Raw genomic sequence first — 139,657 nt, 5'->3', positions numbered from 1 at the left:
CCCCCGGAACCAGCGCCAGATCCCGCTCGGCCCTCGTCGGCGTCATCATCGTCGGGATCCGACGCAGGGGAGGCAGCCGCCGGTGGAAGGGTGGCCGCCGTAGCTGGTGTCTGGGAGATCGACGCGGGCGGCGGCGGCGGCGGCGGCGCACCTGCGCCCGCGGGAGGCCGAGGAGTGGGAGGATGGGAGGACGAGGTGGATCTGGGGCGGGGGCAGAGGGGGGGCAAGGTGGAGGCAGCGCCGGCGTCGACCTGCACCGCCGGTGGTGGCGGTGGGGAGGAGGCCAGGGGCCGGGTCCTAGCCGAGCCCGTGCCTGGCTGGTTGGAGGTGGTTCGCTAGGGGGAGGTGGGAGAGGTTGCGGGAGGGGAAGGAGAGGGGGTGGCGGGGGAAGGGGAGCCGGGCGGCGGCGGCGCAGGAGAGCCCGCCAGGAGCTTGGGTTGGGCTCTCATGACTCCTGGTGTCAATGATGTTACAACAAGAAATGAAGGTTTCATGGGTTGGAGGGACCGGGCCGAGTTAAAAAGGACATGGCAATGCAGAGGTTATAACCTCTACATGCATGCACTGCACTGCAGCTTGCTGGAGCTTCATTGGACCACATTTGTCTGTTCTATTATAGAAGTACCGTGCCTCTCTTGAAAACAAAAGACTTTTGGCTGGATTAATAATGCTTGCATTCAATCTTACAATACTGGAGTGGTAGAAAATAATGAGAGGAGTCTGCACTGTCTCTCTGCATGTATAGAGTGGGCTAGAAACTGTAGCTAGCTTTGTATATGAGCAAGGCCGGGGTAGATCTGTAGATGCATGCATGGGATTATGGGAAGATTCCGTTGAGTCTGAGTTTATTTAGTAAGCTGGTGTGTGGTGGTGACTAATAAATTTGAGATCTCAATAAATTTCATGAAGAAAATCAGCATAAGTCTGAAAAAAAAAAAGAAATACGACAGAGCTCACACATGTTTTGCAGATCCTAGTACGCACATTCAAGTAGATTAAATGCTTGTACCCTAGTTGGTGTAGAGTAGAGGTTACCAGTCAGTTAAAAAAAGAGACCAGGAGTATATCTTATACTTACGACATTCTGTATGGGAGTTTCGTGGTATTAAATGAGCAGGATGGCATGGAATAGATGAAAAGAAAGATATAAAAGTTTAATACGATGAAACAAGTTTCATGGAGATGAAATGCATCTACACTGTTTTCCAACACATTGATTATTGAGAACAGAGAGATGAAATACCCCACTGAGATTGGTCTTATAAAGAAGTATGAATTGCAGGTTATTATTGGAGTTGTTGCGTTAAGGGGCGGGTAGACCAGTCCGGTATTAGAAAATAATAATAATATTGTACGATGGCCGACAATATATAGGCGACATGAAAGGCATTTATGTGATGATGACACAAAACTGCCAAGAACTTAAACAGGTTCTATTAGTACTCCCGCCGTCTCTGAATTAACGAGTCGATTCCTAAAGTTGTATTAATTCATTTTTTAAAAGTTTGACCTAATAATTTCTATAGAAAAGAGTGCTTGGTTTTATGAAACACCAAATAAGTATCTCATTATTTGGTGTCATAAATGTTTATGCTATTTTGTATAGATTCAGTTAAAAAATAAAAAAGGTAATTCAAGACGTACATCTCTAAAAATAAAATTGGAGCATCATGGCGTACGTGTCCTGGGTGCAGTACGTCCGGACCGAGAGTTGATTGGGTAGCACATATATTCCAATTCCAGCCTGTCTAGTAATAGCCAGGGCCAGGGTGTGCGCGTGTACAGTGAACGTACACTGGTACACAAGTACATGCTCCGGCCGGCCGATCGATCCAACATGCGTAGGCCACTGAGATCTCCGGACAGACACGGCACGCAGATCGACGCAGGTGCATGCCATGCCAGCACCAGCAGGCCCCAATCCGCGCGTACTGCGCTGCACCGCGTATTATGCATCATGCTGGCTGGTGCTGCGCGCGAATGGAATATGGGCGTCGCTCGTCGCGTGCACATGCATGCATGCCCCGCCCGGCCCCCGGCAGAAAAGCAGCAGCACGCCAGTCGCCAGGCGGGGCGCCACCATTCCGATCTACCCTTCCCGCTCCCGGTGCGATCGATCGATTTGGCACTGCACGATCTGGTACAGGTACGGTACATCGTGCCTCACATGCACGGTGCAGACTGCAGAGAGGCGCTGGAACCACGCACGCGGCTGAATCATGGGTGTGTTTGTGTTTTCTGGCCTGCTTCGCTAGCTATATCCAAGCGCTCACCCTGTTTCCACCAAACCAAGGTGTTTAGTTGTATTGTCTAAACTTGTTCCCACCAAGCCCATATTGTCTATATTGTCTAAGCCTAGTTAACAAATGGTGTGTTTCGTGGCTTGGTTTGCTTCTCATAGAATTACACTTTCTTCGAGCTGCTAAGTTTACCCCTCTGAGACATTCTGTCGAACAGGTAGTGGGCGCACATGGGAATGAAGTAGTGAGCACCTCGGCGAGCAGTGGGACGAACCGCCGCCACGCGCGCCGTGCCGAGGACCTCGTTGTCGCACCCTTGCGTAGCTCCTCCTTGACCCCTCGCCATGGCCAGGGACACGGCACCGTACCTCTGCTGACCTCTTGCCACGCGAGACCGCTGATGCGCTTAGGGAAGAAAACGGTATGGAAATATCCCGCACCGAACCACATTGTTTCTACATTTAATCCAATCGAATTCGTATTTTTGGACAAATTCAAATTCGGTTCGAAATTCGGAACACCAAATTCGAAATCGGAACAAAAACGGTTTAGACATTTTCCGACCATTTTCCACTTTTCTAGTTTTAATTCGGAATATCCCGAATTCGAAATTCGGTTTAAAACGAATTTAGCCTACTAGAAGTCTAGTCTTAGAAAAATTGTATCTTTTTTCATACAATCTAGGATGAAGATGATTTTTATATGAAAAATATAACTCTCGACGAGATCTACAACTTTCTAGATTTTAGTTTTTTCATTTGAGGTCTTTAAGATGTTAAAAAAATTAAATAAAGTTTTAGTGGTATATTAATCGCGTACGAGCTCTTGTTGCCTTAGAAAAATCATATATTTCTTATATGGTGTCGAATGGAGTACTTTTTTATGAAAGTTGTAGGACTCCTTAGTTGTTATTAACTTGCTAATTGTTATGTACTTGGTCCTATGGGTCAGTATTTCGTATTGTTTTTTTGTATACCGACCGTGTTCAACATAATTCCACGCGAATTAGTTCATTTTCAAAATGCTCAATGTTCCGTAAGTTCGTGTTCGTTTTCGTGTCTGGCTTTACCGCTTTCGCTTTTGTTTTTGTATTCAAATGTAGAAGTAAAAAACGGTTGAGAGATTTTCTGGCCGTTTCCGACCGTTTTCATCCCTAGTTGCGCTACATGGACCGCGGGAGCCTCTGCCGCGCAAGTCTGCCCCTGCCCCACACGAGCCCACTACGGTGGGGCCCTTGCCGCGCGTGAGTTCACCGTCGCGGGGGTCCATCACCGCGCCACACGAGCCCACCATCTGCACCAGCGAACCCAGCCATCAGCTGCGGTGGGAGGAAGGTGAAATGTTGTCGTTGCTATCATGCCAGAGGAGGGGACAACGGGGAGGCGGTGGCGACTGGCGACCATCAATGGAGGGTGAGGCAATAAGCGGGGTGTGAGTGCTAGACATTTTCAGGCTACGAGGAAACGCTCGCCCCTCCGTTCCAGCTAGCCTAGCTAAGAGGCCATCGGTGGCATCCTAGAGACCGGCTAGGAGGCCCGTTGAGGCAACCAAATAGGTTTAAGTTGGCTTCATAGAGCCTAGCTAGAGGGATAGCCAGGGAACCAATCATACCCTATTAGCCTGTTTGGTTACCTGCTTTTCAGCGGCCGTGGAATGGACCATGATGCCTTTATATGGAATGGACAGGTCGACTGGATCGATGCAGCCGTACTTGCTGAAGAACTCACCGAGATCTACTCTACTCCAACTTCTAAGGGGTGGCCGGAGCCAAAAAAGTAAGTAACTTGTATATTGAATTGTTTGTTGTTTTCTACAATAGCCGGGGTTTGATATTTATACCCGGAGTCTAAACATGAATCCTACTCGATCACGATTCATTACAATCTTAGGTATAAAGGAAAACATTCCTAATTTAAGATAACTTGGACTCTAATCATTCCCTTTTTGCAAAGCCCATCATGTCCCGTCCTGGCGCTGATCGTGGCCTTTGTCCTTATCCGTTGGCGCTATCTGAAGAAAGCCGATTCTAGTTTTTGTATCCGAATCAGCTGGTTCTGATCTGCATGCAATTGATTCCTTGATGACATGATATTGGGAGCCTTCGAGGCCCTACGACTCTCTTTCCAAATTTTAGTGTAAACACATGGCCCCCTAATTCTTAGATAAAAGTAATTTTATTCCAAAATTATCACGTATGTATCCCCGATAGGTTCGTAGTCACGGGTAGAGAATCTTGATCTAGGGTCTACTATTTGTCTCTGTCCATATCAGCTCATGAGCCCATGCTTCAAACTTCTGTGAGAGCATCATTGCTTCACGGGCACTTGGATTCATCCTTCCAGGTCGGCTATAAAATGTTTATCCCACCCTGGTGAGAGCAACTCAACAATTCAGTAATGTCTCTCTTCTACCTATCTCCTCAAGTGCCCCTGACTCCACTGGACCCTCCATGGTCTATTCTCTTGCTATGAAGATCTTGAGCGATTAGAAGAACTCTTGTGCATAGGGTGATTGTGTCGCTCATTCTAGCGCCTTGACGAGCAAGAGGATCAGCTATTGCGGTTAGAAAAATTCTTGTGATATCACCTGAGTCTTCTCTCCATGCTCGCAAAGTTATTCTAGTGTTTGCAAGAGCTAAAATGTGTGGACACCTTTCTCTTGTTTGTTCCACTGAACGCCCACCAGGAAAGCCACAGGCTTCTTTCCCATAGTTTCTCGATTTACCGAAAAATCGGTTGAGCACATGTTAGGCGGGCGATTTTTCCTCTTCTCGAGCACATTTTTATCGACAGGCCAATGTCGATTCGTTTCACAATGACCTTTGGCCTTGTGGGGGCCCGGACTCCCTTCAATCCAAAGAAGTCTTGATAGGTTGATCTCTGGTCAATGTAAAATCTTTGAATCCGTTTCACGATATTTTGTAATTTGGGGAAGCAATAAGTTTGAATCTGTTATCTCTTCGTTATCCGTCCCCTGAATTCCTGGAGTGTCATTTCGCTTCCGTTTCCGATTCCAAATTCACACCCCTAGAGAAATCTATCTTCTTGCCTTCTTGGGCTATATATATGGGCCACGGTCGTGGATTGAACAACAACCCGCTTCGTCTCAAACTTTCTGCATCCTTAGTATAGCTTCTGCTTTTCTATAGGTTTGAGATCATGGAAAACAACAAGAGGTCTACTGAGGAGGCCCATGATGGATCTGCATCATCGTGCCAGCGCATCCACTGTCAAGAGGTTGTAACTTGCGATGCTCCCATCGTCCCAGAGCAGAGGGCCAACTCTACTCAGCCTTTGGGGTCATCCTCAGCACCAATTTGTCGCCGGCTCCCCTGCTATCCGAGGAGGCCAAGAGATAACAATAACCTGATCGCTTTCATTGACCGAACCGGCGAGAAACTTGCCAACTGTCTCTCTATTGCGAAGTCAGCTCTGGCCATAGTTCAAGGCTGATCACCTCCTGAGGCCAACCCAGTGCTGGAGAGGCTGGCCAAGGCTGAAGCCAGAATTGCTGGTGAGACATTTACCATAATTTTATGTTTCTTCTTCAACTTTTATTCTCCAAGATCCTGCTCACCTCTTCTTCAAATCCTTTAGATCTATCGGCTCAGCTGGAAAGCCTTTGTTTGGCTGCGGACCATGCGGCGAGATTCGTCAATACTAGGGGCGCCATTCCGGTGGCTCATTTGCATGACATCCTGAACCGTGTCAGAGAAATCGCTCTTCACAGCATTCGCCATGGTGCTGTCATGGCGTTGGCTGCTGTGCAAGTTCACTCTGACCACGATCTTCGGCTTCTTCCTCGTGGAGCTCTAGTTGCCGGATACCCCGAGGATTACGAGCGCTTGGTCGAGGATTTTTCCGACGCCGCCAACTCTGTAACCTTTATCTCCCAGGCCGATGATGTAATAGCCAAAGTGTTTTTCGGCCCATAGTTTGTAATAGGTGATATTAGCAAATAATTCCTCTGTCTTGAGTGATTTTTTCCTTTTATTTCGTACTCCATACTATATGCATCACTCTATCCATGTTTGTTTTGCTTCTATAGGCGATACACATTGTATCGGCTTTTACTCCTTTGGGTTCATTTTGCACTGGAGACGATACCTTTCCGATATCGGCTATTAAGGCCATCGACCGAATAGATCGCTTATTTAAGCATTGATCCAAACGCTAGGATAATATTTCTTTAAATATTTCCCATTGATTGCTCGACCAAATTCTTCCTCTCCTTTTAGCGTTTCTAAAATATAAGCATTACCAGGCGCACAACGTTTGATCCGATAAGGTCCTTCCCAGTTAGGTGACCATTTGTCGAATTTACTGTCCTTTGATCCGATCGGCAATTTCACTTTCCAAACTAATTCTCCTTCAGAGAATTGCTTAATCTTGACCTTTTTATTGTAATATTTCGCAACCCTCAGTTTATTGGCTTTGATATTTTCAAGAGCACGCAACCGAAGACAACTTAAGTCTTCCAAATTGTCTATCATAAGATTCTTGTAGACTTCGGCTGACAAATCATTCTGCAACGTAACATGCCTCGATTCAGTCCAAACTTCCCAAGGAAGAACTGCATTATGGCCATATATAAGCTCATAAGGTGACTTTTTAATTGATCCATGGTAGTCCATCCTATATGCCCATAGCGCCTCATTTAGCGTTGAATGCCACTTCCTTGGTTGTTCCTTGATCTTTTTCTTGATCAGCTTGATCATAATCTGGTTGGACGCCTCTGCCTAACCATTAGCTTGGGCATAATAAGGGGAGGAATTCAATAGCTTGATTCCCATGTTGACAACAAAATCCTTGAATTTTTCTGATGTGAACATTGTCCCTTGGCCGGTAGTTATAGTTTGAGGAATCCCAAAATGATACACAATGTGTTCCCTGACAAAATCAATCATGTTCTTTGAGGTTATCGTCTTTAAAGGAATTGTCTCAACCCATTTAGTAAAGTAATCTATTGCTACCAATATGAACTTATGTCCTTTGCTTGAAGGTGGAAAAATCTATCCAATTAAATCAATTCCCTAACCTCAAAACGGCCATGGTTTGATTATCAGATTCACGGCCGATGCAGGCGATCTCTGGACATTACCAAAATGTTGATAGTCCTGACACCCCTTGTAATATTCAAAACAATCTTCCAGTATCGTTGGCCAGAAATACACAGTTCTGCGAATAATCCATTTCATCTTATAAGCCAATTGATGAGCTCCACATATCCCCTCATGCACCTCACCCATCAACACCTTAGCCACTTCTTGGTTCAAGCATTTGAGCAATACCCCATCGACTGTTTTATAATATAACTGATCATCCAACAAAACATACTTAGCTAATTTATACCTTAGCTTTCTGGTAACTTTCTGAGACGGATCTCTAAGGTAATCGGCTATTTCAACTCTCCAATCATCACTTGAGTTTTCACTACTCAAGGCTTCTTGAAACATTCGATATCTTGACGCACTTTGAGCTAGACGATTAGCCTCTTGGTTTTGTGCTCATGGAATATGTTGGAAAGAGATATGAAGAAACTCCTTGAGCAACTTTTGGCACTCATCATAGTACCCTTTCAAAGTCTCTTCTTTGCACTCATACAGGCCGATCAACTGATTAATAATTAACTATGAATCTTCAAATACTTCAATTGCTTCGGCCTTTACTTCATAAAGAAGTTGAAGTCTCTTGAGAATAGCCTCATACTCCGCTTGATTGTTAGTAATCATTGGTTTAGTTGGAAAAGCAAACTCAAAACTTGCCCCTCGAGGCAAAATAATAATAATACCAATGCCACCACCCTGCTTTCACGATGACCCATCAAAGAATAGCGTCCAAGGCATCGGCTCTACATAACTAATTCTTGGCTTGTGATGTTGGGTGATAAAATCGGCCATTACTTGTCCTTTGACTGCTTTAGCCGATTCGTACTTCAAGTCAAATTCCAATAACGCAAGAATCCACTTTCCCACTCTTCCATTCAGTATTGGCATTGATACCATGTGCTTAACCACATCAGCCTTGGAAACAATTATACACTTGGCCGATAATAAGTAGTGTCACAATTTAGTGTAAGAGAAATATAAACACAAGCATAACTTTTCGGTAGGAGAATATCTTGTTTCTGGATCCAGTAGTCTTCTACTCAGATAGAAAACAACTCTTTCTTTTCCTTCAAATTCTTGCATCAGGGCCGATCCAATTGTCTTGTCATCAGCCGATATATACAACTTAAATGGCTTACCTTGCTGAGGAGGGACCAGCACAGGTGGACATTTCATATATTCTTTTATCTCTTCAAACACCCTTTGTTGTATGTCACTCCACTTGAATTCTTGATTATTTTTCAATTTTAGCAAGGGAGAAAATGGTAGGATTCTTTCTAACAAATTTGAAATGAATCTTCTGATGAAATTAATCTTACCAAGCAGAGACTGCAACTCTGTTTTGGTAGTCGGGGGAACTGCTTCATCAATTGCCTTTACGCTTTTCTGACCAACTTTGATTCCTCTCTCATGGACCATGAATCCTAAAAATTGTCTGGCTGATACTCCAAAATCACACTTATTAGGATTCATCTTCAAACCATGCTTCCTCATGCATTCCAAAGTCTCATGAAAGTCAGCTAGGTATTCTTTGTACCCTTTGGATTTTATCATCACATCATCGATGTAGATCTCAACAATCTTGCCGATCAACTTATGGAAAATGTAATTTATTGCCCTTTGATAAGTTGCACCGGCATTCTTCAGACCAAAGGTCATCACAACCCACTCAAATAGACCGATTGCGCCAGGACACCTGAAAGCGGTCTTTGCTATGTCCTCCTCAGCCATGAAAATCTAGTTATATCCTGCATTACCGTCCATGAAGCTAATAACCTTGTGCCCGACTGCTGCATCTACTAACATATCAGCTATCGGCATCGGATAACCGTCCATAGGTGTGGCTTTGTTCAGATCCCTGAAATCAATGCAAACTCTCAATTTTCCATTCTTCTTATATACAGGGATATCATTCTATATCCACTCCGCATATCGGCACGGTCGGATAAATTTTGCTTCCAGTAACCTTTCAGTCTCCTTTTTTATATCATCAAGCTCGTTCGGGTTGAATCCCCTCGGAGCTTGTTTAAATGGGCGATATCCAGGTTTGATTGGCAACCGATGTTCCATAATTGACCGGTCTAAACCAGGCATCTCATAGTATTCCCAAGCAAAGCAGTCTTTAAATTCCTTTAATAAATCAATCAATTCCCGCCTATACTCTCGATATTTATTGCTACATTTTGGACAATCATGTCTGGTTGGTAACTTCAAACTTTCATTCCAGCAATGTCTGAAGAAAGGACAATTCCAATACAATTTGGCTTGTTCCCTTCCATACCTCTCTTCTTTTAGTTGATGCTGGTACGCTTGCTCTTTTAACCAACGCTGATAATCCTTTTCCTTCTGCCGCTACCATTTATTCAACAGAATCTAAGATGTGACCCACGGCTTTGTCATCTCTGCTTTTGACGTCTTCCCCTACTCGTATTGGCTCTTTTACTCGGCACGACGTCTTCTAATCTCCCTGTACTCGTCAACCAATATTTGCATCTTAGGATCGACTGTTCCAGCTTCTTTTGATTTGGTTGATGTTAGGACCTTCGTTTTTCCTTTGAATAGGCTAGCATCAACCATGTTTTGATCTCCTGGGAAAGGATTATCATCAACTTTCATTTTCTGAGGCATATCAAATTTGAGCCTCCCCTGCTAAATAGCTCTCTGTATATGCTGCCGGAAAATTTTGCATTCGTTGGTGGAATGAGAAGTAGCATTATGAAACTTGCAGAACTTCTTATTTTTCAATTGATCAGGGGGCAACATGACATGACCATCGGGCAACTTGATCTGGCCTTTCTCAAGTAAGAAATTAAAGAGCTTGTCTGATTTGGTGACATCAAAGTCAAAGCTCCCCTCGACTCCTCTTCCCCAAGGATTTGGCACCATCACTGTCTTTCTGCCCCAATTCCATTCAGCCACAGCAACCTCTTCTTCTTCATCTTCATAGTCGTCATCGACTGAGTATGGATCATAAGCTTTGGCTACTATGGTACTCTTCTAGAACTGGATATCTCTGCGCACACTCTGAAATTGGCTATTGAGCACTGCTACTTATTGAGCCAATTGACCCAAGTTGTCAAATTTTTGTCCCATCAGCTTTTCTTTCCACATCGACAGCATTCTTTGAACAGCTAAAGCAGTTAGTTGATCATTGGCCAAGTTTAAGGAGAAGCACAAGTTCCTGGTCTCTTAGAACCTCTAAAGAAATTCAATGCCTGATTCATTAGTCTTCTGTCTTATAGTTGTTAGATCGGTAATCTTCTTTTCTCTAGTCCCAGTGTAAAAATATGTATGAAACTTCTTCTCCAGGTCAGCCCAATTGGCAATGGAATTGACTAGCAATGATGAAAACCAAGTGAAGGCTGGCCCTGATAAGGACAGAGAGAAGAAACGAACTCGATGGGTGTCCTCAACTGACGCTTCGCCCAATTGTGTAAGATACCGACTGATGTGTTCTATCATACTTGTACTATCTTGGCCAGTGAACTTAGCGAATTCTAGGAGCCTATAATTTGTCAGAAGAGCGACCAAATCATACCATTCTGGATATGGGTGTTTGTACAAAAAGGTTAGCCCTTTTGGCTTTAGACCGAACTGATTCTTCATCATCTCAGTCACCCTCAGCAACAACTCATCAGCATTTGAATTTGGATTTTTCTGTACTTGCTGACCCATCTGTGGATTGAAATCTCACATGCCTTGATATCCTGGATTTGGCATCATGTGGTGGGTATTGTAATCTGTGCCATAGTGATACCCTTGTGGAATCTTGATTTGTTGGGTTCTTTGCTGGCTTGCTGCTTGAAGTCTCTGATTGTAGACATAAGGATCTATATCTCTATGGATCCTTTGAATTGATGGTGCTATTTTTTGAGCCGACAATGGTATGTGGCCTGATGTACCAAAATTGATCACCTGGTTCTGATTTTGCCCCACTAGCTATTGCACATGCTGTACTGACGGTCTAGGATTGTATTGTATCTGATTCGTAGTAGTTCCTTGAGCCTGTTCAAATGAACCCTGAACTGTCTGGACATCACCATTACCAGCTGGTGCTACTTCTTGATGGCTGGTACCGACTTGATTAGTCCCTTGGGTCGATGGATCTAGAATATTGTAATAAGTCGATCCGCCTTGACCAACTAGAAATCCATGAATCGCCTCTCTCATGGCGTTGTGGAATATGTCCACGAAAGCTTCGTTATGGCTTGATATGGCATCACGAACAGATTTGTCTACAACTTCCTTCAAGAAATGCCTGTCTTCATCCTCAGTTGTATCTGTCTGCCCGTGTAGTAGAACTCATGGTAGTGCAAATTTTTGAACAATTGTGTTGTCACGTGTTTTGGTGTAGGACAACAAATACTTGTTCTAAAACTCTTCTGTAGCTTTGTTGATGATACCCTTATCTCCATCAGGTAGATCTTCATAATGCAGCATAAGGATGTCGTTGTTGTTGTGAACCACCATAACGATTGTGGGGTCCCACCGAGCATGCCAGAAATGTGTGTCGACACAGAATTTTCAACCCGTGCCGAGGACACACGCAGCAAGCCAGAAGGGTCTGCTCGATGGAGCTGTAGATCCGCCTAGCTTCAACGCATGGATGGTCGATCCTGCGCACTCCTCCCAAGACATGCCAGTCAATTTGATCCTGTAATTGACAATGAGAAAAAGTTTATCAGTAATTAAGGGCGGAACGTGACGGTGTTGCCAGACAGTCCCGAATGTGCGGCTCTGAGAGTCGATATGAAAGGAGATCGACTAAACAGTCGATTCCAGCATATTCGTGAGAATAAATCAGTTAAAGCTCATTAGGTTGTATAAGAAGAATTGGTCATCATTCTAAATAAATGTCATTAATTGAACAAATATTAATCAATGGCAATAAGATATCAACGATGATTGTTCATGCTAAGCCAATGATTACAAGTAACCGAACCTCTTTTCATATAAAGAAATAATTCAACACCATTTAACCATTTAATAAAGATAAATCTAATGAACATGTTAGATCTTATCTATCGCTATGACCAGTGGGGCATGAGGCAGAATCATGCAGGCCATAGAAATAACAATAGACTCGACAACCCTAACTCATTACTAATATCAGTGGGGCATGAGGCAGAATTATGCAGGCCATAATACAATAATAAGATCATGGAGATAACATATCTTTCAACCTATCTTTACTTCAACGGTCTCATGATGTGAACTATTTGTGAAAACACTTGATGTCGGCTAAAACAGTCGATTCAAGCATAGCGCACAGTTAAAGTCATGCCTTATCAGGAATAAATCTACCAAATAACGATCCACACTCTACGGTGCTAATAGTGGGGTGTGAGGCAGAATCACATAGGCCATGATAATGGGCCATGGAACGGTTTTTGTTAGCCAATAAATCTACTCAAGACGCAACATGCTTTAACCGCACGCTATGCTCGATCTAGATTGATGTAAAACGGCCGATAAAACGTAATTCATCGTTTAACGTGTAGATTAGATCAGTTTCAAACTAACAAACGATGGGTTAAACAAGATATAAGGCCGATCTAGATCAATCCCAATCGGGCAGAGTGATATTGCTGTAATTTAGATAAATAATGAAAGCAATAAGTAATATCGGTAACTTAATGAATCTACCAAAGACTGACATTCTAAGGTAGAACCGATAACTTGACCTTGATCTAGTTCATGCAGTGGGGGTTGACCGGATCGATGTAGCCATACTTGAACTAGGCAAGAATTGATAACTAACTTATACTAGAGTCACAGTGGAGGTCTACCGGATCGATGCAGCCATACGAACAGAGGTATAAGCCATGACGGTACTTACAACAAGTAGTGGAGGTTGACCGGATCGATGTAGCCGTACTTGCTGAAGAACTCGCCGAGATCTACTCTACTCCTACTCCTAAGGGGTGGCCAGAGCCGAAAAAGTAAGTAACTTGTATATTGGATTGTTTGTTATTTTCTACAATAGTTGGGGTTTGATATTTATACCCGGAGTCTAAACATGAATCCTACTCGATCATGATTCATTACAATCTTAGGTATAAAGGAAAACATTCCTAATTTAAGATAACTTAGACTCTAATCATTCCCTTTTTGCAGAGCCCATCATGTCCCGTCCTGGCACTGATCGTGGCCTTTGTCCTTATCTATTGGCGCTATCTGAAGGAAGTCGATTCTAGTTTTTGTATCCGAATCAGCTGGTTCTGATCTGCATGCATTTGATTCCTTGATGACATGATCTTGGGAGCCTTTGAGGCCTTACGACTCTCTTTCCAAATTTTGGTGTAAACACATGGCCCCCCAATTCTTAGATAAAAGTAATTTTATTCCAAAATTATCACGTCTGTATCCCCGATAGGTTCGTAGTCACGGGTAGAGAATCTTGATCTGGGGTCTACTGTTTGTCTCTGTCCATATCAGCTCATGAGCCCATGCTTCAAACTTCTGCGAGAGCATCATTGCTTCACGGGCACTTGGATTCATCCTGCCAGGTCGGCTATAAAATGTTTATCCGACCCTAGTGAGAGCAACTCAACAATTCAGCAATGTCTCTCTTCTACCTATCTCCTCAAGTGCCCCCGACTCCGTTGGACCCTCAATGGTCTATTCTCTTGCTATGAAGATCGTGAGCTATTAGAAGAACTCTTATGCATAGGGTGATTGTGTCGCTCATTCGAGCGCCTTGACAAGCAAGAGGATCAGCTATTGCGGTTAGAGGAATTCTTGTGATATCACCTGAGTCTTCTCTCCATGCTCGCAAAGTTGTTCTAGTGTTTGCAAGGGCTAAAATGTGTGGACACCTTTCTCTTGTTTGTTCCACTGAACGCCCACTAGGAAAGCCATAGGCTTCTTTCCCATAGTTTCTCGATTTACCGAGAAATTGGCTGAGCACATGTTAGGCGGGCGATTTTTCCTCTTCTCGGACACATTTTTATCGACAGACCAATGTTGATTCATTTCACGATGACCTTCGGCCTTGTGGGGGCCCAGACTCCCTTCAATCCAAAGAAGTCTTGATAGGTTGATCTCTGGTCAATGCAAAATCTTCGAATCCGTTTCACGATATTTTGTAATTTTGGGAAGCAATAAGTTTGAATCTGTTATCTCTTTGTTATCTGTCCCCTGAATTCCCGGAGTGTCGTTCCGCTTCCGTTTCCGATTCCAAATTCACACCCCTAGCGAAATCTATCTTCTCACCTTCTTGGGCCATATATATACAGGCCACAGTCATGGATCGAACAACAACCCGCTTCGTCTCAAACTTTATGCATCCTTAGTATAGCCTCTGCTTTTCCATATGTTTGAGATCATGGAAAACAGCAAGAGGTCTACTGAGGAGGCCCATGATGGATTTGCATCATCGCGCTAGCGCATCCACCGTCAAGAGGGTGTAACTTGCGATGCTCCCATCGTCCTAGAGCAGAGGGACGACTCTACTTAGCCTTTGGGGTCATCCTCAGCACCAATTTGTCGCTGGCTCCCCTGCTATCCGAGGAGGCCAAGAGATAACGACAACCTGATTGCTTTCATTGACCGGACCAGCGAGAAACTTGTCGACTGTCTCTCTATTGCGAAGTCAGCTCAGGCCATAGTTCAAGGCTAATCACCTCTTGAGGCCAACCCGGTGTGGGAGAGGCTGGCCAAGGCTGAAGCCAGAATTACTGGTGAGACATTTACCATAATTTTCTGTTTCTTCTTCAACTTTTATTCTCCAAGATCCTGCTCACCTCTTCTTCAAATCCTTTAGATCTATCGGCTTAGCTGGAAAGCCTTTGTTTCGCTGCGGACCATACGGCGGGATTCATCAATGCCAGGGGCGCCATTCCGGTGGCTCATTTGCAAATGTTTTTCTAATTTAGTTTTGAGCTGATCTTTGGAAAATTATAGCAAATTCTGTAGATGTCCAAAAATTATGAAACCAATTTTATTGGTTCCTAAAATTGTGCTCTATCTATTAGTGTATTTAGTTCATATATATATTTGTTGATACCAGTGGCTATTGAATCATTTGAGAGCGCTTAATATGATTAGGTCAAATAATTGTAGGAATTTTTGTGGTAGATTGGTGATAGCAAAAGCCCTAAAATTTTTACAGTAGGTTCATTGTATTATTATGTGCTCACTGTAATTTTTGTAGCTTTAGAATAGACTTAACATAAGGGTAGTTAAATGCTTTTTGTTACAAATATACATTAAATCATTAGTAGAAATAAAGATATATTCTTCATTTGTAAAGCTAGGTGTTTGTTAGTTGAACCCAACACTTTACTTGATGAACATGATAGTTAGCTTAGTATCCTAGTCACTAGAGTTAGCTTAGAAGTTTACCATGTGTATTCTTATTTTAAGAGTTGTTGTTGTTGAAATGCTAAGTGTTGCATCATCATCGCATGCAGGTAGAGAACGAGTTGGTGGAGCTCGTGACCATCGGAGATCACAAGTTCAAGGAGGTGATTGAAGAGTATGAGGAGGAGATCCTCGTGTAGGAGGAGGTCCTAGAGCCACCACTGACTGACTGAGCTGACGCCACGCCTGCCCAAGGCAAGCCCCGGTGCATAACCCTTATTTTGAATAATCACTGGAAATATATATATATATATATGATGTGCAATTACATTACAAGATTTATATTGAAACTGCATGCATAGATATACCTACCGATGAGTCCTACTAGCTTAGGTCAAGTAGCTGCTATGCTTAGGTTTTTCGGTAGCGTGACTAACCTGTCGTTACTTACAATAGGTGATTATTATTATCACTCTCAAGATAAAATGGTGAAAAGAAATGGAGACCAGGCATGGATATGGTACGAGTATTGGTAGGTGTAAGAGATTGTGTCTCGTGGCCAATGGGGCATAGTTTGGTTACACTGTTTTTTCTGTCTGTGTCGGTTAAGGACCAGCCATTACATTGGATTCTAGTCAGGTCACAGACTTATTATCCTAAGCACATACTTGTTTATAGGAGCAAGAAAGGCTTGTTGCTCTCTTGTCGTGGGTTCTAGCTCTTTCCGGACCGACTGATTAGAGGCGGGGATGGTGGAGGTCTAAGCACCACACTGAGTCTGGGACTCAGGTGTGGGGGCTTGGAGTCTAAGTTTGGATGGGGACCAAGACCCCTTGACAGGAGAGTGATGGGTTGGTCCTGCTTGTGCCTGGGGTACAAGCGGGGCATGAGTTTTGGGGTACCCAGCTGGGCACATTGATTCATGAATCGTTGGGTAATCTGGTACGACTTGTCTACAATCTAGCACCGTAGTAAGAACTAGAAGATAAAAGATGGTGAAATGGATCTATTTGCTCAACTCTTGCTTGAAAGTAGAATAGGTGCTTACCTAGAATGGTTAGATAATGAACTAATCATGACTACTAATAAGAAACATACATAAGGATTCACTACTAGTATTGCTTTCCGCAAAAAGGAAACCCAGCAACCCATAAAGCTTATCATATCCTTTAGAGTCGGGAAACTATTCCCATTAGTTGAGTAAGTCTTCCGAGTATATTGTGTACTTAGGGTTTATTAACCCCTATTATAGGTGCAGCTTGAAGAGTAGCTATTGTGTGGAGGATTCTTCTGGTGGGCATAGACGGATCCTTGAATTCTACCGTTAGATGTTTATTGTAATTCCATTGTTTAAATTCCGCACTTTGAACTTGGTACTGTAATAATGTATTTCTAAAAACTCTAGTTGTATGAAATGAACTAAGTATTGTAAACTCATTCTCATTATTGGATCCTGGAGGAAAACATGGATTATTCGAGTTCTCCCTTGGGGTGTGCTCGACGAAATCCGTCCGATGTAGCTTGCTTTCGGTGTGCTTAGTGTCCGGTGGAAGACGAGCGCCTACGAAGGTGTGTTATTTTGGGCTGTTCTGCCACATTTTTAATATTGAACCATGGAGGTTAGAACTAAAAGTTCACATCATAGGCTAGATAGAGTAGAATGAAAGTGTTGCCTCAATCATTAAGTGATGTTGTTGCATTGCATGAGTTTGTAGGTGAGGTCGTCCATTTCAGTGAGTTGAATCGATGATCTCAAAAGGCACATTGCATGAGTTTCTAGATGAAGGTCATCCACCCCTAGAGTAACACCATTCACAAGAGAGGCAGCAGACACAAAACCATCAGTAGCAGCATCCACAGCCCCAACAACACCAGCCATCCAACTTTGACCTAGGAAGGCATTGCATTAAGATAAAGACATATGACATAACAGATACATGCACAAGATGACAGAAAACAAAGACATATGACCCAATTAGGTAACACAAGATCCCCCTGTATGACGGCACAAAGCCAGTACGACAAGTGTAACCGACATCTACTAGATAAAATTTACCTACAAGTTCAAGTTGAATCGATTGATATTAAGCATTGCAAAAGGTAAGGCCATTTAATTAGTTGTATGCAATTTAGTTACCTTCAGGCACCCTCAACCCATAATCCCTCTTAATAGCATTAGTAAGGACCAAGGCATCATGGGCAAAACCCTCCCACACAACTAACACATATGTGAACTTGAGGTCAAAGTCCACAGCAGCCATCACATTCTGTGTGGTGTTGTGTTTCCTACCCCTAAATGGCCCCTACATGTGTCTAGGCACCTTGCCACCACATGGGTGCCATCAATTGCACCAATACAGTCCTAAACAGCAAGGGACCTTGGTTTAGTAAATTATGGTGCCACATGATGAAGTGAACAAACAAGAACAAGGCTATTTCTAGAGTACCTTAACGAATGGGTTCCACCATTGGCTGCCCAAGATTTTAGGATGATTGTTAGTGCTTGGAGGCCTAATCATCTCACATCTTAGCTCCCCCATAGCATACAACACCTGATGGTTGTGTCTTCTAACAAGTCTCTATGGACCTCCTAAAGCTCTGGTGTACAACCCTAAACCTCTGACTATGGCCAACATGGAGGAACCATGTTCCTCTACACTTGAGTTGATGGTATCTAGAACAAGGCCTCTCTACATAAATAGATTGCAGAGAGTGCAAAAAAAGAGCTCTTGTTATCCTAAGCATCATCAAACACTCAGCATTAGTTGAATTGTAAATAAGTTGCATCAAAAATCATCAAGGTAGATCGAGCACAAAAAATTATTGATTGAATAAAAGAAACAACAGATCTGACAGTACCAAACCTTCTCCCCAACTATTTGCATTGAGATAGCCCTAAATCCAAGGAAGACAAGAAGCAAAATAGGAGTACCAGAAGAAATGGCCCTCTTTGTGAGAAGAATGGCTATGTGAAAGGTCTAGGCCCTTGTTTGGGTTTTGGTAATTAATGACAACACTTGTGGACTAACTCCTTTATTTGAGTGTGTGAACAAAAGTTGGTTTAGTTCACAAGAAAAGTTGGACATATATTGATATGGATTTGATTGTTAGCACGTTGGAATGCTCAAATAATCAAACTTAGCAAGCAAGTGAAGACCGAAGCAAGACTTGCCTATGATGGACCATGTGCAATGCGATGGTGAAGGGCAAGCTAGTGGGCTTGGCGCCGATGGACCGAGGTGAAGGTGAAGGGCAAGTCAAGAGGCTTTGGAGCAATGAACCGCATGTGGCGGAGAAGCTTGAGCGAGACTTGGCACCGAAGGAGCGAAGCAAGGGTGAAGAGCAAGTGAGACTAAGGTCGATGGACTTGAAGTCTATGTGGTGGTTTGAGTGATCCACATCATCTATGAAGATCAAGCGAAAGATTTCTTGTTTATCTCAAGTGGCATGGTGAATTTGTCGGACAACATTTTCCTTGCGGGCATTACATTTGTGGAATTTGGATTTGCACAAGGCAAAGGTATGAAACATAGGCTATTTCATTTTACCAGCCATGAGGTGTGTAGAGAAGATTAAGATAGCAAGATTTAGGTTTGATAGCCGTACTATTAAGAGGGGCAAACGTGTTTTGCATTACGGTTATCTAGTGCCATTTGTGAGCTCTAACGTCAAGATACGTTTAGTGGTGAGTGGCGGAAAAGTTAAAACCTTTATGAAAAGTTTGTTAAAAGTTAACCGGTGGTGAAGTTGAAACGATCGTCTTGCGGGAGATCGTCTCTTGTGTTGGCTATCTTTGAGAAAGGATTTTGAGAGCTCTAGTATTAACGTTCATATGCTTTTGAATCTCACCCTTGTGTTGGGGTGGCTGTCCAAAGCAAAGGAGGCATTGCTCTTGAACTTGGTGTTTTCTGGGTGGCTGCAGACTGTCTGCCCTTGGGCGGCGGACTGTTTGCCGGCCAACCCGAGAAAACCAACAGATTAGAATTCAATCTGTTCTTGGGCTATCGTGGTAACGGCAGACTGTCCGTGCCCTAGTGGCAGACAGTCCGCCGGTCAAAATCGATGGCGTGCGGAGTTGCTGCAGACTATGTCCAGATAGCTGAGTTACAATGGTGGACAGTCCGGACCCCTATGGCAGATAGTCTGCAATTCAGGATTTTGAACCTAACGGCTAGTTACTTATAACTACGGATAGTCTGAGGCTTGTACTGCGGACTGTCCGGGAGTGTCGAATCAGCATAGTAATGGCTAGTTTTTGGGTGCTCCTCTATATATAGTGGGGTGCCTAGTTGGAGAGGGCTCTCTTGACCATTCTAACAGCATACTCTTTGAGAAAGCACCTTTCTAGCACCTCCTCTCATACTCCTTGCTTGAGGGTAACATTTGGAGAGTGAGTGTGCTCCACTAGTGTGAATCTTTGCATGAGAGATTGCTTGTGGCACTAGGTGGTCATCTTGTGGGTGTGGTTGCTTGTTACTCTTGGAGCTTGCTGGTTCCTAGACAGCTTGGTGATTGTGTATCCATGAGGCACGCAAGAAGGATTGTTCGGTGCTGCAGAGTTGGCTTTGTGATGGGCTATTGAGCTCATCCCCGCTGGAGGAAGGCAAAGAGCATCTCTAGTAAAATCAAGGCTTGTGTGTCTAGTTGATTTGGCCGGCTCACAGTTTAGGCTCACATGGAGCCTTCCTATTGAGGTAGTTCGAAGCTTGCCGGCTTGGAACTAACAAGAGGAGCAGCAATCCTAGAACTTGTCTCAACGTGGACTAAGTGACCAGCAAGTCACCGAACCACGAAAAAACATCGTGTGTCATCCTAAACATTGTGGTTTGCTCATCTCAACACAAATTTACTTCATTGCAATATATTGTGCTTGTGTTGTTTAGCTTACCGTTTTATCACTAGTATGTGTAGGAGCTTCATTGCGCTTGCTCTTGTTCTAGTTGCTTAGATAGTTTGATCTTGCCAACTAGAATTGTGTAGGTGAGCTCCTTTTACCTTGGTACCCTTAGTTGGTCTCTAGTTCATTCTTTTGTAAGGGTGCTAGCAAATTTAGATAGAGGGGTGTAGTCGAGGCTAGACGGTTATTTCACTTCCACCTTAAATTGGCTAGCTCTTGCGATTAATTTTTAGAAACAACTATTCACCCCCCCCTCTAGTCGGCCATGTCGACCCTACACTATGGTGCTAGAAAGAGAAGTCTTCATTCAAAAGTAAGGAAGAAAGAAGATGCTATGATTGTGGTGAGGTTGGTCATCTTCACTATACCACAACCAAAAATTAGCGTTAGACAAGAGTCACTAAAGTAGAAGATTATGATGAATCATTGCTCGGTATAAATTTCTAACAAACCATTGGTTGCTATATTAGGTTGTACCAACTCTGAATTGATTAGTATACATATTTAGGGTGTGTTCGGTCGAACTGTGGCTTCTAGAAAAGCTGTCGTGAGCTGTGGGCTGTAGAAAAGCTATTGTAGGTGGTGGGCTATGAGAAATTAAAAGTCATTTGATTGAATAGTTGTGGCTTCTGGAAGATCTATTTGTAGCAGGCCCCATATGTACCCATGACCCCACATGTCAACCACCAATACAAAATTCTTTGTTTTTTTGTCACCAAAGCAGATGACGCCATTGAGCCATGGTAGAGGATGGGGATGGGGTCGCGGCTTGCGATGGGGATGGATCCACAATCATTGTTGGAGCCACGCTCGCTACCAGCACATGTTGGTGAAAGCACTATGTTTGGTTTTGATAATTGAGACAACAACTAGAATAACCTTTTGCTAAGTGTATGATTAATAAGCTAGGTTAGCTACACACCAAGATGGAGAGCAATGCTTGGAGATGGATGTAGGGTGATCAATCCAATTGAAGCAAGCTCTCACAAGGAAAAGAAGAAAGAGAAAAAACAAAACCCCATGGAGTAAAGGCAAAGGTATTGCTAGGGATTTTGTTTTGACAGGTCAAGACGCAATAGAGTGTGTGATCAAGTTTAGGATAGATAGTTTGATGAGGACATCACTCCTTCAGATGTACCCGCTGATCCTCCAACCATCATGCAAGGTCCAATGACCCAGGCTCGAATGCGTCAACTCAATTTAGATGTGAGCTCGTTCTTAAGCGATCCTTTTTATACTTTTGAGAATAGACTACTACCTAATGATGTTATCTTGCTTAGGAACATTGGAGAGGGTCATGAAGGACTTAGAGGACATGGTGGAGGTGAAGATGACTAGCAAGGACGTCCAACAGGAACCGGAGGCCCGGTCCAACATGATTTCGAGTCTGCCTAGGCCTCCAGGACCAGTCTGCCTTAAACTGCCATTGGGAACATAGATCGAGCAACCTTCCGACAAGCAAGATTACGATGATGTCTTCACTGCAACATGATAGGTATGGGTGGTGTCCACCACCATCAAGGTAATAATCACCGTGTACCTAATGATCCTTATGCTAAGATTAAGTTCACAATACCATCTTTTTCGGGTCATTATGATGTTGAGGGATATCTTGATTGGGAGATGATGGTAGAACAAAAGTTTAGTGCCCATCTTGTGCCTGAGCATCATAGAGTTTGACAAGCTACTAGTGAGTTTAAGGCTTTTGCCATTATTTGGTGGAATGGGTTAGCTGCACAGGATGCTTTACCTGGTACGTGGGAAGAACTTAAGGTAGCTATGCGTGATCGCTTTGTTCCTCCTTCTTATCATAGAGATTTGCGTAAGAAATTGATGTGATTAGAACAAGAAGATAAATCTATATAGGATTACTATGGTGAGCTCCAAAAGGGATTGATGCGATGTAGTGTTGTGGAGGGGAACGAAGATGCCATTTGTCGTTTTTATTTAGGTTTGAGGCGTGAGATTCAGGACATTGTTGATTATAAGGAATTTAACACTGTCAACCAGTTGTTTTAGTTTGCTATGCTTGCAGAAAAAGAATTGCAGGGGCATGAATAGCAAAGCAAGAGCAAGGTCAGCACCACATACACGCCACGCTCGGCACCATCTTCGGTGCTGACCAAGCCAACCACTTTTCGGGCGCCTCCACCAGCGAGCAAGCGACCAACAGCCTCTGGAGTTTCCACTACACCTAAGGCACCTCCCACACGACCTTCAGATTTAGGTAAAAATTCTTTGCAGGTGCCTACCAAGAGTGCCTCATCCGTTGCATCGATGGGATGCACTTCGGGCATTCAGTGCCACCGTTGCCATGGCATTGGCCATGTGCAGAAGGACTGTCCAAGTCAGCGGGCATATATTACTATAGAAGATGGTTACATCAGCACCTCTGACATTGAGGATGAAGAAGACCGAGATGCAGATGAGGAGGATGGCGAAGTCCTTGGTGATGAGGCCACGGCGGCCTATAGGAGCATCATTGTATAGCGGGTGCTCAGCTCACAAGTCCAGCAACCAGAGAAGCTACAATGCCATAACTTGTTCCGTATTTTCTTCGTCATCAGCAGCCATCGAGCACGTGTCATTATTGATGGAGGTAGCTGCAATAATTTGGCGAGTTCTGATTTGGTCAAGAAGCTTGGCTTGACCACACGCCCACACCCATGTCCATATCATATTCAGTGGCTAAATGATTCTAGTAAAGCAAAGATAACACAAACTTGCAGAGTTTTTTCCCATTGGTTCTTATGCTGATTCTGTTGATTGTGATTTAGTACCTATGCAAGCTTGTTCACTTTTATTGGGTCGTCCTTGGGAACATGATAATGATGCTACACACCATGGTAGAAGTAATAAATACACTTTTGTGCATAAAGGAAAGAAAATTACTTTGGTACCTTTGACACCTGCTCAAATTGTATAAGCTGATAGAGAACGCACTGCTAGTTTGAATGATGTTCAATCTAAAAATCAGCAAGTTGCTAATTCTATTTTCCCACCTAAAAAGGATAAGTCTACATCTATTTCTAAGGCTGAGGGAATTAAATTGAAGAGTGGTGTTATGCTTATAACAAAATGTGACTTTGCTGAAATTTCTGATGATGATATTTGCTATGCTTTGGTATGCAAATGAGCTATGTTTTCGCTTGATGATATTGTTAGCTCGGTGCCTCCTGCTGTCACTAACCTTTTGCAGGACTATGAGAACATTTTTTCCAGCTGAGATACCCCTGGGGCTGCCACCTATGAGAGGAATAGATTATCAAATTGATTTGATTCCGGGAGCAACCTTGCCCAACCATGCTGCCTATCGAACCAATCCTGAGGAGACTAAGAAAATTCAGTGGCAAGTCCAAGACCTTTTGAACCGTGGGTATGTATGTGAAAGCCTTAGTCCTTGTGCCGTTCCTGTACTTTTGGTTCCTAAGAAAGATGGAACTTGGCGTATGTGTGTTGATTGTAGAGCCATCAATAATATTACTATTCGGTATCGTCATCCTATTCCTAGGCTAGATGACATGCTTGATGAGTTGTGTGGTTCTATAATTTTCACTAAGATTGACTTGCGAAGTGGCTACCACCAGATTAGAATGAAACTTGGAGATGAATAGAAAACTACGTTTAAAACCAAATTCGGGTTGTATAAGTGGTTAGTTATGCCTTTTGGTTTGACAAATGCACCTAGCACTTTCATGCGCTTAATGAATGAGGTTTCAAGAGCTTTTATTGGTCATTTTGTGGTAGTTTACTTTGATGATATATTGATTTACAGCAAGTCTTTTGATGAACATATGGATCACTTACGTGTTGTTTTTAATGCTTTACGTGATGCACGTTTATTTGGTAACCTTGAGAAGTGCATCTTTTGCATGGATCGAGTTTCTTTTCTTGGCAATGTTGTAACTCCACAGGAAATTGAGGTGGATGAGATGAAAATCGAAGCCATAAAGAGCTGGCTGGTTCCCCAAACCATCACACGGGTGAGGAGTTTTCTTAGTCTTGCAGGATTCTATCGTCGCTTCGTCAAAGATTTTAGCACCATTGCTACCCCGTTGCATGAGTTGACGAAGAAAGGAGTGGTGTTCCATTGGGGAAAGGCACATGAGGAGTCCTTTGACACCTTGAAGGACAAGCTTACACACGCACCATTGTTGCAACTTCCAAACTTTGGTAAGACTTTTGAGCTAGAATGTGATGCTAGTGGAGTTGGCATTGGAGGTGTTTTGATGCAAGATGGTAAACCCATTGCTTACTTTAGTGAAAAATTGCATGGCCCTGTTCTTAATTATTCCACGTATGATAAGGAATTGTATGCACTTGTTCGTTCTTTAGAGACGTGGCATCATTATTTATGGCCTAAAGAATTTGTTATTCATTCTGATCATGAATCGCTTAAGTATCTTCGCTCTCAAAATAATCTAAATCGTAGGCATGCTAAATGGGTTGAATTTATTGAATCTTTTCCTTATATTATCAAACATAAGAAAGGGAAGGATAATGTGATTGCTAATGCTTTGTCTAGAAGATATACATTGTTGTCCCAACTTGATTGTCGGATTTTTGGTCTTCAATCAATTAAAGAACAATATGCACTTGATCCTAATTTTAAGGATGTGTTGCTTAATTGTAGAGAGAGACGTACATGGAATAAGTTTATGATCAATGATGGGTTTTTGTTTAGAGCTAACCGCCTATGCATTCCAGTTAGTTCCGTTCGTCTTTTGTTGTTGCAGGAGGCACATGGAGGCGGATTGATGGGACATTTTGGTGCCAAGAAGATGGAGGAGGTGTTGTCCACACACTTCTTTTGGCCAAGGATGAGGCGAGATGTGGAGCAGTACATGGCTCGGTGTGCCACATGTCAAAAAGCTAAGTCGCGGTTGAACCCACATGGTTTGTATATGCCTCTTCCTGTTCCTTCTACTCCTTGGGCTGATATATCTATGGATTTTGTGTTGGGTTTGCCAAGGACTAAGAGGGGGAGGGATAGCATTTTTGTGGTGGTTGATCGTTTTTCTAAGATGACACATTTTATTCCTTATCATAAGAGCGACAATATTGTTCATATTGCTGACCTTTTCTTTCAAGAAATCATTCGCTTGCATGGTATGCCTTCTACTATTGTTTCAGATCGCGATGCAAAATTCTTGAGTCATTTTTGGCGCATGTTGTGGAATAAATTGGGGACTAAGCTGTTGTTTTCTACAACATGTCATCCCCAAACTGATGGGCAAACTGAGGTTGTGAATCGAACATTGTCCACCATGTTGAGAGCAATTTTGAAGCACAATTTGAAGATGTGGGAAGAGTGTTTGCCACATGTGGAGTTTGCATATAACAGGGCGGAATATTCCACCACCAAGGTAAGTCCTTTTTAGGTAGTGTATGGTTTTAACCCCCATGCTCCTATTGATCTTTTGCCTTTACCTACCATTGAGAGAATACATAGTGATGCTAGAGAGCGTGCTGATTTTATTCGTAAGTTGCACGAAACAACTAAAGCAAATATTGAAAGAATGAATGAAAAGTATAGAATTGCTGGTAGTAAAGGTAGAAAAGAGATTAAACTTAAACCGGGTGATATGGTTTGGTTACATTTGAGAAAAGATAGATTTCCTGAGCTGCGTAAGTCTAAATTAATGCCAAGAGCAGCTGGTCCTTATAAGATAATTGAGAAAATAAATGATAATGCCTACAAACTTGAGTTGCCACCCGAGTTTGGGGTTAGTCCCACCTTTAACATTGCAGATTTGAAACCTTATTTGGGAGAAGAAGATGAGCTTGAGTCAAGGACGACTCCATTTCAAGAGGGGGAGGATGATGAGGACATCACTCCTTCGGATGTACCCACTGATCCTCCAACCGTCATGCAAGGTCCAATGATCTGGGCTCAAATGCGTCAACTCAATTTAGAGGTGAGCTTGTTCTTAAGCGATCCTTTTTATACTTTTGAGAATAGACTACTACCTAATGATGTTATATTGCTTAGAAACATTGGAGAGGGTCATGAAGGACTTAGAGGACGTGGTGGAGGCGAAGATGACCAGCAAGGACGTCCAATAGGAACCGGAGGCCCGGTCCAACATGATTTCGAGTCTGCCTCGGCCTCTAGGACCAGTCTACCTTAAACTGGTCACCCAGGACGCATCCGGACTCCGTTTTCGATGATCCACATATGGATGGAAAGCTAATTTGATAAGGAAGCCAATACAAGTGGTTTTACGTCAAAAGCTATTCAGAATCAATAGGAATCATGGTCACAAGTTAGCATCCAGAATCTACAAGGGTGCTGCGACACCGTCTTTTGGTCCGTTAGACCATGTATCGTGTTTGGGCCCAATAGGGGCACATCTAGGGGTCTTGCACGACCCTAGAGTCTTTATAAACAGCCGCCACTCCTCCATTAGGGTTTGGGTTTTGCTTAGATTATTCTGTCAAGAACAGTTTCGCCGTTCATCGGTTTGTGAGACCCCAACTCCGTGAGATTAATCATTCATCTGCAATTTAGTTGTGTTCTTTCTTGTTCTTGCTTGTGTTCTTCATTGCGCAGGCAGGGATTAGCCTTCTTGGCGAGGTCAACCTGGTCCGTGACTTGGTTGATAACCAGAGGAGCTGTGGTGCTAAGATTACAGTGTTCGATCTTTCGATCTGAAGCCAGATCGGTGTGTCATTCTCCGCCACAACGATAGTTACCTCTACCTGACGGAAGATCAGGATCCCCGTTCCCATTATAGTTGTACTATTAAGAGAAGAACTCTAAAGTCTAAGCAATTATCTAAGTGCCACTAGGTCTCAAATGACATTGCATATGGATTAGACATAGTGATGTGGTGAGATGCAAGTGAAAACCCTTTTAAAAATGTTTGCGAAAATGGTAACGCACTTGCACATATGGTGGACACTTGTGGGAGTTAGCACCTTTGAAAAATTGGTTGAAAAGGAGTTGTTTGGGGTGCTCTGGTGGGCACCAGATTATTAGTCCGATGGTGCCCGACCAGAGGCACCGGACAAAGCGCCACGTGTAGAGATGTCTGGGTAGTACTAATAGGGGATAGGGTTAGCCACCAGATTAGTCCAGTGCCTAATCCCATAGAGCACTAGACAAAATGTTCCATCTAGCTTCATGCAAGAGTTTTCAAAGGGGTCGCCGAACGGGTAGTGTGAAGCGCTAGACTTGTCTGGTGGCCTAAAAACCTCTCTGGTCACTTTCTAGAACACACCAGATTAGTCCGATGGTGTTTCCATGACTAACCATGGGACAAAGCACTACAAGTCAACAGTTGGGAGTCCAATGGCTAGTTTCTGGGTGATGACATGCGAAGCCACCGAATTAATCTAGTGGTGCTGAGTTTGGTGCACCGAACAAAGCGCTATGTTGTTCGTGTACACAGCGCATTGTTCAGTGGGGTCTATCCGGTGGTCACCGGACTTGTCCGATGACTACGTAGATAGTCCAACGGCTAGTTTCTTGGAGGGGGTGTTGTTGGCCAGCTCTTTGAGAGCTCTCTTGGCATTCTAAGCGAACCAACACAATTGTGAGCCTCCAAGAACACCTCCCGCTCATCTCTTGACTTGTGCTCGATCTAAAGTGATATTGGGAGAGATCTAGTGTATTTGCTTTGTTGAGTTGCATCTAGTGGCACTAATTCTTTGATTGGGCTATGGATTTCTTGTTACTCTTGGTGGTTGCTGGCACCTAGATGGCTTGGAGTAGCTGTGGTCATTCAGGGGAGTGTTGGTGATTATTCTCCACCTTTGACCAGTGATTTGTGAGAGGTATTGATCCCACCTCGTGGAGTTGCAAAGGTTAACTTGAGTGAAATGCTCGTGGCTAGTTGAAGTGGACCATTTGATTGATTCTTGTGGCACCCAAGTTGTGGGTCTAGCTTTGTCGCAAAAAAAGTTGTGGGTCTAGCTTGTTATGCTAGTTAGCGCGTGAGTCATTACTTGGGGACTCGCCACAATGAGGACGTATGTTGCCGGTAAGCAACCAAACCTCAAGGATAAATATTGTGCCAATCACTTGCCCTTGTTGGTTTGCTACTACTATCACTTGCATTTACTTCTTTATCTTTTTCTTGTGTGGTAGTTGTTTGGTAGAGTAGCTTCTAGCTAGTTGTAACTTTAGTGGTAGAGTAACTTTCTTAGTTTCTTAAAAGTCTAGCTAGCTAGAGTTGCCTAGTTTAGTTGGTAGCTTGTGTGTTGTTGTGATTTAGACTAGAAATCATTCGCTATTAGAATTGTGCAGGGGTATTGTAGAGCTAGAGCGAGTAGTGGCTATTAAGATCATTTGTTATACTAATCATTTTTGCTCTAGTATTGTGTTTTGTAGAAGAACTTTTTATAGTCTATTCACCCTCCCTCTAGCCGTCTAGATCCTATCATCCAGCCTTGGGGCACCAAGCTTTTTGGGCTACTGTTTGGGGGCACTGGCTTAGGGCCACTGAGCTAGGAGCACCGTCGTCGACATTGGAGCATCGCCGACTAGAGCTCACCGACCATGCAAAAGAGGTCATGACTTTGAAAGGTCCTAAATGGCTAGAGGGGGTGAATAACCTAATAAAAAATTCTATAAAAACACTAGAGCAAAAAGGTTAGACAACTAAATGGCGTACATGCAAGTTTTGCTCTAACTCTACAATAAAAGGCAAGCCACCTATCCAATGAACTAGTCAATTATGATATCTATGGCACTCAATAGCTATGTCACTACTTCTAAACTAGTTGAGCTAGCTAGGCAACTAAAACAACTAAGCTAGCTACACAACTAACTACTTTGCTAAACAACTAGCTAAGCAAAGCTACCACTACACAAGTATATCAATGAATATAAATACAAGATGAGTAGTGGAGTATACCGAACCAGGCAAGCAAAAAATCAATCACAATGAATACTAATTGACACAATGATTTTTCTCCTGAAGTTCACTTGCTTGCCGGCAAGCTAGTCCCTGTTGTGTCAGCCGCTCACTTGGTGGTTCATGCGCTAATAGGCACCACATCTAGCTCAACACTTGGGCGCCATAAGAACCTACACAAATGAGGGCACTCAACGATAGGAGCAATTTAATAGAGTGGCTTTTGGCGCTCCGCCGGGGAATAAACCCAAGAACCCCTCACAATCACAATCAGTGTGGCTACGAATAATCACCAACTTGTGCCAACACTCCTCCGCTGCTCCAAGCCATCTAGGTGGCGACAACTACCAAGAGTAACAAGAAAACGTAGCAAGAACGACCCCCAAGTGCCACTAGATGTAATCACTCAAGCAAATGCACTTTAGATCACTTCCAACTCACTTTGGATGCACAATCAAGCAAGAGAATGAGTGGGAGAGGTTTGGCTCAGCTCAAAGGGATGTATCAATGGTTATACCTTTGCCTTGAGCCCATTTTTGTTTTTGTCTTTCTTATTTTCCAAGTTGGAGCCTTGATCATCATCACATGTGGCCATCTCCATCACTTGAGTACCATCATCTAGCTCCATCACTTGGAGTGAACCAACCTATCTCATAACACTTAGAGCATAGATGTTAGTCCACTAAAGTTTCATCAATTATCCAAAACCAAACTAGGACTTTTAGACTTTGATCGACCCTATAGGCAACAGGGACAGAAGTCACTGTCACTACAAAGGAGATTTGTAGAAGTCGCTGCCCTACAGAGGAGATCCGTGGAATCTGTCATCCAGAGAGGAGATCCATGGAAGCCACCGGCTAGAGAGGACGCCATCGGTTGGAGGTCACCTGGGCTTCACTGAAGAAGGGCTCAGAGAGGGAGAGGCGCGGGCTTGTCCCAAAGCATGCTCGGCTCTTCTTGCGGGATGGGGGGAGGGGAATCCATAGAAAGAACGAACCCACATGCATCATAACCAGTGAAGGTGGGTAATTTCCGTGAATACTTTGATCCCACAACCAGTGGAAGCAGGTCTCTAGGTGCTGCGAAATTTGTACTACCAAAAGGTTGTTTTCTTTGTAGAACCTAGAAGGAAGTTTGTCCCTTTAGTTGCTTTTGGCTTTTTAAGAAGCCAATGTAGGTTATGAAGCCCAACCAAAGGCCCCTTTGGCATTCAAGGTGGCGGTATGCGCATATTAGCCTACCAATAACCGATAAGTGTCCAGTCGGCTTTCCAAGTGCCGATAGGAACTTATTCTTGCAAATTTTCTATAACATCATCTAGATTTGCAATTACTTATTAAAATAGTATTATTTCAAAAAGAACTCCCTCAGCGGCGTCGTAGTTTCCCAAACCAGATGAACTTTGGCGATGTTCTTCGGATCCCATCCAATCTTGGTCCAGAAACCACGAGCAAAGCGGCACTCTGAGATGATGTGATTGGCGGTAACTAATTGTCACCTAGGGACACCGATCATTATTGGTGATGTGAGTCCCAACCACTTTGCTCCCCTCCACTCTATTGGCATTCCAGTGTAGAGAGTGGGCTCAAATTGAATAATGAGCTCGGTGTGCTTTGGGAAACTACAGCGCCGCTCACAGAGTTTTTTATTAGATCATCTCCAAGAGTTTCCAAAATCCACTCCTAATCTACATTTTTTGGCCAATATTGAAAAAAATGCTATCCAACAACTCCCTATCTAAACTCCCAATATGTCCGCGCATGGGAAATGGAACCAATTGCGTGGATATATACACGCGTGTATCCAGCGGCCAATCTTAAGGTGAAAGGATGTGAGAAAGAATAAGGCCCCGCTTGGTACGGCTTCTCCACCGGCTCCTAAAGCCGTTTGGAGTCGTTTTGTGCAAACAGGGTAAAACCCAACGGCTTCACTCAAGGAGCCTCTTAATTCGTACTCTCAGAGAGGATATGTGGAGGGTGGAGCCAAAAATAGTGGCTTCATCTAGCTTTACCTCGCCTTGGTAGGCTAGCACGGGGTTCTATGAGAGCATATTTTAAGGAGCTCTTAATGTAGAGCTGTTTTGCCAAACCGTTTAGGGCTAGTTTGAGAGAGCTCCACCAGCCCAAGATTCACCAAAGTCAGATCCACTTTTTGTAGCCAAACGCTTCTAGCTCCGCACCTCCATCGTGGATCTGGTCCACAAAAAGGGTGGATCTGACTCCAGATTTACCAAATTGGTGGAGCACCTCAAGGGGTGCTCTACCAAATTCAAGTTTGGTGGAGTTGGAGAAAATTACCCACCATGACACTCTTTATACAAAGATAATGATTCTATTTCTTCTTTCTCGTTCTTCTTCCCGTCAGGCTCCCTAGCCATGCCATGGCCGGTGCACCGTGGCCGCCCCATCCCCAGCTTCGCCGTTCCTGCACGGTAGCCACCACGATCCGCGCGCGTTGATGACACCAGCCACGCTTGCTCCGTAGCCGGCCATGCCCGCGCCCGGCTGAGGACACGCCTGCCGGTGCCACAGGCCGTGGCCGCGACCTCCTCTTGTGCGCGCGCCGGGAGGAAGAAGAAAGAGTCTGTGTCTTTTTCGCCTTTTCTTGTCTCCTGGCGTGTGGGACCTGGTTGGCTGTGAGACAGAGAGGGAGGTGGAGTTGTACCAAATACTTCAGTGAATCTCGGATCCAGGTGACTCCCAGATCTAGATTCATTTTTTTCACTGATGGGGCTCTCCCAAACAGACCTTACCAAAACAGCTCCAGCTCCATCGATGGAGCTATTCATAGAGCTAAAGCCAAATATAACGGTTTTACTGGTGAAGTGGAGCCGTGTCAAACAGGACCTAAGGAGTAGGACAACCGATGAAAATATACCAGGGACAAAGAAAGTATAAAAATGGTTAGGATGAATTAGAAATAGATTGAGATTCGTGATACAAAATTGTCTACTATATTTTAAGAACGAGAATTAAAAATTGTTGGAGGAATCCAACAAATATGCTCCCAACTTTTCTTTAGTCACTTGGAAAACTTATTGATTTACCAATTGGATTTTTGGTAACTACCTTAGGGATCCCTGCTGCTTCTCGACGCGAGGCTCGTTGCCTCACACCACGCTCGACAATTCCGGCAATAGCCGCGTCAACGGCAGGCAGTCTGAGATGAATCGGTGGCTTTGCTCATTTCCACAGAAAAGGCGTCAATCCGCAATCATTAATAGCTCAACTAAAGTTTCAAGTCTACTCCTAAAGTTCAATACCAGAAATAAAAGGCCATCCATGAGATGAAAAAACTATATGGCTTTGGACTCCAGAGACTGGCATCCTTTGAACAATTGAACTAGATGGTCTTTGTCGTCATCCTTGAGCTGCAAGGGTGCACAAATCCGGAGTAAACCTGCAAAAAAAAAAAGAGAAAAGAACAGTGGTTTGCATTTATTTATCAAAAACAGTATCATTTTTATCAAAAACAGTATCATTCTGATAAGTTACGCTTTTGCGCTTCCGGCCCAATCTTTGCCAACAATTAAATAACTTATTTCCATTAAGAGCAGCACGCCTCAAGAATTTTGCATAACAAAGATTGTGTTGCATGGTTTCTAATTTAGGGCCCGTTCGGTTAAGCCATTCCAAACTATTCCAGGTTTAATTCCTTATACAAATTAAGCTTGAGTTCCAATTAGATTTTTTCCAGCCACTCATTCCCTGATAACCGAGCCCGTTCGGTTAAACCATTCCAAATTATTCCATGTTTAAGTCCTTATACAAATTTGAGTTCCAGCTGGATTTTTTCCAGCCACTCATTCCCTGATAACCGAACATGGCCTTACTACAGAACTAGCAAGTTCTCCAGCCATTCCAATCTTCTTTCTAGCTAAATTGTCCTCTGTTAGGATGGCCTTCTTTAAATACCTATATAAAAAACTTAATCTTAAGAGGCAGTTTCGTATGCCAAATTTCTTGCATAACTCTGGCATCAGTGTTCACAAGGTGCAAATATGTTGATTTTACTGTAAACGAACCATTTTTTGTAAACCCCCCACTAAAGTATCCACCTCCCAATCCAAGTTAATATGTTCAACTTCCCTCTTGACATGGGAGTCACAGGATGGATCATCCCCTGTGAGGGCGAGATTTACAAAGGCCCCTTGCCTAGAGGGCGATATGTTCGCTCAACACACCGCCAGCCTCTGCTGTGGGGCCCACAAGCACATAATTTTTTCCCCCTTGTCGTGCCTTACCATTTGATGAAGCGGTGGTCTGTTCAGTTTTCTGCAAAAATGGCAAGAATTTGGCTCCAAAATTCAAAAAAAAACGAAAACATATAGAGAAGAGGGGAAAGGAAGAGGGAAGCAGCCCTGCCCAATCGTTGGCCGACCCTTCTTCGTTTTGTTGGGCCGGCCCAACTGCGATCTACCTATCCAGCTCGGAATCGAAAAGTTCTCACGATGCCAGCAAAGCATGGCCGTTCGATCCATACCACGTAAATTGGCCCTGCTCTACGAAATTGTATCGCAAAACTAGATGTCCCGAAATGACTTCTCACAGGGTAAATTGTATCCCAAAACAAGATGTCCCGGAATGACTTCTCAGGGTTTTTTGTGAAGAAGAATCACTTAACTTCATCTTCTCTTCGAATTTTCTAAGACCTAAAACTCGACAGTGCTTCTTTTTGTGACAGAAATTATATGTAGGCATCATCATTGATCAGAAATAGAATGCTAGATGTTTCATTCTTTTCTTTTATTTTGCCAATTATTATGCAGTTCTATCAAAACACCGCAGTTCATTTTCCCACTACCTTTTATTGAAGCTTTTTGTGAGCTTTTCTACATCAGCTGGTGGCTGAAACGATGTAATAATGAATGGTTGAGTGCAAAGCTCTTGCAGAGGCCGGAATAAAATTCCTTTATCTAAAAAAATTGCCGTTGAAACCATGTGTACTACCCAGGTCCTGAAAGGAATGCAATCCTAGCTATATAATCAAGCCATCTTCGGTTGGACCAAATTTATATAAAAAATACTAATATTTGTGATATCATAATATGTATAATTTGATTACTCATAAAATATATTTTCATAGTACACCTATTTGGAATCATAAATATTAAGCATCGGTATAGTTTGGCTTAGACTAATCTAGAATTACATTCTTTTTGGGTGGAGATAGTACTACATTCAAGGAAGGGCCCAAACATACTCCTTTCAGTCAGCAAACATTGACGTTTCAGACAACAAAAGCGAGTACTCCAACATGCTAGTTTTGCTCGAACGTCAACTTCACTCGAGGTAGTGCTACATGATTGCATAAGCACTCTACGCAAGATAGAAAGGCCAGAATAGTGCTAAATTATTTACATATGGTTCATTGTTCATTGCATGGATAAACGTTCGGTGTGGTGATACCCTAGAAACATTTCCTCCTCACTGAAAAAAGAAACCTATAAATTTCTTGTTATACATCGAGGGAAATAGAATAATACACCCCCTTCACAAATACTTTTGAAAAGTTGATCATTAATAGTTTTGAAAATATTTAGTCAGAAACATAAAAATTATGTGTAGATTTTTCTTGAAAAGTACTTTCATGTTCTCGTACATTTATTATATATTGTATAAATGTTCTTCTAATAGAAAAGGTGGTCAACGCAACACTTCAAAGACCAAAATAAGTCAACAGCGTTAAGTATTTTTGTCTGGAGGGAGTATCTTAAAATCATTCCCTTGAGCTTTGGAGCATCCAGCATCCAGCAGCACGGACGATATGGAAATTGGACTACAGTATTGCTTATAAGCAATAGTCAGCAACAGCTGATTTAACAATTCAGGACCAGTAAACTTACCAGAATCAAATCTCTTTGTTCTGCATTATAATCTTCCAGACGTCCACAGTCACTTGATCCGGAATCTGGAATTAAAGACAGCAAACATCAAACCCACCACTCTTTTAATTTAGTTCACTGATGTGGTGCTGTCAGCTGCCGGCCTTTATTAGTTTATTGTTCTTTTTCATTTTAAGAAACTGAACTGAATTTGGCCCTTTGAAAAAGTTTGGTAAAGAAGTTTATCTATCTGGGATCCTGGGTCATTCTATGATTTTTGGGATGACACCGTTCATCTATCTTTCCATTAGTATGGTGCCCAGGGATGAGATGGTGATGGACCAAGTTTCATTTGTATGGGTATGGAAAAGCTTGATGCTAAAAATTCCCTGATCATAAAAATTCAATCACCCATTTTTCTACTTACCCTTGGTAATGTTAATGTTTGTTCCATGATCAGAACAACTGTATGAAAAGTCAATTTAAGTAGTACATAAACATGTGACAAGGGCTGCTGACAAAAGAGTCTTAGTATCTTAATTTACCATCTGATGTCTGGATCTTTGCTGTGCCTAGTTTATTCAGTTGTTGGCAAGATATTGCAGCTCAATGCTCAACTAAAAAGCCACTAGTCATCTGTGATATTATTGACTGTAAATATAAATGTAGAAATAACTATACCTTACAGGCAGTAATGAGAGCTTGGGCGTTGGTGTTTCTACGGAAATACTCAGCGACAGGCTTGAAGAAAGGGAAATTAGTAAGAAAAAATTATCAGAATAGAATATTACTTTGAATACGAGCAAGCATTTAGAACAAAGTAACAAAAAACAAATGCCCAAACAAATAATTAAAAAAATAACTGATGTGAGGAAACAAATTCCATGTACTTCATTGATACAAGGAAACAAATTCTACGTACTTCATTGATACAAGGAAACAAATTCTGCATCCAAAACGTACATCAAGTTAATTTCTTTTCTTTAGCTGAAATTAAGTTTCGGAAGTGTCAAAGAGGTTAATTTCCATATTCTCGTTCTTTTCCCCCACAAAAGGTACTTATAATTGTAAAGAAGGATGGATGACAATTCATTCTACCTCTACATCATTTGAAAAAAAAAATACTTTCTGGAAACCGAAAGCTACACATTATAATTTCCTATCTATTAACATATGACGGATGAAATTATTGTTGTATGGGGGCAAACAATACTCTTGCTCATGGAGCTACCAGAACCTTCCTTGCACGGTGAGAGTGTTGTTTCCCCCACATATAACAATTATCAAGTGTAATATTTTTTTAAAACAAAAGTAGTTCTTTTAGGCTCTCGTGTGGACCTGCGGTCCCACTACATCATGGTTGTTGGTTGTGTAACTTTGTCTGGCTATAAAGTTATAAATAAATGTGTTTTCCACTAATGTATCATTAAACGTATAAACCCACTATGGGGGGAAATTTGCATTGAACTTGCATATTCATATACTGTACCAACATACACTAGGACTTCAGATGCATTTTGGATAATGCACTTAGGGAGCAACAGTTACCTCTAGTATGCTGTTTATCGCTTTTACAAAAGCCAGCTTAACATCAATTGGATCAACATGACCACTTTCATAGTCAACAACGAGTTCATCCATGCTTGCAAATGTCCTGTATATGAAAGCATAAGTCTAGTGTTTATCTATCTTAGGAGTAGTTGGTGCTTATGTCAGCATCTTATCTTATCATCTTGCTTTAGCATCTACTTTAGCATCTACTTAGAATATGCTGTAATCCTTTCTTAAGGACCAAGTATGCTACTCTATATGTATCCCCAACCTGCCATGTTTGTGGTAAGGCTAATGAAATCAGAAATCTAGCCCCAAGCCTGTGCTTTGGTTCCAACAGTATAGAGGTAACAGTTCTTACAGAAAGTGAAACATGGTATTGATTATAGCACTTATCTTTGCAGCATGGTGAATTTGTTGCCAACAATTTTCTTTTCTTTTTTTTAACACAAGTTGCCAACAATTTTCTAGTGAATGTGAATTACAATTCTTGGTGAATCAGACTTTACTAAGATATGCCAGTTGGCTACTGAATGTAGATTGTGATAGCTGAAAGTACACTGGATCAGATATAATTTTGTGCATTTTACCATGAGTCAAATATCACAAGAAAGAGGTAGACTGGTTACACAGAAATAAGGAAGCAGGCAGGAGAAAGTTTTGGCACATGAGTGAAAGAACTTTACTTGTTACTACCATTCCCTTCCTTCTGAACTACCTCAAACTTTCCAAACCAAGGGAAGACAAGAGACCTGATGTACTCCAAACATGGGTTGCATACTGCTACTTTTGGAGGGCAGAACATCCTCCACATTTTAAAATCCAAATCATCCTGCACCAAAAAATCTCTGTTTTTTAAAGAATTCATTCATAGAAAAATAGTGAACATGAGAAGCTTAGCCCAAAAATATATACATCTTGTCCACTTGAAATATGTAGCATAGTATGTTTCAATGAAGGGTTATATTGACAAAATGAAACAACAAAAAATGGATTTAATCACTTTGTATTAATTTAGAAAGAGTGGACAAATCAGCCACCGAAGCAAAAAATACAAACACTTTGAATTAAGCTGTTATACTGCACAAGTATTTTTGGTTCCAGTTACTCTAAAGATGACTAAGAGAGATTACAGTTCAATTGAACAGAGGAAACTATAGGAGAACATGCACTAGGATAGCCTTAGGGGACAATAGAGTATTCAATTTTTTTTCAAATTCCCAACATTTATACAGGTTTACTGCACAATCAGATTCTAGCCTGATGATAATCAGTAAGTTGGAAGGAACTTCGAATGTGTACCAAAAGACCTCTTCAACCGAAACAATTTGTGAAAAAATAGCTTGAAAATTGAAAAGGTTCATCTACTATATTAAAGATCAGCAATAGTATCTTCTGTTGCAGGATGATTAAAGGTACCTCCTCATCTTGCATAAAAATGGTCTGTCCTGGATCCATCTCATTCTGAAATTCTGGGTCTTCAAGCAAACTAGGTAGAATATCTGTATTTCAAGTTAAGGACATACCGCATGTCCGCATTGAATATCACCGCCCACACTCCTAACGCCTAAATTATCCATCATTAAAAACTGCATAACTGAAATACAGAGCACGCACAGCAAAAAACACAGAAGGTATGGATCAAGATACTGTGCAGCAAAAAAGTTGGTTTCCTTCCCATATTTATATCTTCACAATAATCTCTAGCTAGCATGATAAAGTCTCGCTGGTCCTTGCTGAAGAGCCATATGTCCACCTTCAACTACAAAAACAAAAAGTTATAAAGTCACCAAGTTCCCACGACGATTGGATCGTGGAATGGGGTACACTCCTTGACAAAGGTTTTTCCATTGCGGGGACGGGATTTCATGTGTTCGTGGGACAAGGAACATGGCACCGTACCATGTTCCTGGTGACACTGGTTGCAGGGGCAAGATTATATAGTCCAAATTTGTTTTTACCAAGTGAAACTAAAATTTGCTGATCACTACAAACTACAACTACTTTGTATGTGATACAATGGCAAGAAAACAATTTGTAAGAAGAGAAACATGTTGTTTAAAGTTTAAACTACTAGTTGAAGGCTATTACTAGATGGGGAAAGAATGATACTCTTCTTGGAAATGCTTCGGAAATTATGCCTCATAGCAAAGAACCAACTAGCAGTGAAGATGTGAAATCCACCAGGAAGGAAGCTTCACTCTAACAATTTGCAAAGTATGCTATCAACTGCGTTTAGATTTCGTATACTAAAAGAAATTATTTTTAAGTTCACTTCAGGAAAATAAATGCTATCTGTTTTTGAAATTTCTACCTGTGCACAATTAAGATAACTTATTTGAAGGAATTAATGAGTTCCAAAAGCATGATGGCCATCTTTGTCGTCTTCACCAATATACTAGTCACCTAACAATCTACCAGATTCCTATTAATCTAAGATGGCCATCTCAAGATACAATGTTTCTAATAAAACAAACTTGAGCACTAGATTCATACACAAACTAAGAGAAAAAATAATTCAATTCCAGTGAGAACTATAGTGAGAACATACTCTAGAGCAGTGCTAGGAGAATAAAGTTTTTTATGTTTTATCATCCATGCTTCCATGATATGTATTGCTTTCTTCATGATTACACATAGGTTCGTTGTAGCTTCATAGAACCAGTGAGTTGCAAGGAACTTGGAATGTTTGCGTCCCTAAAACTATTGAACTGAAAACGTTTGTGCAAATTATTTTACTAAAACAGATACATTGCTATGAACCTTAGTTCATATCGGGGATAGAGAGGATAACCATTGCCAAGAGGAAGGCCGGGCAAAGTCGGCGTGGAGGGAGACTAGAATATTTGGGGGTAACTGGATTGTTTGTTGTTCATTGCTTCCTTCATCATAGACTGGTTACAAGGTATAAATAGAGGAGCTCAGCCTCTAGGCACCCAACCTCTAACTCCTCGCTTCTCTCCCCATCATTAACTCTAATCTCTCATTAACTCTAATCTCTTCCCAAGGACTCTAATTGCCATTGATTACAGCCAGCACCTCCTGGGATACCGTCCTGGCTGCCCTAGCTGCATCTCGAGCCCTGTTGCGCCTTTGATATTGGCGCCCCCACATCACATACATAGATAGTAGAGAAATCCACTACTATTTCTAGAACTGACTACGCTTTTTCTAGAACCGATCGTACCAAGAAACAAAACAGAAGTACCAATGTTCCTTATTTAAGAAGATATGACTAATTTATTTCTAAAGAAACCAACCTTCTGGCATAATACGACAGCAACTAGCATGCAAGGGTAAAATATCTCGGCAGCAGGCAGTATTTTTGGTCCATATGGTTTTACATACTCGCAATAGCTGCAGCAGAAAAGAATAAATTGTTCTGTGTACATATCAGGAATGGGGCATCACTTAACAAAGTGATAAACCATTTCAAAAGTTTGCAAGTGAAATAAGGCCTTAACTAATCAAAACTAGTTACCTTGCAATTCTTTCCATGGTGTATTTTCTGGAGACATCCATGGCAAGAGTCCAGTAATCAACTGCATGGTGGTCCAATTCATCTGACAGCCATATAAGCTCTACTCTTTCAAGGTGCATTCCAGCTGCTTTCCACATTTCAATGTTGTATTGGCCAATGGCCCTTATTTTATTTAGATCGGTACCAATCCTAGGGTGCTGCTGCAGAAACCAATCTGCCATCAATATTTTAACAGTACAACCAGCTTCGAGCATTTTGTTGATATAGATTGTCTTCATAATCCCCTGCAAGGAAAGAAGAGATCCATGCCAAATTACTTCTTATAATCAAATCATTACAGTTTCCAACAAACTGGATTTGTGCAATAACTTAATTGCTTAAACTGAAACTTCTGTAAACCAATAGCCTGAGTAGTATCAAAGGTTGAAAGGTAAATCATAAAGCCGCATTCAGTGCAGAAATACTTTCCCCACTAGAAAATGTCAATAGCTGAAACTTGTCACATCAATGTACCTAGTCATTCGATCTTTGTATTCAAGCCCAATCTCTAAGTATAGAATCTATTCGGTTCACCTTACTTTTATGAAATACTCACAAATCTAACCTCACTAAATAAATTAAATCGCTTAATTTATGCAAGTAACCTGAAACTGTCTAGAAGCACCAAGCTTAACCTTAACGGGTTGCATCAAGTTGGGCTGCACCAGAAATGATCTGGTGGGCAGAATAGGATAAGTTTCGAAAGAATATTCAATTGAACTTGCAGAAAAAAACGATGTCACCCTTCATACATCTCAAGAGAATAGTTTAGGTTTTAAGTTCAAACCACTTAAGGGTGCTGTGAGAATAAATTCTTGGTTGGTATACCTGTTCTATGTCCATAGTGAGGGATGGCTCAAACCAAACATAACATATGGGATCAAGCTTCTTCTGTAGCAAAACGCTGAGCTCATGCTCATAGATGAACTCTCCGATACTCCTTAGAACTGTGAACCTCTCGTCAGAGCTCGTATTCATTGTATCCCTGTTAAAGAAACGCAAAAATCAAACTCCATTACTGTAGCTTTTAGTTTAACATTAAACTTCCACACGGGTAAAATGTTAAAACACACATATTAAACTTCCACCGGCCGTTCAATTACAGAATTATAAATAGTAGTTGACAAAAGGCACACAAAAATATATGGAAGCAGGTACTCGAGAGAGGGGCTGAGCCTCCAACCGCCTGCTCCGCCGCGGTATCATTGGCATAGCAGGAGGCTGCATTGGAGGCTCACGAATCAGTGGAGAGTCCCTCTTACGCGTCACTTCGTTGATGAAGCTATCGAGGCGGCGTTTGGCGTAGTCGTCGTTGTCCTCAGCCAGGTGGGCTCCCGATGTCGCCGTCGGCTGCTGTGTGGCGGGGGCCCCAGCGCCTGCTGCCGCGGGCCACGGGCCGCCAGATCCGGTGGCCGTGGACGGCCGGGCGCCGGCGCCGGCGGCCCCCGACCCCGGCGGCTGGAGGTCGGCGAAGGGCCCCGACACGGGCAGCGGAGCCACGCCCTCCCGCGCCCACGTGGGCGGGCCAGGAGAAGAGAGGGGAGGGGTGGGGCGCCGGCGCCGGCCGCGGCGGCGGTGGGGAGGTCACATACCCGCTCCGGCTCCGGCTTTGGGCCCAGCAGGTAGTCTATTAGGCGGCGGCCGGCGCCGGCTCCTGCTGGGCCCAAAGCGGCGGCTATTAGGCGGCGGCCGGCGCCGGCTCGAGGTCACATACCCGCTCGCCGTCTAATTGAGAGTCCTTGTTTCATAAGGTCAGACAAAAACGAGGCGTAACTTGAACAATACAAGTTGATAATCATACAAAGCCTCTTCACGGCCAGACAGATTCGAATGTAACAAAGATAGTCAGGGGGAAAACACATGTTTCATATACAAACTAAGCACTAAGCCAATTGAAGTCTAATGTCAGTAAAATTCAAGCTTTTTTTATAACGAATTCAAGCTTCAATGTGCAAATAAAACTTCAAACTTTGAGGTACTGGGAGAGGGAGGAAGGAAGGAAGGAAGGAAGGAAGAAGAAAGATAAATCGAGTCAGAGACTCGCCTCGAGCGTGAGTTCGCCGCCGGGTTCCTGGTCTGTTCTTCAACGACTCCTCCGCTTGACCTGCTTCTGTATTTGTTTGTGCTGCCGTGGCTTCCTTCTTGGGCCAGGACAAGTCTGGTGCTAGAGCCCACTCGCTTCTCCAGCCTGCTAGCCGGCCCGGCCAGCCCATGAGGTCCCTGACAGTCTGCTTCAGTGCTTCGGCCATCGCCCATCGCCCATCCGCCTCCATCTTCTTCCAGCACAAGTCGAGGCCACCGCTCCGCATCTTCTTCCAGAGCAAGTCGAGCGCGGCAGCCACACGCACCCCTCCGTTCCGCGCGATCAGCCGAGCGATGTCGTCGTCGGCGCCCGCACCGGCCGCGATGGCCGTGGACGATGCGGAGGACGACCAGCTCGCCTCCATGTCCACGGAGGAGATCATCAGGGCGTCCCGTCTCCTCGATAACGAGATCCGCGTCCACAAGGTGCGGAAACCCTAGCCTAGCTCCGCTGTGCGTCGACAAGAGTGTAGGGTGTATTCTGACTGATTTGGGATGTTTCGTGGGTGGGGGTGTCCATAGGACGAACTGCAGCGGTCGAACCTGGAGCTGGAGTCTATCAAGGAGAAGACCAAGGAGAACCAGGAGAAGATCAAGCTCAACAAGCAGCTGCCGTACCTCGTCGGCAACATCGTCGAGGTTTGTTTCTCGCCTCAATTGGTCGACGCTGTTGATGTTTCATCTTTCTAATCCCTCTTTTTGGTGACCGGGTAGGTTTGTTTGGGCTATCTATCGATCTGGTTCAGTTCTGTTGTTGGGATTTTCATGATTTTACTTTAGTTTGTACACACTAGCTAGACGCAGCAGGTTTCATGATTTTATTTTAGTTTGTACACGCTAGTTAGACGCAGCAGGTTTAGTTCCAGGATGCATCTAGCTTGGTTAGGCCTCAGTAGCCCATCTGCTACTGGAATCTAAGGAAGAAGTTCATAGTTACAACAGTGCTGGGAAGAAGTTCATAGTTACAACAGTGCTGGGAAGAAGTTCATAGTTACAACGGTACTGGGAAGAAGTTCATAGTTACAACAGTACTGATTTGGTTAGTTTATTTCGATGGCGTACATATTTTGATGGCTTCTGGTGTGGAATTAAAATGAACTCCTGTGTATCTTTGAGTCCCTAATAATGTTCTAAGGTTTTCAGAATTCCAAGTTTTTAAGATGTAATAAAGCTGCATACACAAGTTGGGCACAATTGGCTCTGAATTCTTATATATTTCTCAACTGTTTCAGATTTTGGAAATGAACCCTGAGGATGAGGCTGAAGAAGATGGTGCTAACATTGATCTGGACTCACAAAGGAAAGGGAAATGTGTTGTTCTGAAAACATCTACCAGACAAGTATGTAAACTTGCCTGAAATTTCTGTAGCCACCTAGACCTTAACATATTACAAACTTTATCCATCAGTGGTCAAACGTGTGCTGGAATTGGGAGCCAATTTTAATGCAATTTATTTGCCTGCTGATAAACATATACTCCCTCTTTAAAAGAACAATGATTCAAGCTATCCTGATTCCTGATTGTTAGATTTGGATTACATTTTTGTTCCGTATCCCACATATTGTAATTCAACAATGCATATGTTTAGTTCCACATCGCATTTGTAGTTGGTTGATTTTGTGCATTATGAAGAACTCAGAGATTCATTTTTTAATTCTTGGGTTAAATGCAGACCATATTCCTTCCTGTAATTGGATTAGTTGACCCTGATAAGCTTAAGCCTGGCGATTTAGTTGGAGTTAACAAAGACAGCTACTTGATACTAGACACATTGCCTTCGGAGTACGACTCACGGGTTAAGGCAATGGAAGTAGATGAGAAACCTACAGAGGATTACAATGACATTGGAGGACTCGAGAAACAGGTAATTTGCTTTCTACAACTGATGGACTGTTAGAGCAACACTATGGCTGAGTTTGTACATTCCAAGCAGTAATACGATGTTCTGTTGTAACACAGATTCAAGAGCTTGTGGAAGCAATAGTGTTGCCAATGACACACAAGGACCGATTTCAGAAATTGGGTATTCGTCCCCCCAAAGGTGTTCTTTTGTATGGACCGCCTGGGACCGGGAAGACACTCATGGCTCGTGCGTGTGCTGCACAGACTAATGCCACATTTCTGAAACTGGCTGGCCCACAACTTGTCCAGGTAGGTAACTAAATCTGTGAGATCAATATCTGGTACATCCAATATTTTTTTTTGAAATGCACTAAAGTATCATACAAATGCTAGGGCTCCTAAACCTAACCATTTTAGTATTTCACTTTTTTTGCATGATTTGTGGGTACAGTTAGCCTGATAAATAACAACTTGCAGTTTACAGAATTCATGCAGTGTGATTCTACACTGCAAACTCCTTTTTTTTGGCGATGTATTCCTTTAGATCTGCATGCTGGGTGGAAATCGATGTTATAGGATGATTATCAGCATCAGATTAGGATATGATTATATTAAGTACTGATTTAATTGTTCATGTATTTGTCCAATATAATGGTTGATGAGTTACATGAAATATTGCTGGGTCCATTATCAGTTCATGTTCATTCTTGCTTAGTTTTCTTTAGTTTATTTGAATTAAATATTCTTTAACATCTGTGTGAATTGTTTCAGATGTTCATCGGTGATGGAGCTAAGCTCGTTCGAGATGCTTTTCAGCTTGCTAAGGAGAAAGCCCCCTGCATCATCTTTATTGATGAAATCGATGCCATTGGAACAAAGCGTTTTGACAGGTACAACTCCTATTTAGTTAGTAATTCAGTCTAATGTCTGTTTTAACACCTTTTCACCTATAATGACAATGTTTATTTACATGTTCTGGTTTAATTATATCAGTTTGTTACCAAGTTTGATCATCATTTCAATTTTTAGTTCTGTTTAGTCTATTTCAGTGTGGACTAGATTGCCTTGACCACTATCCTTTTAATATTTAAGGTATATATAGTGAGTGCTCTGCATAAGGTTTGTTTTTTAAAAAAGGATTAAGTCCACTTTTGGCCCCTCAACTCTCATGAGACCGACATGAGAGTTGAGGGGCCAAAAGTGGACTTAATCCTTTAAAAAAAGGCTAGATTAGATTAGTGACTGAATCTTGTTAATATCTGGTGTGGTCAAATTTTCCTTGCACTATCAACAATGGCTGTTGGTAGTTGTGTTTTCTACATCCAATTTCCCCATCTTTTGCCAACTTGCTATGATAAACGCTGTGTGCTTTTGGATATACGTGTAACTATGTATTATTTATCTGCAGTTAATTAATTTGTATCTTTTTTTTTGTTTCATAATAAAACAGTGAAGTTAGTGGCGATAGAGAAGTGCAAAGGACTATGTTAGAATTGCTGAACCAGCTTGATGGATTTAGCAGCGATGAGAGGATAAAGGTCAGCGTTCAACCTTCAATTTATTAGTTATTATTGTCTTGATGCTTCGGCTCATGTTCTGTTCTATTGGAGATTGAGAATGCGCAAAAAAATACATCTATTGATGATGATTTGAGAGATGAACTGATATTTTTCAATGTTCTATTTAATATCTGGTGTACTGAATGTTGGATTGTTGTGTGATTTGTAGGTGATAGCTGCCACAAATCGTGCTGATATTCTTGATCCTGCTCTGATGAGATCTGGTCGTCTGGACCGGAAGATTGAGTTCCCTCATCCATCAGAGGAAGCAAGAGCCAGAATCTTGCAGGTATGGCTCTGGCCACTGAAATTTGTTGTAGCTCAATACTGACCTCCTGTCCCATACTGTTTTCCTCCAAAGACTCCATATGGTTTTTGTTCTTGCATAGCCAAAATAACGTTGTTCTGTGTTATGTTTTTGTAGATTCACTCGAGGAAAATGAATGTGAATCCAGACGTCAACTTCGAAGAGTTGGCGCGTTCAACTGATGATTTCAATGGTGCTCAGCTAAAGGCTGTTTGCGTAGAAGCTGGCATGCTCGCTCTACGCCGAGATGCTACAGAGGTTACCCACGAGGATTTCAATGAGGGGATCATCCAAGTGCAGGCAAAGAAGAAGTCCAGCTTGAATTACTACGCATAAGGGGAACACCCGGTCCTTGGTGATCGTTCAGTTGTTTGTGACACTGCCATTGTCTGGGTAGGCTAACTTATGGTTTGTATTAAGCAAGCACTGTCCTGCTTTGCTTTTGTATCTTACTCCGTATGAGAGATTGAGAGTATCATCGTTTATCTATTATATTAACCAAGTGGCATCCAGCTCCTATGCTTTTTTTCTTTGCCTGCGGTTTTTGGTTTCTTTCTTCTCCTGGAGAGTACTCGGGCCTTCAACGACTGCATGTTTACTCTGGTCCAGAATCCAGATTGTTGATCTTGGCACTTGCTGCATCCGCATCTTTGTTGAACACTCCGCTCTCCCTGAATAGTTGGGATGATCTACTAGCTGCCGATATTAGATGATTAGCGTCCTGGGAAAGCATGTTTGCAGTGTAATGTAAACCTGAAAGACGATCTTCACGCGAGACGAAGTCCCAACAATTGGATTCGCTTGGTAAGCAAATTTATCCCAGGAAAAAAAATCAGAATTGCTTGTTGCGGAACTTCAGGATCGGTCGATGGAACTGTTGTTTCCCTCGTACAAGAAAAAGTTGCAGCAACGCAGAGCTGCTGCTCTTACAGAACCCGGAAAACGAAGTTGTGACGCAGCTAGAGCTAGGGCAGGGCCGCACCGGCACCGGCACCGGCACCGGCACCGCACAGGGGAGATCACGGAACGCAGGATGGTAGGGTGAAGCCGTGACACATATAGGCGAGCACGAGGTACACTATTACGGAGAGGATGAATATCACTGCAGCTCTGCAAAGACCAGTGGAATTACAGGGACGTCAGGGGATTATTACTGGAAGTATGAACTAATAAAATGCGTAAGACAAACAGTATTAACTACAGTTGTAACGTACGTGAGCTTGACGTTCCTCCACCACATGGTGTTCCTGAAGCGGCGAGCTTGGCGCTTGAAGCGCATGGTGTTCCCCTGCATGGTTGCCGTCTTGTCCACCAGCAGCTCCAGACGGTCACCCCTCTCCAGCACCCTGTCGATGTTGTCTATCATCACGCTCCGGACCTGCAAATTAGTTAATGCTCTATTCAAGCCGCCAATTCAAGATGAAACAATTTGCATTGGCAAGACAGACGTTGAAATGAGCCAAATCACTAAAGCCGAATTAATTCCGTCTCGTTTTTCTTTTTCTTTTTTTATTTTATGATGACGATGATTATGGTGAAGAAGAAGTAAACCGTATATACCTGGTCGATCTCACCCCTCATGCGGTTTATCCTGTCTGCGCTGGCGTCATTGGAGTAGTAGTCCATCTGCTGGGCCAGAACCCTGGAGAACTCGTCGTTCATGGCGTACGCGAGCGCGGTGAGTGCTGCCCGGCCGTACGCCTTGACGAACCTCCCGTGCATGTCCTCCAGGAACGCGAATGGAACACGCCCTGAGAACGCGCATGCAACATCGACACAATTAATGGCACATCGATTTATTTCGAGTTTCGGAAGTGGCAATCATATCGTGTCAAAAACTCAAAAATTGCAGGTTGCGGCGACTGAAAATGGTGTCGATCATATGAAGGCTACACCGATCGACTAAATTGAAATCTTTGTCGATGGGATCGGCCAAACCATCCAATCCAATCCAAAACCTACGTGCCGTTCAGCCCAAAACGACATTTGAAATGCTGGGCAATTGGATTGATATGCACTACTTACGCCCGGCGGCATCGTCGGCCATGCAGAGCGCGGTGAGGCCGTCGGTGCGCTTGACGTGGAACACGTGGAGGTCCTGCGTGTAGGAGACGTTGCAGTCGTCGCCACCGGCGCCTCCGGCGGGGAGGCGCTCCAGGACCTGCCGCGCCACGGCGCCCGCGTTGCCGCCCGCCGCCGCCGCGCCGTAGTGCTCCGCCAGCACCACCGCGCCGCGCGCCACCACGGCGTACTCGATCTTGCCCATTGCCGCCGAATCGAGTGCCGGTAGTCGTTAGTTCGGCCGGCCGTCGACCCGCCCGATCACATGCACAGGCACAGCACCCTCTTCTTTCGTTGTCTCCTCGATCTCCTCTCCCCCTCGCGCGCGCGGCGAAAGGGATCGAGGGGAAGGAACGGGTAGAGGAGAGCCTGCCTCGCTTGTTTGACCGGGGCGCCCCCCACCCGCGCGCGCGCACCGCGGTCTATAGCACTCGGTACGGCGGCGACGGTGCGGATCACAGATTCACAGCCACCCTGTGGCTCCGCTAATTTTTGGGCCGGCTTGTGACGGTCACGGCCCAGATTTGTCACCGTAATGATCTTTTTTTTTTATTAAGTCCACTTTTGGCCCCTCAACTATTATGTTCGTCTAATTTTGACCCTCAACTGTAAAATCGTCTAACGCCAATACTCTAACTATCAAAATCGTTCACTTTTAGCACCTGGGCGCGGGTGAGGCTGTTTTGTCCAACGTGAGCGGTTTTGTCCATCTTAGTGACATGTGGGGCCCACTCGTCATCAACTCAACCCCTCCTTCTCCATCCTCACGCCCACTCCCCCGACGCTTCCTCTCTCCGCGCGCAGCGGGGCGGGCGCTGCTCCCTCGCGCGGCTCCCTCGCAGGCGCTGCTCCGGGCCACGCTGGCGCTACTCCACGCTGCGCACGTAGGCATGGCCCGCCTCGTCGCGTCGGCGCTGCTCCACGCCGCGCACGCAGGCATGGAACGCCTGGAAGCGGCAGCTGTCGGTGCCGAGCATCTGGGCGGCGAACGCGTAGTTGGCCACCTCGAGCTCCGCCACCTTCTTCCTCAGCTCTACCGCCTCGCGCTTGGCCTCCTCCTCGCGCCTTCGACTCTGTCGAGGCGCGCCGCGCCATCTCCTCGCGCAGGTGGAGCGCCGCCACCCCGTGCTTGAGTACCCCGTTGTCGCGCTCTAGAGCTTCCTGCCGCCTGTGCTGCTCCGCCACGCTGGTGTGCTCCAGCGCTGGTCACCGATAGCCACGTGCACGAGCTGTGCGCGAACGGAAGGTGACGGAGCTGGCCATGGCGCTGCTAGCATCTGGCGGAGCTGTGCGCGTGCGTGGACGGGCGCGCAGCGGTTTCCTGCCGGCGAGCTGCAAGGTGGTGGTGCAGCGATCGGAGTTCTGCGCGAGACCACCGTGCGTGTGCCGGAGGTGTGCCTCCCGGGCGCCGACATCGCAGCCGCCAACCCCGATGCAGGGCGTGTCCGAGACAGTCGCGCCAGACACAGACGCGCAGCAGAAGCACCTCCTGCTGCGCCAGCTCGTCATTGAGCTCCCGTCGATGCGGGCCGAGGACGAGCGCTGTCTCCGACGGCCCTCCCCGGTGACCGGCCCCACACCGTCTCTGGCGATCCACCTCGTGCTCGCGCCCGCTCCCTTCTTCCACCTCGTGGTCGTGCCCACTCCCTTGTTCCACCTTGTGCTCGCGCCCACTCCCTTCTTCCACCTCGCGCTCACGTGCAGGCAAATTCATGGCGGCGCCCTAAAAGCTCTAGTTTGGTTTTGGTGAATTGATGAAACCCTAAGTGCTAACCTAGTTTATCAAGTGATCATGAGATAGGTAGCACACTTCAAGTGGAGAAGCTAATGAAGATCATAACATGACAATAGTGATGGCATGGCGATGATCAAGGGCTTAAACTTGAAAAGAAGAAAGAGAAAAACAAAAAGCTCAAGGCAAAGGTATAATTTGTAGGAGCTATTTTATTTTGGTGATAAAGACACTTAGAGAGTGTGATCATATTTAGAATTGATAGCCATACTATTAAGAGGAGTGAAACTCGTATCGCAATGCGGTTATCAAAGTGCCACTAGATACTCTAACTCATTGCATATGCATTTAGGATCTTGATGTAGGTAAATTGGACATTTTCCAACTTAGGATACTACTTCATGGAGCCATCCAAGTCTCCCAGGGTATGTAGGGAGCTCCCTATTTTACTTTTTTCTCATACCCAACTCTATTCGGTGCATGCTTTTATTTTCTGACTCTCTCCTGCGTCACTGCCCTACTCCATCCCATGGCCGCCACCTTGTCGATGGGGAACCCTACGGGCCCCCCATAGACCATACTGTAGGGAGGTAGGCCTTGGTAACAAGGCCTACAACCCAATCGCTAAGAAGAACGCGGAGCAAAGCAACGTGCAAAACCGAAACTCAAACTATACAAGAAAAGGCGCCCGAAGCGTAGCTTAGGACTCTAACCTTGTACCCGAATAGAACACAAACAACGCCTCTCAGCGCCTGGACTATAAAGGGCTGGTGAGGGTACCCATTGTAAGAGGAGAACGCATATCCGATACTCAAAGCAATACAACGCAAACAGGCTAACGCCAAAACTGGACGTAAGGTTATTACTCGACCAAGTCGAGGGCCTGAACCAGTATAAATCGTGAGTCTCTTTGCGTAATCGCCGAATTCCGCTATTCACCGAAGCCCGAACAACTGTCCCGGGTACCCCCGTGGCAGGTTATCGGTGGTAAAACATCAACAGCTGGCGCGCCAGATAGGGGCTTTCGATGAATTTTTTTCTCGAGAGTTCGGTGGACCTCAACCTCAAGATGACCTTTTCGGCGGGAACAACCTTTGTCTTCAGATCCTAGATCTGCAAGGCTAACGACGACGGCAAGCTTCGTACCCGTCTCTGAGAAGAAAAAGAATTCGATGACGAAGTTCAATACAAACTCGACGAGAAGATGACAAAACTCTCAACTTCGGATACAACTCAGAATAAGGAAGAAAGCGGATACGAAACCGACTCTGAAAAAGAGATACAACCCAATTCCAAGACAATCTTCATGGCACAAGAGCCAAACCTAATTGGACTCGGAGACACAACAACGATCGCGAAGGGATACGACCCGTACAACTTAAAGAAGAACTTGGGAACTTACAGACTACGCAACGTGGCATCAGTCTATCAACACTTTACCCAAAACAAGATGAACTCAGCAAGAAGAATACTCCTAGAGGGAGCACAAGAAGGGATGATCATGACAGTGACCCCGCAAGATTGTGTGGTGCATTGGCCAGGTTCTTTCACCTCAAGCAAAGTCCAGACTGGCACACGCGTTGAAGAACTACCTTATCAAGAGGGAAAAGAACTCGGATCCAATTCAGAAGCTATAGACAGCTCAACCAAACGAAGGATGGAATACCATACAAGAAGAGCTCGGAAGAGGTATACTGTATACATGGCAGAGCAGTTAGAACAACCTTTGGAACCACCATAGATACCAGATATAAAATCTTCAGACGAATCAGAAGGCAACATCTCGCTAGATGAGAAAAGCGACAGCAACGAAAATGATGAGCAAAGACTAGCAAGGCTAAAGAAGAACAAATTGAAAGCTAGAAGGAGGAACCAGGCTAAACAAAGGAAGCAAGTCTAGAATAAATATAAAGCGGAGCTAACGGAATACAACAGAAAGAAGGCAAAAAAAGAAGCCACAAAAAATACAAAAAGGAAAAGAATTGAAGAATTAACAAAGGAGTTGTACACCCTCATGAATAACGGGAAAGCAAAGGAAGACCAGAAGAAAGAAGTCAGGGGATCAAAAAAACAACCCGGCGAAGAAATTCCACAGGAGCCACAAAGGGAGCAGCCACCCAAAAAATCGAATTTTCAAAGGATAGGACCAGTAGAAAGTGCTGATATCAATGGAAGGAAGAAACACTACTCAAAGCAACAAGAAAGAGACAAACCAGAATTGAGCCAACGCTACCAAGAAATATCAAGAAAATTTAACAAAGAAGATGACTACGGAGAATCTGAGTTAAAAGAAGACAGGTCTTATTACAGAAGGGCAAGATCACCAGATTACGGAAGAACGAAACCATACGACAGATTCCCTTATTTCATAGGAAGACTACAAACTTTAAAGCTATCGCACAAGTTTAAACCAGCAAATCATTCCAAGTATGATGGTAAAGTTGAACCAAGACAATGGCTAAGGGTTTACTCCCAATCTATTGAATTAGTTGTAGGAGACGACAACATCAAGGCTTTATTCTTCCCAATGGCCCTCGAAGCAATGCCGCTACAATGGTTTGACAAATTGAGGCCAAGATCAATCAGGTATTGGAAAGACTTGCAAGAAGCTTTCTGCAACAACTTCATAAGCATTATTACCCATCCAATGACTGCAGTCGAATTGAAAGGAGTAAAGCAAAGGAGAGGAGAAAGTCTAAGGGAATACTATAAAAGATTTGGAGAATTCAGGGCTCAAGTCCACGACATTACTGATAGGGAGGTGATAGAGGCCTTTGTAGAAGGAATCTAGGCAAACTAGCAATACAAGGACTATTTCAATGAGAACCCAAGAACAAATGAAGACTTCAAGAGGGTTGTTGAGAAGCTAATTTCATCAGAAGAAAGAACTCGGCACAGATTTGCTAGGGACAACCCAGAGAATAGAAGACCCGATTACAGACAGCAAGACAAAAGACCAAGACAGGACAATATGGTGGCAACCACAAACAACAAAAGAAGATACAATGGCAACAGCAATGATAGCAATGGTAGCAATCACAATGGCAACTACAACAATAGCAACAACCATAACAACAGCAGTTACAACAGTAATAGCAACTATCAGAGTAACAACTACCAAGGAAGAGCGCCGGAAAACATAGAAAACATGTCGTATCACATACACCCAGGGGCCAGACACAAGTTAGTTGAATGCAGCACTTTTCAGCGGCAATTCATGAAGAGAGAAAACATGAATCAAAACAACTCGGAGCCAAAGCAAGAAGAATCCAAGAAGGAGGAAAAGAGAGCTAAAGGAGATTATCAAGAACCCCAACTCCAATTAACAGTGATATTTTCAGGTGTTCCTAACACATGAAGCAAAAGACAAGAGAAACTAGCTCACAGAGCCATCATGGTAGCTGAACCAGCCATCCCAAGATATCTAGATTGGTCAGAGTATCCCATCCACTTCACAAGAGAAGACCAATGGACCAGTGCAGCAAACGTAGGATGCTACCCACTGGTACTGGGTCTGACTATCGTAGGAGTAGCAGTAACTAAAGTACTCATCGATGGAGGAGCCGGGCTTAACATAATTTTCGCAGATACTCTCAAAAGGATGAATCTAGATTGTGAAGGTCTAATGACACCCATAAGCACATCATTCTATGGAATAGTTTCCAGCAGAGCAGCTATGCCCCTCGGACAGATAACCCTACCCATCACCTTTGGCACACCGGACAAATACCGGGCGGAATTCATAAAATTGGAAGTTGCAGACTTTGAATCATGCTATCACGCAATACTTGGGAGACCAGCTTTAACAAAATACATGGCAGTACCACATTATCCATACCTACTGCTCAAGATGCCAACAACAAAAAGCGTATTATCATTGAAAGGAGATCTAAAGAAAGCACATGATTGCGACGTACAAGCAATACAAATATTCGAAAGATTACAAGATATAAAGGAAGGAAAGGAGATTGCAATACCGGCCAACGAAATAAACCCAGATGAGATTATGATACCAGCTAAGAAGCCAAGCAACTTCGCACCACCAAAAGAAGCCACTACCAAGACTATTGACCTACTGACTGGTGATCCGGAGAAGACGGCAATCATCAGTGCAAATCTCGACCCCAAATAGGAACTCATGCTCACCAACTTTCTTCGAGACAACAAAGATATTTTCGCTTGGAAGCCAGCAGACATGCCAGGGGTCCCAAGGGAGTTAGCTAAGCACATTATTGATGTGAACAAAGGGTCCAAACCCGTTAAGCAGAAGTTATGAAGATTCGCTCCAGACAAAAAAGCAGCAATCAAAAAAGAGATCACCAAGCTCATGGCAGCAGGATTCATCAGAGAAATAATCAACCTGGATTGGCTTGCCAACCTGGTCCTAGTAGAGAAGAAGAATTCAAAAGAATGGCGCATGTGCATCGACTACACAGACCTCAACAAACATTGCTCAAAAGATCCATATGTCCCATCAAGGATTGATCAAATCATCGACTCGACAGCAGGATCAGCTCTGTTATCCTTTCTAGATTGCTATTCAGGCTATCATCAAATATCCTTAAGAGAATAAGACCAAAGCAAGACTTCATTCATTATACCCTTTGGGGCATATTGCTATAAATTAATGCCTTTTGGGCTAAAAAATGCAGGGGCAACATATCAAAGAGCAATTCAAACTTGCTTGGGGAGTCAAGTCAGAAGAAATACAGAAGCATACATTGATGATGTAGTAATCAAGACAAAAGAACCTAGATCATTGATAGAAGACCTCGAGGAGACTTTCAAGAATCTAAAAGCATGGTAGTGGAAGCTAAATCCCACAAAGTGTGTTTTTGGGGTACCATCAGGACAACTACTCGAGTTTCTAGTCAGTAACCGAGGAATTGAAGCAAGTACAAAGCAGGTTAAAGCCATCATGGATATGAAACCTTCAAAGAAAGTTAAAGACATATAGAAGCTTACAGGATGCATGGCAGTACTCAATAGATTCATCTCCCGACTAGGAGAAAAAGGGCTACCTTTCTTCAAATTATTGAAAAAGGTAGGAAATTTTGAATGGACAGAAGAGGCAGAAGAAGCATTCTAAAAGTCAAAAGAATACTTGGCATCATCACCAGTAATGACACCACCAAAAGACAAAGAGGACATGATGCTATACATTACAGCAACCAAGAACGTTGTCAGCACAGCAATTGTGGTTGAGAGAGAAGAACCTGGACACGCATACAAAATGCAAAGACCAGTCTATTACATAAGCGAAGTACTAACAGAATCAAAAGTGAGATACCCACACGTGCAAAAACTACTTTATGTAGTGTTGATATCATCAAGAAAGCTGAGACATTATTTCCATGAACACAAGATTACAGTGGTAACCAATTTTCCACTTCAAGACATTATACGCAACAAAGATGCAACAGGTCAGATATCAAAATGGGTAGTAGAACTCGGTGCTCTCACCCTAGACTTCAAACCAAGAACTACAATCAAATCTCAAGCATTATCCGACTTCATTGCTGAATAGATAGAAATCAGTCAAAAAGAACCCGAACCAATACTTGATCATTGGAAACTGTATTTTGATGGTTCTATAAAGTTAGGAGGAGCTGGAGCAGGAGTACTATTCATATCACCAGAAGGGAGACAGTTAAAATATATGCTACAAATACTTTGGCAGGCAACTAACAATAAGGCAGAATACGAAGCATTAATACATGGTCTAAGAGTTGCAAGCTCGCTTGGGATCAAAAGACTACTTGTCTATGGTGATTCAGCTGTAGTAATCAATCAAGTCAACAAGGATTGGGATTGTACAAAAGATAACAAGGATGCGTACTATGCAAAAGTCAGAAAATTGGAGAAAAATTTCCAAAGACTCGAAATCCATCATGTACTAAGAGATTCCAACGTTGCAGCAAATGTGCTAGCCAAATTAGGATCAGATAGAGCAAAAGTACCACCCGGTATATTTGTGGAAGAACTCACAGCTGAAAGGTCCTAATATGGCTAGAGGGGGGGTGAATAGCCTATTTAAAAATCTACAAATTAACTAGAGCAATTTGATTAGTATGACAAATAGCGTAATGCAAACTTGCTCTAGCTCTACAAGGGTTGCAAGCCACCTATCCAACAATTCTAGTTGCAATGATTACTTAGGCACACAAACTTGCTACTCCAAAGAGCTCAACTAGATGAATGTAAATAATAAAGCAAGCTCTCAATTCTAATTACACTAAAGAGCTTGTATAAACTAGTTTGCAAGAATGTAAACAAGTAAGTAGGGTGATTATACCGCTGTGTAGAGGATGAACCAATCACAAGATGAAGATCAAGCCAATCATCGGAAGAATGCAAATGACAAGAGACAACCGATTTTTCTCCCGAGGTTCACGTGCTTGCCAACACGCTAGTCCCCGTTGTGTCGACCAACACTTGGTGGTTCGGCGGCTAAGAGGTGTTTCACAAACCTCGTCCACACGATAGGACACCGCAAGAACCGACCCACAAGTGAGGTAACTCAATGACACGAGCAATTTACTAGAGTTACCTTTCGGCACTCCGTCGGGGAAGGTACAACTCCCCTCACAATCACCGAAGGCGGCCACGAACAATCACCAACTCGTGCCGATCCTTCACCGCTGCTCCAACCGTCTAGGTGGTGGCAACCACCAAGAGAAATAAGCGAAATCCGCAGCGCAACACGAATACCAAGTGCCTCTAGATGCAATCACCCAAGCAATGCACTTGGATTCTCTCCCAATCTCACAATGATGATGGATCAATGATAGAGATGAGTGGGAGGGCTTTGGCTAAGCTCACAAGGATGTTATGTCAATGAAAATGTACAAGAGTTATCCCTTGAGCCAGCCATGGGGCTATAAATAGAGCCCCCATCAAATAGAGCCGTTATACCCCTTCACTAGGCAAAACGCGCTCTGACCGGACGCTTCGGTCATACTGACCGGACGCTGGCCCTCAGCGTCCGGTCGCCCGATGGACGCCACGCGTCACCGGCTTCAAACGCTCATTCCTGACAAAAAGTAAAAGAAGACGCTCATTCATGGCTATACAAGACCCATCCGTGACCAGCAAAAGACAAAGATCAAAGGAGTACAAATCAAGACCTTTCTTCCAGCTTCTTTTCAATAGAAAAGAACCCAGAGAAGGCTCGGGGGCTATAAGTACCTACCACAGAAAAACATATTTTCGAATTTTTTGACCCTCCAGCTTTTTGTACCAAAAAACAAGAGGCTCGGGGGCTACACTCAATGAGTGTAATTTTTGCAAAATTGCACTCGCTGCACTCAAAGGAAAAAGAACCCGGAGGACATCAAGCAAAAGTGCACATCAGCCAAAAGAAGAATCAAAGAAGACCATCTCAAGATTTCACTTCAAGAAGGACCCGGATCAAGACTACAACAACTCGGCCCTTGAAGCTCAATCATGAAATGCTCGGGGCTTGTCGATGGGGAACCCTACGGGCCCCCCATAGACCATACTGCAAGGAGGTAGGCCTTAGTAACAAGGCCTACAACCCAATCGCCAAGAAGAACGCGGAGCAAAGCAACGTGCAAAATCGAAACTCCAACTCAAACTATACAAGGAAAGGCGCCCGAAGTGTAGCTTAGGACTCTGACCTTGTACCCGAATAGGACACAAACAACGTCTCTCAGCGCCTGGACTATAAAGGGCTGATGAGGGTACCCATTGTAAGAGGAGAACGCATACCCGATACTCAAAGCAATACAACGCAAACAGGCTAACGCCAAAACTGGACGTAAGGTTATTACTCGACCAAGTCGAGGGCCTGAACCAGTATAAATCGTGAGTCTCTTTGCGTAACCGCCGAATTTCGCTATTCGCCGAAGCCCGAACAACTGTCCCGGGTACCCCCGTGGCAGGCTATCGGTGGTAAAACATCGACACACCTACAACCCTCCATGTCCGTGTCCATCTAAACAGGGAAGAAGCGGCGTCGAACAGGGTCCAAGGATGCTAGAACCGTCCTCCCTTGGCACGGCTCGCCTCGTCATACTTGCCGGAGTGGTTGTGTTACCCTTGTTTATCGCCTCCCTAGCACAGGGTGTGACTCCTCTCCCTCGATGTCGATGCGGCGGGGCTCATCTCCAAAACGTTTCCTTCCTCTGCGTGGGGGCATGGCTCCGTAGCCCCAACACCAATGCCATAGCTCAGTTGATGAGAACAAGGAGAAGAATGGGATAACAAGTAGGTCCATACACCAGTGTCTATGGATTGAGTGCCTTTATTTGGGGGCTCCTGTTAGAGTAGATGTAAAAAAAATATGAACTTTAAAAGTAGAGAAAGCCCTCCAATCAAAAGCAGTGACACTCATTTGAAAATTAATTGTTACTAATATGATATCATAAATCTTGATATATTTTTTCTATAAATTTAATCAAACTTACAGCAATTTGACTTTGGCTAAGATCTTTTCTTTACTATACGAAGGGAATATCTTTTTAATCCAGATGCCATCGCCACAGGATGTGAGAATGGCATTATTGGATTTAGACTGCCTCACGTCAAGTGGTACATTGTACGGCAATTTGACTTTGGCTAAGGTCTTTTCTTTACTATACGAAGGGAATATCTTTTTAATCCAGATGCCATCGCTACATGATGTGAGAATGGCATTATCGGATTTAGACTGCCTCACGTCAAGTGGTATATTGTCGAAAGGAAAGTGATTTAGTGGATCATCGTGGAATCTTGTGCATATGATAAACAAACGACATGTTTAAATCATAGCTTTTCAGATGGGTTTATATGCAAAAGTTAAATTAATAAGACCTAAGAAAATTCACATCCCGAACAGAAAACTGAATGATGGAGAGAGGGAGGGTACACGGAAGCAACCAGGGGTGCAAACAAATTGGTAGGCATCGTGAACACGCCAGAATCTTGTCACCTCGCATTAGGATTTAGGGATTAGGTCATCAGGACTGAGAGTAAGAGTATCTCCAACTGTATCTAAAAAAGTACTCCTCAAAAATAGGTTTTTCAATCTTTGCAAAATATATTATAAGACATAAAAAGCTATAACTCCAACAGTTTTCAAAATCTTGCGCCTAAAAAATAAAAAGTAATTTTACATGAGGAATTTTAAACTATTTCTAAATCACACTAACCACTTTTATACTTTATTTCTCTTTTTTATACATTTGCATCAGGAACCATGTCCTACTTTTTTTCCCTACGTCCTTCTACCTCCAGATTGGGACGATGATATGCGCACATAACTTTACGCGTGGGGATGGCTTTTTCCAAGTGCCAAAAGATTGGAAGGTGGGTCTGTGAGTTGTTAGAGATGAGTTTTCTTTTTTCAATCTTGCTAAAATTCCTAGATTGAGAGACTCTTTTGTGTACTCTTGGCGATGCTCTAATCAAGTTAAGAGTTGTCTTCAGGCTCTATATAAATAGAGAAAAATCATGGTTAAGATAAGTTCTACATAGTTTCTATGTATTTGTATAAAGAAATGGAGGGAGATGGAAAATGTTCTAGAAAAAAAAACGCAGTTTGTCCTCTACTCCCCCGTCCATGAAGAATGTAATTCTCGTTTTTCGAGAAGTTAAACAGTTTGAACTTTGACTAAATTTATATAAAAAAGTGCAAACATTTATGATACAAAGTAAGTACCATAAGATTAGTTATAGAATATATTTTTATAATAAATTTATTTGGAGACAAATACTAATAATATTTACTATAAACTTGGTCAAACTTGAACTTCTTTGACCGGCACGTATTCCATAATTATATTCTTTTACAGACGGAGGCAGTATATTTCAGCTTAATTTGACCATTGTAGAATCTTATTATAAGATGTGCAAGACACGTCCTTAAACTAGTGATTAAACGCCCATCATAAGGTTTTTTCAAGGGGGAAAAAAACGCCCATCATAATTCATAATAAGGTTTGCCCCTCGCTGCCACGCCACTTGGTGGGCCGTCCACATCCACATCCACATCACGAACCCTTCTCCAACCTGCTCTCCTCTCATCCCGGTAACCCCTCAACGAAGTCTCTGGTGCCTCGGCCACAGCAGCAGCCTGCCCCGGGCCCCCGGGCGTGGCGTGGCGGCGCTTTCTCATCTCCCGCACGGTGGCCACGTCATCCCGGCGCTCCCGCACGGTGGCGGCGGCCGTCTCCTCTCCTGCGATCCTCCTGCCGCGCACAGCCAGAGTACGCACCTCTCCTGCCTCCCTCCCTCCCTCCCCGCGTGATTTGGTGGTTCGATCGGCGCGGGCTACTACTAGTGTTTTCCGGAATTAGAATGTGCGATTAGATTGTACCTTGGGATTGGCCTGCGATTGGATCTCTGGGCTGGACAGAACCGAACCTGTGCCCTGAGGTAGGGAATCACTTTGCTTCGGATGGGATCGCACGGGAATTCGGATCGGATTGGCTTATACGCAGGCCGCACTGCCGCTGATCCCAATCTCTCGTCACAATTTAGTAGTAGCAGGTTTCGTTGCCGCATGTCGAGCTAATTCAGTTTATGCGTCAATCCACGGTTCTGGTTGCCTGGTTGGGTCCTGTGTTCTTCTTCAGACTTCAGAGGCAAATTCATATCCAAAAAGGATTAGAGGTTCCTTCATAGCTACTCAGATTCATGTCCAAAAACGATTAGAGGTTCCTTCATAGCACTCAGACGGGGAAAAAGTCCATGCTAGGGCATAGGAGCGCATACATGCTTGGAAGTGTAAGCCTACAGTTTTCAGCCATTTTGCAAGTCACAAGTAATTGGCAAATGTTGATAGAAGTGGAACTGACAGAAACTCAGAAACAAGGTCGTGTTTTCCTTCATCTTAGCTCAGTTGCTCTTTTTGCCTTACGCTGTACATTGGTGTGCCCGGAGTGTAAAATCTGATGCAGCTGATTCTTTAGTTACAATGTAAAATGCTCTGATTTATTACTAGGAAATATCAGTTAAAAGAGATAGGATCCCAGGGCCACTGAGGGGTTTTGTCTAAATCAGTCTCCATGATTGAGTGCTACATATGACAATCATATAAGGAGTAGTTGTGACTGAGTCACTGTAATTTGCTCCTAGTTGATTTTCCTTTTTTTTTTACTTCTTTCCACTCTCCACATTAATTTATTGGGGAGTTTGTTTACTATATTTCTGCATCTCTACATTAACATTTTAATCCAAGGTTATTCTCCCTGTTGGTGAATCATTTATCACCCTGTTTTTTTAGTTGCTTCCCTGAAACTTATTGCTCATATGTTCTTCGCCCTTCCCAGAAATCGTAGCTGAAGTTTGTTTGAGGATAAGCAACAACTTTGTGAGCGATTCGCACTAAAGGAGAAATTGTAGCTGAAGTAACAAACAGAAGGCAACAATGGCACTATCAAGAAGTATGAGAACATGTTTGCACAGTGGAAGACTTGCCCTTCTTGCCATATTGGTCTCTAGTGGAATTGTCTTGCAAATCTTGGTAAGCATCTGACTTTAATACCGTGTCGTTTCATTATCTTTTCCACTGTCACCTAAACCTATATAATTTTTGCTCCTTCAGGCTTGTGCTCTCTATAACAACTGGTGGCCAATGCTAACAGGTTAGAAAATTTTGTGTAACACTGGCAAACTAAGCTTATATCCTGATAATTGTTTGTAGGACATTGTAAGTAACCCTTGACATTTTGTGCAGTTCTGATGTATCTTATCCTACCAATGCCCCTCATATTTTTCCTGGGTTCTGATACTTCCTCGATCATGTCTAATGGGGGGGACAGGTAAGTGATCCTCTCTAGTCCATGCTGCTGCTTTTTTCCCCCTTAATCACCCTCGCCACCTGCTTTTTAGCACTATTTGTTGCCCCAAAGATATGCATTGCCTTGTTGCCATTCATTTTAGTAGAGATTCTAAAACAAAGGTCCTGATCCATCATGGTTGGATTGTTTTCCTAAACAACATTTCTGGAGCACAAAATGAATAGAGTTCATTGACATGAAAAAGTTTTCATGTTACGTGAAACCTGAGCATTGACTTGCACATATACTTTGCTACTTGCTTGTCAGTTGTTGTGCCTGCCTGCTAATTGCTGATTACATGCCCTAGGTTCTCTTTCATATCTTTCTAACTATTTTTTCATACATTGCAAAGTTAATTGGTGTACCTTTATTGCCACTGCAGTTGGGTGAACTTCACAAAATTCTTGACGGGCGCATCAATACTGGGGAGCATTGCCATTCCGTCAATCCTGAAACATGCTGGCGTCATTGGATGGGGAGCCCTGACGATGGAGCTATCATCCTTTGTGGTCTTTGGCGTGGCAGTCCTGTGGTTCCTCCAGATGAACGGTGAAGACGAGTACAGCGGTGTGTTCTAATCCAAACTTTCTCGTTCTCTTTCCAGCGTGATTGATACCTTTGCAAGGTAGTTGTGAACTCGGCTGTACAGCAACCTCGGACCTGATTTAGTGATACCACATACCAATACATGTTTGGTCTGCAATTTTTGTTCGTCTTTGTAATGCTTTGCCTGACATTCAGAATTTTGTGTACGTGGTATCTGACCTCTCACACTATTCCCTGCCCCATTTCTGTCAGTCCAAATAGATGCCAAATCGCCGTTGCCTCTCCAGCACGCAAATGGTCGGCGCCGGTGCTCGCACGGTTCCCTGAGCATTGGGCCGTACGGGACTGCGCCGGGTGCGTGACATGCACGGTCTGTTTCTCTGCACTAACAACGGACCAGTTCACACAATTGCGCAAGTACCAGTCTGATCGTGCAAAGTGCACACCACACCAAACGTTCTCGAGGACAGATCCTGATATGTTTCACAAGAGCATCTCCAACAAATTACTTATCTAGTTTCTAATACTAAAAAAATGCAATATACTCCAACAAACTACTCATCCTATCACTAATGCCTAAAAGTTTTTTAAGTAACTATTAAAAATCCACTCCCTCCAGGCTACACTACTTCTAATAAGAGATCACCTATATGGCTATATATAGAGAATTTTACGTGGTAAGGGATATGTAATCTATTGGAGATGCTCTCAGGCTTTCCCTATACATGTCACAAAAAGGCACAAAATTTGTGTCGTGCTAAATTTGCAAGGATTCCTTCAGTTCACAGCCATCAAAGCATCAGCCCTTCTTGGTCATGACTCGTGACCAGCCAGAAAAAGAAAAAACTGAACGGCTGTGCTCATCTTGACGATGTATCAGGTGTGTTCTAGTTCTATTCCTAATACAATTCTTACAATGGAAAAGAAATGCAAAAAAAAAACAATAAAAGAATGGAAGCTGTCTGTCAAAACCAGATTCCGTGCAGCGCTACATCATCCCAGTTCCAGTGTATGCATTGCCCGCATGGAGCTGCACCCCTGCACCGTAAGGGTGGGCGCCGGCGTGCATAGATGGGTTGGCGAAAGGATTGGAAGAAGCTTGTTGCTGCTGCTGTGCCATCATCATCATCATCTGCTGCTGCTGCTGCTGTTGCTGTTGCTGCTGGAGCATGAAGGCATGTTGCTGCTGCTCCATGGCAGCCATCTGAACGCTGCGGGCTGCGGCCATGGGAATGGAGGCATAGAACGGGTCGTACATCGGCTGCTGCATCACTGGACCTGATGCTGGATTGGCCTCCCAAGGGTTGTAGCTTGCATTCTGCTGTGCTCTTAGGTGTGCCTCATTGTATAGACTGTCAAGTGTAAGCAGGTCCAGTCCACCGGCCTGTAGCAAGTTGAGTTAGTATGATTGCAGAGAGACCAAATGAAGTAAAAACTATATATGAATTATTCTCAACTTATGTACCAATTTGCTTGATGTAACAGCATTCCCATTTGAACTGGGTGCAGTGACTAGGGCCAGCTCCCAGCTAGTGGCGACACTTTCAGTACTGGTAGGAGCAGGTGCTTTGGGCGCATTATCTGCCACAAAAAAAGTCCATGAATACATTTCAAGACGTTTCTTCAAACTTTGAATAACAATCAAAGTGTAGGATATATAATTATATACCCTGTGGAACAATGGCCAAGGCCGCTGCATTCTTTTGATCTATTTCAGATGTGTCAGGGGTTGATTCATTGATTCCCTGCCAACAAAAAACGAAAGTATTAGGACGCAGTACCGGGAACATGATAAGGATCAGCGCCTTGTTAGTGCAGTATCATTGAAAATTACCAGTAAATCTGTTGGTTCAGCTGCAGGTGGGACTTGTTGAACTGGCTCAGGCTCAGGCTCAGGTTCTTGAGCTGGAGTTGGGGGAGGAGGCAGCGTTGATGGTTCTTCAACTTCTGATTTTTTGTTGTACTCTATGGCCAGTACAGCCTAAAAACATAGAAATGGAAATAAAGAGGCCATAAAAATGCCGCCTTAAAATAACTTCAATAGAGTTATCAGAAGAAGCTTTTATGGAAGTAACAGAAAACTAAGATTCCAGGAAGATATTGTACTGAAACAAAATATCACAAAACTTATAGTGCTTACAAACCTGATTTCTCTGAACTGTTGAAGCAAGCGGAGCATTGCTCACATATTCCTCCATAGTTGCCAAGAATGATGCAGGAGGCTGTATGTATTGGTACCAATAGGTTATCAGTAAACTACTCAAACAGAAAATGACAATACAGTGCACACTGGTGATCATAGGATTGCAAGCCAAACCTGTTCGATTTTTAGGAATCTCTCACCCCGCCCAATATGTATACTTTTACACACTTCATAAAATTCTGAAAGTTGTTCTGCCTGTACAAAAGTAAATAAGAATTTTTAGCCATTAAATGTGTCATTTCTGATGTTCTAATGAAAAGGTTAATGAATTAACCAACAGAAGAAAATAAATCATGATTTACCTGCTCAATTGCTCTTTTATACATGTCAAGTGCCCTTATTGCGTCATCTCTCCGCATCTCAAAGAACTACAGTTTGCAGAATATGTAAGTTGCCTCAAGAAAATAAACACAAATGAACATTTTTCCTGATTTTGAACAGCAAGCTGGTATTACACACCTTGTCAACAAGATTGAGTATCCCATCATTGATGGCTGTTTGGATCTGAACACTCTCTAGAGCAACCTACCATTAATAACACATAAAACAAGTTAAAGGAATGCTAAGGTCATTAGTATGCTACTAACAAATGATCTGAAATCCTCACCATTGAAAGTGCATGCTGAATTATGATGTTATAAGATGATGCCCCTTGTGGCTGAAAAAAGAGAAAAGAATAGATCAGCAAGGTACCTGTTAAATGTCAAGGACAACTCTGAAACACAACTGATGTGTTTGATTAAATCACCTGGCAACCAAGTAGTCGAAAAAGAAGTTGCTGTAAAGCTGGCAACTGATCGAGCAATCCACTTGTATCAAGATCCTGAATTTTCTATGGAAACAAGAGTTTTCATAAATAAAATTACAAGAAGCCCCTTGCAATTCTATGCTGTAATCGTTTTATTCAGTACTTCACTAGGGCAGCACTCAAGAATGCAACATAAAAAAGCTTAGGCAATCTAAAGCCTTGATCTACTGATAGAAAAAAATGATAAATCAAGCATATATAATACAACCTAAACCATGACTAAGTTTGGATAGCAAATGTTATAAACTAAAGCAAATTGAATTAGATTGCCTACCAATGGATCCTTTTCAACATCATAGTTCAGTACACGGAAAGATTCAAGTTTCTCCTCCAAATATAAAGCATAATTGCGCACCCAAGCAGAGTAATCCCAGGCTGCATAACAACAAATAATCACAATAAGTCCTTACTAGTTTGAATACTAGTTGCAGCATCTGGCTGAAGTTAGCAAAGTACCTTCTGCACTGGAATCGTCCTTAAAGTAGGACAGATAGAGCATATGGGAGCTAGATCTTCCATAACTGATAAGCTCTTCACGGAAAGCAGTATCAACTTCCCGAAGAGCACGGTGTATTACAATTAATGTCTTCAGAGCAACCTGTCAGATAAAATGCAAATACAAACGTTTAGTACCAATACCATGTCGCTCCTACTTTTATGCATTACCCTGAAAAATCTTAGCATCAGGAAAGCCAAGTTAAAAAAAATCATTCCCATGATAATCAAAGGCTAACAGTTTTTTCCTCAAATGAAGGTTAAGCAGTGTGGATGGAGAAAAAAGAAACCCTCATGTTTTTCAAGAACTACTACTACAAAATAAATCCATAGTTAAAAGGAACAATTTCGTTATCTGGGCCAGATCTCGACAGGAAAAAAAACCAAGGCGTCATGGAGAACTAGTTTGCACAGCGGCAATGCATGGCAGTTAAATGGCACAAAATGAGATATTCTCTGAACAAAAGGAAGTTAAATATTGCGGTCCAAATGGAAATAACAATGGAGAACTATGTTCCATTAGATTATCTTGTTACCTGTATAGGTAAATTACATCTACTGGATTTGAAGTGGGGCCTAACAATCAACAGGATTATTCAGGAAAAGTGGACCTACCGCCCAGTTGTGTGTCTTTGAAAGACGTCTACCAAGGGCGCGGATGCAGTAGGCTACATCCGCCCGAGGCCTTCCAGGTGAAAGATGGTAAAAGATTTCTGCAGACCAGGAATGTGTGAGCAGAGGCATGGTGAGAATTCACTAAGCCAGAAGACTACGAATGACCATCTCACCTCTTATGTATTTCTCCTTTGTTGGATTCTCGACATGGTTTGTGGCCTTCACAATAGCAATGTCCAACTCCTGTCACAAGGACAGAGTAGCATGGAAAGAACAGTTCAACACATGACTAAATGCAACAACGAGAGGTCCTGGAAACGAGCTTTGATGTTTGGGATGGCGATCATCACTCATCAGTACCTTATAATCGCTGTTTACTTTTGCTATGCTAACTGTTGTGGTGTCCTTGAGAGCACCCATGTATTTCCTAATGCCCGTGCCACCTCCCGCCATTCTCCCTGACCTGCTAGGCTGCTGGCAGCTGGGCTGATTCAGATGCAAAACAAGAACCAAGAGTGAATACATACGAATCCGCCTCACCAAAAAAGAAACGCCACAATCCAAAAAGAAAAAAGAAACGAATCAGTGGCAATCTTTATATACGGGTAAGACCTCTGTTTGGTGGCGTCATCACTCATCACCATCTTGCATTTTTCATTTTAAAGTTATAAAAAAAAGATAATCAATGAACGGAAATTGCTTGCGCTGCTTTAGAAAAGCAGAAAACAAAAATGATTACATCTAACACCGAGAGGAAAAGGAAAAGCAGAAATTTCATGGCGACCGAGTTAGGGAAAGCGCCAATTCAGCTGGCAAAACCAAAGCTAGCCTCACCAAAAACCAGAGCTTTCCGAGACGATCGATCTCAGCCTGTTCGTTTGGCTGTGGCTCGTCGTAAACGATCGTAAATTTTTAACTGGAACAGGTTTTTCTCTCAGACAAACCAGCCGGTACTAATTCTTCACGAACCAGCAACCACAAGAGAAGATAGGCAACGTCCGACGCCACTCCTTGAATATAACGGCGAAGCAGCGTTTGAAAATGGAAATCTGACGAGAAGGAACGGGCTGCGATTGACCTCTGATCTGAATAAATAAGCTTGAACACGAGAGAGAGAGAAAAGGAGACACCGAGATATCGGCACCAACGTACACTTATGAAACGGTCTCCAACAAAAAAAAAAAATCCTAAAAACACGGCAGGGAACACAGTTCGAATCCTGATCAGTTGGTGGATTACCAACCGACGAAACAAACGGCGTTTGGAGTTGGTGCGAGCTGTGCAACTTGCTTCAGGTGAGCACCGGTAGTTTTCTGAATTTGACGAAACGCGTAAACCCGCACAAATACCAGTAGCACGCAAAGAATGCGACTTGTCAGATACGGGGGAAAACTGAATGGTCACATCTGCCAGCCCCACAACCTCCAGCAACGAAGCGCAAGTTGGCCAGTGGGAAACGGAAGGAAGAACACGCCCAACTTTGGCCCAGAACGAGAATGGGCCAGATTATTCGGTTGCCACCATCGCCGGAGAGAAAAGAAAAGCCATGAAGAACAGCACAGAACAGAAGACCAGAGGAATCGGGAACGCGCACGACCAACTGAAAGCGAAAGAAGAGGAAAAATCGAATCTTTCAGCGGGCGATCGCTGTGAAATCCCCCTCCTTCCCCTTCTGAAAGGATCGGATGAAATGAAACCGAGCCGCCATGGCGAAGCCGCCAAGAGGAGATGAACGAACCTGGCAAAGAGAAAGGCCCCGACTTGACTTGACCCAAGCAAGGAGATCGCCGGCGTAACGTAACTGCAGTGCAGGGGAATCCGGTAGCCGGAAGCAGGGCAGACGTCTACCGGCAGGACGCAGTGGCGGCGTTCTCTTCTCTCTCCCTAGTCCCTACTGGCGTGGAGCCGTGGAGGGAGTCTGGACGGGACGGAAGGGGGACGAATGAAAGGAAGGAGGAGGCGGGCGGCGTGTGAAACGGAACGGGGACGGGGCTGGCGGAGGGAAGGCGAAGCAGGAGCAGCTGGACCTGGACTGGAACGGGGTCTGCCGCGTGGTCCGTGACATTAGCACACGTGTTCCCGTGCGTCGGCGCCCCGCCTCTCTGACCAACGGACTCACCTTCACTTTGACCTTTTTTTTTAGCCCGGCGGCGTAGGAGGAAGGCTTCCCATTGCTTTTCTCGGATCGATGTGTCTCCTTTCCTTCCTTGTGCTCCTATCGATCCCGAGTTCTTGAGCTCAGATCCAGTGAGTAGCTAGGCTACCCCGATCCCGATTCCCAATTTACAACAAACAAAAAGGCGTTTCAGGTGGCTAGTTTGGTCGGTTACCCTAGCTTTATGGCTGATTAATAAAGTTGACCATTAGCCTGCGATTCCACGCTCTTTTATTTGCAGCTGCAAGCATGGCATATTGCCATATTGGCACGCTCCCTTTTCCTGTAGACCATTTTATATTAGGGCATTTATTTGCAAGTTTACATATTATAGATTGTTTATTGATCATTAGTAGTACTTCCCGTGATTATGCAAATATAAGCTTATTTTGTTTTTTAAGGTTAATTTGTTTCTATCCGATGGCTATCTATATCTAGATTTTACCTAAGTGTTTTTCTTAAAAATACTAAAATCTACAATTGTGGCTAAATATATTATCAAGAGCAAGACATACATTAAATGGATAATTTTAAAATATTTATTTATAAACGGGATAAGTTAGAATAAAGCTAAACTGACTGATACTTTTTTTTTTTTGAGATTACACATACTGGTACGTTTGTTACTATACATTAGAACTTGGAGGTGCTCCCAGCCGGTCCATTCAACGCAAGTACGCAACGCAGCCGCGTGATGAAGCACGCAGCCAGGTGCAGCTGCAGGGTCCCATCCAAACCTGCATGCCAAAGTTTGGTGGCGTCAAAGTCAAACTCATGGTAGTCATAAAAAAAATCAAACTCATGGCAAGAAGATTATTATATTCTGCGCGCAAAAATAAGTATATATATATTACGGACGGAAAATACTATCAATGCAGTACCAGCCGCTTCTCATCGGTTACGTTCCCTTCTTCGAGTCTCCCTTCTCCTTATTGTTATCTATGAGATCACATATTAACCATATACTCCATCCATAAATTGAAATTAACTAACTAACTAAAGGCTGATGATCTCATTACGACCAACTCGCAACAGATGATTGCCCAAAAAATAGGCACCGAGAAAATAGCCGGGAGATGCGTGTGTTGAATTCCAAAACAGAAAATCAGAGGGGTCGAGTGACGTCACGAAGATTCATGTGGCGAAATGCTACGTGTACTACGCTGGTATCCAACAGTCAACTGTCTAGAAGAGCTAGGCTGAATGTACTACGTAGCAATTAATTTCCGGGAGAGGAGCGGGCCACTCCCAGGCCCCAGCCATGAGGGAGCGAGCGACGCACGGGATGGAGAGGAGCTGACGCACATGAGAGGAGCGGGAGCGGGAGCGGCATCATTTATTTTTTTAGATGGGCCATGAGGGGGAGCAGGCCCAGGGACGCGCGTCCGGACGAACGTCCTCACCATATCATTATCTCAAAAGAAAACCTAAAAAATACTTTGATCAAACCCATATAACCGCTATGGCTCTATAAGCATGACACGCACTCTGTCATTATAAGCGTCTTTCGAGAATACCGCATGCAGATCTTAAGGTATGAAGCAATCCCCTGCCCTTTCCATTGTGTCTTTGCACTGACAAAACGCATAACGCTTGCATGGTCATCATGAGTTCCCATCGCGTGTGCCGTCGACTCCCTTCCTAGCCGGCGGCGGCGCCCTTACCCACCCCAATGGCTCCTTCCCCCACACCGGCGGCTCCTTCCTCCACCCCGGTGTCCTCCTCCCTCCACCCCGGCGGCTCCTTCACCCACCCCGGCGTCCTCCTCCCCTCCCCTGGCGGCGCCCCTCCCCCCACACCGGCGTCCTCCCCCACCGGGAGCCCCCAATGCCCACAGATCCGGTGGCCATGGCGCTCCCCACGCCATGCTCTCTCTCCCCCATTGCAATTGTATGTTTCAATTGTTTCATACGTTTCAGAGGTATGTTGCATTTGTTTTATATGGATGTTGTAAAAGTAGATCGGAGGATGTTGCACGTGTTGCAATTGTTTCAGAGGCATGTTGCAAGAGTATGTTTCAAGTGTTTCAAATATTTCAGCGGTATGTTTTATCTGTGTTTTCCGGACGCATGTTGCAATTGTGTTTATCTAGATGTTGCATATGTTCTACACGTATTTTGCATGTGTTTTATTCGGATGTTGCGTATGGTTGCAATGTTTTTCAAGTGTGTTTCAGGTGTTTTTCAAGTGTTCCATAAGCATGTTTCAAGTGTTTCAACTGCCTTCAGACGTATGTTGTAAGTATCGTATTTGGATGTTTCAAAAATACCTCGGGCGTTACATCTCTCATCCCCACCTTCTGCTGCATCGTCTCTCCTAGAGCCGGCAGGGCATCCACACGACGTCGGGCCGGGTCCTTCCGAATCGAAGGCGCCGCGTGCCCTTCCCCTCTTGTCGCTCGGGCAGCGTGGGCCCGGCGAGGACTTGCAGAGAGGAGCGCGTCTAAGATGGTAGCGCGGTGGCAGGATTGGGGTGTGGAGGAGATAGGGCACGGATGGGGACGCACGTATGCTGGCGCGGTTTCCGGACGTGTCCTGGCGCCGGAGCGTCCGGACGCTAGGCATACCGTTTCTTTTGTTAGTTCAGGTTATGTCGGTTATGGATTGAAAATTATGGTCCAAACCCATCCGATGTATTGGACGGGTCAGATCATTGCGTGCTCCATGATCAGGTCTACGGCTGAGCTTGCCCTCTTCTTCCTCGCGATGGGTAGCATTGTGCGTTTGCAACGAAGTCTAATGATCAGCGTGTTTGCTAATCATACCTGGAAACTTGAGAAGTTGAATTCAGCGCACGCACTGCACTAGCGTGGTGAAGCAGCCGGTCGAATCTACTCCTACGTCCTACCAAAGTTTGATGGCGTCATATCAGTGCAAAGTCCAGTCCTGATATGATGCCAAAAGAAGTTTCTGTTATTCTGTGGACAATTGCATCGCGAAAAATAATCATGGTGTTCTTCAGGAGCTTGAGCAACAGTCTTCGATCCCTTACTCCATTCCCCTCCTCCTCGTCCTCATAAAAAAACTAATAAACCAGGAAATTAAAGATCTAGCTTAACTGGTTCCATACTTCCATGGATGTCCACAAACAAACAAATAGGAGTACTCTACTCTATATAAGGATGATCGAATCCGTGTGTCAACACTCAACACACACGTAAAAAGATAGTAAAAAAAAGTCAAGAAATGTGCACTGAATTCGTAAAAGAAAAAGGGCATTATCATGAATCGAGTGCCGGCAGCGGTGGGACGGGGGGCTCTAGCCCCCCACCCCCCCCCCGATCCTGGGCGCGTGGAGCCCTCTAAGTCCTTCTTTGAAATTTTATGCATATATATATTAGGTAGGAGAGTGTTCAGCCATTTCTAAATTTTTTTCTGGCTTCGTCCCTGAGTACCGGAGATACTCCCACTAGTTGTACTGCATGCCCGACTACGTACGTTGCCTGCAGCACTGAATTTGCGATCCAAAGTCAACTGTCTAGAATAACCTTCCTGGCCGAATTGAACATTTCAAAAACTCGTTATGATATGATCCTGCAAGTGTGCCTAACAATTATGACGCGGTGTGCTGCTTGTCTCGTTTTGTGAGCAAGATGTAGCTACTTTTTCTTTCTACGTACTTTCTTTTACCTCCGCATCAGCAACTATATAACGTAAGCTAGACACGCATGTGAGGACGCCCTAAGCAATTTAAAAAATATGAATGCATATCTTTCCATTTAAGAACTCGCAAGTAGGGGGTCAATTGTACAAGTGAAAAAAAATAGTACATTAACCCCCAAATGCTGCTTTTTTTTTCAAACTGCGAATCTGATTTATTATCAGTAAAATGAGATCCCCATGCCTACATATTTGCGTAATTTTACTAGAAGACATAAATTGCTTACATCAATATAGAAAAATGACATTATAAAAGCAGTTAAGATGCTTAAGTTATATTCCAGAGTCGTCTACGGTCTACCCGAGAAAACATTTACTTCTTCCACTCTGTTAGATTCATAAGCATTTTTGTTACAACAAGATTCCTTTTACAACAAAATATCATCAGAACTTATATAAGTGATGTCTTGGTTTGATGGGCTAATGAAAGGAATATAAAGATGCGACCAGATTATAATTTGAGTGCTCAGTTTTGAATCTATGGAATTTTAAGTTTCAAAATTGCTGCAGGACCATCCATTACAAAAAGAAGGGAAAGGGGCAAGATGGATGTACAACGCGAAGGCAATGTACATTGTCAAAATAATACTGCAGTAACAGCCAGTTATCACCGCGAAAAGAATTATCAAACAAGAGAACAAAAGTTGACCCTGTCATACCAGTCAAACCCATTGAAGTAAATTAGTCAGTGACGAATTATCACTCAGATACACCTGTATAATCATGTTTCGCATATTAAGTGAACTCAAAATTTGCTTACAAAATAATGCCAGGGGCGAGGGCTTTTTCCCGGCATCTGATTTTTCTTATCTTGCCTACAAAATTGCTACATGGTGCTTGTGTACAACCTAAAACACATGGTGTTGCGCTCTGAAAAACCAATAAACATGTGAGCAACACGTGAACGAGAATTTTCTGCTATCACTATCAAGATGAGAGGGGTAAAGAATTGGCACATGATGCCAAACTTGAATCATGATCTCTTCACAACTGCCACTGCAAAGTGAGGGTGGTGTGTAAACTCAAACGAGACCCTTAGAGATGGTTCGCCAGCTCCAACTTGGTTGATAATATTTAAGGCTATCCTGTTGTGCTCAGCCACCTGCTCTATCCGACGGACCTCAGCAAGTTTTTCTGGTTCACTTGCAAAACTGCCCCTTAGTGAGGGGACTATCTTCTGAATTTCCTTGAAGAAGTTGTATTTCACCAAATCCTGTGACAAAAAGAGATATCGAGGCTTTGTCAAACTAAGCAGGTGAGAGAACAGATAAAAGGGATTTCAGTAGCGAACACTCACCGATATGCCTGCCCGGGAAGATGATTCCTTAAAACTGTAGAAGGAAATGTGCTCAGGGACTCGAGCTTTCAGAAGAAGATCAAAATGCTGCATGAATCTCTGCGAACGAGTGATTGATATTATGTCAAACTCGTTCAAGCCATATTTAAAAGGATGTTAGAAGTCACAACAATAAATCCAATCACACCTCTTGTTCAGTGTTAAAGATACTTGGTAATTGGAATGACCTACTTTCGTTTCTGAGAACAGCTAGCATCTGCATTAGCAATAAGAGAGTGATTGTTCAGTTCCATAGACAATAGTTGTACAAATGTATGCTTTGCACCGGAATGATTTCCAAATGACCATATTTTTCCATACGTACCATTGAGAGTCCCTCTGATAGCAAGAGATAGCATTGAAGCAATAAACAAGAGGATGAAAATGTTATATCCCGAGCTGAATCCTTCGAATGATCCTTCTTCTTTTTCCCCTTTCTTCGTGCTGAACATTTGACAATACATGTTAAGTTACACAAAAGTTTACTAAAAGGAAGCCATCACGTATTAGTGAAAATGGCATGGCATCCATTTAAATGGTGGAAGAGACAAAATCAAATGTTTAACTGTAAATAGACAACCAAACAGCCGCTACATCATGTTTTTTCATGTGATGTAATTTCAGGGGAAGAGGCTCCTCTGACATAAAAGTCAGAGAGATCAGATCTCAGCTACTGCCCTCTGACATCTGTCAGAGGAGCTTTCTTCGGTTTCAGGTACTGTTCTGCTTTATTTGCCATTCGGCTCTAATTTGACTCAAATCAATCGTGCAGCATATGACACCACCATTTTAAACAGCTATACTCTGCTTTATTTTAACACGTGAGCATTTGACATAGAACTGGACTGCATATTTTGTAAACTGTATGTTCTCCATTTTGTAATTCTTATTCATATTTTCCCTTAAGTTTTCCTCTTTCTATAACTCCTTATCACTTTACAACCAAATTTCAAAACACAGTTAACATAAAAGCAATAAAACATCTGATAGATATTAGTAAGCAAGTCACCTTGAATGCTACATGGCCATCCTATTTTAGTGTCTATTACAAGTCTAATATGAGAGCAGTTTTTTTTTACTTTAATTTAAACTATACTTTTGACCTTAGAATGCTAACAGGTCTTATTTTCGATTTTGTATTTGAATTTGAATTGTATTTTAATAAGTAAAAGAAGTCAGTTAATTCATTAAGGCTATGTTTATACCGTGTATCAATGGTCAATTATGAGTAGAAGGTTCCATCGGAACAATTATTATTTATTTCAAGCTATTTCGGCTCTTTCTTAATCTTCAAAAAGAAATTAATTCCGTAATGGTAAGACGAAAAAATAAAATTCACATGTGACATCAAAACTTACAGGTTTCGCTACTAGCAAGAACTCGTAACTGCATCTTTTCTATTAGCTTTGTGAGCACCACATACATGTACCAGTACACCATACAATATTCGCCTGGAGAATATAGGTCAAGTTTGAAACCCAATGTGAGAAACCGAAAAGCAACCCAGTATGCATGCTCCTGAGTCCAAATAAGAAGTTGCTTTGATACTCTCATGCACATATTCTGCACACCAACCAAAGCACGTTGAACAATGACAAATATATGAAAGTGATATTTATCTCAGAAAGCACATTAAATCAGAGATACCTCATTCTGCAAGACATTTCTAGTTTCACCAAACTCTCTTTTCAGTGCAAGCTCCAACTGCCACATGTATAAGCACAAAACATTAAAAGTGCAAAAGCAACATCATACACATGGGGAAGAAGCACTCAAATACTCAAACTATCGCAGTCAAGGAATAGTCACAAACTATTTGAGTATTGCAACTACCCCTAGAAGTAGCTAAAAATATACAGAAGAGATATCATAGCAGGTTTGCAACATCCTAATATGCCTTTATAGCAATTATTAAAACATCAATTAAAAATTTTCAGCTCCTGATAAGTAAGTTTTAAAAAAAAACGGGTCAATGAGAAAACATCAAAACTTGCTACTTTGGGTCCACGAGAAATCTAGAATACATTATTCGTGTTCTTGAATATCAGCTACAAAACCCCTTTTTTCACCTTGCCGTTCTTGGGTCTAGCATGGTACCTTTTTCATCGTTCCAAAAATTTAATATGTCATTGGCAGTGCAATGGACTACTATTTATTCCTACTAACTACTAAGAAAGTGTTATTTAGACAACTGAGTTTTCTCAGCTTGGTTATGAAACAACCAAATTTGTTTACTGTGACTGATGTGATTCTTTTGCCAACACGAAAGCATAACTTACGTCTACTAATGTAAGCTGAGGAAAGAAGAAATAAGCAAAACAGCATTGATTTCACACACCTGTATGGAAATAGTACTCCAATCCTGTAAACTCTTCCCAAGCTTGCGCCGTTGCCATGCAGTGTTTGTACAAAGAATTTTTATTAAGTTGACAACCAACTGCAATGTCATCATATTAATTAATCAGTGATAATTCCAGACAAATGAAGATGCAAAGTAACCATCAACAGAGGAGAAGAATGATCCTGGTGTCTGACCTGACCTAGCTGCACAACAAACTCATTCATCTGAAATTCCTTATCTCCAATAATGTCCGGTAGTGATAAAGCCCTTGAAATGACATCAGAAAACAAGTGTTCCCCATAAAGTTTGCCATCTTGGACCAACAAAGTCTGCATCAGGGCCATTTTTGGATCATTGTTAATGCAAGAAAGAAGCAGCGAATGAGATGTAGTAAAAGAATTCAAAGACTGCACGTTGTACAGGATGAAACAAATCATGTTTCTAAAAGATAAATGAATTGATAGTCACAATCACAATATCAGATACCATACTACATTTTCAACCAAATATACAAAAGATAAAATCTTCCCTCCCTTTATCAATCCAAGACTTTCATAACATAAGACATCACTAATGTTTGGTTATAGCATAAGACTTTTATCAGTGAGATATTAAAACAGTAAAAGAAGCAAACAATTACCTAACATTAAATTGCAAGTTAGTCATACACTACACCAACTGCTGTAGCGCAGATGGCCCACGAAGAATATAAGTATGACCCACCTGAAGAAATGCTCTAGGAACCAAATCTGGCACTGTTTTTTGGAACTGTACAATAAAGTGAAGCACATTCTCAAGCACAGGATCGAGCGACGAAGCGCAGATGACATCAAGATCATGCAGAAGCCTCTCAAAGTACCTGATTGCCTGAAACATAATTATTACAGCATTACATGGGAAGCTGCAAAAGTGTGTCCATCTTTCAGATGCGATTCAACAAAACATAGAACCTTCAAGCATAATTAAGGTAGGAACTTGGAGCATAATTAATGCCTAATTCGTACTTACATCGCTCCAGCTAAGTACTTTTACCGCACGTGGTGGTGTGGGACTCAAAAGTCTGCTGTTTAAGGTAACATCAAAGCCAACAGGTTGACAACCAGATGCAGTGGTGCAGTTTCCATCACCTTGCTGTAACGTAGTGCTGGACTGGGACTTGAGAAACTCCCGAGACTTAAGCATCAAATTAAGCTCTGTCAAGCATGAAGCAACATGCTTCCGGGCCAACTCCAATCCTCTTCCATGAGGTTTCCTCATGCACATAACAACATGGTAGAAATGCTACAAAACCACCAAAAAAAAGGTGATGGAGGCATTGAAAAATAAAAGGAAAAAAACTTCTATACAACTTCATCAGAAATGATCCCTACAACTGAAAGGCCGATGTCAAACTAGTTGACCTTTAGACTTTAGTTATACAATATTGTACTGTATAGTCTTTAGTTGCAACAGTTCCGCTTGGTGCAAACATACATTTTTTTTTTCATAACGAGCGAGCCTGAATTTCATTGCTTTCGCAACGAAATTACAAACAGCCACCAGGATGGGTTTATAACACCTACTTAGTTTAGAACGGAAAGGATGGACACAGCAGCACCAAGGCTCTGTGAACTATCCAACAAAATGCATCAACATTAGAATCGCCTTACAACCATGGTGGTACAAACATACATAAATGTGTAAGGCAATTGCAAGCGTAATAGTTTGTCCTTTTCCTTCATTTCATCACTGGATAAGGAGAGAAACCAAGGAAAGGCCAACAGTTTCCATGTTATTTCTCAAAAAAAAAAAACTATCATGGAAGCTTACTTGCTTACTGTGAAATCAATATATACATAATAACAGAAGATGAACATAGATAAACAAACTGCTTTCAGAAACGCATTTGTTAATTCACAACAATCAGAAAATTCAGTCAACCATTTTTTAACAGAATTGAACAGGAAATAAGGGTTAAGACCTTACGAAAACGTAATCTGCATAACAGAGCTCTGCAATAATCCTCTTCCAGATCAGGATTATCCTGCAGGGATTCAAGACCTGCAGCAATAAAATATTCCTAGTCAATATCACGACATCAACAATCTTCTTATATTGATTAAAAAAGGAATATATTGGTTTTTCATTAATTTATATTTATATAGTCTACATAAGACAAAATCAAAGTATATTAAGCTTGTCAAAGTAATAATCCAATTAATTACCTTCTCATTCTCAATGTAGGCTTCTGCATCTTTTTTTTTTCCTTCTTTAGTATTTTTATGTCAAACCATTCTAAAGACTGAGCTAGAAGTACTTAAAAGTGAAGGACCTAGTTTAGTGTTCAGCAACTTTGCATACATGCACTTGAATAATTTGATGCAAATTAATCAGCAGTTAGCGCAATTTCAAGATTGAACTAAAGATAGTTGAGCTAAAACAAGGCACATATGGTTTGTCCTATCTTCAGTAATTGACAACAATTCTTTTCTTCTTCTTTTTGCATCAGGGAAACTTAATATACAACAATTATTCAAAATGGAGCAGTTTCAACAATACTAATGATACTCATGACATTAATAAACTGAGAAAACAAGAATAAGATTATATAGCACATACACTTAATACTGATACCTTCTAGTGTTTTTTTCTTGGACAATGCCTGGGCTTTACATGCACGTAATTGACGAGATATTGTCTCTTCAACTGAGTTTAGAATTGACAGGCACTTTTCATCACCTTCATCTCTCAAAGGCAGCCCAAAAGACATAGTAAAGAGATCCTCTTCCTACAGATACATGAAAAAGGATTTGTCTCACAAGTGGAATCATGGAGTTACGACTACACAAAAGATGGTGGTATCTCACATATCAGGTTAAACACTAATAAAAACTGATGCTCATATTGACATATGAATTATGTACAGCAGATCTCACACATTACAGCACCGCACCCTAAAGCACTAAATATAGCTTCCCTCCATAATCACTTCTGCAACTAAAAAAAGTAAGAAATGTAGGAGACATTCAGAGACTAATGAAATCCACTCCAGTACTCCACATGCAAGCTATCAGTTACCAGTTGTCTAACAAGGTTATGGACAACATATACTAAAAAGTAAAAACTAAATAAATTGCACAAATCTAGAAACAAAAATGTTAATTTGTGCTACTCATTTGCAGGGAGAGGCTAGTCTTATCTTACAAAATAACTCGTCAAGGTGATTGTCTTCAGATCCAATCAAGTTCAGCAACATGACAGATTGGAGCAATTTTCAAGAAAGAGTTTAGTGGAGATAGTCAAATAAGGAGGCTATAAAAGAACGAACTTTGTCAAGATAGTTAATATGCATAAATTATTTCTAGTACCATCAAATTCCATATTCTTGACATGCCGTAGATTATTGATAGAAGTAACCAGGGAAAAATGGAGATAGATAGCAACCAAGGTCCAACCCAGTACCTCATGAGTTCGGGCAGTAGAAACAACAGAAATGACAGCATTACAAGTAGCACGCAAAATCCTGCAAAAGCTATTTAGTACAGCATGCGATGAAGTTCTCTCCATTCTCATAAGGTAGATACATGTAAATACAGTCTGAGCTAGAGTGTGCCCCTTGTGCCATGTTGCCTGGTAAATAAAGCATTAAAATATGTGGTTTAGTCAAATTGAAAAGGTTGCACATATTACATGCAAGAGAGGACTTAAGTACCTCACATGAGAAAAGATGATCCATGACATCAATAGAGCGTTGAACATCAAGTGTCCTGTCCAAGCTAAGTGGGATTGGTGCAACACCATCTTCTATGGCCTCTTCAATGGAGTTGTATCGACTTCTCTCAATTCCAGAATCCATTTTTGGATCCATTATCTATCAGGACGGAGTACATACTGAGAACTAAAATCAAGCAATAGATTGAAACAATAAAAACACAACAGACCAGTATGATATTTGGCTTGGTCATTATGACATTATCATTATGAACTAAAATGTCCTTTGAAGCATTCACTAATATTTTGAAAGGTTCCTTAAACATGTCTGTCCTTTTGATCCATACCGCATTTTGAATTGCCTACCTACATGCATGCTTTGGATTTTGAATTAGTGAGTGAGTTCGCTCGCAGAGTATGTAATTAATGTTCTCTGTCTCATAATTTTCAATGAAACTGAGATCAGTGAGAAGAATCACTCCAAACAAAAAAAACTGACCAAGCCAATCTAATTTTTTTTTTAAAAATTGCCTATCACATCAATGAGTGAATTGTCAAGAGATAGCTTTTCACAAGGATGCATGCATCCAGATCCTCAAGTGCCCAAAAAAGTTGAGTGATAGTCCATAAAAGCAACTCAGGTGACCTAGAAAATACTATGGCTACAAGGAAAAGATCAACCAATTGCTAAATCATAATAATAACTAAATGCACAAAATAGTTCAGTAGAAACAAGAGCATCATGAGCCTCGACACCCACAATGCACAATAGAGAGAAAAAAGGAGATGAAGCACAATCAAATAGCAGGGGATGTGGTGCGGGCTTACTTCCAATGCAGACATTGCAGCAAATAGACTAAAGTTTTCTCCATGTACAAGTTCCCCATCCTGGAGATCTACAAGCATGAACAGTCAGTAGGAGACAAAACAAATAAAAGATAAGTTAGCTAGTAGATCTGAGCACAGGCTCAACTCTCAGCTGTCTGTTTCTATCAGTATGGACAGAGTCCGAGATGCATCTAAATCCAACATCAAAATTTCCCATAGCGGACTTTGGCAACAAAGCAGCCCTAGAAAACGACAAACCATCCCCACTTGAGATTGAACTAACTAATTAGTTTTGAAAAAAGAAGACCATGCACTTCTACCAAATTGTAAAATATTTTTAAAAATGCACAGATATATTTTCATGTGTAGCATTTTAACTTGATTACTTTCTCGAAATATGTTGTTCATAGCGCCAATAATTTGTACATCAATGTTTGAATATAATTCAGTAATGCACATGTATATTTTACTATTTTAGATTTATAGAAAAGTCACTTCCCAAACAAACTTCACGAAAGCACCATGAGGCAAAGGATACATAATGGAAGGTCAGAAAATTTGAGCTCAATTTAACTTGGTGGAAAGGTGAGTCCCTCAGACTGCTCATAGCTTTCAGAGCCATGGTTCCTCTCCATCCCCAGAAACTCAGCCCCTGGTTCATTCCCAACCAGGGGCGTAGCCAGGGGGGTTTGCACAGGAGCCTTGCCACCCACAAACTTGGACACTATCCCTAAGTGATCGCATCTTATACTTCGCTTAGCTACAAAACTAATCCTCAAATAGTGCCTCCAGGGCAGTGTGCGTGTTTTTTTTCTCTATGGTTTAAAACTGACTGGGTACATCCCATATGCTGCTGACACCAAAATCTCCTCAGGCAACCAAGCATCTCGCATTGCTCGGTGCAAACCAAAACGAGAAACCATCCTCACCAGTATCCACATACACAGAGATCTACACGCACGATCCACCGCACAACAGAGCCTGCATGCAAGGCCTCCAAACAACAGAGACTAGCACGTTTCACATCAGCAAACAGCAAGGGGAAGGCTCTGCCTCGAGTTTTACCACGGCACGCGGCGGCGAGGAGCGGCGAGGCGTCAACCCAGACGCCCTGGTCGCTGGACGAGGGTACGGAGGGGGGCGGCGGCGCGGCGGCCGCAGAGGACGAGGATCTCGCCTCCATGGAAGAGAAGCGGGCGGCAGCGGAGATCTGGAGCCGCGTCCGAGGAGGGATAGGTCGCGTCCCTTTCGCGCTCCTTGGCCACGGCGACGTCGGCGGCGGAGGGGTTCGGGGGTGAGAGGTTTTTACTGGTTGCGTGGTATCCTCCGAACTTCTGGAATTCGGAGGGGATGGTATGCTTCTGGACGAATTTCGAGGGTTTGGATGAATTCTGAAACGAATTTGGAGGGTTCGGATGAATTCTGAAAAAAATTGTTTTAAAAAAATATTGTTCCAAATAAAAAAAAAGCAGCTCAAGCTGGGTTTAAGGGCACGCGAACGGTGCCGAAGCCGAGACACCGGCCGAGGACCGCAGGTCAGGTCGGATCGGTCATGGGAGCCTCTGATATCGCGGTTTTCAAATCAAAATTAGTAGAATTTCTATCAAAACCATATGCAATTTTCTGAAATCAGTGACAATGTTATGTGGCTGCTAGGATGGAGAGGAGAGAGCCGAGGGGAGCGACGGCGGCCGCCGCGCTACAGTACCCGAGGCGCTACAGTACCGCGGGTACTGTTCACAGCGGCAACGGCTAGGGTTGCAAGGGCGCTGGGGAAGGCCGGCCGCGGGGCTTCGCCCACAGCCGGTAAGAGAGAAGGGATTTCCTTCTAATCTCTTGCTTGATTATAAATTGATACATCTCCTCTCATTATATAGAGATGTCTGACTTGGCCCCTAAGCAAGCGACTAATTAACCCTAATAGGCTAAGGCCCAATAGACGCTTGACTCCTCTAATAGATAATGTGAGTACTGTAGTATCAAATTACAGACTAACAAACAGTTGTATTTTTTTGCGCTCTAGCAAGATTGACATATGTTCATGCATTTTTTTCCAAGAATTATGGCCAAGTTACGTCAAAGACAAAAGAAATTCTGGCAAAGCTACCAACCGGCGATGACGTAACAGTATAGTGCTACGTAAATGCTACATCTCACTCAAGTATTATGGCAAATCTACAGATTGATGATGACACAATGGTATCGTGCTATAGAAAATCTACGTTTCACTGAGGTGTTCGAACACTCGATTCTTCTCTCTTCTCTTCACCTCATCTTCTTCTCCATCTCTGACGGAAACCGGTGATAATATGAGTACTACAATGTCAAATTACAAACTGACCAACAATTGTATTTATTCGTGCTCTAGCAAGATTGGCATATGGCTCATGTGTTTTTGTACAAGAATTATGGCCAATTTACGTAAGCACAAACAAGAACTCTGGCAAAGCGACAAACTGCTGATGACGTAATGGTATAGTGTTACACAAAAGCTACATCTCACTCGAATGTTGGAACACTTGAATCTTCTCTCTTCTCTTCCTCTCCCTCTCCCTCTTCTTCTTCTCCATTCTCTTCTCTTCCTCTTCCTCTTCCTCTTCCTCTTTCTCCCTTCTTCTCCATCTCCGGCATCTCCTGAGGGCTTAGAAGAAATTTTTGGGAGGTAGGCAGGTCAAGTAGTGGGGATGGAAGAGACGGCAGCAAGGTGGAGGCAGCGGTGACGCCACCGTCGAAGGAGCGAGCGGCTGAGGAGGTGGGCGGGCTGTGGGAATGGAAGAGACGGCGACTAGGTGGAGGCGGTGGTGACACCACCGCCAATGGAGCGAGCGGCTGAGGAGGTGACTGGGCGATGGGGATGAAAGAGACGGCAACGAGGTGGAGGCGACGATGACGCCACTGCCAATGGAGCGAGCTGTTGAGGAGGTGGCCAGGCCAGGTTGGGATAGGGGCAACAATGGACATGACAGCGGCATGGGAGGGGAAGAAGATCGTCGTGGGCATGGTAGAGTCTCGTCTGGCGCCCACGACGGCAGAGCTCCGGCAAGACCCTACCACGCCGCGGCTGCGCGTTAGGAGGAGGCTGCAGCTCCTAGCAAGACAAGGAAAGACCTCGGCATCTAGACTCCAGAGAAATGGTTATTACAAACAGCTTAAAAAATACAGCATTGCAAGATTTGATCGAGCCATCTCGGGCCTGAGCGTTTCTCTTCTTGCCCTTGCTCTTCTTATAATTAGATTTGGCCAAAAGAAGGGCAGATTTGTTCACCACCTCTACCGCCTTCACCTTTCTCTTCTTGCCCTTGCCCTTGCTCTTCTTATAGATTTGGCCTTGGTGGTTGCTTTGCTCTTGTAGTCAGGAGCTTTGTACTCGGGCGCATCGCGAAGCCCCAGCTTTGACAGAACAAGACAGTACGAGTCCCAATCGGTTCTGCGCAAGTATTTCAGGTATTTCTTCCTCCTTTGGACCATCTCCTGAAGCCCCTTTCTAGAAGGTTTATCCTGCATCACAACACGTCGCACGAATTACTTCTTTGAATCAAGATTAAACAGTTCCAAAAGCATTACTACCAGATGTTGCAGTGAAACAGCACAATAAATCATAAGGAGGACCTAGGATTTTGCATACCTTCTTGTGTAGAACAGCTGATAGATGCTTGATTTTCAGAGTCAGTTGGGCAACTGGAAACGAAATATGGACATATCAGTAACACGCATGATTCACATACAAAAGGCAATAAAGCCACATGGGCATACAAATATACAATGCTCGACATCTTTAAACATACATCAGAGCTGCTATGAGACCTCATGTAGAAAAATAAATAAAAGAGATACAAGTTATCATGCTTAGGTGATGCTTTTTCCTCGGTGAACAAGGACTGAGAAGGGATTGACAAAGCAGAAAGGTGTTTACTGTTTAGTTCATATATAGCTACAGGTTTGTTTCAGATATAAGAATCAAATAAACAACCAATAAAGGCAAACAAACACAGAAACGTTACAAATAAACTTCGTAGCATAAATAATAAACGCACAGTTTCTGTATGTATTATGCAACCTCAAAAGGAAAAAAGTGTATGAAAACAATGAAAAAGTATATCTATCTAGTTAAGAATGAATACTGTGTTCAGTATTTCTTATTTCCGCACAAATGTCACTACATCTTTCACAAGTAGGACACCTGCTTGAACTCGTCACTCGTGTTACTTTGAAGGACAGGTTTAAGTGTTTACTTCGAACTAAAAAAAAGACCAGAATAAAGTGAGTTTACTTTGAACTCGTGCAGAACCACAGTCATTCTCGGACATCTTGAACTCGTCCCTCACCCTTTGGAGCTCCAATTTCATCTTATCTTCGGATGACATATGATCTGGATGGAAGTACTGAAGATAACAACTTTGATCAGCCGTAGTAGATCACATCCTATCCTAAGACTGTAAATAAGCCAAGGAATTACTTTGATAAGCAGCAAAAAAATAAAGGGCCAATCTCACCTTCTCTAACAACTCCTGCGGAGGCCGACCCATGTAGTCCAGCTGACCGCCAAGGTTCAGCAGTGTATTCATGTTTACCTGCCGAGCCGGTTTTTCTTGTTTCTGCAGGTTCTCAATGCCACTCCGGAGTTCCAAAAATTGCGGCCTGGCGAACCGGTTCTCCTGCTTCTCCAACTCTGCCAGCTTGGCGATACGCCCCTGCAGCTCCGTGAGCGAGAACCACTCCTTACCGTCTTTGCCCGCACCCGCCGGCCGCAGCTCCCCTAGCCTCTTCCCAAGCTCTTCGTAGCTGTAGTGCCTCTTAAGCGCAATGGCAGAGCCATTCTCTTCCTGCCCCGCACCTACAGCCTTCGAGTTCCTCTCTAGCTCCGGGCGGAAGATGCTGCTCGGCAAATGGGTCATAAAAGGCTTCGACGAACGGAGGCCCTTGAGGCTCCCTCGGGTGGCATCGAGGCCGAGCACCCCCTGCCCGGCGTTGGGGCCCTGGGCGACGCTGTCCTTCTTGAACAGGTCCGTGAAGAAGGGGATGGCTCCGGGAGCGGAGGGTGACGGGGCGGCTCCGGGAGAGGAGGTGGAAGGCACGCCGCCGGTTGAGCGGAAGTTCTGGAGCATCCGGCGGATGTCTTCAGGGGCCCGTTGCGAAGAAGGAGCGCCGCGCGCGGGGTTGGGGCGGGGCAGGTTCGGTCGGGATCCGGCGCGGGGAGGGCGACGTCGGAGACGAGAGGAGGCGATCTCTGATGTCCTGGAAGAGCGAGGACGCCGGGTTCCGCAGCGCGCCGGGGTTTGGGGGCGAAGAGGAGGACGGGGAATGGGCGGCGTCGGGGTCGTTCGCGGGAGTCGGGGGCGGAGGGAACGGCGGGTTAGAGGAGGAGGAGAAGGCACGGGTGGCGGGGAGAACGGTTCTCCTCCTCGCGGTGATGCGGTGGAGCGCCATGGCGGCGGGCGGGTGGAGGTGGGGGCTTGCTTCTTCTCCCTCCCGCAGCCCCGCTACAGGGTTTTGGTGAAGACGACGAGAGTGCCGACGAGCGGAGTGCGCGAGCGATGTGCCGCGGCCTGTCTGCGGAAGTGGGGTCCCTGTGGCAGACGGGCTGCAGGCACTGCTGGGCCGCTACGTCGTCGGCAGGAAACTGGGCCGCTACGTCGTCGGCAGGAAACTGGGCTGAAGCCTGAAGCCTGAGCCTGCAGGCCTCGTGGCCCATCCCTTGAGAGCCTGTTTGGGTGATCGTTTGACCGGCGGATGGCGGATCGTGACCCATGCACCAAAGCTGCCTGCGTTTGTCAAAGCATGAAGGGCTTCCTCCACGTCCTACGAGCGCTGCGGGACGCCGCGCGGAGGGTGGAGGCCGGGGAAGTACAAGGGCCGGCGCTGCAGGCGCTTCTCGCGCTCGAGGCCGGCGCCGACGACCTCCTCGCCGGCGACCCCGATCTCGTCGCCCTGCGCCGCCTCCTCTACCGGCTCAGAGCGCTCTCGTGCTCCCTCGACCTGTGCAGCGCCGGGGCGGCTGGCTCCGGCTCCCTGTCCCTGCGCGCGCGGTGCCGCCGGTGCGGCGCGTGGAAGGCTGTCGCGCGCGTGGCCGGCGCCGTCGCCGGCGAGATCCAGGCGTGGGTCGACCGCGAGGCCATCGCGCGCCTCGTGGCCGCACTTCGCGGCGGCAGGGCGGACGCCGCGCGCTCGCTCCTCGCGGAGCTCGAGGAGCGGCTGCTGTCCTTGGGCGGGCGGTTCGACCCGCGGCTCCAGCGCGCGCTGCTCCGCCACGGCGTGTTCCCGGCGGTGGAGGCCGGGCTCGGGGACCCCGCCGTGGGCGACGGCTGCGCGGCCGCGGTGCTGGCGCTGGTGCGCTTCAACAAGGACGTGTTCGTGGGGCCCGTCCTCATGGGCCCCGCCGTCGGCGCGCTGGTGGCGTCAGCGTCCGCGTCCGCGGCGCCGCTGCGCGCGCTCAACGACCTGGTGGACGCCATCTGGAGCCCGCTGGTTGACGAGCTCCACGCGCGGGGCGAGCTCTCTCGGCTCGTCGCGCTGCTGTGCGCGCCTGACCCCCGCGCTCGGCTTTGCGCTCCGCGTCGGCTACTACGGCCGGAAGGAGGTGTTGGACGCTCTCCTCGCCGAGGGTCTCGTGAAGCGCCTCCTCTGCCTGCAGCGCTCCGACCTCGGCGGCTTGCTCGCGGACACGGACACGGACGAGGACGAGGATGGCTGCCCAAAGGCGAAGCCCGACGACGCCAAAGCCGACGGCTCCCTCCTCCTGGCCTGCCTCCCCACGGTGTGGCGGCGTCACGACGGCGCCGCGGACACGGACATGGAGGAGCGGCCGTTTGTGAGCGCAGTGGCGCGGTTCGCGGTGCAGGTGGAGGTGGGCGTGGGGCTGAGCCCGCGGGAGAAGCGCGAGACGAAGCTGGAGATCCTGCGGCGGGTGCGGGAGGCGGCCGTGTCGCCGGCGGAGGAGGCCACCGTGCTCGCCGAGGTGCTCTGGGGCGCCACGCCGTAGCCCGTAGCGGTGGGCGGTGGCGGCGCTAGCTCCTTGCTTCACCGATGACCGTTGACCCGCGGACCCACGTGCCGCGTACGCTGTTTGCCGTACTCGTTGTTTTTTTTTTTTGGTAGCATATAGTTCTTCTATCTATTGTTAATCTTTCTGTGAATATTGTTAGATATCCCGGTGTAGATAGGACTTGGTAGGGGAGACGACTCCAATCCATGTACGCACGTATATATGGATGATGTACAAGAGAGTCAAGATGTAACCATTTTTTATAGCCTGTGAAAAGAAGTGGTAGGAAATGGTTCATTATGCAATGACAGTAATAGATTCTATTCTTTGAGATACAAGGAGCGGTTAAAGTTGGTGCCAAGTATTTATACCTGACTATATTTTTTCAGCCAACAAATAGTCACAACAAATCAGCCAACAGTGTTTTCAGCCATGCAGCCAAGCGAACAGGGCATATAACAACGCAATTTTATTTCAACATTCTCTTCCTATAATTTAACTAACAAGCAAACGTTGATGTCTCGTCGGTACCGTGAGCAAAAAAACCAGACGTTTGATTTTGATGGAGTAGAATGGTCGCGAGGAGTTGGAACAAGACGTGTGGCTAACCCGGCAGAGTCCAATTTCCATACGCCGACGTTGCTGCATTTGGCGCGTAGATGTGTCAGTTTCTAGAGCGTACCGGGGCCATGAGGTTCGTTTCTAGGCTTCGCCAAATGTCCATCGGAGCGTCGGAGCCTAGCACCGTTGCTGCAAGTCCATATACTACATGGCAATGGCATGGCATCAATCGCTTTCGCCCGCGCGTCTTGATCCAGATCCACATCTAGACGGAGAACCAGGCAGGCAGGGAGCCAGCCAACCAAGTGGAGAGCGGCAGCTGCTCCACTGATGCGCAGCACAGTGGCGGCAACGCATCGGCTGCCGGTTTGTGCTGGAAAGAGACAAGGCAATTGCGACGGGGTGGATCGGCGAACGCGACCTGACCGAGGCCGACGATGGGGGCCGGGGGCGGGCGACGCTCAGGTGGAAGTGCGGAGGAGAAGAATGCACCTGAAAAAGGCCACCCAAATTGATCCGATCCTGGCCCTTGTTAGGCATCATGCGTTGCCTTTTGCCTTTCAAAAGGTCCGGGCTTCATCATTGTCAGGATGAGTCTCCGGTCCCTCGCACTCACGCTGCTCCTCTCCACTCCTCTGGACCTGAAATCCGATCTGAACATCTGATGGATGGACGGTTGGAGACAGAACGGCCGGACTCGTTCGTCCAATGACGACGCAGGAACCTGGCACCGGCTCTGGTATCGAGTTCATTTCAGTTTGGTGCGTTCCCAAAATTTTACAAAATTTTTCAAGATTCTCCGTCACATCGAATCTTTGACGCATGCATGAAGCATTAAATATAAATAAAAAATAAAACTAATTATACAGTTTAGCCGAAATTCACGAGACGAATCTTTTAAGCCTAATTAGATTATGATTGGACACTAATTACCAAATAACAACGAAAGTGCTGCAGTACTATTTTCCAAAAAATTTCGCCAACTAAACAAGGCCTCGCTGAATTCTTCGTCCAATGACGACGCAGGAACCTGGCGGTATGTCTCTGACCTGCCGCCGCAATCGGTACAGAAAGGCCAAGCAATGCCAGTGACTGACATCAGAAAACGCTAGCACAGCATGTTCCCGGTCCTACTACTACCAGTCAGTAGTCGACGGGGTTCACGTTCACTTCAGTTTGCTGAATTCTTCAATCAGAAGCAGCTAAGCTTTCACTGAACTGACTGACATTCTGGTATCGAGTTCATTGCTCCCAGATACAGTACATGTCTCAGGAGAATTCCTGAAGATCAGATTCATCTGATCCATTTTGTTTATCAACACCTGATCCAGTTTGAAGAGCTGATGTAGCTGTACAGATAGAAATTCAAGGCATGTTTGGTTGCTGCCCCAGGGCAACAAATTCAGGCCACAAGGCACTTGAAACCGAGGGTCTGGATTTCTACCTGGCCAGGCAAAGTTGCCTAGGCAACAAACCAAACAAGACCTAAAAGCGCTGTACAGATAGAAATTCAAGGCATGTTTGGTTCCTCTCCTATGACAATAGGCACATGCAGTTCACCACCAAATACTCGTACACCAAAAAAAAGATAGGGAGGTACAATTCTGATTAATCTGCAGCAAAAAAAAAAAACTTTCACTCAGAACAATCTGTCATCATATTATACACATCTTCCACTTACACGAATGGATCACGTCAGTTAGTATACACGATAAGGGTCTGACATCTCCATGCACAAAATTTGAGTGTATTTTACAAGCCACCACCACCAATTCCCCTTTGATGACGGGGGAAGCCAGAAACATGATATGAATGAATGTTTTTTTTACAAAGTTAAAATGAAGCCAGCATCATCACACACGAGAACCTGTCAGTCAAACGAGCCTGCCCATAACTACCATGGGAGCTTGATGGTTTCAGATAAGTTGGAGAGGTGTGGTTTCAGGTGATGGTATGAAGAAGGATGAAGTCAAGGAACTAGAGATCTGTGATATCACGCCTTGCTCCTGAGAGAGCCCATGAATGTCTTTGACAATGTCAAAGACAGCTTCTGGCTGAGCCAATTTCAGTGCATTTTCTGACATTTTTTTCAGTTCCTCTGAATCTGGACCAAACCAGCGGGCAACAAGGTTAGCAGTTTCCTTAGGGCTTTTTGAGAACACACCTGCACCATTGTCCACAACATAAGGGACGTTGCCAACTTCCTGTCATACAAAACACAAACGAATGTGAGATCACGTTGACACATTAAAATACACCTTTAATTCATATATATTGCATTCGATCAAAATACAATTGTTTTTAGGATTATGCTTTAGTGTGCTTGTGTGATAGAAAAGATATTTGCTAGTCAATTAAACCAGCATCTATTCAGCAGGAGTGAAGAACAAATGGTCACGCCTTCGGTGAGATTATCATTTTCCTTACAATCTAGATGTGGTATATTGAAAAAAAGTTTTCCAAGGAATGACCATAATGAAGTAGCACCCCCTTGAAAAAGGACTAATGGGGCATTTCACAACAGCAAAACAAGGTACAGAATCCATGCAATCTTGTAATGACATATGATCCAAACAAATTACACTGTGAGACATACACTATGCGTGCACATTGTGACAATAAAACTACATGAGTGCAGAATGATAGTAGGAACAAACCTGTCCAGGTATGAAGTCATTAAGGATTATAGGGAGACCCCTTATCAAGGCTTCAGCAATGGTTCCTGGTCCAGCCTAAGAAACCACAGCAGAAGAGAAATGGAATTAGGAAAACCACAAAAAACCTTCGAAAGAAGCAAACATGATAAGAATCAATAATGGTGGAGGATATACCTTTGTTATAATGCAATCACAAGCTCCCATCCACTTCTCCATTTGGGTTTCAAATCCCCTAACCTGTTGACAAAAGAAACCCACGATGAATGAAGAACACTACAGCCGTCTGGGCTATGGACCAATCGGTTTGAATCCTTGAGAAAGTAATTAAAACAGCACGGTTCTAGATTATACCTTTACTGGTATTTTCCATTCAAGTGCCTGCAGTGAGGAGCTTAGCGTTTTGTTCCGGCCACAAATGACAATAAGCTGCCCAATTGGTTTTCCAAGCTCTTTGTCAAACAATGATTCTCCTAGAGCTCTGGCAGTCTTCTTGACAGGACCCATGCCCTCTCCACCTCCCATGAGCAGCACTGCAGGAAGCTCAGGATCCAATTCAAGCTCCCTCCTCAAATCATCCTGATATAAGTGGTTTCATACAAAAAAAAACTTTTAAATTCAAAAAAATGACGACAACAGAATAGTATTTCAGACAATTCAATGCATAGACAAATATTCATCTGTTTTCTTGAAACTTGAACGGTAACAATTTTAAGAATACAGCATATTCATTGAACACAACAGGTCAAAACCTTGAAAAGTGAACATCTCAGCATTTTGGAAGACCATGTATGATTTTTCGAACTAAAATTAGCAGGAATAGAAGCATTATAATTAGGGTGAACTAAATACCTTAACAAGAACTGCACGGCAGAATGATGGTCGAACTGGAAGACCGAACACGCGGATTTGAGAAGGTTGTAGATCATCCAGTGCTGCCCGCTTGGCAACTTCTTCTGAGGGGCAGTAACATCTGTTCACATCAGCATGGAACCTGCGCTTTTTCTTCTAATTGTCAGGTCAAGTCAACAAATTGCTTTACTATATGTTTTCCTTATCATTAACGGAACATACCATGTAGGGTGGCAAGTGTTGAGGTCCGTGATCACAGTTACAAAGACTACTCTGTTCTGTAATCCTTGCCATTTGAGAACCCACAGAGGAATGTGTTGCATGAGGGGGTGGACACTAATTATGATGTCTGGCTTGTACTTCTTCAGTCCAGCCTCCACCTTCCTTCATCCATAAACAACAGGGCATTCAGAAAAACAAAATATAAGTAACAGATCATGCAGCAGATAAGATGTGGATCATGGTCATGGTATATAAAAACAATGAAACCATTATATCCAGGAAATACTGGCAGTTGTGAAAGGACATATGTTAAGATAAATGTTGCACAAGGAATGGTAGCACCGCAGTGAACTACTACAGATTTACAGTGCCCCCAACCCCAAGTCCCCAGGTATGCAAATGTAACCACACCCATCTGGTGCCAGAGTGGCCATTTTGGTGGCTTTCAGGCACATGGCAGTGCAACCAATTAGTTTGTTGAGATTCTTCATCATCATGCTCCTGTCCTACACCCTGACAGTGGCAACCCATACCAACAAGTGGCTAAATACTAGTGTATCTCTCACCTCAGTAGCAGTTTATTTGAAATTGCGTTTCAGTTGCAAATTTATATACGATGCATAACAGTGATTTCAGAATGGATATTTTAGTATCCGTAGACAAGGTCCAACCTCACAATTCGATGACTGTACTCAAGAGAATGGGCTGGGGGCTATAAAATTATTAGCGCAGAATCACGCGTTTAGATCCGACATTATAATAAAAGGCGTATGCGATAATGATGACAAAACTGCTGGGCCATCAGAAAAATCGTGCGATTAGGTGAGCAATGTGCAGTATGCCAACAACAACAGCAACATGGATACAAGCCACAAATGATTGTGTTGTTTATTTACAATCCCGATGCAGAGGATGAAACAAGGGAAACGTTCCAAGGACGAATCGACCTCCCAAAACCAAAAGCGCAGGAGGGGATACGTGTATCCTTACTTACTTGGCATAGAATGAGGCGAGAGCGGCGAGGTAGAAGTTATGGACCCATCTCGGCGAGGTGCCGTGGAAGGCCACCTTCCAGAGCTGCACGTGCTTCACCATGAACTTGTAGGAGCTCTCCATGTTGTTGAGCGGCCACCCGGCGTGATCCTTGCACAGATCCTTGACGAAGACCTGGCGTGCCCAAAACGATATGATTAGTACGAAATCCGTGGGTGCATGCCAGCGGACAGCTGAGGAGAGGCCGTGGTGCAGGAGGACAGCGCACCCACCCGGTACTCGTCGCCGAACTCGATCCGGAAGGCGTCCTTGATGGCCTCGGCGGAGGCGCGGTGTCCGCCGCCGGTGTCGCTCATGAGGATGAGGACGTTCTTGGAGCGGTTGGCCCCGAGCTGGACGAGCTCGACGGTGCCCTCCTCCTCCTCCCAGAAGGGCTCGTCGTCGTCGTCGGGCCCGCAGAGCGAGGAGACGGAGGTGGAGGCAGGGCCGTCCCCCCGGGCCCGGCCCGCGGAGGAGAGCTCGCCGCCGGCGTAGGTGAGGCTCTTGCGCAGCCTCCGCCTGGCCCGCTGCTGCTGGTGGTAAGCCGCCATGGTCTCCAGCACCGTCTCCCGGATCGACCGCCCCCGCGGCGACGCCATGGACGCCGCCATCGCGGTCGCGGCGGAGCCAAGGGGAGGGGAGCCGAGGCCCGCGCGGGGGAAGCGGAATCGCCGGATGTGAGTGGGGAGGGGCGGGGCGGGGAGGGAGGCGAGTGGGCAGGAGAGAGAAGAGGAAGTTTAAAATTGGGGATCGGGAGAGCGGCGGAGGGGGCGCGGGGCTCCGAGCTGAGCTGGCACGACCGGGGGCGGGGAAGGAAGACAACTAGAATTGGAAGGCGGGGGTGGGCGTCGCGTGTGTTTTATTATGCGTGCTCGGATGCTCGCCTGCGTGCTCGGATGCTCGCCTCGGCTGCGCTGCCTGTTCGCTCGCTCGTAAACGATCGTAAATTTTCAGTTAGAAATAGTGTTTTTTTTTCACACCAAACCAGCCAGCAGTAAATAATCCACGATACGATACGGCCTCCCGAATAGGCCGTAGGAGTATGTGCTTGGAAAAAACTAATCGTCGGGCACCGGCAGGGGCGGAGCCACAGTTCAAGCAATGAACTTGGACGAATTACCTTGTAAACCTTGCTTGGGTAAGAGATGATCCTATGATTTGAATAAGATTATTACATTATGACGTCAATGACTCAATTTTTTTTATCCGCCCCTGGGGCACCCTATCTGCTTGGAGAAACATCCGGTCAAACGGATGCTCTTTTTCTTGTACAGAATTGGCGTCTGTAGCCAGGCCCGGCCCTGAGGGGGGGGGGGCGGGAGGGACGATCGTCCTAGGCCCATAACACCGATGGGCCCCTACCCAAGTATGTATACACTAGTACGTAATCCGTATATACACGTCAGCGCCAGATTATTGACTCTCCGACTCCCCGTGACCACGGCGCGTGCGACGTGAGCCAGCAGTCATGCGATACGCGACCTTCCGCCTTCGGTGCACGGCTGCGCATGCGGCGTGGGTGCGTGGCGGGCGGGGCCTGGCGGCGTCGGCGCGTGCGGCAGAGCAGCGGCAAATCACAGTCACAGGGCCCTAATCTCACCTCTCACGTGATCCCTCGTCTCTGATTCCTGTTCGGCAATCGGCAGTTCCAGCAGAGGAGGCACCGAGGCAGGCGCCAGGCCGCAGCAACCACCGAGGTAGGAATCTGAAATTTAGTTACTAATTGTTTCTCACGTGATCTCTGCTTTATCAAATTATAGTTACTAATTGTTTCTCTCAATTAAAATTATTGAAGAACTATTTGAGATCTATAATATCACAAGAGAGGTTAAATGGATTGGCAACATTATGCATTAAGAAACGATTGTTGAATAAAATTGATATTGACACCATCATTGATGACTTCGCATCAAAGAACGTTAGAAGAAAATTTTGAGGTAGTTTAATATATATACAAATTATTTTATATGAATATTGCTTTTGCATTCAGCTGTTTATTAGTAACATTTTGTATATGTGTATATATATACTATCAATGGGTACTACTAGTAGTATTATCATGTATAAAGGGGCCCAAAATTTTAGCTTCGTTCTATGTCAGAGAAAACTCAGGACCGGCCCTGTCTGTAGCATCGTCGCAAAAAATACCATCTCTACGGTGTAATCAGTATACATCAGCTACAGTACGAGAATTCAATTCCCTGATGATGATTGGGCACCATGGTGTGCCCCAGGGCAGCAACGAACGATCGATCCAGGCAACGCTACCGCGTGTGCGCCACTACCGCCACTTGCTTCCCTCCCTTTCCTCCGTTGGCTTTCCTTCGGATAAACGGACCCGTCGTCGTCTCCTCTCCCTTTCAAGACATCAATTCCGGAAAGGGAAGAAAATACGGAGGGAGAACCGATGCTGCGCCCGTGCAGCCGTGCTACAGCACCGACCGGCATCTCCAGCCAGTGGCCACTTTGGCCGGCCGGTGCCTCGTCCTCGTCCAACGCCCAACGGTATGGGGAGGCGCAGCAAATAGTACCAGTCCTGGTGCAAATACCAGCGTCCGCGCAAAAGCGGCGGGACCAAAACATCGGCACCCTCCGCATCGGTGGAAAAGATCCGGCGCGACAGGAACGTGGGGTGCCACGGATGGCTCCGCTGTCGCCGCGCCCAGATTCCGGAATAATTCCTCGAGATTTAGCGATTATTCCTCCCTCCCCTTGGCCGCCGCTTCCCCACCGCGAACGAATCCGCCTGGTCCGTGGCCGCTCGCTCGCTGCTCGTGCTCGGCACCGAGCGCTTGGTCGCTACGCTACGTTACAGCCGTGACGACGCTGGGGCGGGGGCTCTCCTCGGACGCGGGCGGGGGGCTATTTGCCTATTTCTGGCGTGTGGTCTCAGTGCGAGGCGTGGGCGAGGCCGGAGGAATCTAGATGAATCTAGAGGAATTTATGAGAGAAAAATACGATTTCAGATAAAAAAAAAATGAATCAAAGGTTTACGAGCACGCGAACGGAGCCTACATCGGCGTGGGTGCCAAGCAAGCAAAACGGGTTGAGTTGAGTCGGGTCTAAGTCTTGCCGGATATAGTCACGTAGATACGCTGGGATTGGGTGGTGCTGACGGATGGCGACGGAAGGATACCGTGCAAGGCTGCAGCAGCTGCTGCTGCTAGTGTTAAACTGTTAAGCTAGCTGCTGTATACTTAACTTGGAAGCTTGGAGAACGCTCCCGCTACCGTTTTCAGCTGCTCATTAAATTAAATATCTGCTAACGGATAATGGACACGCTTTGCCTTTGGAGATCATAAACATCCATTTTGTATGTATGTACTGTATTTTTACTCTTGTGAGTCCCGGTTATAGATTCAGTGTTTTGGTTCTATACATTATGGGCATTTTAATAAGCGACATCACATCATTGTATAGAGCCGAGGGTTGGTACTTATATACATTAGAGTTGCCCTTATACGCCGGCGACTATGGAGACTGTCGTGTGATTGTTAAGGGTATGTTTGAATCCCCTGCTCTAGACTTGCTCTAAAAGTATCCAACATATATGGTTTAAAGTTAGCTCTGAAATTTAGTTCATCTCACATTTGAGCTTTATATCTCAAAAATGAACTAAAGTGCTCTACAATTTTTAGAGCTCTCAAATTTAGAGAAATGGGGATTGCTGTCGCGGGTCATCAAAGGTTAGCTTACTAGCTTGATGGAATGATCAAACAGGACCTTAGTACAATCAGTAATGCGGCCGTGATTGCTACGATCGAATTTGTCCGGCCGTTGACGACGACCGGGGACGACTTGTGGTCTCCAATCTGCGCTAGCCGCTGGCCGTAGGCGCTGCTGCCAGAACTTCTTTTGTTTGTGTCAAACAAAAAAAAAACCGCACCTGCAAGCTTAGTTAGGTCTACAGCGTGTAAAGTTCTGGGATATCATATTGGGTGTCGTATGGGGTGTTTGGATACTAATACAAAAACAAATTACAGAATTCGTCAGTAAACCACAACACGAATTTATTAAGCCTAATTAACCATCATTAGCACATTTGTTACTGTAGCACCTTTATTGTCAAACCATGAGCTAATTAGGCTTAAAATATTCGTCTCGCAAAGTAGTCGCAATCTGTGTAATTAGTTATTTTTTAATCTATATTTAATACTCCATACATGTGTCCAAACATTCGATATGATAAGGTGTAATTTTTTTTTTTTTGAGGAACTACACAAGGCCTTAGTTCCCGGATCAACCCTCTTTCCCATTTTCATTTTTCATCAAAATCTTTGTTGTTATGGAGACGTTCACAAGCTACCTAGCTAATTAAATAACCACGTTTGAGTTCGAGCTGAACAGAGAAATAAGGAGAGAGAGGAAGGGGGGTTTGAAATTACCAAACACTGACAGCGTGTTCGCTGGTCGGTACTGGTGCTGGTGCTGGTTTTCTGTGAGAAAAAAATACTATTGACTGAATGAATAAGTCTAGATGAAACCAATAAACGAGCAGGGTGTGAAACACATAAAATAAGGAGAGCTGATCACTTGGTGCTTGCTCAATTGCTTCAGTCAACCAGATACAAATCGGATATAATCGATTTGCACATAGTCGACGGACGCTGCGTGTGCCGGCACAGGGTTGGTTTCGTACAGTACAGGCCAGCCGGTACGCGTGGGAGCTAGCCTTTCGAGTTCTCGGCGTGGCACGCTGCACGCCTGCAGGGTGTTCTTCGCTGTCACGTACTCCTACGTACGCGCGCGACCAGTACAATTAGCGTCGGTGACGTCACGTCGGGCAGACGGGCAGCAACCAGGGACTGACCAGCGCTTACTCCGTAAGTTTGTTTCAGAGTCTGTTTAAAAGTCGAGGGTGTCATATCGAGTGTATGTCATGGAAAATGTTTCATAGTAATAATAATTTACAAGACAAATTTATTAAGCCTAATTAATCCGTCAGCACCACATGTTTACTATATCTTTACTATATCATCATATTGTCAAATCACGGATTAATTAAACTTAAAAAATTCGTCTCGCAAATTAGTCGCAATCTATGCAATTAGTTATTTTTTTAATCTATATTTAATACTTTATACATGTGTCAAATATTTAATATGAAAGAGACTAAACTTTAAGGTGAGAAACTAAACGATACATTAGGAGTATTTGCTACTACACGTCTACACTGATTGGTCGTAGAATTGAAACTGCCTGCCTCTCAGCGTCATGGGATCGTATGTGGTGTGCACAGCAGTGGATGTCCGTGCGTCTAATGCGGCAGTGTCGGGCGGCTATGCGTGGTCCTCGCATATCGATCGGCCAGTGAGGAGAGTAGTGTGTACGTACTACAAGTCAAGTCAAGCAATATAAGCTGGGCTTATGTTTTTTTGTCACCACGAAAACAGAAGAATGTAAAAAAAAACAGAGTACCACAGGGCATCGATGTTGGCCCGTCTGGGGTCGTGTATCACGCAGGGGCGGCCGAACAAGTCAAACAATCGTGTCAAACGCCGCGCTGTCTCTTCTATTATCGCTACCGCACGCACACCGACCTCGAGAATGAACTACGAACGTGATTTCACGTACCGTCGGCTACCGCACCGCACGGTCCCAACACAAGGTTGTTGTAACTTCTAAGTAAAACATCAGTTTTAGCTGACAATACGCTTGCCACATGTACTTTGATTTGCACTATATGAGCAATTATAGAAAATATGTAGGAGCAAATAGACATGGTGGCCCATTCATGTTAGTAGGACCTTTTGCGCTTAACCCTGCCTTGGAGATCATAATAAAGGGTTGATAGTAGGGCGTCTTTAATTTTGTTTTAGTGCCAGTTTGATACGACTCTGGACAGCTCTAATCCATGGTGACAAAAACACTATATCAACATTGTTCACTGTTGTACGAAAGAGTCATCTCACCAATCGAGAAGAAAAATAAACTTAAAATAGGAGCCAAGAGAAGTCATAAACTAGCTCTAACTTCAATATTCCACACGGTAGTGCTATAGTTCCATAGCCCTCCCTAGAGCTTCACCAAACAAAAGTTCTTATTGTTGTCAGGTGATAGACATTGAAAATGGCCTATCTTTGTTATGCATTCTCATGTAGCCCATGGTCGGATGGCCCTTCTAATAGGAATAGCTACTAATTGGTTTTTAGACTACCATTGTCGTCAAAGCATCGTGCGCCTCCCCGACTGTGAATTGAGGTTATCATCTCTTTGTCACGTATACTCCTATTATTTTCTTCTCCGGCTTAACCACTTCTCTTCGTAGTCATAGAGCTCTAGCGTTTAGGGGCACTGGCATTTGGGGGCTTGAGGCCCGCATCTAATACCCCTACGCTCGGCATTGACACTTAGATTTGTTTAGTTTGGTAGATAGATGAGCTCAATGCGTCAATGTTGTGCCAACCCCTTAATAATAACAATAATAAGCCAACCTGGCGAGAATTGAGCGAGAGAGCTTTCTATCTAGTAAAATGGTGATCATTGGGGATGAACCGACTAACATAGTTCTTATAGACTATAGGAAAAAAGTTTATTGTTTTCGTAGTATGATTTTCCTCATTGAACTCCAAAATAGGCATCTTACCCTCTAAACCCTCAAAACCGTTCAGATTATCTCATTTTTGAAACCAGATTCAGATTATCTCTTTGGCCTAGTTTGGAGTGGTTATGTGCAGTTTAAAAAGTCGGTAGATACTTATTATAGTTTTTGAAACAACATAAAATATCTATATGCTTTTTTAAAAATCTGAAAAAGTTAGAGATAAATTGCTGACATTTTTTTTTGAGAAACTAAATTGCTGACAATTGAGGAAGAGGGCTTTCTACCTGGTAAACAAGGCCCAATGAGCGTTTCCGTGAGCTACATAGGCCTCACTAGCCCATTTCATATACGGGCCGCATGGGTTCTCAACAAATCAGAGCTTTAGCATGCTGGAAACAGGGCCCAGAGAACAGTTGGCCCCGTTTATTTGACTTCCTCTTCGACTCCAGCTCCTTTTTGTTTCTTTGTGTCAGTTGATTCTATAAATTTCTAATTCATAGATACTCGGAAATCCGAATATGCTCAACAAAGGCAGCTGGCCTATATTACGCTTTAATGATGTATGTGCGACTATATTTCGAGGTCCCCCCCCCCCCCCCCTCAAAAAAAATGTAAACTAACATGTGTAAAATAAATTGATGTACACGTACTGTCTGCAGTCTGCTTGACATCATGCTGAACTGAAGGCCATTGGAGTGTATGTAAGCAGAGCACGTCTGACGTCTCTGCAATATACGGCAGCACAAAACTCTGGTGTCCGGGATTCGGCCCCTGGATTAGCAACGAGATGCTTAGAAAATGGTTCCTTTTCGTATGATGATGATGATGATGATGATTGAGTCGTCATTCGTCATCAGGCATATAATACACTGACGTGTTACTCGTCGTATGGCCAGGATGGTGACATGGCGTCGTCTTAGTGCCAACGGTTTTTCAGTAAACCTGGACCGTAGGAAATATAGTACGCATATTTTGTCTACTAACTAATAACGTTTTTAAATAGTTGAGAACTTAAAAAGACGATCTTGATGTTGGGAAGCTAATGTGACAAGGCATCAACTCGATCAATCCACTTCTTGTTCGTCAGAGCAGAGACCTAGCATACTGCTCTGCCAGTGCAACGGCAGTGTTGGCCTCCTCCATGCACCACCATGGCGAGCAGTGGAAGAAGACCTGAAGCATTGGCCGACTGCTCATTCCGTCGTTCACGCATATCGGAATGCTCGCAGCTTGTGTAGTAGGATCAGCCAAGCCAAGCAACTAAGCAAGCCGCATTGGAGCTTGGACATACACGAGCCCTGACAAACTTTCAGGACAACCAAGTTTTTAAAAAACCTTTTTTTCCCCTTCAGAAGATTGACGCATATGTGTGCGTGTATTCGAAGGTGCAGCACGGCTACATTGAAGCAGCCGCTGCAGGCAGCAGCATGACATCACATTATCCAAGCACCAAGAATGGATCAGTCGATGAGCTCGGCGGGGCAGAGCGTTTCGCTGAAAGGTGAGAACTGCCGTAGTGCAGCGGCCTCGGGAACGAAAACAAGCAACGCCGTCGCCGAGCGACCCCTGCCGCCTCAGTTTCGTTTCGGTTATTTTACTGGGCGGCGCAGAGGCGAAAACGGCCACCGCTCCTGCGTCCCCTGCCGTGGCCCGTCGCCATCGGAGGGAGCGGAAGTGGGACGAAACCCGGCGGCGTCGCCGAGGAATCAAGCCGACACCGGCGGCGCGCGCAGCGTCTGGTGACCGGAGGGGCCAGAGGATCGAGGATTCGCTTTTATCAGCCGACTTAGTATTTTTGTTTCATAATAAATCAGTTTCGGTCGCAGCTGACTTTAATACCAGATTCGAGGAGAAACTACAGGCGACGGATAAGGATGATCCCACAGAAACTGCGACCATGCGACGCGACGTCAACCACGGTTTGGCTCCGTTCGCGTGCCTTTAAAATCGGCTTATCCGCTTCTTTTTTTCATTCGGAACAGTATTTTTCTCTCATAAATTTCTCCAGTATTTCTCCAAACCATCCAAATTTCTCCAGAATTCCACCAAACGAACAGGCCTTGTCTCCTCTCAAATGTTTACCGATCCCACTTGGCACTGGGGGCATCTCGATCTCTCAGCTTCGTTGCACTCCTTTTCCTTTGCTGACATGGCATTCCGGTTGGACGAGACCAATCCTCCTGGTTTTCCTCACCTTCGTTGTTTTAGTTTGATCTGCACGACTGGATCAAAAGCCTCTCGTCGATAACATTTTGATTTGATAGGGTCTCTGTTAAAAAAAAAGTTGCTATATTTTAGGTACTTTAATTTCCAGACAATAATCAGACAACCAACTATAATATAATTAAAATGATAACTTAATGAGACGATGGTTCATAAGTTTTTTTAGTCAAACAGTGACAAAACTACGTGAACAGCAAAAAAAATCAGGCACCTATAAAATATATAAGAGAAGTACACAAAAACATTTTGATATAGGTGCACTTGGCAATTCAGGTGCTTGATGATTAAATAAAGCTACTTTTTTTTTACTACACAAAATACTTTTTTTTTTAAATTCGTTTGTTTGTCTCCGCCGCGCGCGCGTCGGCTAGTCCCTGTCCGTGAACCACATGTTTCCGTCCCTTCCCGTGCACACGCGACACCTCGACCTGCGCTCGCACCACCTATATAAACCGAACACCGGCGAGCACCAGGACGAAAGACCGAAAGAGAGAGAGCACAGTGCACTGCACTTCACACTAGAGCCTAGAGGCGCACGCACGCCGATCCTCCGAACCACACGAGCGCGAGCTTCACATCCCCAGGCCACTCACTTGCTTCCACCACCCCAAGGGCACAGGCCGCCCAGGTCCCGTTCCGTTCCGGCCATGGCGATCCTGTCAGACGTCGCCACCGAGGTGCTTATCCCGCTCGCCGCCGCCGTCGGCATCGCCTTCGCCGTCGCGCAGTGGGTCCTCGTCTCGCGGGTCAAGCTGGCTCCGTCGTCCGGACGCGACAAGGACGTTCTCGCCGACTCGCTGATCGAGGAGGAAGAGGGGCTCAACGACCACAACGTGGTGGTGCGGTGCGCCGAGATCCAGTGCGCCATCGCCGATGGCGCGACGTCGTTCCTCTTCACCGAGTACCGGTACGTGGGCGGCTTCATGTGCGTCTTCGCCGCCGTCATCTTCGTCTTCCTCGGCTCCGTCGACGGGTTCAGCACCCGGAGCCGCCCCTGCGCCTACAGCGAGGGCAAACAGTGCAAGCCGGCGCTGTTCAACGCCGTCTTCAGCACCGTCTCGTTCCTGCTCGGCGCCGCCACCTCCGTCGTGTCGGGGTTCCTCGGCATGAAGGTTGCCACGTACGCCAACGCGCGCACCACGCTGGAGGCCAGGAAGGGCGTCGGCAGGGCCTTCGTCACCGCGTTCCGGTCGGGCGCCGTCATGGGCTTCCTGCTCGCTTCCAGTGGCCTCCTCGTGCTCTACGTCGCCATCAACCTGTTCCAGCTCTACTACGGCGATGACTGGGAGGGGCTGTTCGAGTACATCACCGGCTACGGCCTCGGTGGGTCTTCCATGGCGCTGTTTGGTAGGGTTGGTGGCGGCATCTACACCAAGGCGGCCGACGTCGGCGCTGACCTTGTTGGCAAAGTCGAGAGGAACATCCCTGAAGATGATCCCAGAAACCCTGCTGTAAGTTGTTGTTCAATTGTTCAGTTGTTCTCTTCTTAAAAAAAATTAAAAAAAAAATCACTTCACTGAACCTGCAAGTTCTCTTTCTTCCTCAGGTGATTGCTGACAACGTCGGCGACATCGCCGGGATGGGATCGGATCTCTTCGGCTCATACGCCGAATCCTCCTGCGCCGCCCTTGTCGTGGCATCCATCTCCTCGTTCGGTGTCAACCACGACTTCACCGGGATGTGCTACCCGCTGCTGGTCAGCTCTGTCGGCATCGTCGTCGGCCTCGTCACCACGCTCTTCGCAACCGACTTCTTCGAGATCAAGGATGTCAAACAGATCGAGCCTGCGCTGAAGAAGCAGCTCATCATTTCGACGGCGCTGATGACCGCCGGCATCGTGCTCATCACTTGGCTGGCACTCCCGGCTAAGTTCACAATCTTCAATTTCGGTGAACAGAAGGAAGTCAGCAACTGGTAAGCTAGCTAGTTACTTGTTAGCGCTGCTTCTAGTTGTATGATGAAATGCACTGTGATCTTCTGATGATAAACCGTGATGAGAATGAATGGCATTTTTTTCCAGGGGATTGTTCTTATGTGTTGCAATCGGTCTCTGGGCTGGTTTGATCATCGGATACGTCACAGAATACTACACCAGCAATGCATACAGCCCTGTGCAGGATGTGGCCGACGCCTGCAGAACCGGCGCGGCGACCAACGTCATATTCGGGCTTGCTCTGGGATACAAGTCGGTGATAATCCCCATCTTCGCCATCGCCGTCGGCATCTACGTCAGCTTCACCGTGGCCGCGATGTACGGCATCGCCATGGCGGCTCTCGGCATGCTGAGCACGATCGCGACGGGCCTCTCCATCGACGCGTACGGCCCCATCAGCGACAACGCCGTTGGCATCGCGGAGATGTCAGGGATGAGCCACAGGATCCGCGAGCGGACCGACGCGCTCGACGCCGCCGGGAACACGACGGCCGCTATCGGGAAGGGCTTCGCCATCGGTTCCGCCGCGCTGGTGTCGCTTGCGCTGTTCGGCGCGTTCTTGAGCAGGGCGGGCGTGAAGGTGGTGGACGTGCTGTCCCCGAAGGTGATCATCGGGCTGGTGTCGGGCGCGATGCTCCCGTACTGGTTCTCGGCGATGACGATGAAGAGCGTGGGGCGCGCCGCGCTGGAGATGGTGGAGGAGGTGCGGCGGCAGTTCGCCACCATCCCGGGGCTGATGGAGGGTACCGGGAAACCCGACTACGCCCGGTGCGTGAAGATCTCGACGGACGCGTCTATCCGGCAGATGGTCCCGCCGGGCGCGCTGGTGATGCTGACGCCGCTGGTGGTGGGCACGCTGCTGGGCGTGCACACGCTGGCCGGGGTGCTCGCCGGCGCGCTGGTACGTGTCGGGGGTGCAGGTGGCCATCTCCGCCTCCAACACGGGCGGCGCGTGGGACAACGCCAAGAAGTACATCGAGGCCGGGGCCAGCGAGCACGCCCGGTCGCTGGGGCCTAAGGGATCCGACTGCCACAAGGCCGCCGTCATCGGGGACGCCATCGGAGACCCGCTCAAGGACACGTCGGGACCCTCGCTCAACATCCTCATCAAGCTCATGGTTGTCGAGTCCCTCGTCTTCGCGCCATTCTTCGCCACCCACGGTGGCATCCTCTTCAAGCTCTTCTAGATTACTGTTGCTACTCTTGGGACCTGCGGATGACCTGAGATTCCTTCTCCTTGTACGTAGTACCCCTACATTGTAAGTAGCTTACTTGTAAGGTCGCCGTGCAGTGTGTACGCCTCTCTACTAAACCTGAGGTTTAACTTTGCGTATTTTGCTGGGTGAATGTGGTGTGAATTGTGATCACTGATCATTTCATGCTTACAGAAACGGAAAGGGCAACAGCCAACAGAGAATCCACATCTCAGCGTACAAAAGTGGTTAGGCCCCATGTTTCGATTTTCCAAGTTCATGGATTTAAGTGGCACACGTCCACCGTCGGTGTATTTAACTCTTTTTGGATATAAAAATCCACATTTGCTGCTTGGAATTTCAAACCTAGAGGATTAGCAGACGACACGAACGCCGACTTGTGCTTGGAGAAATTAGTATCAAGCTTGTTAACTGAAACCAGAGGACACATTTCAGATTCATGCTGACAAAAGGCATGCATGGATCACAGGAAGCTTTAGCCATACAGACCAAAGAAGGCCAGTGACAGTATTAACCAATCCAAGGCGAGAAAGAGGGCGGCGAGCACGCACGACGCCACGCCGCTCCGCGCCACCGCCTGCCGGCGACGGTGGCTTCACGCGGTCACGCCGGTTCTGAACTTCTGAACTCCGCGCCGCTGACGCTTCTGAATTCTGAATTGGAACGACACGGTTTTTATTGGGCCGTCCAAAAGCCCTGTGGGCTCTAAACACTAGGCGGCGCCACCACGTCCTCCTCCGACTACTCGCTCGCTCCGCCCCGGCGCCCCGCCCTCCGCCGCCGCCGCCGCCTCCCCCTCCCTCGGTTCGCCTCGTCGTCGTCATGGGCAAGGCCTCCAAGGACAAGAGGGTACGCTACCTCCGCCTCTCCGCTCAGCTCCTCCTCCGCTCTTGCGTTTTCCCCGCTTCCCCGCTTCTCACCGGTCTTCGGCGCCGGTTGCTTAGGACATCTATTACCGGAAGGCCAAAGAGGAAGGGTGGAGAGCTCGCAGCGCCTTCAAGCTCCTCCAGATAGACCAGGAGTTCAACATCTTCCATGGTATCAGCTCGACTTACCTGCTTGCTCACCTTCACGTTCTTGATTGTTGTAGCTGTAGCAGACCGCGAACGAACAATAGCGATCTGATTCTGATGAATCATATCCCCTTTTTTCTCCTCTAGGAGTGAAGCGTGTGGTTGACCTGTGTGCTGCTCCCGGAAGCTGGAGCCAGGTATCCTTGCCCGTGCCCAGTAACACCGTCCATACCAGAGTTTTTTTGGTCTGATTGCTTGATTCCCTATTGTAACTGTAGGTTTTGAGCCGGAACCTGTATGTACCAGCAAAACAGTCTCCTGACTGCAAGTAAGTGTCAGCGCCAGTGTGCCGCCATCTGTTGCGTAATTTTTGTTGTGGATATCTGATGGCCTCGTTTTGCTCTTCTTGGTTCTGTTGTGTTATGCTACTAGGGAAGGCGACCTTCCTCTCATCGTTGCAATTGACTTGCAACCAATGGCTCCGATAGAAGGTGTTATACAAGTGCAGGGCGACATCACCAATGCTCGGACAGCGGAAGTGGTGAGATGGACGTAGAAGTGTAGGTTTTTGTTGCTGCAGTTTGCTGGCTGTGACTAATTAGTGTGGATTTTCTGTCAGGTTATTAGGCATTTTGATGGATGCAAAGCAGACTTGGTTGTCTGCGATGGAGCTCCGGACGGTAAGATATCATATCAGTGCAAGAGAACTACTCCTGCCATTAACTATACCAAATTTTGTCACTGGTGAGGATTATATGATAACATGATTATCGCTCTTTGGGTGACTACAGTTACTGGCCTTCATGATATGGACGAATTTGTTCAGTCCCAGCTTATACTCGCGGTTAGTTTTTATTCATTTGTCTATCTGCATCCAATTTAGGTCACCATGTTCTGTCATTAATGATTCACATTATTCGAGAGATAAAGTTCAATTTTGAGTTTGGGTGTAGCAGCTATGTTGAACAATCACCTTTCTTTACTTGATTTCTGGAGAACTCTTTATGTCAATTATGGGATAACTTTATCATCTTCAGTTTGAATTGTCATGGTAGCTTATGTTCTCTATTTAATTTATGTACCACCTTGCAATCAGGCATTGACTATCGTGACTCATGTACTCAAAGTTGGTGGAAAATTTGTTGCGAAGATATTTCGGGGTAAAGATACAAGTCTCCTGTACTGCCAGGTAACATTCACTTTGTTTGGCAAGTTAAATCTTTGCATCATCAGATTTCATGAGGCTGTGCTGTTCTACAATTCTCCATCATCATTATATGAAAGCTTTGCTAGCTATGGTCCATGACTATTATTATTCCCACATTATGCCCCTTAACTTTGTTAATGTTTGACGAGATGCTGATTGGGGACTTTATTCTTATATGTGGCTTTATGCAGCTAAAACTGTTCTTCTCACAAGTTACATTTGCGAAACCAAAAAGTAGCCGGAACTCAAGCATTGGTAAGTTTTATATCTTGTAAAAGAAGTTTCATACATGTGCTTCTTATATGCTTTATCAACCTTCAGTGGTTCGTGTAACTTATGGTCATAATTCTGAAATTGCTGTTAGTTGTTGAACATATTTGGGTCATTTCTGTTAGGCAGCCTATTCCCTATATAGTAATAAGGATGCATCTCCTTTCAGTTGGAAAATGTGTATGTGGTCTTATACATTTGTTTGTCCTTTTTCATTTGTCAAACAGAGGCTTTTGCAGTTTGCGAGAACTATTCACCTCCAGAAGGGTTCAAGGAGGAAGATCTATACCACCTGCTCGAGAAAGTGGGGACCCCTTCAGGAGGTGACGATTTAGGTAAGGGCTACAAATGCTCGTACAACACTCTGCTCCCCCGACTGGGCACACCACATAATGACATAATAGACAGCCCTACTCAGCTCCAATGCCATTCGTCATGTGCAGATTGCAGAAGCGGATGGCTCGAGGGACCAAACAAGGTGTACATCCCGTTCCTTGCCTGCGGGGATCTCAGCGGCTACGACTCCGATCGCTCATACCCGCTCCCGAGCACGGAAGGTGGCTCCTACCGGAGCTTGGACCCCGTCCAGCCTCCCATCGCCCCGCCTTACAAAACCGCTCTGCAGATGAAGAAGGCTTCCAGCCACAGCGCCAGCGCGGACGCCATCAAACCATCCACAGACTCTTGAGCTGCAACCTGGGCCAGCCTGTTTTCGCTCCACCACCGTGGTAAAACAGCGCCGGAAACTCTGAAACCCCCGGGTGATGATGTTTGTCCCACACTGGTAGCATCGAAGGTGAGGGGGAACTTACTTTCGCTGGGCCCTGGACCTGGCTCTCTTCTGAACCTCATCATCTACTAAAAAGGAAAAAGAATTGGAAACATTTGGTGGCGAGGTGCAACATTTTGTGGTAATTTTGAGCTGTGACTCTGTGCACCATGTACCTGATTACTACTGATTAGGCTGAGATCCTGCTTGTGTCCTTGACTCCTTGTGCATATTTTGCCTTGTGGATGGATGTTGTCTGATCTGAATCTGACATGGGCCAGGGATGACATGGCCTGGTCCTAACACAACGTCAGTTGGATTGGGCCTGAATGCCTGATACAACATCAGTGTGGCCCAGTCCAGGCTGGCCCAGGTCCAAGGAAGAAGAAACGGAAAGGCAGCAGGCCCGCATATTTACTTCTTTCCAACGCAGCCGCGAGGCCCACGACACGTAAGCCAATGAATGCTCGGTCGCGGTTATACTTGGCCATCGGGCCGGCCCGGCTCGGCACGGCCTGGGCACGGCCCGGAGGATGTCGGGCCGGCACGGCACGAGTGCCTCCCGTGTCGGGCCGAACCGGGCGCCGGGCCTGGCCAACGGCCTAGGCACGGCCCGTCGGGCCATTTTTCGGGCCGAGTCGGCCTGAAAAGCTCGAGCGTCTTAGCAGGCCGTGCCGGCCCAGCAGCTCGACGAGAGGGGAACGGAGGCGTTGTCGTCGCCTCCAGGCCGGGCGCGGGTGCGAAGGGGCGGCGCTGGCTGAGAGAGGTGGGAGGCGGTGGCGACGCTCGACACCGGATCCGGCGAGAAGAGAAGGGTATGGAGAGGAAGTTCTGGTCGGAGTAGCGGACGAGGCAGGAGCCGTAGAAGACACTGGGGAAGCAGGCCCTACAGGAGGAGGAGTCGGTGTCGCCGCGGCAGAGCGCGAGCCCGTAGACGGTGTCGGGGGACCTCGCCGATGGTGGCCGTTATGAACGCCTCCTCGAATGAGCAGCCGGAGAGAGGGGGAAGGGGAGGAAGCGTGAGCGAGCAGCCGGAGATCGTGGCGTCGGGGCGAAGCTCGTGGCCGGATTTGGCGTCGGGGCGGAGCTTGGGGCCAGCGCGCTCGTTCCCGCGGCAGCCCAGGCGCGGGAGGCGATGGCGGCGCTCGACGTTGTATCCCACGAGAAGAGAAGGGGATGAAGGGGATTCGGCGAGCCGCGGGGAAGCAGGAGCTCGAGGCGTCGGCGACGACGCGCGAACACGAGGTTGCGCGGCTACTGTGGCGCGAGCAGCCAGAGAGAGGGGGAAGGGGAGGAAGCGCGAGCAGCTGGGCCACGAACGGCGCAGTAGAGTCACCGGAGTAGCCCGCGTGGCTCCCACGTGCGCCGCCGCTGGATGAGAGCGCTGGGAGGCTCGGAGGCTGGGGGAAGAGTGGAGGGAGTTAGGGTTCGGGGGTGGGATGGGGCTACGACGCTGCGCGGGGGAGAGCCGCCGCGGCCGTGGCGTGCGGGTGCGGTTCCACTTATATATGAGGAGGGGGGAGGCCAACTGGGCCGCGGGGATGGTGGGCCGGACAGCTGGGCCGTGGGGAGTCAGTGGAGGAGTGAGGAGGGGGAGGGGGTGGCCGGGCCGGCTGACTCAGGCCGTGCCGTGCCAGCCCACGGGCCTGAGCAGCGGCCCAGGCACGGCCTACTGCCTCGGGCCAGCCCGGGCCCGCATGTCACCGGGCCATGCCGTGCTCGTGTCGGGCTAAAAAAGCGGACTTCGTGTCGTGCCGTCGTACCTCGGGCTGCATGGCCAAGTATAGTCACGGTGGCAGGCAGACAGCGCCTGTTCACTGTTTTATTGTGAGAGAAATAAGACAAGCCTGCCCTCGGTGTCGCCGGCAACCGGAATTCTGGCACGAGAATATGCGCCCGACTGCCCGAGCCCGATGATACTTGGCAAGCTGGCGGTGTCTCGTGCCATCGCGTCCCTTTCCCTTCTTCCATCCGCACGAGGCCACCGCCCGCCAATTTCACCGCCGCGCTCTTCGGTTCTGCAAACTCAATAGGCGGCGGCGGCAACTGGTGGATCGTAGGGGAAGGAAGGGAAGCTATGGGGAACGCGTCGTCCATGCTGACCCAGTACGACATCGAGGAGGTGCAGGAGCACTGCAACTACCTCTGTAGGCGCCGCTCGCCCCATGGGCCACACGATCCGATCCTTCGCCCTCTCTCTCTCCCTCCCAATTTAGTTTCTTCTCTCTCTGTATCTCAATCATCCATTCATAAAAAAGATACGTACTATATATCCATACATATCTCACGACGGTTCCAACTCCAATGTTTGTTTTTTGTGATAATAATTGGTGCTTTTTATTTGATTCTCGAGCAGTCTCGCAGCAGGAGATCGTGTCGCTGTACGAGCGCTTCTGCCAGCTCGACCGCAGCGCCAAGGGCTTCGTCTCCGAGGACGAGTTCCTCTCCATCCCCGAGTTCTCCCTCAACCCGCTCTCCAAGGTGCCACCACCCACTTCCTCTGGTTCATGATAAGTTTCCAGTGGTTTGCTTTTTTTTTCAGTCTGAGAAGATATATATTGATTTTTTCTGTCTCATTCTTTTCATTTCATTGGCAATTTCTTTACTTGTGCTGTACTACGTTGCCAGTTATGCTGATCTTGGTCTTGCAGTACTACTGTTGTTGGATTGGTGCTGTTGCTACAGATTATTGTACTTTCCTCCTTTTGGTTTTTGTTTGCATATCTGCCCTCCGAGAGCTGCCAATTTACAACACTCTCTAATACTACTGAATATAAGCCATTCAGTCCTCGTGAATCAGAAACAAAAAAAAAGGAACTTAAAGAAGACATCTAACCAGCTGCTAGTCACTTTAATTATAGCTTAAGTTCATGTTTAGGGGACTTGTAGCTTTTCCAAAAGCATCTCTTGGAGAAGCATCCTCGGGAAACTCGAGAAGCTACTCTGAGTGAGCTTCACTACTTTTAGTACGAAGTGTAGCTTTTGGTTCTCTTTCGCTTGAAGAAACAACCCTGTTTGGGGAGCTTCTGGCTTTTTGAGCTTTCTGAGGAAGCAAAAGCTGCTAGAAACACTCCCAAACATGGCCTAATCCACATGACCACATCAACCGCACTGTCTGGGCAAGTTTGGTTGGGTTCCTCTGTATCTGCTGCCTTGCTGAAGAACAGCCTCAGTTGTGCTTACCAGAACAACTTGACCAATAGGATACACATACACAGCTAGAACACTAGGCATAAACCCTAACGGCCTGACCTGACCTTAACTCAATTTTTTTTGTAGCAGCCTGAGCCACACACTCAGATCGAGTAGTGCGTCATGTAAAGAAGTCACCTCCAACAAGAAGCCAATAGCTTGAGCTCAATCATAGTAGTATCTCTGGATATCATAAGTTACATGACAAAGGTCTGCCAGGGCAAACACTGTCCTGCTTCAGTTGATTCGACCAACGTATTGCTCTGGAGTGATGATTTTGAGTATCATTTTTTGAAAGAAAGTGGCACGAGCTCTGCCTTGCATTGAAGTGATGATTTTGAGTATCTCTTTTTTTGTTTTCTTCAGAGGTTGCTCCGAATGGTTGATGGATTGAACTTCAAGGATTTTGTTGCTTTTCTTTCTACTTTCAGTGCAAAGGCCAGTCTTCGGCAGAAGATCGAGTGTAATACCTAACTGCCATTTTTGTATTTCATTTCCTTCCTACTTGATCTTAAAAGCAAATAGGTGATGAATGATCATGTCCTCAGTCCCCAGGATCACTCACTTTCTCAATTTTTTCTTTTATGTTTTGTGTTTGGTGAAGCAGTGATATTCAAGGTTTATGACATTGATGGCAAGGGAAAAATAACCTTCAAGGATCTGCTAGAGGTTTTACGGGACCTAACAGGGTCATTCATGTCTGAGGAACAAAGAGAGGTGCTCATCTATTATTTCATAAATTTTTGTATCTCGTTGGGAAGGTTTTCCTTTTTCGTGTCACTCTTTTTTTTTTGGATTTGTGGCATCACCATTTTACTCTTTTTCTCTTCAACTAACTGTTATCCTTCAACTAGTGACCTGTCAAATGGGCATCGTTTGTTTTAAACTGGAGGGAAATTCTGAAACCTGAAACAAGATTTTTTTTTTAAACGGCCTGAAACAAGATTGTAGGTTTCTTCAGGGCAGAAAAGTGTGTAGCAGCATGATCTACAGTCCATTTCTGTGTTTTGTGTAAAGATGTAATTTGCAAAGAATTTGAGATAGAGATACATCTACATAATAGTTTAGGAATTCATATTGTGCACCTAAGAAATCAAAATATATTTGTTCTTTTTTAGAAAAAAGGAAATTTATTCTGGTTTCTACAATCTATTACTTTTTCATATTGTATACCTAAGAGATCAAAATCTATTCGTAGCCTGCAACAATTGTTATCTCCTACCATTTTTTTTGAGAGAAATTATCTCCTACCATTTGTAAATAAACAAAGTTATTTCACCATTGTTATCCAATTTCTGTTCAGAAGCAGTACAGCTTCAATGGCCTCGTTATGTTAATATGACATGGTTTCAAGAAATTATGTTGTTGTTGATGCAAAAGTGGATCTGCAAACACAAAGGGCTAATACCCGAATCGATATCCAAGGCGTGCCAGTCGATTTGACCTGTTAATCGACAAGGATGAAGATACGAGCACTTTAGTCCTGACAACAGCGATATGCCCAGAAGTCACGGCCAGGAGGTACTCACGCGGAACTCGAGGATCGCCGAAGGTCGCACTGAAGCGATGCAGCTCGACGAATCAATGGGAACTCGTAAAGAGAAAATAATGCAAATTGATGAAGTTGCCGAAAAGTAAGTAGATGCAAATGAGAGTAAAATTATATTATCGAACTATAGATGGAGTTTTACTCAGATGTGTTGGCAGTGATGAATCGAAAACTTTGATGGGTGAAATTCATGAAGGAGTGTGTGGTGCGCATCGATCGGCTTTCAAGATGAAGTGGATGATCAGAAGGAATGGATACTATTGGCCGACTATTCTTGAAGATTGTTTTAAATATTTTAAAGGATGTCAGGGATGTCAAAAGTTTGGTAATATTCAAAGAGCGCCTGCATCGGCTATGAACCCTATAATCAAACCGTGGCCGTTTCGGGGATGGGCTATTGATCTCATTGGTCAGATTTATCCGCTATCGAGTAAGGGACATAAATTTATTCTGATTGCTACCGATTATTTCACAAAATGGGTTGAGGCAATTCCTTTGAAAAAGGTGACATCGGTTAATATGATTGATTTTGTGAAAGAACATATTGTTTACCGATTTGGTATTCCTCAGACTATCACTACCGATCAGGGCACTATGTTTACATCAGGAGAATTTGATGAGTTTGCTGTAGGTATGGGAATTAAAGTTTTAAATTCTTCTCCATATTATGCTCAAGCTAATGGTCAAGCTGAGGCTTCTAACAAATGGATCATCAAACTCATTAAGCGCAAAATTGAAGAAAATCCTAGGAGGTGGCATACAGTATTAAATGAAGCCTTGTGGTCATATCGGATGTCATGTCATGGTGCAACCAAAGTAACGCCTTATCAGTTAGTATATGGACACGATGTAGTATTGCCTTGGGAAATTAAAGTTGGCTCTAGGCGAATACGTTCTCAAGATCAGCTGACAGCCGATGATTATAATACTCTTATGAAGGATGAGTTGGAAGATGTGGCGGATCATCGGTTAAGGGCTTTAGTTAGCATCGAAGAAAATAAGAAAAGAGTAGCCAGATGGTATGACAAGAAGGTGAAGATAAAGGAGTTTGCCGATGGAGATCTGGTCTAGAAATTGGTTTTACCGATTGGGACTAAAAATTTAAAGTTTGGAAAGTGGTCTCCTAATTGGGAAGGTCCATATCGGATAAATCAGTCTGTTCCTGGTAACGCATATATTCTAGAAACCCTCAAAGGGGTTGTGTTTCCTAGAGCATTAAATAGAAAATATTTAAAGAAATATTACCCTAGTATCTGGATGGATGCATAAAAGTATAAGTGCCGATAACAGTCCTATCAGCTAGAATTATGCAAGGATGTCAATGTCTCATAAAGTGCCGATACAATAAACAAGATTACAAGTTCAACAAGGATTGGATAGCTAATATCGCACGCAGGCGAATCTGCTCAGTTTCCTCCATTTCTTTGATATCGTCATCGGCACTACCCTCCACAGGCTTGAGTTTTTTCTTCATGGCCAAAGCTTTGCGAGCTTGGATATCTCTTTCTTGCTGAAGGGTTTTGATGGTATTGGGTAGCTGGCTTTCTTCTTGTTGAGCATGAGTTAAGGCTGCATCGATTTCCTTCAATTTAGCCAATAGAGCCATCTTCCTTGCTGATAAATCTAAGATTTTCTGCTTAAGTTTAGCACCCGAAGTCTGCAAGTTGCCGATGCCCTTGTGCTTCTCATCGGCAATTTGTTTCAGTTGTAGCATCTCTTCTTTGAGTTGAGCCTGAGCTGCTCTATCGACAATACGTTGAGCAGCCCGTTGATATTGTAGTTGGCGACTCTCTAAATGGGCTGCTGGGAAGAGTACTTCTTCAACATCGGCAGGGACCTGGCCACGGATTATTTTGAAAATTGCCTTTGTGGGGTCCGAGTCATCTACCAGTTGGGCGGTATCCTGCTGTAGCAAGTTCAGGAGAGCTTCTAACCTGGACTTAGTTTCTGCCGATATTGTTCCCAGTACAAGGGAAGAACTTGTTTCCTCTCCATCATTGTCAGAGATGTCAATAGCGAAGGAGAATAGGCTGTTTGGGGAGTCTTGTTCCTGAGAGAAAGAAAAGGAGGTCGGTTAAGGATAAGTATGAATATTGTAAATCAGCTAGGTTAATCGGTTTACCTGTTTCAAGGCAATTTCCTGTGCTTGACTGGAAGAAACAACCTGGAGTGTGCCGTATGAGGGATCGGCTGAGCTTGCCGATGGGATGTCCTCTGTGACTTCATCAGTGGTTGGCTCTTGAGGTATGATGACCGATGACATTGGGGCAGATGTAGGGATCAGCATGGACCTTTGTCGTTTTGGCTGTGTCTCGGCATCTGTTAAAGCTTTGCGCTTTGCTTGGGCATCGGCAACGATTGGCTGGGGGGCATCGGCACTTGTTGGTTGTGAAGCTTGGACGTCTGGTATGCTTGCTGATGTACCCAATTGTTGCTGCAAAACAAGTGTAAGGTATGATATTTAACGGATAAAATGAGAAGTCAAGAGAATGCCTCTGAAGGTTTATCAAAAGAAGTGGTGCTTGATATCGGAGGAATTGCCGATGATGATCCAGTGGCAGCTCTTACCCCCTGATGATTAATGTTAATACAGTTTGTAATCGGTATAAGTAGAAATAAACAAGGTTGTTACCTTGAATGCTTTGACCAAGGTTGTAGCAGCAGCCGATGGAGTGGCCCTAGCTATAGCCAATTTGGACTTAGAGGTGATGGTCTTGGTACGGATCTTCTGGTGGGTCAAAGCAGTTAAGGTGGGGGCGTTGTAGCCGATCGGTGATATCGGGGAAACAGGCTAAAGATCGAAGGGTTTTCCCACTTTTACTCACCGATGGTGCTGGGTTGTTAACCTATCATAAGAGAGCCAGTTACTGACATATGTAGGGAAAAAGCAAAAAGGAGTTAAAAGAAACTTACTGTGTCGTCAGGGATGGCATATTCAGGGTCGATCATGTGCCGATATGTGTGAGCAGAAGTTGCAAACAGCTGTTCCTTCCACTCTCGCCACCATTGCTTGTATGACTCGGTGATGAAGGATACTGGCGTCTAGGTGGATATATCAACATCTGTGGTATCAGCATCGGGGGAGAGTTGTACTACCTTGTTCCAATCTGTTCCACAGGTGATTGTTTCCCTGGGTTTGATCACATCGGCAAAGCAAAGTTTGATTGGCAGTTGCCCAAAAGCCAATTGACGGGATACTACCGATGGGTTGTAAAATTCATATGAAATGTTGGTGTTTTTCCCGCTACCAAATGTATTTACTGGAATTGCCCTGTGAGTAATGATGGCCATCATGAGTTCCTTATCCTGATTCAGGGTGTCATCGGCAAAGTTGAAAAGAAGGGGAAATCTGTTTTCCTCGTCAATATAAGGTACCCAGGCCCTATGATCACGAGAAAGACCATTGTAGAAGTTTTGGAAGAATCTGCCGATCTGGTCTTCATTGGCCTCTGTTCCAGGAAGGACAATTATGGCTTCACCAAAATTGAGGGGTGAGCGTGTTGCCGATTCATCATCCCCAAGCACATGGTCTTCAGCAATTTCTCGTGGGAATTGTTGGGCAAAAAAGTCCCATTGCAAACGTTTGTGCATATGGGCATTCAGCCACATGTTGATAAACCATCACGGGCCTCCTAGGTTGCCGATAGGTTCGCCAAGCAGAAGTTTCTGAGACACTTGATGAAGAAGATGATAAGTGGAGCTCAGAAGGTATCGGCCAAGAGGAAACCTTACACCATTAGCTAAAAGTTTAGCTGCGGGGAGGAAGGCGTTGGTTGGTCCTACTGATCGACCACAGAAGATAAATTTTTCTAACCACATATTCAAGAATGTGGCATATTCCCTCTGGTTAAGTGTCCCAGTCTTCTGGTATTCTTAAATGTATCCCGTCCAACCGCCGATGTTGCGGGTATTCACCCTATATTCAGATTTTCTACCATAAATGGAGCCTTCATCGGCAGTTGAGATATCCAAGCCAGTGAGCATGTGGACATCGGCAAGTGTAGGAGTAGCTGGGCCATGTCCAAACATAAAAGTGTTTGTTGTGTCTGACCAGAAGTAAGCAGCTGCAATCATCATCGATTCATTCTTCTGCATATCGGCAATAGATAACCTAATGCATTGGTCTAACTTCCGTTCTGCCCAATATACTTGCATCAATCTATTAACCCTCAAGTACCAATCTTTCCACCCTTTGGTGGTTTTGGGCCAAGATCGGAATGTGTCTTTCCATAAATTCAGAGAGAAATTTTGGGCTCTAAAGGGGATTCTATTAACCTCTGCATTAATTAGATCGGTTGGATCTGGGTTGCCCATTGGTCCTAGGCATTGGACATGCGGCTCATCGGTTGGAATAACTAATTTGTTGCGCAGTTCCTAAGTTTGAAGGATCCGGAGAACAAAAGAAAGGAAAAATCACCAACTGTATGGATTTGCAAAAACTAGGGGAATCAAAGTAAAGGTAATGGAAGTGGAGCGAACCGCGGGGACGTCGAAGTTGATTGCCATTATCTTGAGGAAGATGAGGGCACGAGCCGGAGACTTGAGGTAACGCTGGAGAAGGGTTCTTGTTGGTTGAGGTCGTGCAGTGGTTCGTCGGAGCCACCGCCGGAAAGAGAAAATGTCAAAGATTGGAGTCTGAGGGTAGAAGACGAGTGTTCCGGAGAAATCTATTTATAAGCCGCTTGGAGTAGGGGTATTTTGGACTTATCTCTATGCCGCGCGCATGTAGGTCGAAGTGGTTCAGATGGATATGGTAACTGTTCGCACGATAATCAGGGGATTGTACAGATGAGTTGATGGGCAGCCTGTGTCTAAGGTACTTATTGATGGAGGGGCTGCGATTAATATTATGCCTTATGTGATGTATCGGAAACTTGGTAAGGGAGATCAAGACTTGACCAAAACCGATATGATGCTGAAAGATTTTGAAGGCAATGTGTCACCGGCTAAAGGGGCAGTATGCGTTGAATTGACCATCGGCAGCAAAACCTTGCCGACGATGTTCTTTGTTATTAACGGCAAGGGTGCATATAATCTGCTTCTAGGGAGGGATTGGATTCATGCTAATTGTTGTGTTCCTTCTACAATGCATCAATGCCTCGTACAGTGGATTGGGGATAAGATTGAGGATGTCCCTGGTGATTCTTCTTATATCATCGCATCGGCAGAATCAGATACTTATGAGCGAACTAAATGCATATCAGGAGAAGCTTGGAAAAAAGAGTTCCTTAGAGTTGCTGATTATGAAATTCCACCGATCCAAGCAGTCGGTTCTGAAGAAGAATTTTAATAGATAGGTTTGCCGATGATAGAAAATTAGGTCAAGGGTTCACATCGGCAGATGATTTAGTAGAAGTAGATATCGGTGATGGCGATAGGCCAAGACCTACTTTTATTAGTGCTAAGTTAGATTCCAAGTGTAAGCAGCAAATAATTGATGTGTTAAAGGAGTATAAAGATTGTTTTGCTTGGAATTATACTAAGATGCCTGGATTAGACCGATCGGTAGTTGAACATCGGTTACCTATCAAATCTGGATTTCGGCCACATCAGCAGCCAGCGCGCCGATGCAACCCTAATATACTTCCTGATATTGAGGCCGAAATAACTAAATTAATTGAGGCAAAGTTTATTCGACAGTGTTGATATGCAGAGTGGATCTCTAATGTGGTTCCTGTTTATAAGAAAAATGGAAAACTTCGTGTTTATATTGATTTCAGGAATCTCAACAAAGACACACCGATGGATGGCTATCCAATGCCGATTGCTGATTTATTGATTGATGCTGCAGCCGGACATCAAATTATTAGCTTTATGGATGGTAATGCAGGCTACAATCAAATATTCATGGCTGAAGAAGATATTCCCAAGACCGCTTTCAGATGTCCAGGTCATGTTGGGTTGTTTGAGTGGGTAGTCATGACGTTTGGCTTGAAAAATGCCGGTGCTATTTATCAGAGAGCTATGAACTTTATTTTTCATGAATACATCGGCACATTAGTGGAGATCTACATTGATAATGTGGTGATTAAGTCTAAAGATATCACAAAACATCTAGCCGATCTATGAAAGATACTGGAGTGTACAAGGAAGCATGGATTGAAGATGAATCCTAATAAATGTGCATTTGGTGTATCGGCAGGTCAATTCTTGGGTTTTATGGTGCATCAGCGAGGCATCAAAATCAGTAGAAAGTCTATTGATGCAATTAACAAGGTGGTTGCTCCTGCCAATAAGACTGAATTGTAATCTTTGATCGGTAAGATTAATTTCATTAGAAGATTCATATCTAATCTGTCGGGTAAGATCAAGGCTTTCAGTCCATTACTTAAATTGAAGGTCGATCAGGAATTTGTATGGGGAGCTGAGCAGCAGTTAGCCCTCGATGAAATTAAGAAATATTTAACAAATCCTCCAGTGCTAGTTCCACCTCAACACGGGAAGCCTTTCAGGTTGTATTTGTCAGCTGATGATACTGTTATTGGTTCAGCTCTTATTCAAGAATTTGAAGGGAAAGAACGTGTTATTTATTATCTGAGCAGAAGATTAGTGGATGCTGAGATAAGGTATTCGGCCGTCGAAAAATTATGTCTATGTTTATACTTTTCTTGTGTCAAATTGAGACATTATTTGTTATCTGCCGAATGTACGGTCATATGCAAAGACGACGTAGTCAAGTACATGCTGTCAATGCCGATATTAAGTGGTAGAATCGGCAAGTGGATTTTAGCATTATCAGAATTTGAACTACGTTACGAATCGACCAAGGCAGTTAAGGGGCAAGTTATGGCTGATTTTGTTACTCAGCATTGTAATACAGTGGACTCTCTGGAGATTGCCCCTTGGACATTTTTCTTCGATGATTCCACATGCGGTGAAGGGGCAGGTATCGGCATTGTGTTGATTTCACCTCAAGGAAGGAAATATGAGTTTTCATTGTCGATTGTTGCTACATCGACAAATAATCAGGCTGAATACCAAGCCTTGATAAAAGGGTTAGAATTACTGAAGGAGATACGTGCCGATGCTGTTGAAATCTTTGGTGATTCTATGCTAGTTATAAATCAACTGGCTGGAATTTATAAATGCCGAAGTGAAGCTTTGATTTCGTATTATGAAAGATGTTTGCAATTGGTGAAAGGATTTAGAGATTTTCATCTTGAACATATCTCTCGGTTGCATAATGAGGAAGCTAATTGACTAGCTCAGCATGCTTCAGGGTATCAGCCTATTCAGGAGGTGCTAACATCGGCAGTTGATACTGATGACTGGAGGAAGGAGGTTGTCGATTATTTAAAGGATCCATATAGAAAGGTTGAGAGACGTATAAGGTTCCAAGCTACTAAGTATGTGCTCCTCGATGATGAATTATATTATCGAACTATAGATGGAGTTTTACTCAGATGTGTTGGCAGTGATGAATCGAAAACTTTGATAGGTGAAATTCATGAAGGAGTGTGTGGTGCGCATCAATCGGCTTTTAAGATGAAGTGGATGATCAGAAGGAATGGATACTATTGGCCGACTATTCTTGAAGATTGTTTTAAATATTTTAAAGGATGAAACAGGGAGTATGCCGATGAAGAAAGACTTGAGGACTACTGCCGATGAAACAAGGAGTATGCTGATGAGGGAAGACTTGAAGACTATTGCTGATGAAACAGGAGGGATGTGTTGATGCAAAAGTGGATCTGCAAACACAAAGGGCTAATATCCGAATCGATATCCGAGGCGTGTCAGTCGATTTGACCTGTTAATCGACAAGGATGAAGATACGAGCACTTTGGTCCTGACAACAGCGATATGCCCGGAAGTTACGGCCAAGAGGTACTCACGCGGAACTCAAGGATCGCCGAAGGTCGCACTGAAGCGATGCAGCTCGACAAATCAATGAGAACTCGTAAAGAGAAAATAATGCAAATTGATGAAGTCGCCGAAAAGTAAGTAGATGCAAATGGGAGTAAAAATTGGTTTTGATATTGATTGATATCTCTAATTACATTGCCCCTCACTCCATATTTATACCCTGATCTAAAGAGACACAACCAAACACAACTAGGACACCAAGCCCATATCTAAGGAAACACGTGACTCTTACATGAATCATACTCTAACAAATATAGAAAATGAAATCAACTCCTATCTATTTCCTTGTCCGCCTCAATTACGATGGAGATCTCACCGTCCTCCTTCCCATCGGCATACCCCCTGTTTCATCAGCAGTAGTCTTCAAGCCTCCCTTCATCGGCATCACCAGCTATCGGCAACCATCTTTACAAGCTGGCTTTCATCGGCTAAGCGTGCCAAAAGATGTGTTGATGCAAAAGTGGATCTGCAAACACAAAGAGCTAATATCCGAATCGATATCCAAGGCGTGCCAGTCGATTTGACCTGTTAATCGACAAGGATGAAGATACGAGCACTTTGGTCCTGACAACAGCGATACGCCCAGAAGTCACGGCCAAGAGGTACTCACGCGGAACTCGAGGATCGCCGAAGGTCGCACTGAAGCGATGCAGCTCGACGAATCAATGAGAACTCGTAAAGAGAAAATAATGCAAATTGACGAAGTCGCCGAAAAGTAAGTAGATGCAAATGGGAGTAAAAATTAGTTTTGATATTGATTGATATCTCTAATTACATTGCCCCTCACTCCATATTTATACCCTGATCTAAAGAGACACAACCAAACACAACTAGGACACCAAGCCCATATCTAAAGAAACACGTGACTCTTACATGAATCATACTCTAACAAATATAGAAAAGGAAATCAACTCCTATCTATTTCCCTGTCCGCCTCAATTACGATGGAGATCTCACCGTCCTCCTTCCCATCGGCATACCCCCTGTTTCATCAGCAGTAGTCTTCAAGCCTCCCTTCATCGGCATCACCAGCTATCGGCAACCATCTTTACAAGCTGGCTTTCATCGGCTATCAAAGTATACAGTAACTTTCCCCTTGCCGATTAGTCCACTCTGATCATTTTAACACGTGCAAAAAACGGTGTCAACAGTTGTATATGTTAATAGCTTTTATATTTTTCTTCAAAGGTGGCTAGTGTTCAGAGATGATTTACTGGTTTCTGGAGCTAGTGAAATGCTTACAATTTCCCACCTCAAAATTTGGACACAAGCACACTATCTCTGTTTGTTATGACCGGCATCCCCTACAGCCGTCGCAGCCCAGCTAAGTGCTAGGAGGGAAGCCGGCCATCAAAGGGCTATGGCCCATATAATTGTCGCAATTATAGTATTGCTAGAGGGTTATTTTATAATTATCGCTATTAGAGAGACATATAAATATTTGTAAGACTCTATTTGTGAGATTAAGCAGAAACATATTATTGTTTCTAGCTTCCTCAGGGAGCCGGGAGAAACCCTAGCCGGGTGAAACCCTAGCCGCCTCTACTGTTCACGTGTGAACAGTGCCGCCGTTACTGTATCTACGCAAGGGTTAGGGCTACAGTCGCTGCCGCCCATCCTCCACCATGGCGTCCAGCCGCCGGCAGCGAGGTTCCCAGCCTGCTCCACCTCCCTCTCACCCCTACAGACTCCGTGATCTACGTGGTAGGATCCGTAATCATACCAACCTGGTATCAGCAGTGCTTGGTTCGATGACGACTGCTCCTCCGAGTTCCTCCATCCCGGTGACCACTTCGCCGCCGACCGCTGCGTCGTCGGAGTTGTCGGAGGCGTCCAACGCCTCTGCCCAGCCCCTGACGTTGGAATCGCTAGGGGCCAAGGTTGATCTGATCGCCAACGCGGTGGTCTCCATGCAGACGGTGTGGGCCGGCCTGCTCCAGGCGCCTCCATCGCCGCCGTTTCCTGCACCACCACTGCCTCCACCGCCGGTGCCCACGGCACCAATCCCCACTGCGCCAGCGACTTCCTACCCCTACGGCATACCGTCGACGGGGGCCGGAGTTTCGCTCCATCTGTTGCAATGGCCGGCCTCGCCGTCACCACTGCCTGCTTGGCTGCAGCCGCCCGTGACGGCGTCTGCTCCGCTCTACTCGATAGCCACGTCGACAACCCCATCACCCTCCACGATGATCGCGACAACAGCGGTTCCAACCCTACCTTCCGTCGGCGGTCCTCTCTCTGGGGGGTGGACGGCTCGCTGTTCTTCGGGGCGCCCTCTTCCTCGGGTGGCCAGCAGCAGGGGGGCCTTGACCCGAGCCTTGGTGCTGCCCTCGCGGGCGCCCAGGCGGGGCCCAAATTCTACAAATTGGAGTTTCCTACGTACGACGGCTCGGCAGACCCCCTGAATTGGTTGAACCAGTGCGAGCAGTTCTTCCGCGGTCAGCAGACGCTAGCATCCACGCGCACATGGCTCGCGTCCTACCATCTTTGGGGTGCTGCCCAGACATGGTACTACGCCCTGGAGTAGGACGAGGGCATGCCCCCTTAGGAGCGCTTCCGCGAGTTATGTTCGCTCCGCTTTGGGCCCCCTGTTCTGGGCACACGGTTGGTGGAGCTTGCCCACCTTCCTTTTGATTCTTCCATGCAGGATTACTCGGAGCGCTACAATGCCATCCTGTGCCACGCCCGCAACCTCTCCGCTCGCCAAAAGGCAGAGTTGTACGTTGGCGGGCTGCCGGACCAGCTCCGCAAGCAGGTTCAGCTCCGCGCACCGCCCGACCTCCAAACCGCCATGTACTTGGCACGAGCGTTCGAGGATTGCGTATCTCCACCTACCCCGCAGCCTCGTGGCGCCCGGCCGCCCCTGCGGTCAACCTGGACTCCGTAGCAGTGGACGCCAAGCGGTCCTCCACCTATGGCCGCCGCTCCTACACCGACCCCGGCGGCGCCCACTTTTCGTCGGCTCTCTCCGGCCGAACAGCAGGAGCGCCATCGCCAGGGGCTGTGCTTCAACTATGACGAGCCTTACGTACGCGGGCACGTGTGCAAGCGCCTCTTTTACCTGGAGGTCGACGACTACAGCGTGGAGACTCCCGTGGAGGCAACTGAGGACACCCCTTCCAGCGAGTTAGCCGGCCCGGAGATGGCTGCCGCTAACGCCCTTGTGGTCTCCCTCTAGGCTGTTGCAGGTATTCGGGCCGCCAACTCCATGCTGCTGCCCGTCGTCATCAAGGGCGAACGCTTCCTGGCCCTCCTCGACACGGGCTCCACCCATAACTTCATGTCGGGGGAGACCATGCGCCACCTGGGCCTCGTTCCTGCGGGCAGGGAGCGCCTGCGGATCACGGTGGCCAATGGCGACCGTATGCCTTGTGAGGGCATCGCGCACAACGTGCCCATTCACATCTACGACGAGGACTTCGCCATCACGTGTGTCGGCCTCAACTTGGGCGGATTTGACTTCATCATGGGCTTCGACTTCATCCGCACCTTGGGCCCCATACTATGGGACTGCGAGGCCCTCACCCTGTCGTTTTGGCACGACGGCCGCCGCGTCACCTGGTAGGGAGTGGCCGGGGCGGTTGCACCCTCTCTAGCCCCCTCGGCACAGCTGCTGGCCGCGGCTGCCCCTGACCCACGGCAGCCGCTGCTGGACGTCCTCCTCCAGCAGCACGCCATTGTCTTCACCGAACCCACGGGCCTTCCGCCGGCGCGAGCGTACGACCACCGCATCCACTTGCTACCGGGCACCACGCCGGTGGCGGTGCGCCCTTACCGCTATCCCCAGCTACAGAAGGACGAGCTGGAGCGGCAGTGCGCGACCATGCTCACCCAAGGGATCATCAGGCTGGCCACTTCACCTTTCTCGATGCCCGTCTTGCTGGTGCGCAAGGCGGACCAGTCGTGGCGCTTCTGCATTGACTACCGCGCCCTCAACGCCAAGACGTCCAAGGACAAGTTCCCGATTCCAGTGGTCGATGAGCTCCTCGATGAGCTCCATGGAGCTCGCTTTTTCACAAAGCTGGACCTACGCTCGGGGTATCATCAGGTGCGGATGCATCCCGACGACATCGCCAAGACGGCGTTCCGCACTCACCACGGCCACTTCGAGTTTCTGGTGATGCCTTTCGGGCTTTCTAATGCCCCGGCCACCTTCCAGGCCCTGATGAACGATGTGTTTCGCGCCTACCTCCGGCGGTTTGTGCTCGTTTTCTTCGATGATATCCTCATCTATAGCTCGTCGTGGTCCGAGCATCTGCAGCACATCAACATCGTTCTCAGCGCCCTGCGAGCACACCATCTATACTTGAAGCACTCCAAGTGCTCGTTTGGGGCGCCATCCGTGACCTATCTTGGCCATGTCATCGCCGAGGGTGGTGTCACCATGGACGCCGACAAGGTCGACGCGGTGGCGGCGTGGCCTCTACCTCGCTTGGCCTGGGGCCTTCGCGGCTTCTTGGGCTTGGCGAGATACTACAGGAAGTTCATCCGTGACTTCGGCATCATCGCGGCCCCGCTCACGCGTCTCTTGCGGTGAGACGCGTTCGTGTGGGACGACGACGCAACGACGGCTTTCGAGGCGCTCAAGCGCGCCTTGACGACGGGGCCCGTGCTTCAGATGCCGGATTTCGACGCTACTTTTGTGGTCGACTGCGATGCATCGGGTGCGAGGTTCGGCGCCGTCCTCCACCAGGGCGCAGGACCCCTCGCCTACTTCAGCAGGCCATTTGCAGCTCGCCGCCTCAAGCTCGCCGCCTACGAACGCGAGCTCATCGGCTTGGTGCAAGCTGTGCGCCACTGGCGCCCGTATCTGTGGGGGCGCCCCTTCCTGGTTTGCACTGACCACTACAGTCTCAAATTTTTGCTTGATCAACGTTTGTCTACCGTCCCACAGCACCAATGGATTAGCAAACTTTTCGGCTTCGACTTCACCGTGGAGTACCGCTCGGGCCGCCTCAACACCATGGCGGACGCTCTGTCACGCCGCGACAGTGAGGCGGTGGCGCCTGTACCGTCGCCGGACGCACTCGGGGCAGCGGTGGCTGTGTCCGGGCCTTCGTTTGACCTCCTCGACGCCATCAGGCACGCTACAGCCACGGCACCGGATGGCTAGCGGCTGCTGCAGCAGCTCCAGGCCGGGGAGCACGCGGAGCTGTGGTGCCTGGACAGCGGCCTCCTCCTCCACGGGTCTCGTATCTTCGTGCCGGATCACGGGGACCTCCGTCACCAGGTCCTCCTGCTAGCTCATGCCACCGGCCATGAGGGGACCCAGAAGACGCTGCACCTCCTCCGTGCCGAGTTCTACATTCCACGGGACAGGGCACTGGTGCGAGACTTGGTGCGTTCCTGCACCACGTGCCAGCGCAACAAGACGGAGGCGTTGCAGCCAGCGGGACTGCTACAGCCCCTCGACGTGCCCTCCCAAGTTTGGGCGGACATCTCGATCGACTTCATCGAGAGGCTGCCCAAAGTCGCCGGCAAGTCGGTTATCCTCACCGTTGTCGACCGTTTCTCTAAGTACGCGCACTTCATCGCGCTCGGGCACCCCTACACGGCCACGTCGGTCGCCCGTACTTTCTTCGATGGCATTGTACGGCTCCACGGGTTTCCGCTCTCCATCGTCAGTGACCGGGACCCCGTGTTCACCGGTCACGTGTGGCGGGACCTTTTCCAGATGGCGGGCGTCAAGCTCCGTATGAGCACCGCCTTTCACCCTCAGACGGACGGCCAGTCGGAGGTGGTCAACAAGGTGATTGCCATGTATTTGCGCTGTGTTACAGGTGACCGGCCTCGGGCATGGGTGGACTGGCTGTCGTGGGCGGAGTATTGCTACAATACTTCTTTCCATACCGCCCTCCGCGCCACGCCTTTCGAGGTCGTCTACGGTCGACCACCGCCACCCATATTGCCGTACCAGCTAGGAACGGCTCGTACCGAGGCCGCCGACGCCATACTCCGCAGCCGCGACGAGATGCTCGCTGAGGTCCGTCAGCGGCTCCTTCAAGCCCAGTAGCTCTCCAAACGCTACTACGACGCCAACCACAGGGATGTGGAGTTCGAGGTGGGCTCGTGGGTCTGGCTGCGTCTCCTTCACCGCACCACGCAGCAGTCCCTCGACCCTCGCTCCAAGCGCAAGTTGGGGCCACGCTGGGCGGGGCCGTTTCGCATGCTTGAGCACATCGGTCGCGTCGCCTACCGCCTCCAGCTGCCCGAGGACGCCCGCATCCACGATGTTTTCCATGTGGGCCTCCTGAAGCAGCACCGCGGCGATCCCCCCACTGCCGCCGGTGTCTTGCCACCGGCTTTGGATGGCCGGGTCCTGCCAGGCGCGGAACGCGCCCTGCGCGCTTAGCAGCGCCGGGGTGTTTGGAAGATTTTGATCAAGTGGCGCGGTCTGTCAGCAGATGATGCAACGTGGGAGTCACTCGAGGAGTTCCACGCCGAGCACCCCGATTTCCAGCTCGAGGATGAGCTGTTTTTGCAGGCGGGGAGAAATGTTATGACCGGCATCCCCTACAGCCGTCGCAGCCCAGCTAAGGGCTAGGAGGGAAGCCGGCCATCAAAGGGCTATGGCCCATATAATTGTCGCAATTATAGTATTGCTAGAGGGTTATTTTATAATTATCGTTATTAGAGAGACATATAAATATTTGTAAGACTCTATTTATGAGATTAAGCAGAAACATATTATTGTTTCCAGCTTCCTCAGGGAGCCGGGAGAAACCCTAGCCGCCTCTACTGTTCACGCGTAAACAGTGCCACCGTTACTGTAGATACACGAGGGTTAGGGCTACAGCCGCTGCCGTCCATCCTCACCCCTACAGACTCCGTGATCTACGCGGTAGGATCCGTAATCATACCACTGTTCTTATTTTCACACAAATTGATCGTGTGACACAAATCATATTTATGTCTTGCAGCAAGTAGTAACTAAGGTACTGGAAGAAGCAGGGTACACAAGGGATTGTGCATTCTCATTGGAAGATTTTATCCAGGTACAGAAATCCTTTTCTGTATCCATACCTTCTTTTTTCTGAACATGCAAAGAGAATTGCGTGTTGTATTCATAGGTGGAAATAATTCACATAAAAGCATGTTTTCCACTATAAGGCCTTGTTTGGATGCATGTGTATTCACTTCAATCCACATGTGGTTCCATTCCAATCCACTTCAACACACATGGATTGAGATGAATACATGCGCATCCAAACAAGGCCTAAGCCTATAAGAGGGGAAGCAAACACAAACAAAGGTGTTAGTAAGCCAAATCCACGGCTGTATCCATATCATAGGTTATTTGCATATTCTCCGATGTCTACTGTAATGCCATATTGCCACATTCATCTAGAAACCTTGTGACCATCTTATATGTCGCTAGCACTCATCAGAATGAGCTTTTCTAATATCACTATATCAGCATAGTCTTTGTGGTCTACTACTAGACGTCTGAAACCATTTCGTGCTGTTCTTTCAGATCATCGACCATCCTGGCCTTAAGATGGAGGTGGAAGTGCCAATCGACTAGTGAAATATGGAAAGCAAGCTCCGGTTTTGTCTGCAGAGCTTGGTTGTCCATACACACTGACATGTAACAGGGCAATGAGCATCCACTTTCGTTATCTTCTTTGTTACTACTGGTTCACATGCCTAAATCGTAGTAATCTTTGTTGTCTTCCCCTTTCAAATATATATAAAAAAAAGCCTCGTGATGAGATTTTCGTTGGTTCCATGCTGATACTTGGAGTGAATGGCATCAGAGGAAAGCAGAATTTCTTTGGAGGAAAATCAGAGGGGAAGCAGATGATGAGGCCCAGCCCATCCCTGTTGGTGGATGTACGGCGCCGATATAGATGCTGCTATTTTGGCCCGCATAAATCTTGGCCCATCCAATAATTCAAATCTTGGGCCCGAAACGAAGGCCCACCCACTGGAATAAAATTGCATGGACCTAGGTCTAATTCTCTCACATGGACCCCTACTCACAACCTGGGAAGCTGAAGACTGTGTTCTTCATCACATTCATCCAAGCTTGCATCTGAAAGAAAACCTTTTACGTTTAAAATTAAAAAGCTTCTTTGACACAACTGCTGCAAAGTGCAGCCCTAAATTGCCTGTATGGCGAATGAGCCATGATGCGTCCATTGCGAAACAACTGACAAGCAAGGGTCAGAGTCAGAGTTGGAGTCTTGCTCTTGCAGATCATGGGGGATACTGGGTTCATGTCGGCTGCCGGCAATAATTGGCATCTTTGAGTTTTGGCACAAGGCAAACAAACCTAAAATCCCGCAGGACCCATGCATAGTGACCGAGGACTCCGGTGACTGTACAACGTGGGTGGAACTTGCAAGGAGAGCGAGAGGCTGGTGTCGGTGACAGACAGTCAACATGGAGTCCAAACTCTTGTCCACCAATGCCGTCAAGCGATCTTCTGTAGTTGCAGTGACAAATAGGATTGATTGGTGGTGCCAGCATGAAAGTGAAACCTATGCGTACTGCAAAATCTTTTACCCCCCACTTTTTCTCCGATCTGAAGATGATGAGACTAAGCTTTGGTTTTCTGGGATTCGCCAATCTCCCCGGAGAAGGTTTATGGTCTCTTCTCCCCATATATGATTCCTTGCCAACTTGTCACCTTTTTTGCTTTCTCAAACAAAACGATAGACACATGGGCCACAATTGCAAACCTTTTTTTCTTTTATTAATTCATTTCCAGTTTCCTTCCTTTTTGCTCACACATTATCTGAACACTTCTCTCTCAAACAATGATAAATCACAAACCTTTCAGCCTTGCAGCTTACTTCACGGACAGGTGAACAAGCTTCGCCGTTCACCCAGAATTATCTAATCTATGATTCACATCGAGAAGGCTGGAAAAAAATCAGATGAAAATTCTAACTACAGACTGGAGCATAGAAGCTGGGGATGTGAGCAAACACAATGGAGTAAGGACCCACGGTTATGGGCTGTGTTCCCACCACCTGCACAGGCTCCAGCTTTGGGATGTCCCCATTGGCGTCAGTTGCTAGAACAATGCCATTCAGCAACATTTGTTGGCTCTGCAAGTTCCTGTCCTTGGGAGTGAGATGGTACTCTTGTCTCGTGAGCTCGGCTGCTTCCCCGAGCCCAGGAATGTGATCAGACATCTCCTTCCTTGCACTCTGGGTCTGTGCGCCTTGGCTCGTAACGTAGATGTGGTTTGTGTTGTTGCCATCAAGGTTGATCAGGAGCAGAGTGACCCCTTCCTGAAAATTTCAAGGAAATAAATTAAGCATGCATGGTTCAGACAGTCACTATGATCTGTTGCCAGAAAGAAACAGGAACTTTCCATTGTATGTGCCCCCTTACCGAATTTTTCGCACAATGTGCATAAGCACGGATCTTGTTTGTGCCGTTGAATGTCGTCGAGAGGACCTTGGTACCCATGAGGCGATGCCACAGTAAAGCACTACAGTGAAAGCAGAAAGATGCTAAATTATGATGGTGGGATCGACACATTGTTTTGCTGCACAATTTTTCTCTCTCCTATCATTCGCTGAAGCTTTGGAAAAACTTATGTATGTCTAGTCTACCTGTAATAGTCAGGATTTGGTTCAAATGTAGTTGTGTTGAGCAGGCCATAGTTCCCTCCAACCAAGGTTTGTCTACAGTAAGTCTGTGTGTCATACTTTGCCGACATCCCAAGCTGATCGAGATACCTGAGGCATCACCAGTTGATAGTCAATAAACACGTCTTCAGACGGTAACTTCAATTGCTGAACATAGGAAAAAAGAAACTTTTGGCTTACCAGAAGCTGAACACAAATGCATCAGTTACAAGGTGGTGGCCACTGTTGTAAGCCCCTCCAGCCTCGCCAACCCAGGCGACAGTGGATGTACCTGCAGATTTCAGTATCCCCTGAAGATTGCTGAATGTGCTCGCCTCGCCATCGAGGTAAGAAGGATCAAGAATTTTCTGAACCAGATGATCATCAACCCCTGATACATTCAGCATTATATCCAGTTATTATGCAGATTCCAAGTTGCCGACTCGTGTACTATGAACTGTAAACCAAGGCGAGCATACCAGGGCCTAAATTGTAGATATGGTGAGTGATCGCATCCATTTGATTTGGCTTTGTTTTGCTGATGAGTTCGGTGAACCAGGCTGCATCAAAGAAGCCTCCTGGTGCAATTACTAGAGGCTTTGATGGGTTGCTTTGGTAGGTGCTGTCAATAATGTGTTTCAGGGTGATCACGTCTGCTGCATATTGGTCTGCATCAATTCGAGCTCCAACTCCACTGCCACTGAGTTCATTTCCTACAGGAACACTGTATTAAGGTCACAAAGTACTATACTACGCAGTACTGCTAAGATTAGATTGCTTCTTAAGCAAAACCAGTGTGCAATAAAAGTATGCCTTTTGTGCATTAGTGTGAAAAGACAAGGAAAGCATCATCTATGATCTGTCCCCTTAGCTCTTTACAACTGATAACTAACCAATTATCAAAAGTGATGTTGACATACTTGTCTGATTATTTTTCTACGTACTTATCAGAATATTTCTTTTCAACATACTTATTATTACTCTCTAAATAAAGTGGCATAAAAACCTGTCATTTGGAGATGACGTGAGGTTCTTTTTTGACAAAACCAACACAAACCACAAGATTATACAGAACATACCTAGCTCCCATCCATGAATATCATATCCTTTGTTCACGGTGTAGTGAATAAAAGAAGCTGCATTTGTGTAATTCCATGGACCCCCTAAAGAACCATCAGGCATTGTGACCCGGCCATTCAGAGCATTCAGCCCAAAAATAACTTTTGGCCTGCAAAATCAAACAGAAAGTTAGGCAATCATTTTCCAAAGAGAATGCAGTTTCTGAAACTGGCCGAAGGTAGTAAATGAGTAGATCAGAATACCCAGTTTTTTGGAAGAATGCGTTGAGCTCGTCCCATCTACGCAACGGCAGACAACCTTGCGAGAAACCAAACATCGCAGACGCGTTCTTCACGAATGGAGTGCACGGTAGGCGAGAGTCACTGGTGTCGTATATCAACATATCTTGCAAAGTGCCACCCAGGCGGAGCTTCAACGGGGAGAATGCTGCAAGTTTGATGAGATTATTATGCAAGGATGTGGCAAATAACAAAGTAATCTTCCATGGATTTTGTCTTAGGAAAAGCAAATGACATGGCTTTCAAAGTACTACTGCTGCTGCTACAGTTCGTTTGTTATGGTAACATGAAAAAGATGACGACTGTATACATCAACGAAGACCTTTAATTTCTCGATTGGATAGTAGGATAAATTTTCTTATGAAAGTGAAAGGGATGGTGATCATTTGATGGCTTACCTTTGACGGCATTCATCAGGATTTTGTTAGAGAGATTCTGCAGGCAGGAAAATATTAAAGACCAACGTCAATCGCCCATGTCATGGTTTGATTTGCACAAACTTCTACAGAGCAAGTAGCGAACGAATTGAAAAGTAGTAAACGCACAGTTGAGCACGCACGCACCAAATTAGTTAAAATTTCTACCAACTGTCGTCTGTTCTTCTTTTGATGAAACTCTTAACCATTCTCTAGGCACTGGCATTAGAATATGATCAAGTAGCCAATAGTGTTCATGTATGCTGGTAGGTTTTACATTTGCACATGATTGGTAGGAATAAAAATGCAGATGGGCCCACATGACCACAGGTCTGTGGAATGGAATGAAACTCCCTAGGCTATCAAATTCCAATTTTTTATCCAACGGAGCCCCCCCACCCCCAAACAAAGAAGGATGATCGCCGACCAACCAAGAAAAATAAAAAGGAAAGATATTTCCTTGAGATCCCCGTCCAAGGTCTACGGGTTGTAATCCGTAGTCCGTACCACAGAATTAAGTCCACAGTTGAAACAAACACTGAAATAATCTGGCAAGATGCTACTCAGGTGTGGTGTGTGCTGTGAAGTTGAACTGACCAGGTTGAGGAGGGAGGCGAGGCCCCAGCTGCAGGTGCCGTAGTCACACTTCTCCGGCGGCCACCAGTCCAATGTGGTGCAGACGAAGTCGTCGTTGGTGACGGCGATGGCGGACCGCGCGTCCACGACCACCGCCTCGCCGCCGGCGAAGGCTGTGGTGCTCGTGCTCACGGTGGCGGAGCCGGCGAGCCAGAAGAGCGCCCAGACGCAGAAGCCGACCATCTTGAGCAGCAGCCCCGCCGCCATTCCGCAGGCCGCAGCAGCGCAAAAAATCAACGAGGCCAAGAATCAACAAGAAGGACAGCCCGGGTGGCCAGGCAAGAGAAGGCTTGCAAACGGAGGGAAAATGCAGGGGAAAGGGGGCAATCCCCTCTTGAAGGAATTTAAAGAGAGCCCCTTTCCGCCCGGGAGGGAACAGGGAAGGTTCTTGCCGGCTACACCATGTAAAACATCTCGACGCGGGGGAGCCTGAGCCTCCCTCTGCTGTGCTGTGGTGTGGTTGGTCAGTGTGTGTAGCCAGGAGATGGATGCAGATAGAGAGTTGACCGTGGTGGTTCGGTTTCCCCTGGTTTCAGGGTGGGAGGGCTGCGCTGCTGCCGCCGGCCCGCCGCTTGCCGACTTTAATGGCAGTAGGTTCGACGGGCCGGGGAAGCTTGGAATCTTATATGGCAACGAGAGGGAGGAAGCAGAAGCAGAAGCAGAAGCAGAAGCAGGCAACGCGAAAGGAGCACTCCGCTCTGATTGAGCAGAGCAGGAGCGCGGACCAGTCGTATCTTGTCTCAAGGACACGATTCGTTAGCGCATGCGAGCTGTCAAATCTTCAAGCAAATTCTCATTTTTTTTGTCACAATATCTCTATGCTGCTATAATTTTTTATATTCAATATTAATATAATAGTATTTTAAAAAAACATTGGTACATTGTACGAATTTAAGGCAAACTTTCACCGATGTCCAGAGCACAGTACTTTGTAACAAACACAACAGCGAGTGTACTGCTGTTAACCACAAGTTACAGCTTGTTTAGTTGGGTGGAATTTATGAATTTGGTTACTGTAGCACTTTCGTTTTTATTTGGCAATTAGTATTTAATTATGGACTAATTAGGCTCAAAATGTTCGGCTCGTGATTTTCAATCAAACTGTGCAATTAGTTTTTTTCGTCTATATTTAATGCTCCATGCATGTATCGTAAGATTCGATGTGATAGCTACTGTAGCATTTTTTGGGAAAACTTTTTAAACTAAACAAGGGCTTATTTGGAGATCAACGGAGCCCTCTGCGACTGTTCAGGTAAGCCACGTCATCTCCTTCTTAACTCATCCGGTCATCCCGTCAATCATCGCCGAAAAAAAACAACCAGAGCGCCTCGCCTCGGCACCTCCTCTTCATCCTCTCAGTTCTCTCACTCTTTCTCTACCCCGGCCGTACATCTGCTGTCCACCGCCGATTCCTCTTCCCCGCGGCAGCGTGCGCCGGTGCGGTGGTCACGGCGATGACGCTTGGGGCGCAGGCGGGCATAGGGCGGTAGCGCCGCCAGGAGGCCGTCCTCATCCTCATCTCCGTCGTCAACCATGGGCCTGTCCTCCGGTGCCTTGCCGTCGCCCTAACCCTGAGGTTTGTGTCCTCTCCTCGATCTCGATTCGGTGTCTGATGTCGATTTTTCTTCTCTCAGATCCCGCCGTTGGAGGAGGTCTACCCACCACGGTTTGAGTTGGAACGGCGAGGACAGTGATGAGCGGCCTCAGGGCCAGCACCGTTTCTCAGGTACTCCAGTGTCCTCCATTTTTGTAATTTTGTTTTGCCTCTCTGATTTCTCCCCGAATTGACTTCGATTCCTGTTCTAGGGTTTGGGCTCTAATGCTTGGTTGACCTTCCAGACTTCAGGTAATCTCCTAAACCTTGCAATGTATGAGTTCAATTTGCCTGAAAATATGTATGGCGTCATAGTTACTGTGCTAACATAACTAAAGAGGCACACTATGATTCTTTTTTAGGATTGGTTCAACAAAAAACAGTTTAGTTTTTTCTATTCTACCTTCTCTACTCATATCAGCTCATGACTAGGTATACCAAATATATTTCCAGTCTTACAAACGAAACTATTGATTACTTATAGCGTTTGGCATTTTCATATTTCAGTTACTGTACCTGTGTCAGCACTATTCAGACAAATATGCTTCCAGCTTTCTGTGTTTACTCAACCTTGGTTGTTGATCAAATCTCATATGTACCTGATTTAGAAGAATAAAAAAAAAACGTATTTTCCATCCATTAGGTTCAGATACATCAAGCCTCTTTCTCTTTCTGCATGTAGCATTTGATTGTTGGTTCAAACAAGGCATCGGAGTGATGCATCAAAGTTCATGGATTATATTTTAACTATTTCGTACTGGAGTTATTTGGACACAAATCATAGTCACACAATGCACCATTGGCCTACGTGCTTCAGCAACAATCAAACTGCGCAACCTATTGGACTTTAGACAAATGAAAACAACAGTGAACAATGAGGCATCATCCTATGTACATGTCCTAAAAAACTGTAGCACGACTTATTGTATCACGTTATCCCGTTATGAAATAATGTTATAATGATATATAGATGTACAAAAAACATATTTAGAAAGGTCTTTCATTTCTTTACTGAGTTTCACTTTCATGCAAGTGGCATCAGGATCTTTAGAGGATGCTGCCATATCAAGATACAGATTGCCAGGGCAAGCACTAGGCAACTGTATATGTCTACCAAGCTGGCACAAGGTCTAAAAATGAAGAAAAACATCTGATTTGTCTTACACATTTTTTTTTCCAATTGCTCATTTCGTAAGATGACTACCCAGTCCAATACACTGCAGAGAAGCAGATGTAATTACCTTTATTGAACTAGGATGCTGAGCCCTTCCAAACTGAACGCTATTTTGTCCAAGGCGCATCCCTGGCTCTTGGTCAGTGTGGTCTTGGTCAATTACAAGTACAGGTAGAATCAATAGTAATCTTGGCTTCTGCTGATCAGATGTTATAGCTTTATTCTTTCCCATATTTTAGTGTCATAGCAAATTGGTAATAGTAAATATCTCTTTCAAAAAATGGTAATATTAAGTTACAACTAGAGAGGAATGACAAATCCATGCTCTAAGATCATCGATAACATGCAACATGATTATTCTGTGCCTCTTAGACATCTCATGCACCTTCCTGTATTTATCATTGATAACATCTCATGCATCTTGCTTTACTCGCATGAAGTAAAATCTCATCATGTTTTTCCTCTTTCATTGATTGGCAAACATGTCTGCATGGATGCATACACAAAGCTAAAATTGGTTTCTGTTCTTGTGCATTGATCACACCAGCAAGTGTCTTACCTTGCTTTGGCTGAAATGTTCAGAAACAAGTGGTCATATCTCCAACACAAGTGAGGTACTGAGTTGGATATGATTGTAGTTATATGCTCTGGTCTGCCTCAACGTTCCTTTTCAAGCCACAACGATGTCACTGTTTTCCACACTGCCATGTGTGCGCGAAAAAGTTCTAACAAAATAAGCTTTATTTGGTTTCATTCTGCTTCTTTGGACATGAAAAATCTACACACTCCTTCAGTTTTTAGCCATCAGTTTATTGGCTGTAGGCCCTGATCCAAAGAAATTTTACAATATCCATGTATCCATTCCAAATATTTCTTCGGTTTACTATGTTCACCAACCTTTTTTGTATTTTCTAATGATTGATTTGTACATTATACCTACAACATGATGACATGTGTTATGCATAAACTGATAATGCAGGACAATATCAGTCCAGATGCTTTTGATCATCACCTTTATGTTGTATGTGGATTGTTACCAGTTTAACTAAGGTAACTAAGGTAAACCACATGTCTCCATTTGGATTTGGATAAACTCATGCCGCTGTCTTTAGATTGTCAGATAATTTTTCAGGATGTTTCAAAGTTTTACGTTCACTTGTTACATATTTTAGTCAACAGTTCATTGGTTCTTAACGAGACATCAGGTTTCCGCATCGAGATGGTCTGTACTGGATACGTTTTTATTTGAAATGGAACTACTAATGTATGAGGAAACAACCATTTGTAGTATGTTTTCCTTTTAGTATGAGTTAGCACAAGTACATAAAAGCGTACCTCTCATATATGAGAAAGGACTGCCAGTTTTATGTTCATAGAATGCAAATTGAAATTGTCTATTGTTGTCTTATATGCTCACACTATGCAGCTTAGTGCCTAAGGTTATCTAATTAAACAAATATAAATATGTGTGCGAACGGGCGCAGCGGAGCGCGCCTATCGTGCTAGTGTACTATTATGCAATTAAGATTATAAACTACTCCTGTTTCAGAAGTTTGTTAGTAATGCCGGCGAGTGATCAGGAGTAAATTAAAATGAAATTACAGCACTGCCATGGTGCCCTTTGAACTTTGGATGGAAAAATACATCATGGATTTGCAGAGCTGGAAAGATCATCTTTAGCAGCTGCAAGAACAGGCAGATCTGGAGTATTAAAAAGTCTCTCGAGGAATCCACCAGCTTGTCAAGTTGCACCGTCACCGTTTGAGGTATTTTTTGTTTCTTCGATTCCGTAAATTGACTTCACGAGTGAAGCTAAAGTTGCTTTCATTTGGTAAAACAGTTTCTCAGGAAAGATAGCATAGAGGAAGCTGGAAGAAACTAATATTTTTGGCTTCACCCAGCTTCGCCTAGAGAACTGTGCATGCAAGAGGAGCCAGAAGAAGAAGCTGTTTTCAGATTGTTTGATAGAAGCTGAAAACAACTTTGTAAAACTAGAAGAGAAGCTGTACCACACACCCTTTCTCTGTCCTAAAATAAATGCACGTCTTATGTTTCAAGTAGTCAAACATTCTCAAGTTTGACTAGCTTTATAGAGAATAAGTTTAATATTTATATCTCTAAATAAATAGGCTTATATTATTAGAATACATGGCATAATTAACTTAATGAAGTCTATTTGATACTCCCTCCGTTTCAAATTATAAGTCGCTTTGATTTTTTTGGTTTATCTATTTTGCTATTTATCTAGACATATTATTATATTTGGACGCATAACAAAATGGATGTACAAAAAAAGTCAAAGCGACTTATAATTTGAAACGGAGGGAGCACCATAGACTTAATATTTTCTTCTATACACTTGATCAAAATTTAAAGTGGTTTACTTCTTGAAATACGAAATATACACTTATTTTAGGAGGAAGTGAGTACTCTCTTTTGCTTGTAACATGAGAATCATTTCTTCATTTTTCTTAGAATTCCTGTGCTCCAAACGGACCTTTTATATATGGCGGTGCACCTTGCTACAATAGTCTTTACGTTTTTATAGTATATTCTCTTCTACAAAACACGGAACAGGAAGAATGTTTTGGCCAAAAAATAAGAATACATAAAAAAAACATCTGATCCATGAACCTAAAACAGTGAGAATATATTGTGAGATCAAATGAGTAATTAGAGATTTACACAATCTTCCGCAAAAAAAGAAGAAGAGATTTACATATATTTTATTTTTTTCAAGAGCGAACTATTCTACATGAATGGGATCGGGATGACCATGGTCACAATCCATTTAGGTTAGAATAACAAGTTGGAACATGCATGCATGTATATTCATCATGATTAGGAAGTGTAGAGGGATAGAATTATATGCAGCGGCAGAGCTAGGAATTATATTCAGGGGGGCCGGCCAAAAGAGTCAACATATAAAAACTAAGTGCAACTCAGTTAGGTTCCTTGTGATGGCTGTCGGGATTAATTCATTGACTTAATGGGTGCTCGCAATTTCTTATATGTATCCTAGGATCTAAGGCGCTATTTTTTGAGTGGTAAGTGACATGCCCGTTAACAGCAAGACATCTAGGGTGACTTTGTAAATCTTGAGTACCGACTCGGTCTTTTTCATTGCGATAATTTTATTATCTAGTTGTGTTTTGTATGATTATATTATCTAGAAGATATTAATACGTATATATGATAAGAATTTTATATAATCTCCCTCTTAATATAAATAAAAAAACATTAAGTCATACTACTAATTTTTTGTTGTTCTGAAATGTTAGGGGGGGCCATGGCCCCTGCCAGCCCCCCCTTAGCTCCGCCACTGATTATATGGCCTTGCTTGACGGGGTGTTTGGTTACTACAGGAAAATTTTAGTCCCTGTCCCATCGAATGTTTGGACACATGCATGAAGTATTAAATATAGACGAAAAAAATAACTAATTGCACAGATTGTGGCTAATTTGCGAGATGAATTTTTTAAGCCTAATTAGTCCATGATTTGACAATGTTGTGCTACAGTAAATATGTGCTAATGGCGGGCTAATTAGGCTTAATAAATTCGTCTCGGAAATTAGTCTCCATCTGTGTAATTAGTTTTATAATTAACTCATATTTAGTTCTCCTAAATAGCATCCGAACGTCCGTGTGACATGGACTAAAATTTAGTCCAGGAAACCAAACACCCCTAAGTAAAAAGGATTTAGTAAACTGTCTCAGTTCTGTGACGAAGAATTGCGAGGATTTTGTCATGTCATTCCTATTGGTTGCTACCTGTTGCAACTTGCAAGTACCAGGTAGCCTGCCCTGTTCGTCTTACCTCATATTTAGCTTGTTTGACTTCTTTTTTCAGTCGGAACAATATTTTTCTCTCACAACAATTCAGTCAAAACAGTGTTTTTCAGTCAGTTTCAGCTAAGTTTTGTACCAGCGAACGAGAACTCTCAACATTCTTGTGCGGCGGACAAATTACAAGCTGGCCTGATCAGCCATTCAGACCACAGACCTTATCCTCTTCTCTCTCATTTTTTTTTGGGTAAGGAAGTGAAGTCAAAAGTTTATTCGGGTCCATTCTCGTATTCTGGACAAGGCTTTATTAAAAACGGGATCCAAATTAGGGGAAACTAGGTGGTTTTTTTTGTTAAGAAAAGAAATAAAAAGGAAAATAGTCATCCAAATATGAGATTCAACTTAGGAGAAACTAGGCATATTTTTATTAAGAACAAAATTAAAAAGATAAATAGTCCCCAAAATTCAAACGGAGAGAGACTTAAACTTGGGTGGTTATTTTTTTATATATATGTCAGTGTAACTATTTCATCCCAGCTAGATCTTAATGTGTGAACAGAGGATTGATCTAGCTAGCTATCTGCTGTGGATATAAATAAATAAACATATTCAATGATCATGCGCAGATCTCAAACCTGTAGACGACTAGGCTTTATCTGCTCTCGGATCGATTTCTTG

At 45.1% G+C, this 139,657-nt stretch overlaps 10 protein-coding genes, 1 long non-coding RNA gene and 2 pseudogenes across 39 annotated transcripts; 6 read left to right on the top strand and 7 right to left on the bottom strand.

The window, feature by feature from the left end:
* Positions 1-32,602: 32,602 nt before the first annotated feature.
* Positions 32,603-42,560, bottom strand: LOC136478289 (tyrosine--tRNA ligase 1, cytoplasmic-like). 16 transcript variants are annotated; one of them, XM_066476664.1, is made up of 11 exons: positions 42,349-42,560; positions 41,133-41,289; positions 40,266-40,549; positions 40,045-40,141; positions 38,435-38,546; positions 38,204-38,286; positions 37,471-37,616; positions 36,782-36,887; positions 35,915-35,974; positions 35,255-35,319; positions 32,603-32,808 (listed from the first exon to the last, which is right to left on the bottom strand). In XM_066476664.1, the coding sequence occupies exons 1-10, from the start codon at positions 42,558-42,560 to the stop codon at positions 35,260-35,262; spliced, it is 1,317 nt and encodes a 438-aa protein (XP_066332761.1). In that variant the 3' UTR covers positions 32,603-32,808; positions 35,255-35,259. The 16 variants fall into 16 exon arrangements, with proteins under 16 accessions (XP_066332761.1, XP_066332768.1, XP_066332764.1 ...); XM_066476667.1 differs by lacking the exon at positions 32,603-32,808 and adding an exon at positions 32,818-33,683; XM_066476668.1 differs by lacking the exon at positions 32,603-32,808 and adding an exon at positions 33,692-34,852.
* On the top strand, positions 42,516-46,612 carry LOC136478288 (26S proteasome regulatory subunit 6A homolog). Its single transcript, XM_066476661.1, has 9 exons — positions 42,516-42,812; positions 42,909-43,025; positions 43,619-43,726; positions 44,060-44,251; positions 44,347-44,538; positions 45,001-45,119; positions 45,680-45,767; positions 45,958-46,077; positions 46,213-46,612. Exons 1-9 carry the CDS (start codon positions 42,516-42,518, stop codon positions 46,429-46,431), a joined length of 1,452 nt encoding a protein of 483 aa, XP_066332758.1. The 3' UTR covers positions 46,432-46,612.
* Positions 46,613-46,762: 150 nt separating this feature from the next.
* Positions 46,763-48,711, bottom strand: LOC136478291 (vesicle-associated membrane protein 711-like). The gene is made up of 4 exons (XM_066476680.1): positions 48,121-48,711; positions 47,656-47,846; positions 47,310-47,473; positions 46,763-47,205 (listed from the first exon to the last, which is right to left on the bottom strand). Exons 1-4 carry the CDS (start codon positions 48,359-48,361, stop codon positions 47,115-47,117), a joined length of 687 nt encoding a protein of 228 aa, XP_066332777.1. The 5' UTR covers positions 48,362-48,711; the 3' UTR covers positions 46,763-47,114.
* An 11,170-nt stretch (positions 48,712-59,881) lies between these two features.
* Positions 59,882-62,374, top strand: LOC136478287 (vacuolar protein sorting-associated protein 55 homolog). The gene is made up of 5 exons (XM_066476660.1): positions 59,882-60,096; positions 61,162-61,355; positions 61,437-61,476; positions 61,569-61,653; positions 62,054-62,374. Exons 2-5 carry the CDS (start codon positions 61,260-61,262, stop codon positions 62,247-62,249), a joined length of 417 nt encoding a protein of 138 aa, XP_066332757.1. The 5' UTR covers positions 59,882-60,096; positions 61,162-61,259; the 3' UTR covers positions 62,250-62,374.
* A 137-nt stretch (positions 62,375-62,511) lies between these two features.
* On the bottom strand, positions 62,512-68,589 carry LOC136478285 (putative clathrin assembly protein At5g35200). 3 transcript variants are annotated; one of them, XM_066476658.1, is made up of 16 exons: positions 68,458-68,589; positions 66,699-66,824; positions 66,512-66,581; positions 66,339-66,436; positions 65,685-65,826; positions 65,503-65,603; positions 65,169-65,252; positions 65,028-65,078; positions 64,880-64,945; positions 64,723-64,788; positions 64,535-64,615; positions 64,362-64,439; positions 64,052-64,198; positions 63,887-63,962; positions 63,683-63,798; positions 62,512-63,601 (listed from the first exon to the last, which is right to left on the bottom strand). In XM_066476658.1, the coding sequence occupies exons 2-16, from the start codon at positions 66,789-66,791 to the stop codon at positions 63,206-63,208; spliced, it is 1,665 nt and encodes a 554-aa protein (XP_066332755.1). In that variant the 5' UTR covers positions 66,792-66,824; positions 68,458-68,589; the 3' UTR covers positions 62,512-63,205. The 3 variants fall into 3 exon arrangements, with proteins under 3 accessions (XP_066332755.1, XP_066332754.1, XP_066332756.1); XM_066476657.1 differs by lacking the exon at positions 68,458-68,589 and adding an exon at positions 68,077-68,417; XM_066476659.1 differs by lacking the exon at positions 68,458-68,589 and adding an exon at positions 68,077-68,417 and having other exon boundaries at positions 66,699-66,819.
* Positions 68,590-72,801: 4,212 nt separating this feature from the next.
* Positions 72,802-81,695, bottom strand: LOC136478284 (uncharacterized). Of its 3 annotated transcripts, none has more exons than XM_066476654.1 (16): positions 81,413-81,695; positions 80,348-80,415; positions 79,521-79,679; positions 79,271-79,438; positions 78,428-78,596; positions 77,790-77,869; positions 76,838-77,110; positions 76,553-76,696; positions 76,024-76,158; positions 75,827-75,925; positions 75,136-75,192; positions 74,847-75,051; positions 73,814-73,932; positions 73,637-73,705; positions 73,450-73,548; positions 72,802-73,365 (listed from the first exon to the last, which is right to left on the bottom strand). In XM_066476654.1, the coding sequence occupies exons 1-16, from the start codon at positions 81,528-81,530 to the stop codon at positions 73,126-73,128; spliced, it is 2,202 nt and encodes a 733-aa protein (XP_066332751.1). In that variant the 5' UTR covers positions 81,531-81,695; the 3' UTR covers positions 72,802-73,125. The 3 variants fall into 3 exon arrangements, with proteins under 3 accessions (XP_066332751.1, XP_066332752.1, XP_066332753.1); XM_066476655.1 differs by having other exon boundaries at positions 78,443-78,596; XM_066476656.1 differs by lacking the exons at positions 79,521-79,679; positions 80,348-80,415; positions 81,413-81,695 and adding an exon at positions 79,013-79,036 and having other exon boundaries at positions 79,177-79,404.
* A 783-nt stretch (positions 81,696-82,478) lies between these two features.
* LOC136475113 (uncharacterized) lies at positions 82,479-85,802 on the bottom strand (annotated as a pseudogene).
* Positions 85,803-89,537: 3,735 nt separating this feature from the next.
* LOC136475112 (probable monogalactosyldiacylglycerol synthase 3, chloroplastic) lies at positions 89,538-93,515 on the bottom strand. The gene is made up of 8 exons (XM_066472666.1): positions 92,884-93,515; positions 92,613-92,785; positions 91,619-91,780; positions 91,397-91,538; positions 90,899-91,123; positions 90,722-90,784; positions 90,548-90,622; positions 89,538-90,094 (listed from the first exon to the last, which is right to left on the bottom strand). The coding sequence occupies exons 1-8, from the start codon at positions 93,259-93,261 to the stop codon at positions 89,807-89,809; spliced, it is 1,506 nt and encodes a 501-aa protein (XP_066328763.1). The 5' UTR covers positions 93,262-93,515; the 3' UTR covers positions 89,538-89,806.
* Positions 93,516-102,061: 8,546 nt separating this feature from the next.
* Positions 102,062-104,537, top strand: LOC136475111 (pyrophosphate-energized vacuolar membrane proton pump-like; annotated as a pseudogene).
* A 739-nt stretch (positions 104,538-105,276) lies between these two features.
* Positions 105,277-108,053, top strand: LOC136475110 (uncharacterized). The gene is made up of 11 exons (XM_066472665.1): positions 105,277-105,413; positions 105,509-105,602; positions 105,725-105,774; positions 105,856-105,905; positions 106,010-106,118; positions 106,197-106,257; positions 106,369-106,421; positions 106,674-106,766; positions 106,976-107,039; positions 107,282-107,389; positions 107,498-108,053. The coding sequence occupies exons 1-11, from the start codon at positions 105,387-105,389 to the stop codon at positions 107,740-107,742; spliced, it is 954 nt and encodes a 317-aa protein (XP_066328762.1). The 5' UTR covers positions 105,277-105,386; the 3' UTR covers positions 107,743-108,053.
* A 1,618-nt stretch (positions 108,054-109,671) lies between these two features.
* LOC136478281 (uncharacterized) lies at positions 109,672-128,102 on the top strand. 5 transcript variants are annotated; one of them, XM_066476650.1, is made up of 8 exons: positions 109,672-109,945; positions 110,180-110,304; positions 111,106-111,270; positions 111,382-111,478; positions 111,623-111,732; positions 127,131-127,271; positions 127,351-127,425; positions 127,905-128,102. In XM_066476650.1, the coding sequence occupies exons 3-8, from the start codon at positions 111,217-111,219 to the stop codon at positions 127,953-127,955; spliced, it is 528 nt and encodes a 175-aa protein (XP_066332747.1). In that variant the 5' UTR covers positions 109,672-109,945; positions 110,180-110,304; positions 111,106-111,216; the 3' UTR covers positions 127,956-128,102. The 5 variants fall into 5 exon arrangements, with proteins under 5 accessions (XP_066332747.1, XP_066332745.1, XP_066332743.1 ...); XM_066476648.1 differs by having other exon boundaries at positions 111,103-111,270; XM_066476646.1 differs by lacking the exon at positions 111,106-111,270 and having other exon boundaries at positions 109,672-109,970.
* A 1,005-nt stretch (positions 128,103-129,107) lies between these two features.
* Positions 129,108-133,114, bottom strand: LOC136478277 (heparanase-like protein 3). Its single transcript, XM_066476644.1, has 9 exons — positions 132,386-133,114; positions 131,771-131,807; positions 131,337-131,520; positions 131,094-131,242; positions 130,494-130,727; positions 130,216-130,405; positions 130,000-130,125; positions 129,776-129,875; positions 129,108-129,672 (listed from the first exon to the last, which is right to left on the bottom strand). Exons 1-9 carry the CDS (start codon positions 132,629-132,631, stop codon positions 129,322-129,324), a joined length of 1,617 nt encoding a protein of 538 aa, XP_066332741.1. The 5' UTR covers positions 132,632-133,114; the 3' UTR covers positions 129,108-129,321.
* A 588-nt stretch (positions 133,115-133,702) lies between these two features.
* Positions 133,703-137,333, top strand: LOC136475108 (uncharacterized). 6 transcript variants are annotated; one of them, XR_010763099.1, is made up of 7 exons: positions 133,703-133,973; positions 134,059-134,150; positions 134,231-134,270; positions 135,061-135,363; positions 135,740-135,806; positions 136,172-136,958; positions 137,033-137,333. It is a non-coding gene; the product is annotated as an uncharacterized lncRNA (long non-coding RNA). The 6 variants fall into 6 exon arrangements; XR_010763098.1 differs by lacking the exon at positions 135,740-135,806; XR_010763096.1 differs by having other exon boundaries at positions 135,740-136,958.
* Positions 137,334-139,657: the final 2,324 nt, after the last annotated feature.

The sequence above is a fragment of the Miscanthus floridulus genome, chromosome 8 (assembly GCF_019320115.1).
Source record: "Miscanthus floridulus cultivar M001 chromosome 8, ASM1932011v1, whole genome shotgun sequence".
Classification (NCBI taxonomy): domain Eukaryota; kingdom Viridiplantae; phylum Streptophyta; class Magnoliopsida; order Poales; family Poaceae; genus Miscanthus; species Miscanthus floridulus.
This window is presented reverse-complemented; position numbering and strand designations above follow the sequence as displayed.

Excerpts from the sequence above, each read along its gene's own strand:
- LOC136478288 (XM_066476661.1), top strand. The coding sequence starts at position 42,516 with ATGAGGTCCCTGACAGTCTGCTTCAGTGCTTCGGCCATCGCCCATCGC. Across the intron at positions 43,727-44,059 it reads TGAAAACATCTACCAGACAA|ACCATATTCCTTCCTGTAAT; the intron begins GTATGTAAACTT and ends GGTTAAATGCAG. Across the intron at positions 44,539-45,000 it reads CTGGCCCACAACTTGTCCAG|ATGTTCATCGGTGATGGAGC; the intron begins GTAGGTAACTAA and ends GAATTGTTTCAG.
- LOC136478289 (XM_066476664.1), bottom strand. The coding sequence starts at position 42,560 with ATGGGCGATGGCCGAAGCACTGAAGCAGACTGTCAGGGACCTCATGGG. Across the intron at positions 40,142-40,265 it reads ACCATGGAAAGAATTGCAAG|CTATTGCGAGTATGTAAAAC; the intron begins GTAACTAGTTTT and ends TTTCTGCTGCAG. Across the intron at positions 35,320-35,914 it reads CTCTCATTACTGCCTGTAAG|ATTCCGGATCAAGTGACTGT; the intron begins GTATAGTTATTT and ends CTTTAATTCCAG.
- LOC136478291 (XM_066476680.1), bottom strand. The coding sequence starts at position 48,361 with ATGGGCAAGATCGAGTACGCCGTGGTGGCGCGCGGCGCGGTGGTGCTG. Across the intron at positions 47,474-47,655 it reads TGAGGGGTGAGATCGACCAG|GTCCGGAGCGTGATGATAGA; the intron begins GTATATACGGTT and ends ACTAATTTGCAG. Across the intron at positions 47,206-47,309 it reads TGGAGGAACGTCAAGCTCAC|AGCTGCAGTGATATTCATCC; the intron begins GTACGTTACAAC and ends TGGTCTTTGCAG.
- LOC136478287 (XM_066476660.1), top strand. The coding sequence starts at position 61,260 with ATGGCACTATCAAGAAGTATGAGAACATGTTTGCACAGTGGAAGACTT. Across the intron at positions 61,477-61,568 it reads CTGGTGGCCAATGCTAACAG|TTCTGATGTATCTTATCCTA; the intron begins GTTAGAAAATTT and ends CATTTTGTGCAG. Across the intron at positions 61,654-62,053 it reads ATGTCTAATGGGGGGGACAG|TTGGGTGAACTTCACAAAAT; the intron begins GTAAGTGATCCT and ends TTGCCACTGCAG.
- LOC136478285 (XM_066476658.1), bottom strand. The coding sequence starts at position 66,791 with ATGGCGGGAGGTGGCACGGGCATTAGGAAATACATGGGTGCTCTCAAG. Across the intron at positions 64,789-64,879 it reads TACTCAATCTTGTTGACAAG|TTCTTTGAGATGCGGAGAGA; the intron begins GTGTGTAATACC and ends TGCAAACTGTAG. Across the intron at positions 64,440-64,534 it reads GATTCCTAAAAATCGAACAG|CCTCCTGCATCATTCTTGGC; the intron begins GTTTGGCTTGCA and ends CAATACATACAG.
- LOC136478284 (XM_066476654.1), bottom strand. The coding sequence starts at position 81,530 with ATGGAGGCGAGATCCTCGTCCTCTGCGGCCGCCGCGCCGCCGCCCCCC. Across the intron at positions 80,416-81,412 it reads CCTCGCCGCCGCGTGCCGTG|ATCTCCAGGATGGGGAACTT; the intron begins GTAAAACTCGAG and ends TCATGCTTGTAG. Across the intron at positions 75,193-75,826 it reads GGAGTACTATTTCCATACAG|TTGGAGCTTGCACTGAAAAG; the intron begins GTGTGTGAAATC and ends TACATGTGGCAG.
- LOC136475112 (XM_066472666.1), bottom strand. The coding sequence starts at position 93,261 with ATGGCGGCGTCCATGGCGTCGCCGCGGGGGCGGTCGATCCGGGAGACG. Across the intron at positions 92,786-92,883 it reads AGTTCGGCGACGAGTACCGG|GTCTTCGTCAAGGATCTGTG; the intron begins GTGGGTGCGCTG and ends TGGGCACGCCAG. Across the intron at positions 91,781-92,612 it reads CTCGCCTCATTCTATGCCAA|GAAGGTGGAGGCTGGACTGA; the intron begins GTAAGTAAGGAT and ends TTATGGATGAAG.
- LOC136475110 (XM_066472665.1), top strand. The coding sequence starts at position 105,387 with ATGGGCAAGGCCTCCAAGGACAAGAGG. Across the intron at positions 105,906-106,009 it reads AAACAGTCTCCTGACTGCAA|GGAAGGCGACCTTCCTCTCA; the intron begins GTAAGTGTCAGC and ends TTATGCTACTAG. Across the intron at positions 107,040-107,281 it reads TAGCCGGAACTCAAGCATTG|AGGCTTTTGCAGTTTGCGAG; the intron begins GTAAGTTTTATA and ends TTTGTCAAACAG.
- LOC136478281 (XM_066476646.1), top strand. The coding sequence starts at position 109,901 with ATGGGGAACGCGTCGTCCATGCTGACCCAGTACGACATCGAGGAGGTG. Across the intron at positions 109,971-110,179 it reads GGAGCACTGCAACTACCTCT|TCTCGCAGCAGGAGATCGTG; the intron begins GTAGGCGCCGCT and ends ATTCTCGAGCAG. Across the intron at positions 110,305-111,381 it reads CCCTCAACCCGCTCTCCAAG|AGGTTGCTCCGAATGGTTGA; the intron begins GTGCCACCACCC and ends TGTTTTCTTCAG.
- LOC136478277 (XM_066476644.1), bottom strand. The coding sequence starts at position 132,631 with ATGGCGGCGGGGCTGCTGCTCAAGATGGTCGGCTTCTGCGTCTGGGCG. Across the intron at positions 131,808-132,385 it reads TCGCCTCCCTCCTCAACCTG|AATCTCTCTAACAAAATCCT; the intron begins GTCAGTTCAACT and ends TCCTGCCTGCAG. Across the intron at positions 129,876-129,999 it reads CCAAATCCTGACTATTACAG|TGCTTTACTGTGGCATCGCC; the intron begins GTAGACTAGACA and ends CTTTCACTGTAG.